Source organism: Enoplosus armatus, chromosome 13 (assembly GCF_043641665.1).
Source record: "Enoplosus armatus isolate fEnoArm2 chromosome 13, fEnoArm2.hap1, whole genome shotgun sequence".
NCBI lineage: Eukaryota > Metazoa > Chordata > Actinopteri > Centrarchiformes > Enoplosidae > Enoplosus > Enoplosus armatus.
In genome coordinates this window covers 18,346,848-18,489,941 of record NC_092192.1, presented here as the reverse complement: position 1 = coordinate 18,489,941, position 143,094 = coordinate 18,346,848, and the positions used below count along the sequence as shown (strand labels likewise).

The following is a 143,094-nucleotide window of genomic DNA, read 5'->3' as shown; positions in this document are numbered from 1 at the left end:
GCTCATGTGTTGTAGCTGCAATACTGTAGAAGGTAAAATAATGATTCTTCAGATAGTTTTATTATTGTTTTGTAATGACAGTTGCTGCTGAGTGTATTTTATAATGGGCAATCTTCTGATTGCACTCAAGACAGGGATATTATGTACTGATGTGCAGAGGAAGAGGAATGCAGGCACAAGGAATGTAGAGCTGAAAACGGCGAAGCACATACATTTCAAACGTCATAAACGAGACCACATTCATGCAGGCTCATCAGCATCAACGCCAGATCTCTTAAATGTGTCATCTGCTCCCTCAAACTTTTCAAGGATCACACAGAATTTAAAACTTATGTCAGTTCCACTGTTTCAGCTGCAGACAGATGGTCTCCTCCGGCGCTGTTACAGATTACTCTTAGAGAATAATGAGTCTTCTCAGAGCCAGCGTGATGTACAGATACCCCACACAGAACACAACGCTCACCTGTAAGAAGTGTCTGACTTTTTATAAGACCTATTCCACTAAGCCCTGCTCAGGTGGAGAAGTTGACAGAAGAGACCTAGGTACAGAGTGCATCACAACTGTGGCATGATGCAAGGAGGCTGCGACTGACTGCCAGCATAGCAAAGACAATCCCCAAACAGAGCACTACAAAAAAAACACAAACAAATCCTGAATTGCACCCCACCTTCACTGGCCATGAGGACAAAGCCATACAACTCATGGAGGCTCAAGGGCACACAGTGGAGAGGAAAGGCCTGGTGATGTGTCCTGACCATTCCTGGTTTGGCTCCAGCCCAGATGGAATTTTGGACTCAGCACAGCTCCTTGAGATTAAGTGTCCCCTAAAGAGTGCCATGTCACTTGCAGTTTCTTGGTCAGCCAAACGCCTTCCCATTTCTTCCCAGTGGACAAAGTGGATACTACATCCAGGTAGGTGAGAAATATTGTTACTTAAAATGTGTGAACTAATGTGACTAATGTGTTAAAGCAAATTGGAAGCCATTTTATTTTACATTTATTCTTCCAGATCAAGCCGACAATGATGTGCCTGGACACCTGCTGAGCACCTGGAGTTGGACATTTCATTTGACAAAGATTATACAGATGCACACATGAAACACTTCCAGAATTGTTCTTTTTCACACGTTTCCAATATTAATGGATGATTTTGTTGCAAAGAATCTTTTGAAAAACAGTAAGCATAAAGTAAAAACTTTGGAAGAAAATAGTACAACATAAATACAGGTACTGCTGTAAGTGTTGCTGTACCTCCTTACAGTTTTTGAAAATGTTAAATGAATAAAATGTCAAAGTGTGTGTGTTTAAGTGCAATATTAAATGTATTCTGACTTTTCACTTGAAATAAGCTCACCTCTTAAATTCACCAGACCAGCACTGATCTTGAGCATTTTATCAGTTTTTGGGACCAAGTTAATTGGCTCTGTTTGAGAAAGAATCTCGTACACCTTCAGACGCCTTATTGCCCGTTCAACATGAATGAGCAATGCGTCGTGTGTGAGTGACCTGCTCATTGGTCAGCACCTCATCTCCAGCACGCAAATAGTCCAGAAACCCTGAGTGCTCTGCGTGTACCTGTCACTGTGTTTGCCACCATAATCATCTGAAATGAACACAATAAGTCCTGAGGGAGAAATTGCTACTAAATATTTCACAGTGTTGTTGGCATAATAGTGACTGTATGATTCACTTCGAGAGTCCAGGTTTTTGGCTTTCTGCGAGACAGTCTCTGTCCAGTCAATTACACAGGTTGCATTTGAAACAACCACATAATAAGATCCTCGCTGTGTTCAGACATTATGTCTATCCATATTCCAACAGTGTTGCTGACCTGAACTTGTGATGTTTTAAATCATCGCGCCATGACAACGTTTTTTCTTAGTTTCATTAAGGTCATTAGGATTTGGACCACAGCAGGCATTGATGATGAAGTGAGGGCAAATGGTTGTAGGCAGCATACAAGAGTGTGAAACTCAGTGAGTGGAATTTTCTGTATACAAGAGGGAGTCTGCATCACTTTCCAAAATACCATCTGCAACAGGGTGTGAGCATTCTGAGGATGGTGTACTTATTCTACATGTGATGGTAGGCCCTTTTTAAAAGGTGTGGTCCTCCATCACTGGGTCTGACCGCTGTGTTTGGGCATCACAGGAGGGCTTTAATGTTAACGGCTCCTCATTCCGATCCATCTCCTCAAGCTCATTTGAGGGTAACAATACAATTCACAATTATTAGGGCACGAGACATTATCACAGCCATAACCTAAAATTGCTGGACTGTGCCGCTAAAACAATTTAGCACTATTCCCTTTACTATCCTTAATTTAACAGGTAAATCAAGATCATTTACAGACACAACGTACACTACGTTATTACAGTCAATGGGCAGTCCGAAAATGTGACAGAGAGAGAACGAAATCAAAGAAAAAAAGCACGCCTTGAACATTTTTATTGGAATTTATAAGAAGAGGCGGCCAGACTTTCTGCAGTCTGCGGTGTGTTCCACACATGCAGCAGAGATTATGGTTGTTTCAGGTGGAGCAGAGATCAATCTCCAGCGCTCAGACAATACAGTCACAGTTGTGCGTGACAAACACAATAGCAAGGTATGTTACCCACTGTAGCCTCTCTACTATCTCAGAGATGGCCGATACACTATGAACTGTGATATGCAGTAAGTGAGAGCTTTACTGTCTTGATAGAATTCAACTGTGCCTGTGAGTTTACATCGACCTGCAGAGATACAGGGCTTAGAGGTGTTGCTACCGTTAACCTGATTCTTACAGTGACCATTTCAAACACATGCAGGGGGAGACTTATACCCCTGACAAATACAAGCGCCTCATAAATTTATTAGTATTGTTACATGCTGGAACAATTTCTTAGAAGTCACTAGCCTGGCCAAGAAATAGTTCCAGCACGTAACTTCCATAAAACCACAACTCTAGCTTTATATTTAGCATACAGGCATGAGAGTGGTATCAATCTTCTCATCAAACTCTCAGCAAGAAACCAAATTTCCCCAAATGTTGAACTATTCTTTTAACTAGTTTATTAGCCCACTGGCTATTAGCTAGCTTCCTTGGTTAGTTTCTGGTTGTTTTGCCAGACCAGACCTCAAGACAAACAGGGAGAACAAGAGTTATGTAGAAGCCACATGGAAGTATTTTTACCACACATTTGTTTTTAATTTGAACCTACTTTATAAACATGCAAGCCGCATAATTTAACAATAATACTGGGTTGTACTATGATCATTGGTTATAAATACTTTTTCAGGTAGTTTGGTATGTCGATTGGCGATTGCCCATCAGCCTCACTGAGCTTCATTGGTTGTCGTAACAAGTTCAGCAGTTCTGATTCATAACTAATCAACAATCCAAAGTGAATTGATTATTGAGTCTACAATGTCCAACCTCTACCTTCACCCTGTTAGTAGCACGTGTTAACACAATGCTCAATGGAGTTTGTAGTTGACTCATAGCTTACTTAAATTAAGCTTACTTCAGTTTGATTATTTCATTGAACCAGAATCTTTGGTTTTTCAATGCAGTTGCTCATTGGTTTTACTTAGAATTCAGGTGAAAAAATAACTATTTTACTTGTAAAACTAATTAATAAGCCTAATCACCTCAGTCTTTTTTTTTCTTTGGAATCTGTTGTCTAAATTTGATTTGTTCACCTTTTGTGTTATTATCACCCACCTTTTGTCTGAAATGAGCGCAAATGAGCATTCGACTCTGGCAGAGGTTGAGATTTAAATTGCCTCCTAATCAGCCGAATGCAGTATGAGAAGCTATGTCCCTGCTTCTTTTTGACAGCCTTCCATTTATAGCCTGTATTTTAGTGAAAGGTCTGCAAAATGCAAATGTTTGTCTGATCCCTGGCAGTTACGTATATCTTCCTCATCTTGATACACTACAGCAGGACAAACAGTATCTGCCCAGTGTGATGTAACATCAAAATGGCTGCTGCAGGAATAGTCTTGTTTAAAAGATAAACTCTTTTGTTTCCATTGTAAGGACTCTAGGCTATACTGCGATTCCCTTTGCTCCCACTGGCATGACTTTCCCTGACATTAGACAGCCGATGACGGTATCGTTCATGTTTAAAATAAACTTCTTCTCTTCTGCAAGCAAAAGCCCTTCCTGCGTGTTTGTCGAATCCTGAGCGTATAAGTGTAGACAGAAATAGACAGCCACCCACATATCATTAGGGAGATGGAGGGAGAGGGAGAGAAAGACTCACTGTGACAGTGTAGGAGAATAAAGCGGGCTGAGGCAAATATGTCGGCCACAGTTTTGACACCACATCCTCGCGTGTTTTGTAGCATACAGTACAAGCTGTATTTCTAAGTCAGTCTCATGAGTTTGCTTTAACCTGCATGGATTCCTAGATAGGTGGTGCTTAATTTCCACTGAGAACAAGATAATAATTCAATTTCCCATGACTTATAACTTGAAGTGTGTGGGAGGGGAGTGGGCTATATCACTCTTGTCCTCTAATGGAATTAATGGTGTAGACGGAGTCCGCCCTCTTGTGGGGTACTGGTAAATATATATATATATATAATTTTGTACATGGTGTTCTGTACTGCAGGATATTTGTTCATTTGTTAAATATCTCCAGCTTCCATCTTCTTATCTAACATCTCTGTTTCATGATTCATTGTGTAGGCAGTCTACCTCTTGGCTACAGTGTTTTTGTTCGAATGTGTACAAAAGCATGGGCTTAGCATTAGAAACTGCTCTTACTGGTTGCCTGGGATCTATTTTTGATTTAACTGAGGTAACAGGTTAACTCATATTGGCAGCTGCTGCTCTTTCCTAAAGAATGCTAATTCATTCATTCATCCCTCTCTGTTTGGCTTCATCATTTCCTTGTTCCTTGACCCTTCTGCTTTTAGGAAGCTGCTGAATGTGAAGATCATCGATGACGAGGAGTACGAGAAGAACAAGACTTTCACGATTGTGTTGGAGGAGCCCATCCTGCTGGAGGTGGGACAGAGACACGGTGAGATGGGGACAGAGCTGCATGCGTCAACAGCAGAGTCATTTTTAGTGATATTTTATGGCTTAAAATACATTTTACTTTGCATCCACTCTCCTATATGTCTTTTGAATCCGTGGGCTAGAGCAGTTTATATCCATTGATACAAATTCCCCTTTACTCCGGGGCAACTCTAAGGTCTCAGGTGGGATCTCTATAGTCCCTTTGGTGCATTTCACGGCCATGCTTTGTGCTGGAGGAGTCAAGGTTTAATTGATGGACTTTAAAACAGCTTGGGCTAAAGTAGTTAGACCAGGGTTAATTTGTGTATTTGTCCACATACCTTACATGCTTGCATGTTAATCATATTTTAAAAAACAACATTGCAAAAGAAAACAGAAACAATTTATAACTGATGGGTCCTAATGTCACTTGTGACCCTTAATATGCTTAATTCTCATTTGTCATGCAAACAGTACACATGTAAGACTGGGTTTCATTATCAATAGATCCAGTATCTTATTTTCTAACAAATGTCTTTGTGTGGGGAAACACTGGCTGATAGTTTACTCACCCGTCCGTCTGCTGCAGGAGACACCAATGATAACAAGACAGCAGTGGGACCGGAGGACGTGTCAAAGATGGGCTGCCCCTGTCTGGGCGAGCACACTAAGCTGGAGGTGGTCATTGAGGAGTCCTATGAATTCAAGGTAACTCAAAATAAGACTTTTTACCTTTTTACCTCAGAGCCACACTGAACTATCACACTGATGTTTGCCTATTTTGGATCTTCTCACAAGCCGATGTGGGCTGATGAATGCTAATATTTTCTTTGTTCTCTTCCAACTGAACACCCATCACAGCAGTAACATGTCCTTCAGATCCTTAAAATATTTTATAGAGATCACATAAAGAAACAAAACAACATGACATTTAAGAATCATTCTCTATTAATTATCTGCAGTGTTGACTTAAAGACCTGCTTTTTTTAGTTCAATCCTTCATTTGTTTTAGTCTGCAGCTGGAGGAAAGTGAATGAAACATTGATATTTTTGACTCTCACTAATATCAGTTATGTCACAATATTGTGAGTAAGACTGTTGGAGATTAACATTTAATCTAACTAGGAATGGGTAATAAATTATTAGTGATGTAACTAATGGCTTTGCCAGTTGAGTCACTTCACCCAGCTTGAATAGTCAAATAAGTTAAGAAAATGGTATTGTTTAACTGTTTGTATTGCACTGCCATAAAGTTGAGGGTTTGGGGGGTCTTGCAAGAGAAAGAAATACTGAAAATCGATGCAGCAGACTTTAAAAAGCTCCTGTCAGAGCCACAGTCCTCCATTTATGTAGTAATCCTCTTGAAAAGTACACTGATCTCTATGTGTGTAATTGGCGGTGTGCCCCTTTAAGACCAAATTTAAGCTGTAACATGATATGACATTACTGACACTGAGGGCTCCAGTTTCACTTGCTAATACTTGCAGCTCTATTTTCTGCACTGGTGTAAAGCAGCTTTATGCTGGTGACGTGCCTGTTTCCTGAGGGATATTCGGGGTTTTGTGCTCCCCTGCATCTGTTTTGGTGACTCACTGTGTACCACAGTGGGAGGAGTGTCACGGTTAATTGCACCTTAATTCGCCACATCGGTGTCTCATATGACAGTGATAAGATTATCTCGATACTGTATATCTCATACCTGTAAACGTAAGAGATGGCTACCACCAACCCGTCCTTCTTTTGCTTGCTTTCTTTGTGGCCGTCTTGCAGAGCACGGTGGACAAGCTGATCAAGAAGACGAACCTGGCTCTGGTGGTGGGGAGCAGCAGCTGGAGGGAGCAGTTTGTTAGTGCTGTCACTGTCAGCGCAGGTGAGTCGCGGCGTCCTGATATGTCTCATCTGTTTATCCCTCTGAGACCGGACCTGTGGAAGATTGAGGCTGCAGGCTGGATCTGGCCCACCAGCTGCCTCTCACCAGCCTCGCTGTAGTGCTGTTTTTTATTTAGATACTTTTAATAAAATCTTAATACCTAAATGCTCCAGGATGACATTGGCAGATTTAAAAAAAATGTTTAAAAAAGCCTAATTTAACAGATTGTTAATGAAAGAGCACAAAAACAACGCCTGTTTTAATACATTTTGGCAATTCTGTGCTTGTTTGTTGCTTCCTTTTAATCCAGACAGTTTATTAAAAATGCATGATGTGGTGAATTCCTCATGTGGCCCACTATGAAAACTAAACTGGCCAGCTCTGCCCGGACAATTAATGGCTCTGAAGAATTCACGTAGATGTGCGTAGTACGGTGAACCCTTTTTATTTTGCCCTTTGAAAAGCCATTCACTTGGCTTTGTGAACCTTTTAGATCTGCGCCGGTGCACAAAGCATTTGGGCTAAAAGCTGACTTAGACACCAGGATGTGTCATTTTGTTAATACACCCTTTTCTCTTATTTTCTCTCTCTGGTTGAGGTCACTCAGATTTTCCTGCATGAGAGTGCGTGTATAAATAGAAAGAACACTTCCTGCCTATATGTCTCAATCATTGAGTCATAGCTATATTTACAGATTTAATGTAATGATTTGAAAAGGTTAGCTCCCACACATTCGTCAGATGGCTTAAATGTGGCTGGGGTTTGTATAGTCTGGGCTGGATTTTGCTGTCAGAGATGTTATCTAAGTTTGATTAAAGCCTGAAGATGGAACTATTTGCTTCTTCATTAACTTTTTAATGATTTAATATTATTCAAACAAGCATTTCTGAGATGACAGCTGGATCAAAGGATACTTAGCATCTAAATCTCCCAAACAAAGGTCTGATTTGGGTTTGTATCCTGCAGGATATGGTCTTCAGGTAATCTGTCAACAGAAAAGGCTGAAGCAGCTAGCGTTTGTACGTATTTTGCAGGTCTTCATGCAACTATTCTATCTCTGCCAGGTGACGATGATGAGGAAGAGAGCGGGGAGGAACGTTTGCCATCCTGCTTTGATTACATTATGCACTTCCTGACGGTTTTCTGGAAAGTCCTCTTCGCTTTTGTCCCGCCCACTGAGTACTGGAATGGCTGGGCCTGCTTCTTCGTGTCCATTTCCCTCATTGGCGTTCTGACAGCTGTGACCGGGGACTTGGCCTCCCATTTCGGGTGCACCGTCGGCCTCAAAGACTCGGTCACTGCTGTGGTGTTCGTGGCCCTCGGCACCTCTGTTCCAGGTGGGCGTCTGTGGTGTCTGTCAGCTCAAACAGTGGACTTGTCCCGGGTTTCCTCTGGGGTTTGCCAGTGCAGTAGAAGCAGCTGCTTGGGGAGACTTGTGTAACCTCTGCCTCCGCCTGTGCTGTCAGAGTAATTCTCTGCAGAGCTCTTGCCTTGAACATTAACAAGCTGTAAACTAAGAAAAACACAGTTTCACTTGTTATACTCTCTGTGCAGCCTAATTGTATTCCCATTTCACTATGTCCTAAACACTGCTACAGAGCGGCACAAATGAGAGTATGAAAATGAGGTTCTGACAGGTTTTAGCTCAGTAAGCCCCACACACTCTCCTTCAAGTTGGCAGACTAGTTATGCTGGATCGCCCTACATGAATTAGTTAGAAGGCAATCATCAGCATGCAAATCTGTGCTTTAGAAAGTGACTGTGTGGTGTCGGGATTGACATGACAGAATTTGTTTATAGAATACTTTTGTTCAAGTTTAATGTGTAAGAGCTGCTCAAAGATAAATGTTGGACATGCTGAGGTCCCCATGAGGAACACATTGGTACCACTTTGTTACAAGGCACCCTTGTTTAAATGGCTTTATTAATGGTTAACAAACCATTTACTAATGCTTTATAGATGAGTCAGAAGCCTTTGTAAGTACAACGTTCGATTGGCCATGTCTCAAAAAATCCTCTTGGCTGGTGTTTATCCTCCTCCACATTAGCTTCATCTTTTTAACCCGGGGTGACCTCTCCAATAGGCCATTTCTGGGAAATGTTTGTAGAGAATCTGACCAAATCCATTTATTAACAACTTAAAGGGATAGTTTGACATTTTGGCAGAGAGTTGAATTAGAAATTCAATACCACTCATGTCTGAACACTAAATATGAAGCTACAGCCAGGCTTAGTTAGCTTAGCTTAGCATAAACACTGGAAACGGGGGGAAACTGCTAGCCTGGCTCTGTTCAAAGGTAACAAAATCTGCTTACCAGGAATTATTTTACAAAGTGTAAAAATGACAATTTGTGGTTTTACAGGGGATTATGTGTCGGACTGTTTGGACACAGTAATTTACTGTAGTCTCTGCTGCTCGGCTGGCACTGCTCAAAGCCGAGCTCCATCGGTTTAAAACACACTAGCTAGCAGCAACCTGCTAACAACATGTTAAGCTAACTAGTATGACTGCCATCACTGGCAGCATGCCAGTGCCAATGATTTATTAACCGTTAATAAAGCCATAGAACAGCAACATCATTGTTGCCCATTTCTCTCTACTACAGTATTGCTATCTAATGAAGGCATAAAATGTCCCCCAAAAATAATAAAATGAAATACATTTTAAATAGTCATTTTTACTACTTATAAACATTTATCTAAAGGGTGGCTCCATATCCTTTGTCTTATTTTAAATTGTCTGACACGCGTTGTGCCCCAGAGTGACATTTTACTGTAAAGATGTTAAATTCAATTAAATACCTGTCATTTTTGTTCTAATGTCCCTGGTAGTTGTGAGGTTTAAGTGAAGGCCTTAAGACAATTCTGCCCCTGTCAGAGTCTGTGCACACCACTGATCTCTTCACCTGTTTCCTATTTCTTTCTTTGTGCTTAATTCATATCTCTCTTTCCTCTGCAGATACATTTGCGAGTAAAGTGGCTGCCATCCAGGACCAATATGCTGATGCCTCCATCGGCAATGTGACGGGCAGCAACGCGGTGAATGTGTTCCTGGGCATCGGGGTGGCGTGGACCATCGCGTCCATTTACTGGCATACCAAAGGCAAGACATTCAAGGTGGACCCGGGCTCCCTGGCCTTTTCCGTCACCCTCTTCACCGTCATGGCGCTGGTGTGTGTGATGGTGCTGCTCTACCGCCGGCGTCCCAGCATGTCAGGCGGAGAGCTCGGGGGCCCACGGACACCCAAGCTCCTCACCTTGTTTTTGTTCCTCTCCCTCTGGTTCATCTACATCCTGTTGTCCTCCCTGGAGGCGTACTGCCACGTGCCTGGCTTCTGAGACAGAGGGAAACGCACAGACACGGCTCCTCTCCTTGTTTTTACAGTCTGCTGAATGTGTTTTCTCTCTGTTTTTGTCTATTTTCACAAGGTTTATAACTATTTGTATCATTAGTTATTATTGATACTGCACAATATCTTACTGACTTTGAATCTTTGGACTTTGGAACTTTGCTACCACCCACTATGCTGTGAAGTATAGCTTTAGCCACTGAAATTAAACTTCTTCTCAACTTTTCTTCATTTTTTGAAATATTGCGTTCCACTGGACATTTATCTAATCATTGCTATCAGCATAAAATCGCATCAAACCTTATGTCACTTGACACGTTAAACTTCTGGCATCATATCCTCTCTCTGTGTGGACAATTATTTGAGTTTTTAAGTGTTAAGAAAGCACAAGATGAAAGCATTAAGAGGATTGTATTGTGAAGGGGGTTATCAAATGGAAAATCAAAGACGGTGCATGGGACGACAATAGACTTGGCATTTACATGAAAGGGAAGACACTACTGACGCTGAAGGGATTTGTTAAAACATATTTGTGTGTTGATATTTATTACTCAATCTATACATTAATTATTCATTGTATATCATGTAAAAGATGAACATTGTGCGTGGGAGTTTTGTGAAAGAGTAGGTGTGTTTATTTTTGCACGTTATGAGATTAAGAGTTTCTTGGTAATCTATTTTAAAGTACTGTATGTAACATTTTGACAAGGCTGTTGACGTGTTGATGTGTTCCTGTACCTGTGAATCACAGCTCTATCATAATCTTTTCACTGCCTGGTCCCCTTCCCCGACAAAGCTTTCTCAATCAGTATCATGGTCGACTTCGCCAGGGTTAAAAATGCCTTTTTTTACAACATCATTCACCCTGGAGCAGAGTGCCCGCTTTAAGTTGTACTATGAAGTATAGATTCTTTAAGCACATTTATGATTTTTGCGAGTGTGGTGTGTCTGTGTGTGTGTGTGTGTGTGTGTGTGTGTGTGTGTGTGCGCGTTCCTTAGCTCTTCAGCACAAATTGGCAAAAGGCATGGCCTTATCTCATCACTGACTCCACAAATGGTACGGGTGTTGTGCAGTCTGGATTATGTATGGATATGAGAAGGACCAGTTTTCTTATCTGGCACGCTGACACTGTGAACATTTTTCACTATCACTTTTAGAAAAAGCACAGCAGAGAGCAAAGAGCCACTTTTCAGATGACAGTAGGAAGAGTTATGAGGTCCAAATCACAGCACAAATCACCAAACAGGTCCATCATTTGGGATGAAAAATGAGCTAAAAGACATGTACAGCATCTCCTGAGAGTGTCTCCTTGTGTCGCACAGTGGTTGATATTGAAGTTTGTTTTTTATTTAACCTAGAATCTGTAGAGCCATATTTATTGTAACAGTATTACAGTAGAGGTATTTATATGATCAATTTTAGTTTTATTGATATGCACGTTTAATGTATAAAAAGTGGAAATAAATGTTGATTTATGATGCCATAAGTTGCCTTGTTGTCTTAATTTCACATTTCAAGATAAAAAAAAACAGTGAAAACTGTTATTTTAAGATTACGTTGATACAAGCACCAAAGCACATAGTTAAAATACCTTTTTTTTTATCAAAGTGAGCTATTACAAAACCAGCAGGAGGGTTGTCTGGAAAAGTGAACAAATACTATTAATAACAGACAAAACAGGATTTACTGACAATGTAATGCAACCCAGTGCAACAACTCTACAGGTCGGGGGCCTCCCCAAAGGGTCACAAGATAAGTCTGGGGGTCATAAGACGATTAATGAGGGTTGGAAAGAAGAAAAATACAAAGTTACTTTTCTGGAAGTATTTCTTTTTTTCTCTTTTTTTTCCCTTGACATCTGAAGGGGTCACAAGCCAAAATGGTTGGGGACCACTCTTGCACTCGGGTTGAGTCAGAGAGGGCTGATTATATATGTACAGAATATACGACAGTCAGTTACAGTCAGGAGTTAATATAATTACACAAGTGATTATTGCAAATTCCGATTCATTTCACGGGAGTTGTGACACTCAAAACAATTAATAAACTGCACACCCCGAATGACAAGAGCACAGAGAGGGCCAGTAAAGAGATGGACAGGGCCGGACGGCCCTTATGGATTTTTTGACAGTCCACCAACCCACCAGTATTTTTCCCTGTATGCCAGATGGCCAGAACACCACTAAATAAATGAAAATAAAATGCTCAATAATATCCAGTGAAAGAAGTGTTTGTACTGGCCTGTTCAAATCTAATGGCAAGTTAAAAAATGACTGTTCTGTTTACAAAAATCTCTTGTAAAATCATTCATTTCATTAAGCCTCACAAATATTGGATTATTTGTCATCCATATTTCCCAGCTCTACCATTTTGCGGTATTGAGTGGGAAATGAGCCATGGACTTAATATGCATACACATGCTGAGGCTGGATGGGTTTCGTACTTGCTGCCAGGAGCATGTTGGGATATGGTCCATCCACCTGAGAAGGAATAAGCAGGTCAAGACTAGTCCTCTGTTTTCGCTTATTGTTTTTCAGGGTAGAGCTGCGACTGTTACATGCGATTTGTGATTTCTATGGTTACACTTTGGTTAAAGCTGCACTAATATATATTTTGATATTAACAATGGGTCAAATGACTACGTGTAATGTGAAAGGTATCGCTTCTAGTTCCCCTCAGCTCTACAGAGCTTTTTCAGCATCTTTTAGCTTCTCTGTTTTGGTTCACTCTCAGCGCCCTCGTCAGTGTTTGTGCCAGCAGTAGCAGGCAGCTGTTTTCAGCGAATATCCTCTGATCAACGCACTGCACGGTAGCTGCACAGCACAGTAGCTGCACAGCACGGTAGCTGCACAGCACGGTAGCTGCACAGCACCAAATGACAAAGTTGGTAAATAGCCGGTGAACAAAAAAGCTAAAAGGAGAGTGAACATTGGACTTATATTCACAAGGTGGCCAGAAACACAACTCCAAATGAAGCTGATGATGATTAATGTTTCTCTGTGCCTGCTGGATGTGTAAGTAGGCAACAGTTTGCAAACAATTTCGCCACAGCAACTTTAAAAGGCATAATGTCAGTGTTACAGCTCGTTGCACTGCCCCCAAGTGGTCAAAAAACAGTTAATGAAGGTTTAAAACTAAATTAAAAGTACTCATGTGCTTATTTACTTTTTTGCAGAGAGTTAGATAAGAAAATCCTTACCACTCTCATATATGTACGGTAAATATAAAGCTCAGCATAAGACTGGAAACAGGGGAAACAGCTAGGCTGGCTCTATCCAACGGTAACAAAATCTGCCTACCAGCACCATTAAAAGTCACTAATTAGCACGTTAGAACTTGTTTATTAAGTCCAAACCAATTGTAGAAAACAACACATTATGATCTTAAGGGGGCTCATCTGCAACTTCATGTTATGACAAAGCTCCGGGAGGTTGCTGTGCCAGGCAAGAAATGCACAAAAGCGCAAATTCCATCTTTTCCATTTACTTTTTCCTTCATATATTTAACATAGATCATACTTAAAAACCCTAAATACAGGGTCTGTTTTGTTACTTTAACAAGCTTACAAGAGCATTTCCTGGGGCCCGGATGAATCAACAGAACTTTGGCCACAGATCGGGAGTTAACCCCCTGAACAGATACAAAGAAGTTAGAGCGGCACATTGAAATTCAACACTGTCCTTCCATGCCTGCTGCTCTCAAATGAAGGAGACGAGCACGAACCACTCACAATGAAATCTCTGTTGTACAAGACACGTCAGAAAAAGATAAAATTCTTGAGGGGATGTTAAATCATTTCAGCGATAGAGAATAGGTTATAAAGACAGATTACACGTATTAGTGATACAGGCTCTGTAATCATAAGTAATGTCTGGCTCACAGTCATTACTGCAGTGTTTAATTGTAGTACAGATGTTTTCAGTGAACACATTTAAAACATACACACACATTATCGAATTTACAGCGCAGGTGTCAAGTGTGATAATTCACATTGTCACATTTACACATCATTACATTACCAAGTGCAGCAGGTGCAACTTATCCACTGGGATGTGAACTGTTGTCTGGCCCATGCTGTTAATTTGGGAATCTGAAAGACTTTTCTTTACACATTACAGTCACAGCTGTGAATGTGTCTGACTTGAGGCTGGTGGGTGAGGTGTCTCCAGTGTTGTCAGGGGGACACAAGTAGACCAATGTATCAAGAAGACGAGCTGTGATTCTTCTCTGTGTGGAGGCTGTGAGACACACATGTCAGAGGTGACAGTAGAAAAACAGCATCTATGTCTATTATAGAGCTTTTAAATATAAAATGATTTGGTAAAACGTGATGGTACTAACGCAGAGTACAGACTGCTGCCAAACAGGCTTCATAGCAGTGGCTCAAAAAGGAGAAGAAGAAAAACAACAAAAGGTCTTTGTGAAGGCCACAAAAGCCCAAATATATGAAAAACAAACCTGTCTCTGTTCGCTGCCTTTCTCAGCAGCCATGACTGCTAACACGTCTTTAACTGCTAAAATTAGTCTGGAAGTGGTGGCTCAATGAGAGGATCATTTCCTGGTCAGCATGTCATCATCTCCTCTCCTTGTGAAGAGAGAAAAGTGGATTTTTCCGTTCAAGCTAAGGCAGCTTTTCCAGAAATAACACACTGATACAGATAACGGTGTCAGAGTGTGCGTGTGTGTGTGTGTGTGTGTGCATATTTCAGAATACTTTGAATGGATATTAAAGTCAGAGCGAGCGTGGCAGAACTGATCGACCAATGTGTGTTTTGAATATAATGTAGGTGTTACATTTTTACCATGAAAATAATGTACTCCTACAAATATTATCAAAATAAACTGTATCATTCGTGCTAATGTAATTTTGTAAATGTGTTAATTGATTAGCTGACAGAAGGTTAATATGCTAATTCTGGTAATGGCTTCATGTATTTATTTTTGTAATTATTTATGTATTTATTTAACCTTGCTTTACTTTGATCTCTCTTAAAATGCTGCTGACATGTTAGACAATTCATCTCTAATAATATTCCAATAATATAATTATTATTAGTTATATAATTAGTTATATTATATAACTAATAATATAAAAGGGGCCACTTTGCTACATAATACGTACTTATTTACTTTTGATACTTGATGTACATTGAGCAATTTTTGTACTTAACTTAAGTAAATCTTTTACTGCTAATGGAATATTATTATGTTTACTGTATTACTGCTGTTTTTACTGAGATGTTGAATTGGAATTCTTCTTCCTCCACAGATGATTTATCAATCAGTTAACTGACAACAAGCAGATCAATAGAGCATAATGGTTCATTGTAGCCCTACACTATCCATAACGAAGACTGACAACTGTTCAAGTGCATTTTGTCACATATTTACTGACATCAATTCACACAATAGTCATTACATTTTAGAATCACCATAATAAAGATCTTTATGAAAAGTACATATTTATTTTTCTGCAGTGTGTGGAATATATTAAGATAGTGCTTTAGAGTGATGAAGGAAGTACTCAGATCCTTTAATCAAGTAAAAGTAGGAATACTGCAACAAAGAAATACTCTATAACAAGTTAAATAATTATTATTATTGGCAAAATGTACTAAATGTACCAAAAGTAATCATAATGCAGAAAATTAGCCTATATTATATGTATGTTATTGGTATATGCATCACGCATTATTGAGTAAATAGCATTTTACTGTTGTAGTTATTATTTTAGCTATTACTAACACTACTACCATACTATTACAAGTACCTCAAATTTGTACTTGAGTACATGTACCTAGTTACATTCCATCACTGGGCTGATCTTTCACCCACTTCATTTGATTTAATGACATCTCATGCAAACTTAAGTGTAACTGATTTTTTTCATTTTTTTATTTTTTATTTTTTGCAGGTTGGTGGTCATCCCCCTCCTCCCCCTCCTCCTCCTCTTCCTCTTCCACCAGCCCGCACGTGCTGCGTGCTCGCCCCAGAGCCCTTCATCCCGTGTGTTCCGCCATTGGTCTGGGATGATGTCATCCACAGTAGAGACAATAGAGCCCACCTCCCCGTCAGTGTCTCCTCACACACGCATCGCAGCTCAGAGTGACACACGCTCAGACGTGACGCCAGCTGAGTTAGCCAAGCACTCCTCATCACATTTCTTTGATTATCTGTTTGTTATCAAGTGCGGCGGGGCTGTGCATCCTCCAGTCAAACCAGGTCTTCTTTCTTTTTAAAAATATATTTTTGTTGTTGTTGTTTTTTAAATACATGAACAAACGAGCAGGCAGGGAAGGTGTTACACATCTGGATCATACCAACGCGTCGGGTCGTGCTGCTCGGGCCACCACAGACATGAGGATTTCTCATCCCGCTGCATAAATGATGAATACACTACAGGACTGCCACTCTTGATGTAAGTGATGCTTCTTTTTAGTAACGTTACTTATCGCGGCGGTCGGTCCGGTCGGCCTGCCGCCTGTGAGTCGCCCATCAGCAGTGTTCAGTGCAGCGGCTGTCACAGCACTACGTGTTGGTCAGTTTGGGTTTTTTTTTTTAAACAAAAAAGAATCGCCTCCTGAATGTCTTGATGCTTCTTGTGTAATTTACCAAACTGGTATTAAAAACCATGCAATGCAGCCTCGTGTTATTCCGAGCTGTGCGAAAGAGGTCAGCAATTATGAGTGTTTGCCACAATAAGCGGCGGCGTGTATTATTTATGGAGATGAATAACTGCAGCCAGCAGTCTATGGAATAACAACTGAACCCTAATTACACTTGATCAGAGTGACGAGATGCAGGTACAGGCCTGCAGGGTCGGCCCTGTCGCCCACATCAGCTTTACTTCTCATCATGGTAAAGGTTCAAAGAATGTGCTGTGAAGATGCCATTAAAAATACTGAGAAATTAGGCAGTGCGCCATCTAGCGGCCGTATAAACAGGAACTCATGGATTTTCCATTGCTGGCCTGCAGAATAGCCCTGTAAACAACACTGCAATGTAAATATTAATATCTGTTTTATTTCTGCGTGTGGTGGTGCGACAAAGAGGGGGAGAGATGCACACAGCATGTGAGCACATTGTATTCTAAACAGCAGCAGCCAGTGATTTATTGACATACATTTCATAGTGAAGTCTCTAGTCTCTGACAACATTGTCAGCTGTGTACAAATCATAAAAACACATAGTGTAAGTAAAAGGATGTGGCTGCCATGGATGGCAGTGCTACAGAGATGAAGGAGTAGACACACACACACACACACACACACACACACACACACACGTTACTGACTGATGAGAGCGATTTGGAATGCTCCATTTGGAAATCAAACATACAGCAGACGGTTGAAGCACACTCATTTATTGCCTCAAAAAGTAGTAATACTGCAAATATTAACTGTGACTATAGCTAGAGTGAGCCATGTAGAGGCACTAACTTCACAAGACACACACACACACACACACACACACACAGAAGAATCACTGCAGTGCATTTGCAGGAAGACTTTCTTTCTTGACCAAGGGACATATACAAACCAATTCAAAACTTAAACCTGCATGCAGCAACATTTCTCATGTTAATATGTCTCTGTACCCTGACAGGGTCACTTGCAGTCATCCAACTCTGCAGCTCACAGTTTGAAGCTGCTTTTAGGTCACATGTTGGTTTTCTGGCCTTAACTATAGAGACTGCAGAGAGCTGACTCAATGCTTTCATCAACCCATCATATACTGTAAAACCATGGGCAGCCATTACCGGTGACGGTGTAATGTTTCAATGGAACAATAATTAAATTGACTTTGAATCTCTCAGTGTATCATCAGAGCTCACTTTCTACATGATGATGCAAAGGTCAGATTTGAAACTGATTAACTCTACAGTTCTTAATCACTTGTAGTTCAACACAACAATCTATTAACAACAAAGAGATTGGTCAGGAATAAGAAATGATTAACCCTGAAAATATTTACGAGATAATTTATGAATTATATTTGTGGAATATACAGCTCTGGACATTACTTTGAGATTACTATCAAGAGAGGACAAGATTAAACACAGAGCCAAAGATTTTACCAAAATAATTTAATAAGAGTGACGGCGTGGCAGCTCAATGAAAAGCATTGTCTCCTAATAATAAGAGGGTCTAAGCCATGGTCTTCACTGGGGAGTTTGCATTAGGGCTGTAACTAACAATTATTTTCGTTACTGATTCATCTACAGATTATTTTCCCGATTAATTAGTTTAATTTGGTCTATAAAACTTTAGAAAATAGTGAAAATGGCCATCATAATGCCACAAGGTCACATTTTTAAGGCCAAGGTGGCCTTTATTGTCCAACCAAAATGCTTCACATTCGATTATCAAAGTAGCTCCCGATTCATTCTGTCAGTCTATTACTAAGTCATTGTTTCAGCTCTAGTTTGCAGAGTCTACCCTCTCAGTGCTCCAGTTTACTCCCACAGTCTACAGACACACCAGTCAGGGAGACTAGAAACTGTAAACTGGGTACAGATTTGACTATGTTTGTTACGTTTCTTTTTTTTCTGCCTGCCTTTTACCCAGTGCATGCTGGGATAGTCTCTGATGACTCTGAATAGGAACGAGCAGGTGGATTAATGTGGACACTGGATGAATTATTTGTGGACTGCTCGAGAGAAGTTAAGTTCTGTGGCGCTTAGGTGCTGAAATTAAAATGATCCATGTGGCATTATTTAGGGGCAGAGGGCTATTTGTCATCCATATTTTAACCTCCTAAGACCCAAGCTCTATCTTAATTTCTCTTTGCTATTTGGGCTTATTGGGACCTGATAAGTATAAAAACTAAGCATCATCTGTTGACATGATGTAGTTCCACATACCGGGACAATTTTGAGTTTCCATATGAGCAGAATTAAGTATTATGGTATAACCCAAAATGTGATGTCCACGCATGTGGATGCCAGGTCTTAGGAGGTTAAAATTTACAATATGAGTTTAAAAAAAAGAAGCGCTGTTTCACCAAGATTTAATGCAGCGTAAATGTGTGTGTCATCTGCATAAGTGAATGAATGCAAATTAATCTAAGTGAATACAGGAGACTCTTTACAACCAATAGTTTAATATCACTTTGTCTCATACTTTTACCTGTTTTAAATGAAAAATTGTTTGTCAAATCAAATAAAAAAGTTAGAAATTTGTAACAAAACTACATGTTAAAAGACAAACAGGTTAAACACAAGAAGCTGCTTTAAGTGAGTCTTCCAAGATGAAGATCCATTGACAGGCTTTTTTTTTCAATGAAATTAGACAATAAAATGTGTGATTGGGGTTTCTTCCATAGCAGAGCTTTGGCTTTCGGTTGCTTCAGACAAGACTGAACACTCCAAGCATAACCGCAGCATCACTCCCATTTATAATAATCATTTCATTAAGCGTCCCTCCTTCTAAATGTTGACGCTGCAGGCCGGCTGTGACGCTGAGGAGGATGCTGTGGCCGCCTCAGGATGTCCTGTGCTGTTGTTTTCATGCACACTCATACTTTCTTAGAGGTTGGTACTTTTATGAAGGTGGTCTGGTATACAGTCCAGAGGGGGAACAGAAGCAGACTGTTGTTACCACACTGCAACAAACAGATGCTGCTGTTTATTTGTCTTGTTCAAGTTGAGCAACCCCCCCCCCCCCCCCCCCGTCAGATAGAATAGTGTGTTAGTGTTATTTTCCTGAGGGGAAAGGCCTGCAGGAGACAGTACGGTTTGGGGACTCTCTGGACCTGTAATACACATTAGGAAACCCAGGACCTGTGCATGCTTGACTCAACAAGTTCCTGGGTTCATGTGTATCTGAGATCTTACCAAGCAGTTTCCCTGGTTCAGATCACACTCTGAAACAAACATCAATCAAATACTGCCACAGAAAACACAGCTGTGTTCAGTGTGTAATAAACCACGTCTGTTCAGTCTCTGTTCTGGCGTTTCTAAGATGTCAGCTCATTTCATAGCCAACACCAACCATGACAGTGTGCTTTTTAAAGAGACCATTCTTCCAAGATTTTAAAATATATTCAAAGCATATTGCTGTTCTTCTTATCTTCATGTGACAGGCGGCTCAAACCCCAACCAACCACAAAACCTCTCTCCAAGCTGCTTTTGTCAGTTTCTATTCTTAGTACTCTATTTTAGGATAGCCATTTTCTGCATTTCTTATTACATTGGAGGTCAAACTCCTGTCCTTTTAACATGGCACTGTGCCACTACATTGTGCTCTTTTTATGATCATTAATAGAAATCATTGTGCTGTCTGTAACTGATTAGAATTGGTTTGCTCTTGATTAAAATAAAGATTTTTCAGCATGTGTAAATAGGGGCATAGCCAGGAATTCTGGGCCACCCTGAAAAAAATATTGCTCTGCAGCCAAAGTGCCACCAATTCCATTTTTTCAACTGCTTAGTCTCGGCTGTGTGTGGATTATGATACTGTACGTCCTAAAAGTCAAGTGTTTCAGTGTTAAATTAGTTTGACTGAATCATGGAGGGAGAGAAGAGACAGCTGAATGTTCCCCATCACGTCGCCCTCTGATTGGCCAGTTTGTGCGGTTGCTTCCATCACTTTCTGTCCGCTGACTGTGGAGATTAGGTGATTTAATTATTTTGACTTCCCCTCAGTAGCCTGTAGTGGAGTGAGCTCTGATGAGACAGTGAAACAAAGCACATAAGAGTGAAAAACAACTGTAGCAGTACGCTAACACAGATTAGCAGCACACGTAAAGATGTGTTTGTCTTTTCAAGACGTTGGATCAACGCAGTGGAATCTGAATCAGAACAACAGGAGCACTATTTTAGACAAAGTCAAATTTAAGGATGAGGCTCATCCTTGTGTGTCATTATTGTACCATTATCATTAGCATTGTTGACAAAACACACTCTCGTTTAGGCATCTGAGTCACAACCAAGTCATCACATACAGCAGGACTTCAAGTTGCAAGTCCTTTGTCCCGAGTAAATCTCACATCATTAGATGTGTGACTTAAGCGTGATCACAGTTTGAGTCATAATGACTTAAATCCACATTCTCTGTTACAATTCAGATGTATCCTTTTTTCCCCTTAAACTTCATTTGGTCCTTTGTTTTCTGTTGAACCACTCCACTTGGCAGATAATTCAACATTCATTTCACACCATATTCAAATGATTTCAGTTCCTTTAAGTTATCATAGAAACACCTGGCGTGTGAACATAAAATACATGCTTCAGATCATGATTATACAGCATCATCTGTACTGTACTTGAGGGTATAAATGGCCTTGCAAAGCTTACTTGCATAAAGCTTACTTACTTAAGCATACTTGATTCTGTCACAAACACTTACATTAACACAATGACACACATTAACATTAGTCGGGTTAGAGAGGTCTGGGGTCGGATATCTCATTCAAAGGTGATTTTCGCCCAGTTTGGCCAGCAGCCATCTGTACAGCGTGCTTTAGTATAGTAGTCATTATCATTCATATCATATTTGTCATAGGCAGCAAGCGCCTTTCCTCCTCTTCAACCCGTTCTGCTGCAGTTACAATTAACATTTCCACCCTGGTGAATGATAAAGGGGAGACTCTACATGCTGCTGTGACACCAGTGTCAACGCAGACGGCAAAGCTGTGCAGAGTATTTGTGTTTCTTAGAAGTAGACTTTAACCTCAATTTGGTGCTAAATTGAATACTACCGACAAAGCTTTGATGGTCAGGCAAATGTATGTTCAGTGTATTTTCAGCAACACATCAGAGAGCCTGTTTATTGATGTTTGGCTTGGCTTGGATGCCAAGTCATGCTCGAGTGTTTAAATCCCGATAAGCTCGATCATTTTCTGCTTCTCTGCTGATTTGTGAATTAGCTTGTTCTCTGATAGCAACAGCAGCGCAGGCCAAGGAAAGACCAACATTTGCTTTTAGCTGAAGGCTCTTTGACTCCAATTATAACATGTACAATATTTTGTCTAATTCTGCCTTGTGTCTCAGCATTAAATCTGAAAGTCGGATGGTGGACTTCATAATCCATGCACATTCCTGAAGATTAATAAAACTGCCACCATGTGAAAACAAAGGCAGCAGCTTTCATGTATTTTCCTTTTAGTTCCTCGTTGTCAATCAAGTGGTCTGGCCTGCTGGTTTGCAGGCAAGCAGCACTTTCACGCAATAAACAGAAACGGACTAACCATCTACAATTATATTTTCCCATTGGACTGTCAAATTACACTCAGGTGTGAATGAAAATGAAATGAATCAGTAATCATCAGTAAGGCTGAGATGCTGGGTGATTCCAAGCGTCCAGCATCACAATGATGGACACAGGGTGGAAGCTCACTCTCTGTCTTTACCCAACAACTCATTGGGGACTTTTTCCAACCTATTGCATAGCTGATGTAGTTAATTATTGTTTTTTACTCAAAGGGAAAAGGGGGTTTTGTTCAGCAAGCATTACATTTTAAATGTGAGACTGTTCATGTTTTCTCATCTAAATTGTAAAGCAATAGTTCAGTATTTGGGGAAATATGCTCATTAGCCGAGGGTTATGTCTGTCAGATAAATATGAAGCTACTGGAAACGGTTAGCTTAGCTTAGCATGAAAATTAAAAAAAAAATCAAAATGGCAAGTTGCAGTTTTATGGGGGTCCAGTAGAGGTCCAGTAGAGGTCCAGTAGCAGTGACTTCCTCAGCATGAGGTTGCCAGCCAACCGGTGGAGACTTCAGAGAGTCACTGCTCCCGGCTAAGAAATAGCGCAGCACGTAAGTGGAATCGATCTTCTCATGTAGCTCTCGGCAAGAAAGCGAATAAGCACTTTCCTAAAATGTCAAACTATTCCTTTAATATCACAGCTAGTCCTTGTGTAGCTTCATGAGTTAGAAAACTGCATCGCTCTGACATTTTGTAATTGCATTATTTAGCCTATCTAGTAATGTAAAAACCTGTTCATTGATTTTCAGTAACATCAGCAGCGCCACAGCAAACATCCTGAGTCTGTGTGGCTGTAGAAGCTCCTGTAGGATCTGTGGCATCAACTGTTTGACCCTCAGAGCTATTAGATATATTATTGTGAACATCCTTTAGTGCCTTTCTCCTTTGTGCCCAGTGCCCATAGCTTTTGCTGTCCATCTGTCAGTTTGGTTAGCGTGTTATGCGTGTGGACGACCATATAAAGAGAGAAGTGGACCGCCTCCTGTCATTTTGTGCCAACTCAGAGCTAAACACAAGCAAAAATGTGGAGATGCGGATTGTCCTCTGACAGAAACGGCCTGCTCATCAGCCTCTGGAAGAAAGTGACTCAGATGACTAATTTTCCTGCCGTGCACTATCTCGAAAAGCCCTTTTTTTACTGTGATGAAGGAAAAAAAATCTTTTTCATGCAGCAGAGGAAGAGATTCTCCCAACTCAAGCAATTCTGCGACCCAGTAATTGAGCAGCACGTCCTCGCATTGTTGCCTGGTTTTTGCTCTAGTGCTGTCCACTCTGCTGCGTGGGTGTTTGGCTCTCAGGTGCCTTTTGATGAAGGAGCTGCATAAAGCCAGGGAACGGGGAGATCGCCATCAATCTTGCACAGCCAGGCAGCCATCTGTTCCCAAAAACACCAGCCCCCTCAACATCTTGTCCCCAAAAACACCCACTGCATCAACTCTGCAGCTGGAGACACACTGTACACCATGCTGCCTAAATGTGCACTGTGATATTTTTTATGGTTGACTCTGCTATAAGTCATGCACTGTCGCCCTGTCCTCTGTGTGAGGCCCCATCAATTCATGGACATCAGTACACACTGGTCTGTTCCTGTTCTCTTTTCAAGACAAAATGAATGTTTTTATTGTGCTCGACACATCAAATTATTCCATAGAATTTTGTTTCATGAAACATTACACAGCTCAGAGGTGCCAAGCAAGCAAATTATAACTGTTCATTATACTGCAGGTTTTGCTCAGGTGTTAGGGAAAGAGTTAAATCATGTGGAAAAGCACTAGTGTGTGTGCCGCTCTCCCCTCTCTGGCTTATGCCTGCGACTGTAAAGCTGTTATCTTTATTCTGCTGGTGGGTTAGCAGTGAGCCGAGGGAGGGCGTCATGATCTCCCCCGTAGGCTCATGCAGCTCTCACTAACCAGAACTGAGTGGCACTCTTCTTCCTCTTCTTCTTTTTAAACATTTCTTTTTATCTGTGTGAGTTCTTATTTCAACTCGTTACACTTTCATGTGCTCGAATGCTGAAACGGCTAACGTGATTGCAAAAGCTTAGCATACGTTAGCCTTCTCCTTAAATATTAATACATACCTAATCATGTGCATACATTTGCATTTGCCTCTCCACTCCTTGATCCGTTCTGTGACATTTGTTTATTCAGCCTAATAAATGTAGCTTGCTCTGTCAAAAAAATGCACACAAGATCCTCAGTGTCTGTTATGCCTCAGTTCTTCTGGAAGGGGCTCATAACTTATTCACACTTTACTGTCAAACTCTGAAGTCATGTATGCCTGGTGGATATATTATGCAATCTCACACACTGAGTTGTGTGATATATAATATTGCTGCAGTTACGCACTGTGATTCTGACAAAGGGCTTCCTCTTAAGTATCAACATACATGGGTTTAGAAGTTTATTATTGCACCCGGTTGCAGCCTGACCATATAGTCTACAATATTACACATTTACACTGTTATATATACAGATTGTCTGATGGCCCCGGACCCCTGAGACATTTTGGCCATAAAATTATGGCCCCTCTTTTTATTAACAATTTCTAAGTCAGCGATGAGCTAATTCCTTTTGTCTCTCTGTTGTGTTAGCTGTCAGACTGGCTGCCACCTCAGCTCTGGGATCTGCCAATTGAAGCTCTTAACAATGGGACAATAATGAAACTGTCAAATCAAAAACTGAACAAGTCTGTTTCTTTGATAATGCAAGCAACAGTTTCCTCATTTGACAAGCATCAAACAAGTACTGCTTGGCTGTAACTTCCAAGTGAAGCAGATTGAGGAGGCTAAAACACACACAACACTCAGTACTCTTGTGCTGTATGCTGGCAGAGCAGGTAGCTTACAGCCTTTCATCAGATTCCATTAATGCATTAGAAAGGCAGATTAATTAGGACCAACCAACTGGAGGGATTTCACATAAACACAGTTAATTAAACACAATTTCTATTAACCTCCTAATCAACAGTGCCCGCATCATTTCACAGTTTTATTCTCACAGGTGAATCCTGTCACTAACTGCCCCTTGGCAGCACTGCGTCCTCAGGACCAGAGAACAAGTGAAAAGAGATGACAGGATATTTGAATTCTGACTTCTGTCAATATTTTAATTGTCTTAAACCAAAGGTCCTGCAGAATCAGATCCCCACAACTAACACGACCACTGGTGGAGGAAGAAACCAAACCTTAAACTACTTAAATAAATGTACCAATTACAATTACCAAAATTACATGAACAACTGAATTCAAAATCTACTTAAGTAAAAGTACAAAAGTATTGTCAGCAAATGTACTTAAGTATCAAAAGTAAAAGTACTCGTACAGAAAAATGTTCTGTGTGACTGATGTGTTAATATAGTTAATAGTTAATACTGATGCACCAATGTGTACTGTAAGTAGCATTTTACTGTTGGTTGTGACTACTGGATATACAGTTAGGTAGTTTGGTCCAGTTGTTCCCAATGTGGGGTGGGGGGAGGTTGAGACACACACATTTAAATCCTGCTGCAGGTTTGACTGTATGTAGTAATGTTGCCAACACAGAAACTTTTATTGACACTAGCCCATCAGATGGAGTAATGTTGTATCACGTCAACATGTAGCAGTGGGATTTCAAGAGGCACCACTGTTGTGCTTTCTTTTAGTATTTTCCTTCTCTCTCTGTGGCCCTTACTGTCTGCTGAAGCTATGACTATGAGTGAGTGAAAAGGCCACTAGCCAGCCTGCAGTTTACAGTGTGTGAGAGAAAAGTGATCAGAGTGATAGTGACTTCCACCATGATAAAACTGGGTCAATGTAACCCCCACCCCCTCCACCACAGGCAAGGCTGAAAAAGGAAAAAAAAAAAAGATGAGGATACCGTCACCAGACTCTGTGCGTGGATATAAGCATGGGGACACTGGAGCGTGGTTTGCTTTCTCTATGGGTCGGTATCTGTGTTGTGTTGGGACTGAAGGCATCCCCAGAGTGTTTTGACGTGTTCCTTCCTCCCCTGTAGTCTGTGGTTTACAGTGTCACGTTATAATCTGTCCCCATGTATTTTCTCTCTACCCACTTTGTTTCTGTCAGCCAGTGTTGTCCTCAGTATCCGTTCCTCCCAGTCCCCCCCTTTGAACTCTTTGGTCTTCCACTCTCTGAGAGATTCTTGATAAATATGGCTTGAAGAGCTTCAGTTTAAAATGAAAATCCACCTTAACAAACACTGTTTAAAAACAGCTATAAGTGATGTACGACGCAATTACAGGATAGCTTGTGTGGGTTGGTGCATCTCCACCTCAGCTATTGTGGCTCTATGTAAATGCCAAAAAACATATATTCTCACTTACCCTAGTGGTATCTAGCCATGCACATAGATTTTGTTTTACTTGTCAAGGTTTTGAGATATCTATCGCTGAAGTTTCTGCCTCCATCCCAATGCAATAGAGGTGGAGACAACGGAACATATCATGTCAATCGTTTCCATTGGGACTATTTCTTCGGTAGAAACTAGTTCCAATGGAAATTATTCACAGTGAGGTCTTTGGAGAACGGCTTAAAGGTCCTTTTTAAATTGCTGTGAGGACCACAAATGAAATTCCATTCAACTGGGTGACGGCAGAAATGATGGATCTCTCAAGTCCTGGGCAAATAAAATAGAAAATATTTGCATGGCTAGAAATCACTAGCATGAAAAAAAAGTACAGATGAGGTTGATGAGAATGTCAGTTTTGCAGGTATATAGTCATAAATAAAGTATTGGACAATAAAAGTTTGATCTGATGAAGGTGCTGGATGAAAAGTTAAGGGATCACCAAAGTACAACAATTCATGCTGTCAGCCAATCGCAATCACTCCCAGATCAATCAATTTCTAGACTCAGCACTTTACACCAACACCAACTGACTAGCATGCCAAACAGACTGCATACTTGTCACGTCTTTTTCTCCACTGGGAAATCTCTTGTTCTCCTTCAAACAGAACTTTGTCAGCCTCAGCTGTGCTTTGAGTTTAATGCTAACATTAGCATGCTAACATCCTCCCAACCGACCTGCATAACCACCCCTACAGCCATGCCGCTAGTGTGGCAAAAAGTAAATTAAAGCACTTCATCAACCAAACAACTCCTGGGTGCACGGAACATCTCAGACTGATTGTATTTAACAGTGTGTGTATCAGAGGGTGGATTTTTCACTTTGATAATATTTCATCTTAATGTTTGAGAGCAGCCTTATAATGAATGTACTGAATGAATATAAAAAAGTCAAAAGTCATGTAGGAACTTTACCAACCTGTTATTAATAACATTAATCATACAGGAAATGTAATGATACAAAAACTCTTCCTCGTGTATTTTATTACAAAGTGCATATTTATAAACTACAGCCAGTTAATCTCTTTTTGCTGTGTCATGGGGAGAAAGCTTTCTCTCCAGCTGAGTTGTATTGTTGTGTATGTGGTGACCTTCTGTTTATACCATGGCCTGGACAAAATGCTCATTCCTAATTGGCCCAAAGGATTCGGTTAATTTAGTTTATTCCAGAGGCAGGATGAAAAGGCTAGATGGCTGGGAGCAGGAAGTGTTTCATTACAGATAATCACATGGCTCTCCAGCATTAACCAATCTTTAAAGTGAAGAATCCCACTGAGCTAGTAGTTAATTCTGAGAATCACCGTGTTGTTTTGTTGCAACAAAGCGGTGCAAAAACAGCAAAGCAATACAATTTTTGTCAAATTTAAGTAATGCATAAAAATAAACTGTACACATCACAGGAGCATTCACATATATGGCTTTTAGTTCAGACATAAGGCATTCATTATATAGTGCACCTCGCAGTACATTGAGAGCAGTGAACATGCCCAGTCCAGCTATGTTTTACAGTATATTTAGCTATTTTTACCATCAGCCATGACTTGGCCTGGCTTATTATTTCACGTGACTGAATGTGTCTTGTTAAGAATGAGGACTCATCAGAGGGATGAAGGTTGTTGCAGCTCATTTGATGCAGCTTTTGTGACTGAGCTTTTAAGAAGCCTCAATGCCATCAGGATTAGTTGGGATTATATGCTGCTAACAGCAAACAGGTACACACTCTTTGGATTTTGAATTTTATACCCTAATGGTCATGATATTACTGGGAAACAGTTTATATTTACACTCCTATAAATTAATATCCTATAAATAGATGAGCATTAAATTCCTGGGAAAGTGGCCCTGGTATAAGCAGGTAACAGACTGTGATGTGCATGTTTCAATGGATTTGGCAAGAACTAATCACTTCAGTGTTATCCATTCAAATCAAACATGCACCTCAGGGATATTCTCTTTATGTAATTTCTCCTTTCATTTGCTGCAAATTTGAAAGGAAATATGATATGTGTGACATGTTAATGGTCAAAGTAGAGATGTTGGTTGTTGGTTTTGTATTTGTTCTTGGTATGTTTTGGTATGCAAAAGACACCTTAGAGATGACTTGCAAAAATATGCGAAACATAAAAGACTATTGTGGTTGTCAACATGTGTCGTCTTTCTTGTGGTGGATTTGGGGTTTTACTTTACATTTCACAAATAATTGACCTTCATTCGTTTTAAATGTAATTATACAATATTATAGTAACATACATAGTAACTATATCAATAGAAAAAACACAATTATGCGTATGCATTGTATGATATAAATATTTCATAGCTGCATGTACATAAGTTTGCATGAGCATGTTCTGTTTGTGTCTAAACTGATGGAACATAAAGTGTGCCCCACATCTTCAGTGTTCACTCATTTCCTGACTACTCTCTTTCTCTCTCTCTCCCTCTTCATTGGACAGCTTCGCATAAACCCAGATGCCTCCCCTCCCTCTTGATGAGCGCATAGTGGTCATTCAGCGCCCTAAAAATTTAGCCCTCTGTGAGGCTTCCCCACAAACCATCCCGCAGCACTCCTCTCAAATATCAGCCTCTTCCAATGGACAAGTCGCCCATCCTCCTCATCTCCACACGTCTCAGTCGCATTTCTATTCACCTGCCTGTAAATCTCTGACTCTGGAATGCAAGCGCAGATCCTCCCGTGCGCAGAAATTCAAGGCCGACCAACCTGTCATCCCAGCAGGTGTCAGACACATCCCTAGTCACTGCCATAGCAATGGCACAGTAACTCTCGGCCCACGGCTGCCCTCCCACACACATACTATTGATATCAGGGTGACAGTGGACAAAGGAGGACGTGGAGGATTAAGCAACTCGTTAGGGCGCAGCGGAAGTGTGAAAGGTGGTAGAGCGAAATGTGCCTCTTCACAGTTGGATCAAGGACAATGTGAGAGAAAAATTGGCACTCCAGGGAGGCCAGGTGGAGCCGAACACAAGTCACAGCGAAGTCGCCACAGTCAGCTGTCATCTTCCCCCGGAGGTGTCTTACAATTCGTCCCCGCTCAGGCACAGCAGCATAGGTTCAGGAGTGAAAAGGAAAAGGAGAATACTAGTTTTCTTAACAGAAGCGACCAGGAATTTCCCTCTCTAGGTCACAAGAAGAATTCCAAACTGGGAACTGTCCATCAAAGCCATAATAGTCACAGCCTGCCCTACCACCACAACTCCGTGCCTGTGCCCCATGCCGCCATCCTAAACTCCAACTATCCCTCATCCCCTCCCTCCCAATCCACCCATGTCCCAATCTCTTTTCAACAACTCAGCCAGCCGCACCCATCCCGCACCAGGGATCACCGCCCTCACATTCTTCATGGTCTCCCCCTCTCCCCCTGCTCTTCCAACGTCGGAGGGTTCCCCAGCCCTGACCACACCTGCACCATCGACTGCGCCCACCCATTCAGCTGCGGCTGCTGGAGGTTGGTAAGATGCAGAGGGTGTAAGGGACACTCTGCTGGCTGCCAAGGAGGTGGAGGAAGCTCTTCCACCTCATTTTCCTGTGTTCACAATGTCGGAGCAGTGAAGAGAGGAGGCAAAGAAATGGGCCTGAGAAATCTGGGTGGGTGTCTCTCCACCGCCTCCACCTCCAACACCTCCTCTTCTAACAGCACTGTGTCTGACTGCCGAGCAAACTTGTTCAAACCTCTCCGCTGTGCCTCCTGCTCTGCTGAGACTGGAAATTTTGAGAGTCCTGCTTTCCTTCGCAAAAAACTGGTAGGGGGATGCCTGCCCTGTACCCCGCTGTCCTCCTCGGCCCCTCTCCGGGCAATACAGAGCTGCGTCACAGGCTGCAACCCCAAAGCCTCTCAGACAGGCAGCTCCACCTGCAGCTACTGCAGCAGCGACCCCATAGTGGTGACATTTAACCCTCGCCGAGGCAAACCCCCAGGAAGAGGCATTGGAGCAGCTCACCCAATGGGTATGTTCCAAGCTGATGATGATGACTACAGCGTGCGAACTATCTGGCCTGAAGAACTGGCCAAGAAGATGACCCATTCCAAAGCCCAAAAGAATAACTGTGCTGGGATGGGAATAGGAGTCGGGAAGACCTGTGCAAGCCAGGCTCAAAATGGCGGTAACGGAACAGGCCTTGTCCCCTTGGACTGTCAAAACCTCCAGGAATATGCACAGCCTCAGCTAACAGACCATGCAGGCCGACGGCGGCTTCAGCAGGGAAAAATGGCTGCCCTTGATTTTATGGGCTACAGGTCAGGATCTGGGTATGACGATGGCCGGAACTCGCTGAAGAGGCTCTTGAATAAAGCCGAAGATACAGGAATGGGCGATGGTTCCGAGCAAGACGGAGATGCAGCATATCCACGTTCCCCCTCTCCCCGCTCTGCCTCCCCGCCGTCACCTGTGTCCTTTTCACCTCCACCGTCCGCCCCTAGCACACTCATCAAACCCAAACCCTGGCAGAGAGACAGGGAGGGAGGACATTCTCTGCCTTCGGCTCAGTCACTTCACCTGGCCCTCAACTCCCTGAACAGAGAGCAAGATGAGGAGAACAGCAGAAGTAAGAATATCTTACAATTTACCTGAGCCCGTTTCCCTTGATGTGTTAAATGCTTTTGCTGTGTTTTTAGCAGATGCACCCATGTTTGGGAACATCTAGCTCCTCAGCAAGGTGTTTCATTTAAGTTATAAAATAATCCAAGTGCTAATGGTCAGACCTCTTTTACAGCTTTTTGTCACCCTGTACATGTACAAGTACAAGTATCAATCTTGTCATTTGTTGCTCTGTGGCAGCAGTTTAAACTCTAATATAACTGCCTTCACACACAGAAAGCGATGTCTCTACACATTTTCTCTCTGTCTCCTTTTCTTCCAGTGCACCTTTCCCTGCCGCTTTCTTCTTCATTGCCGGCTTCTCTGTCCGATGAGTCTGTGATGACTCCTGATGCAGAGAATGCCGTCGTCAGCCCCATCCTGCCCTTCTTATTTTTGGGTAACGAGAGAGATGCCGAGGACCTGGACCTGCTGCTGCGCCTCAACATCGGCTACGTGGTCAACGTGACCACACACCTGCCCCTCTACCACGTCAACTCTGGGCTGCGCTACAAAAGACTGCCAGCCACTGATAACAGCAAGCAAAATCTTCGACAGTACTTTGAGGAGGTTTTTGAGTTCATTGGTGAGAGTCCCACCTCTGATATATTGTTGTATTTGTGAGTGTGTGTATGGGATGTTGTAGAGTGAGTAGCAAGAGTAATGTAACAAGTAATGTTTTATTACTACTATTATGATTTTGCTGTTTAATTAGTACAGTAATTTATTTTTCAGTGAGTAATATGTAATGAGTGATTAAGGACATTTTAAGGACAAGTAAATTGCAGATACGGAGATAATAAATAATTATGGGACTATGCTGGCCAATAGGACATCTACATACTGTCAGTGGTCTGTGTTCAACTGTAACTGTTACCTGGTAACCAGATTTTTTTCTATGATGATTTTTACTCAAAAAAGAGAAAGAATTGCATTGACAGTTTTTTTCAAATCTGTGGCACTGTCTATTGTGTTACTGTCTCTGAAGATAATTCCTGAACCAGCTACCACACTGTGGTAGAAGAGACTCACCTTCAGACAAGTCTCTTTAGTGACTGGCAGAACTTTTGTTTTGTTTTTATCAAAAAAGGTGGTATATGGAATGAAATGCCGAGGACTCTTGGTGGATGCCAAATTATAGTTTAAAATACAGTAATCAATGTTTGTTTTATGGAGCCCTGAATGAAAATGGGCTTAATTCTTTATTTATGAAGTAATAATCATCATAAGTCGTACTAGTTAGTTGTACGTTTTAATGACAGTGATGATACCATATATATACATACAGATGCTCACAGCTGGCCAGCATGCGGCGTTACGTCAATTTTTACTTCTTTAATTCAGCAAATTGAGCTAATCTGTTTTGTTGTTCTCATCCACAGAGGAGGCATATCAGAGTGGACAGGGGGTGTTGGTACACTGCCAGGCAGGCGTGTCCCGTTCTGCAACCATTGTCATCGCCTACCTTATGAAGCACACCCTCATGACAATGACAGATGCCTACAAATACGTGCGGAGTCGTCGTCCAGTGGTGTCCCCGAATCTAAACTTCATGGGCCAGCTTTTGGAGTTCGAGAGGGACCTCAACTCTGGGGTGACTCCTCGTATCCTAATGCCTAAACTTAACGGCGTGGAGACACAGGTGTGAGAAAGGTCAGGGGTCAGGAGTGTGTAAGACAAGAGAGAAACTAGAGAAATTAAAGTGGCATTAGTGAGTGTCAAGAAAGAGTGCAGCACATCTTGGAAGAGAGACATGATGAGAAATATTACAATTGGAAATTGGTGGCGTGTTTGGCAATTAGTGCACTTTTAATACTGTGAAACATGAGGCAAAAGACTGGATGCTTCATCTGTTTAAGTAGTAACTCTTAGACAACATGATCATCATCCAGTATGCTGTTTATAAAATAATGTGCCAATATTTTGTATAGACCTAACATCACTCTCAGATATCTCATGTCTTTTTTTCTGAAGTCTCTTCCTTTTTGTTCCCATCGTTTACATTGACAGCCACACACAGAAACACAAGTGACTCTGTTGCCGTTGATCATAACTGCATGCAGAACGGGAAAGGGTTCACTGGTAATGTCCTACTTCATCTACAACGCCACGATAATGTTTCCACCACATGTAGCAACACACAGGTTATTACGATGCACTTTACTTCCCATGCATTTGTTTCATTATCACCAACTAAATTATCACAAGGATGAGAAGAATCTGTCACACAGACCTCAGTTTTTGGTCAATATTATCATGTCTATGGGGTTTTTTTCCTATTTGAGAACTGTGCAATAGAGCGGCATGGACCTTGTAGGTAGCATTGAGTAGCATTAACCTGAGAAACGTGTCACAAAAGGGACAAACAGCTCATGGAAATTTGTAAGAATGGTTTTATTTCAGTGGAGCCGCCTGTATATTAGCAAACAAAAAGTATTCTCTCCTGAGTGAGGTGCTCACAGGGTTGGAGTAATAATATAATACAAGTACAGCTGTCAGTAACACAGTGTTAATGTGTGTGAATAGAAAATACATCTTGATATGCAGGTTAATACACTGAAATAAGCCCATCAGAAACACATTTACAGCAGAGCTGAAACCACAATTCAACAGTACTTTCAGAGATTTTACTATGATTTACAGCCTATTTGACCAGAGTTGTGGGTTGGCAGGTATCTTCCTGCTGTAATAATGTGCTTTAAAACAGACCTTCTCCAACTGTGGACCATTTATTTTGTGGTTAATTCATAAGAGAAATGCATAATTCATTTTTTAATTCATTTTTTATGATGTAAAAAAAAAAAAACTTGTTTGATGTTTAGCATGAAACAGTCCTGTCATTGTGCACAGGCAGATTATCCTTAAAATGTAAAGAGCACATGGTAGTTTGATTTATTGGAGACGACACAGTAACAGTAAAGAGGCAACATTCAACATCCTGCTTAACCCGTCTGGTTTGGAACATAGAGCCAAATGATTCATTATGTGTTATGCCGAAAAAAAATGCTTTTATTTTGTAACTCTTGATTGCTTTGATCTTGACTTGCTTTTCTTGCTTTAACGTCCTGTGGCAGATTACAGGTTAGTTATTTCCCACAGTACCAGAAAGGTACAGACAACCAAGTACCAATTTGAAAAATGTATCATTTCTTACATAAAAAGTCATGAACACTCTGAAAGCCAAATCTACTTCATAGTTAGTTATTTTAATACTTTTGTGAAGGAGTCAAAAGACATCCGTGTTTTTTTTAGAGATGGTGATGTCTTAGCTGATTAGTCGATGTCTGTTGTTACTCCCTAACTGTTCTTTTGCCTTATTCTCCTTACTGAACTTCTCAAGTGTGACCCTCATGACTATGCATTATGTTTATTATGAAGGCTTCGGTTTGATTAGAGAAGGTTACCTGATTCACTGTGAACTCTTCCACTGTATTGGGCTTAGCAGATAAACACCACTGGACATGGAAAGATATGAAAAATTGGTATCTTCTTTTTACGAACAGGTACAAAATTTCTTTCCCCACAAGTTTCTCATGAATCAATTGTAGCTTCCTGTTAAAACTCCATATAATATCAGTTAATTCACTTCATGGGAAGAAGCAGTGATCAGTGGAGAACTGATGTTTTCTAATTTGTTGGCCAACAATGACCATTATTTTGCACATTTTCTAAACTGATGCCATGCACATTTTTTGATTTTTTGATAACACGCTGTTAATATATACAGTCATTTATGACCTACACATTAGCAAAAAAGAATTCTTGCTGTTAAACTGAGTCATATATGACTCTTACTTGTAAAGAAAGTTCCCTTTTGCAAGGGTGTAGGAAGAGGGGGCTCTTATTATTCTCTTATAAATAAACAGTTGTGCAGTCTGACAGGGACGCCCGGGGACTCTGATAGTCCAGGGATTCAGCACACTCTATTATTGATTAAAGATCATTTGCAGCACATTAGGTTAAAGAGGGAAAGTAGAGTACTAGCTTGTGTGTCCACAAAAACCCAAACAAATCAAAATACGAGTATATGTGACTGAATATAAACATTAACACCAGAGTTCACAAGTTTTGTTCGTTTTTTTTTAATTTGTGTAATATTTTAAACAAATTCCACTCGCCCCTTTTCCAGATTTTAACTCGTAATGAACAAAATGCCCAGTTTCAACTTTCTACAACCAAAATGCCTTCAGTATAGCCTTGTGTAATTTGGTCCTCTGGTATTGTCATTTGTAAAATGATCCTGAATTTTGCTTGTTGGATTTATTTTCTGGCTAAGTGACTTTGATATAGGCTATATATTTTTCTACAGTCATCATGTTCAGTATGCACACATACTGTAACTGTGTATTTACAGTTTTTTACATGGACCTTTGTTTTTGTATGAAAGGCCCTTCGGGCAGAATGACATCTTCCAACTCCGCAGTGACAATAAGGATCTTCAGCCGTGCTTTGCGTTTCAGCATTACAGTTTCACTGTTATCAGACCTCAGTAAACGTGGGTCAACATACCGTATTCCTGTTTTTACCTCTCGCCTTTATTTCAGCTGGAGAGACTTCAACCAAACATGCTGTTCGCTCCTCCAGTCTCTCCAGCTCAGCTCACAGTAGGTGTGGTATTAACCTTTGAAGAAGGGCCTGTTGCTACTGCTCCTTGATTTTTATACAGACTTTATATGCAAGATGGCTGTCGAAGCGGTTTCTTTAATTCCAATAATATGGACCTGCTGTGCAGTTGAGTCAATACTGACCTCAGTTGTTTGTACTCGAGAGACACGGGGAAGGAAACTGAACATTTTCTCTTTAATTCATACAAACTGAAACTGGGCCAGTGTCTCTGTGAGTGTCAGTGTGTGTACAAATCTTCTGTGTTTTGCACTTGAAAAGAGGAAAGTTGTTACTGTGTGTATGATACCCTTTTGAGAACGCTGTGTATCCGTGCATTGCTTATTTGTGGGAACGTAATTATTCCTGTTTGTACTTTATTGTTCATTTCTTTCCTGTGTTATTTCCTGCACCAAATATTGAATTTAAGGATATTGATTGATAGGATGATGAGATGATTCAAGAAAAAAGCAGATCACCTCCTTCCATCCTAACGGGGGTAAGAACTCTTCAGGTATGACTATCAAAGTAATGCTGTGCTGTTTCACCCCGCCGCCCTGCCTCCTCCAGAGACCCAAAAACTCCTGTTATCTAACCTGTGATGCTCTTCTGTCGCCCTCTTCCTTTTCATAATGGATTGTTTCTCTTAAGCAAATGTAATATTTTCATATTGTAGTAACTGGTCCTTGTATCTAGACAATGTTTTTACCTTCATGCACTGTGACTAATACGATGCTGCTATATCACAAAGACTTTTATTTGTACGTCACATTTAGCCAATGCAAAGCGGTGAATATCGCTAAAGGTGGCTGATACATAGTGGGCTTGAATACGGAGGCCCTGCTTGCATTGTTCCAATTCAATCCAGGCTTCATTGTGCTGCCTCGGTGCAGTGTATTAATCTCAGAGCGACCGTGTGCACAACCGTAGGATCTGTAGCTGTTCCTGTTGGTCTTCCTTAACGACCATGATAGAGAGAGAAGAGACAGTAAAATGTAGCAGTAAGCCCATCTCTTTGCTCACTGTGGTTCAATAAAACTGTGATGATGCTTTTTCTGCAACAGTGTTTATTTTGGCAGAAATCTCGTCCGGGTTATAGTTTTATGATTATGACTTTAGTTACTGCATGTGATAAAAATGTCCAACATATTAGATACCAATCTAGACTCACTGTCCTCAAAAGACTGTTGAGCTGAAACATAAATCCTGGAACTGAAGTTTTTGACAAGAGGCTTATTTGTATCACATGTTGCTGTATAATCAAAGCTGCAGTGTTGAAATGTGCAGCATATTAAATTCTGCTTTATGTTTTAATTCATAATATGATCAAAATATTTCTGATTATTATTTAGCCATGCTATCCACGGGGCTCTAGGGAAGGCAATGTTGGTCAGTAGGTCAGTCCACACTTTCTGAAATATCTCAACAACTATTAGATGGATTGTCATGAAAATTTGCATTCAGGGTACCCAGAAGAGGATTTGTAAAACTTGAATCCCATGACTTTTCATCTAGTGGTCATCTGCAGGTCAGTTTGGTTTATGGCCAAATACCTGTACAACTAAAGTCATTCCTACGAGCCTCAGTCGTACGTTGTGTTTAAAATGTTAGCATGCTAACACGGTAAACAAAGATGTTAAACATATACCAGCTAAACATCAACATGCTAGCATTGTCACTGTGAGCATGTTCGGATGTTGACATTAGCATTTAGCTAAAACCACTGCTGTTCTTAAGCCGCTAGCATGGCTTTTTTTTTAGACATACACACATCTCATTAATGCACAAAACCTGCATTGCAGAGACATGTTCCTGTCAAGTGGATTTTTCTGTGCATATTAACATTATTGTGATACAAATCTGCACATTTTAACAGACATTCACAACCTGCATATGTTTCAGTTCTTCTTGTCATTATTGTTTTTTGACCGACCTGCCAGCAGTAATTCCTTAGTGTAAATGGCAAAAATATTCAGTAGCATCTATATACAGTGTATGTAGTTGATGTCACGTTATGATGTGATGTCAAGTACTTTTAAAATAGAACTGGTAGACAAAATTAACACTGAACAACAATAATGCACATTACAATGTCAGTAATACAGACAAAGTTATACACACATCCATGAATTAGGGGTAAACTGCATTTAGAATACATGTGGACCTGGTTTAATTGTCTTTATACAACACAATATATCTTACTGTACACGGGCTTTGGGGTTTATAATCTTTGAGAATCTTGAGTAGATCTCAGACATATGAGTCCAAAAAAACATGCATCTATTCTGTGGCACAAAATAATATGCAAAAAGTCAAGTGGAGTTACACTGATGTACGCTTCAGAGAATCAGTAGCTAACAAGTCAGCCAGTGTCGAGATTATTATCTCAAATATACACAGGCCCTCCGTACAAGTTATCAGAGAGGGATGAAGGTTAGACGTTTTGGGGTTTAGAAAGTAACCAGTACAAAAGGTTTTGACAGCAGCAGCGTCTACCCCCATGGCACAACAAGGACGTAGATGACAGGAAAAGTGATGTGTGTGGAAACTGATCATTGGTTTAGATGTGACTATACTTTGTTGGCATGACTCCTATCCAGGTAGAGCAGTTGTGCAATACATAGCCACACAAGTTGTATACAAAGGTCTGAAAGGTCTTTTGTGGAGGTTTCCTCTGGACAGTGAGTGACAACCTCGGTTCACACATGTACTTTGTCTTCCATTTCTTACATGTTTGATTAGCAGCAGCTCTGGTTAATCTGGTTCCTGTGTTGGTGATATGACTGAAGATTCCCCATCAAGTGATTTAATTGCTGTCTTGTCTTCTCTTTTGTTGGTTATAGCTGAATATGATAATGTTACCTTAATAGCATCCCAAAGTGTGCAGTACAAAAACCTGATGGCTGGATTGTGAAGTTGTTCTCCATGTCAATTTCTAGAAAACACACTGGAACTGGCTCTTTTCATTAAAAAAAACATGAGAAATACATTTTTGGGAGTATGTGTTGTTTTCATTTGTTGCCATATTTTCTGTGAGTGCGCCAAAAGCTTCCGTGAACTCAAACATCCAATGAAACCATGCACTCTTAACCAGCACTCTCTGAATGAAGTCAGGAGTGCCTATTTGGAAAGTATTGAGCAGTTACATTACTGTCAATACAAGCGGCCAATTGCGATTGATGATTCAGATGATCACCCCACCCAGATCTGCTTTGCTCATCATTACATAAGAGCTGGTTTGGGATTCAGAGCTGCACCCGGGGGCGGATCGATTGGTGAGAGAGGTTAAAACAAACTCACTGTCTGCATGGCAATAACTACTGCAAATAAAAAGCATTCAGTGTGGGGCAGTGAAGTACTGACTGTATGTAACTGGTATTTCATAATGAATCCTCAATCTCTGACTTGAAAAACTGAGTGCAAGTGGTAATCCCAAGTTTTCCATGCTAGGGGCGATCTGTCCACCACTTTGGTCCAGACTGAAATATCTTAACGACTATTGGATGGAACAGACAGTCGTGGTCCCCAAAGGATCTGGCTTTTCCCCTCGGGCCACTGTAAGGTTCACACTTGTGGTTAAGATTGAAGTGTCCCAACAACTGTTGGATAGATTGCTGTGATACTTTGTCCACACGTTCATGTTCCCCTCAGGATGAATCCTAATAAGTTTGGTGATAATTTCACTTTTCTTCTAGCACCATCATCAGGTCAAAATTTAAATTTGTCCAATACAAAAATCCTAAAATCATAACAATACTTTAGTTTATGACCAAATATTTAACTAATGACATTCCCATCAGCCTCAGCTATACTATGTTTAGTGCTAATTAGCAAGCATTAGCATGCTAAGACGTTAACCAAGATGGCGAAGATGGTAAATATGACCTGCGGAACATCAGTGTTGGCATTGTCGTTGACATTAGCATTTAGCTCAGAGCACCACTGTGCTGATATGCAATGTTAGCTTAACAAGCAGGTCATAGGTAGCTATAGTGTACATTGAATAAGTGAGTCAATGACTGTTCATATGGCACTAATTTGCAACAGCAAGTATAATGAAAGATGACATTTTTTTTGACACGATAAGGAAAATCTTCACACTATCTGCAGCGATGACATACATTAAATATAATATCACATTTACTGACATATTACTCAGTGAAGATCGTCCTGAATGTTTAAATAGTAATGTTTTGTTGGCACACACCTGCATTCCAATCTGTTGTCACCCCATTACAGTATATAGAGATCTGGTGTAAATTACTCATTCACTACTTTGCATTTGTAAAAAAGAAATCAGTCATCATCAGTCCACTGGACAATCAAAGTGCATTTTACACAATAGCTCATCAGCTGCTGCTGCATGATTGCCTGTAGCACATCGCCCAGTGGTTATTACTGTGGGCGTTTTACTGTGGTTATGGCTGCATAGGCCATGTTCGATTCTGGAGAACATTTAGATGCAGCAGCCGTGTTAAAAAGCCCCTAGTCATCGGACATTAACGCTCAGAGTCAGACAGATAATGCATCGTGCATTTTGTTCTTCAATATCAACACCACGGTTACCGTTGAGCTTGAAACATCGTCCAATCATAGAGTCAATGGCCCAAATGGGTTGAAATGAAAATCATTTACCAGCATCGTTTCAATATTTATCGACATCAACCTCGAGGCAGAGAGCTGCTCTATCTGCTGCACGGATTCAAATCCAAATGTCAACAATGCATCGGCCGGGTCATGCACGTTTTATATGAAATAGCAGTTTGTGTGTGTGTGAGAGGGCAATGATGATCTGATATCAAGACAGCTTTATGGTCTCATTCTTACTTCCATTCATTTTATGACATCTATATTTACAAGTTTATATTCTCGTCACAGACTAAAACTTACTTTTTTAAACAAGTGAGTGAGAAATCAACTGAGACTGTTTCTCAGCTTTGAGGTCTCCAGACTTGAAGGCTCCTGTGTGCCACGACAGTAATTAAGTTCAACTTAATTAAGGATGATTCATTAAGTAAAAATAAATTAGTTAATTGTCATATTTATAGCATAATATATAATTAAACATACAAGTGATGTAATAGTTGAAATTCAAACTATGTTCTTTGCTGAAAGCATTGCTGTATTGAAGCATTTTGTATTTTGGAATTACTTTCCTTGTATCTGTATAATAAATAAGTTTCCATAGCTCACTTGTGCACCGCTTCACCATATACACTTTTAACTGTGACATTATCATCATTCAGGCAGCGTATTATTAAATGACTTATTTGCTGGATGGCATGCACCCACACTAATTACAACAGAGTGCAACCTGCAGAGATGAAACAGGAGCTCTCGTGGACCATCTGGTGAGCGCTTTAGACACAGCCCTTGCAGTCAAGTACTGGTTTGTACCTGCTGTCACTGTTTTTCAGAGTTTGTGCCAGGACCAAAAAAAAAAATAGTTCATAAGGATTAAAACTGGTCCTCAAATTACAGGCAATGTTGCCAAGTCCCAGCTTAATTAAAATGCAGGTTTAAACAGCAGACGTGTTGCCTGAAACCAGTTTAGAATTTGCTGCAGTAGATCAACCTGCTCTGCAGAAAAATACATGACAAAAAAAACAATCCTGAAGTTATTTTTCTGGGAGAAATCATTATTATTTTATATGCTCTCATCTCATTTAGAAACTGAGATACTGGGGTATATATATAGTATATTGTACATAAACAGAATGGAAAGCATTTACCTTTCTGCAAGTCATGGAAATATAATACACTGTAACTTAGTTGTAAGCAGAAATAAAGACTTTTTGAATTAGCTGTTAATGTCTTTGTTCAGAACTATAACTCCTTCTATGAAGCATCCACAACTGACGTATTAACAGGAAATGATGAATAAAACGTAAATATAACATATTCATAATCATCTGTAATGGTATGTCTTAGGTAGTTTCCTTCATGTATTAAAAAACAATTATTAGAGACTTACATTTTTATATTCTATATATTCTATATAATTTGTCACCTATCGTATTTGTATATTATTCTTATAGGCGCTTTGGTGTGTCTGAGTTACAAAATACAGAGAGTTTAGACACAGACACACACACACAGACAGACAGACAGACAGACAGACAGACAGACAGACAGACAGACAGACACACACACACACACACACACACACACACACACACACTACCTCCTCCATACTCACAAACACCTATCATGCACACACGCAGTGTTTGTAGTTTTTCAGGTGCGTAATAAAACATTTATTAATAGTTTATACACACGTGCAAATCATTCATAGGTGGGTTTAAATCTGTTTATAAATGTTAACATGAAAATTCATTCTTGACATTGGAAAAAAAAGTCATTGAAGGTCCACTTACTTTTTTTTCCAGACTTTACACTGTGACAAGAGAGCGAATTCTGCCATGGGGACTAGATTTTTTTTCTCTATGTTTATGTTTTTAGTAAATATAAACACAATATGACCATTTAATATTGTGTGATAGCATTAATATTAAGGCATTGAAATATGGGGTTAGCTCATCTTAACAATACAGTCTTAGTAATGCTATGTACTTGATTTGGCACTTGTTCATTTTCCCTGAAAAGCTTGTTTACTGCTCGAACCCAATACTGATATTTCACCATAATTCAAGAAAATGTGACATTTCATCTCAAAGAGATTTGCTCCAGAAAGAAGATGAGATGTTCATTTGATTCACATGGGTTTTATACTTGATTGCCTTCTTTAAATTGTATTGTCGTTTTGTTTTTACTGTCTATTGTTACTGTAAATCAATTTATAATTCTTATTATTAAATAGATTTTATTATTTACCTCAGAAGAAGCTGGGGGTTTACATATCTCTCGGCTGGTTCATTGGGAGCAGGCTTGTTGTGGCTGTGGTATTTGCAGATCAGTTATGCAGACAAAGCTGCCAGCATCATCCAGCAGATGGAGTCCTTAAACTGCAGCCGCAGTTTATAAATCCAAGCCAATTGCTGCTCACTCTGCCCTCATGAAGTTCATCAGCAATCCCTGACAGGGTAAACAAGAGTCAAACCTGTCATTTCAACACAATAAAAAGCAAAACGCTGAGATCAATAAAGAGTCTGGACAAATCTTTGCTCTCTGCTGTTTACACCAAGCTGGAAAAGTTCATTCTCATCACCATCTTACATGGACATGAATTCATTACAATTTCCCTTTCATCTGCACTTCTAACATGCACAAATACATTGCATGTTTCTGTTTTCTTTTCTTTCTTTTTTTCATCTTTTATTAAAAGCCACAGGAGTTGCAGTGGTGAGCTACACCCAGCATTACAGAACTATACAAAAGAGAAGAGAGAGAAATGAGAAAAGAGAAATAAACGGACTATATCTATAGTTTACATTTGTTACGTCACCTTGTTGTGATTCTGGCATACTCTTCTTGTTACTCTAAGATGATGTTACATTTCAGAATAATGATGATGTTGAACAAGAGATGTACAAACATTTCTCATAAAATCTTTCATAAAACTCACCACCAAACACAAAGCCACAACTGTGCGTTCAAACACGTTCTTTCATTCTATGAACATTTAGGCCTCTCTCTGGCATTTACGACGGCAAGCACGAAGGACAAATTTGCAAGAACGCGAAACTGCCTCCTCGGTACCAGAGATAATAAAACTACAAGATAGGTCGCCGCCGTAAAAGACAAGTGAGGGACATAACCACCGCGCCATTAAAGCCGAGGAAGCGCTAGCTTAGCAAAGATGGCGTCGGGTAGTTTTAGAGACTTCAGCTGCGTGATGCCGGTTTCCAGCTTGTCTGCTTGAGTATCCTATGAATCTCCACGACGTAGAAGATGTGTCAGCTTTACTGCAGTGTACTTTTGTAAAACAAGCTGCATTTTTATTTGTGTAAAAACAAAGGAATGCTATTTATTCAAATAGCGTTAAGAGCTGCTGTGGGCGTAGTGCTAATGGAGCTCTTTCCTCCACAGGGTCTTTGGTCTGAGAGCGTCATAAGAGCCAGGCTAAACACAAAAATGTGTCTAATCTAGTGTGCTTTTTCTTCCCGGACATTTCAATTTTTCTCTCTATTTTTCAAATATGCGATACATCAGATATTCCTTTCTTCTGTAGCACATACAGTCACATTTAAATACCAGCAGAAATGTCACAATCGAAACTGTGATGTAAACCACTAGACCAGACTGCAGCAGTCCCCATAGCAACAGAGGAGAGGGTGGGCATCACAAGAGGCACAGAGACACATAATGATTCAGGGCTCTGGAGTTCACATCCCAAGCGCTTTATAATATTTTAGTACTAAAAAACCTAAACCACACACTACATAGACCATCCTGTTTCATGTCAGAGATTGAAACCTGAGAGATTCCAGTTGGCCCCAATTTCCTATAAGCACAGATATGGTACGATCCACCCTCATAAGAAAACCCTCACCAATGGCTTCCCCCTCCCTCCGTCTGGCAAGTACCATTCACTGCAGAGGGGCTGAGCCTATCCATCCACCACAAATCTAGTGCTCATTGTGGCAGGATTGCAGTGCACTGGACTGTACAGAGCAGGGTACCATCCAGGCTGTTGTCTGTGAGGGGTGGGGTCCGGCTACACTGATACCACCAAACACAAGCTTACAGAGGGAAACAGAGAGGCAGAAAAAGAGAGGAAAAAGGAGAGAGAAGAGGGGGGAAGATTGCACCTGAAGAGGAATATAATACGGGTAAGGAGGAAAGGGGGGAGGATGGAGGGAGAAGGAAAAAGACAATGGGGAAAGGTCCAGAATGGTTCAAATACATTCGCTCCTCTGCTGCTCTGCTTTCCCCCCCATTGACAGTCCATCCTGCTTGATTCCTTTTCCATCTGTGACACATTTGTTTCGCACATATGGATATTTATTCATCGTTTCATAAATATCTGTATGGCTGCAGTGCTTATTTCATTCTACATTTGATATTTCTGTGGTTTTTCTTGCTCGTAGTGGGAGAGTCTGTGGGCCATGGTGAATAAATCTGAGCATTTGGCCCAGTTTATATGTCTTGTTTGCATTGATAAAATATACATGCGTGCTTTTGTTGTCACAGTTATATTGCCATATAAGATGACATAATGTAGCAGCTGTGCCAATTCTATGACACAATATTGACTGATATTTACACTTCATCACCGGAGACTGACTGGATTCATGCTTGCTTTTCAGCCAAAGCTGCCAAAATCTATAAATAAGCAATAAAATACTATAATTTGAGCATAACTTTCATCATATATAACATAATGGTGCTATATAGCATATATGTCTTAAACTCTTAGTTCACACACATAGTTCATTTGGTTAACCGCCTTGAATGGTATCAAAAAGCAAATTTTGTTATCAATGAACCTAGCTGTGTAAATAAGAAATGTCAATCCTAACTATAAACATTATTTATACATTTTAAATTTTTTAGGAATACATTGAGTCAAAGTGAAGTATTGTGTTTTTAGGATATAAAGGCATGTATTTCCATCCGATTCAAATCCATGAAGTTTAATTGTTGCTGTGTTTGTGGCCAGGATGAAAGGAGACACCCCAGTGAACAGCACCATGAGTGTCGGCCAAGCCAGGAAGCTGGTGGAGCAACTGAAGATAGAGGCTAGTTTCTGCAGGATAAAGGTAAGACGAGCTGGACGCCTCACATTCAGATATGAATCATGATAGTGTAATGCGCTAAAACACAAAGGGGCAAATAGAAGCAATTAATGAAAACAACACAATACAGTGGATCAAATAGCACTTTCAATCTTAAATAATATTTTCAATCTTAATTTGAGTTTCTGAAAAGCTAAATAAAATCAATTTTTTTAGATACAAGTCCAGATATTACACTGTAACCTTATGTGTCGCAGTAGGTCAAGTACATGTCCATACAAATCATGAGTCATAATAACACCCCCACATTGGTGTTAAATTATTAATACTGCTGCACACACTAAACCTGCCCTCAGATTAAAAAAGACAAAGTTTGATATTTCAGTCGACCCTCTTTTGTACACTTAAAGCTTCAAATCAAAGCTGAAAGGATTTTGACAAACTTTCATTATGCACATTGGTTTGCAGGTGAAGAGAAGCACTGGTGACCTTCTCAAATGCACTTAAAGTCAATGCTTCCGTTTGGAGAGTTTCCAAATGGTATTGGCTTCTGTCATGTTGCTAATGGCATCACAAACACCTCACAGAGGCACCTTGTCTCTTTAAAAAGAACGATCCACCAGTGTAAAAATGAAGTAGGGGACAAACTTATATATAATGCTGATAATATCATGTTTTAGAGGCGATTTTCAGCTGCTGTCAAAGTTTGAACCTGTAGTCGTGTTCAGAAAAATGGAGTCTCTTTTTTGCAGAGGATGCATCCTTATCTTTACTCCAAGACTTAGCAAGACTGATTATAGTACCGGCCTTTAAATCGTTTTCGATAGAAATCCATAAATTAAACAAGACTAAATGAGGATTCAGTTTAGATAAAATTTATTTTCTCCAGCGTTAAAACAAGGTATGGAGATAGGTCTGGCTATGCAAGACTAAGAAAGATTAGATTTTTTTTATTTTTATATATTCACACATTTCATACTCAAACCCACCTTTAATTAAGCAATTATAACTGTAAAAGTATTAGTGAATCCAAATATATATGTACTGATGCCCATACTTTCCACTCAGATTCAGTTTTCTGCTGTTATTGATTCTGTATTTTGAGCTCAGACTCTAGTGTTCCCTGCTGTATCATGATACATAAATCAATCAATCAATCAATAAAATGTTCAGACTAAGGCTCGAACCCCTGTGTAAAGGGGTTGTGAATGGAGACTGTCATTATGAAATATTATTACAACTACACACTCCATACAATGCATGGACCTCAGACAGAAACAATGGACTGAACACATTTGCCATTTGATGCAGACACATGCTGAGAGAAAGATGTTCTAACAAGCAGAGTTCAAAAGAAAACTGAGGGAACCAAATGGCAAATGATACCCATCATTACCACAGCTGTAAGACAATACACTAATGGTTTTCATGAGGGTCATAGAGACAGAGTGTATCTGTGTGACCCTGTACACACTGTTAGTGTTCACAGTCTGCAGTTAAATAAACACCTTTACATATAGTACATCCAACACCTGAGAAAGTAGAACTGAAAACGTGACAGAAGGACAAAGAAATAAAAAACATTGTACGTACATACAGTACTGTATGAACATACAAAGATATCATAGATATACTTCAGAATACAAAGACAACCAATATGAGGGTTTCCAATATGTAAAAACCTCTATGATTGTCCTCATTTAGGGGGGAAACTGTTGGCTTTTCAATATCACAAAAGTTTCCTAGTGGAGAACTTCAGAAAATTCTTGCGGTCTCTAAATACACCACGACCTCTGACCAGACACTGATAGATTAATGAAATCAAAGAATTAACTTTACTTAATTTGTGTACTGGACTATGGGTTGAAAACAGTATACTGTAATCATGTTCATGATCCTCCTCCCCTCCAGGTATCAAAGGCAGCGGCGGACCTGATGGCATACTGCGACGCACACTCCTGTGACGACCCCCTGATCAGCCCCGTGCCCACCTCAGAGAACCCCTTCAGGGAGAAGAAATTCTTCTGCGCTCTGCTTTGAGACCAATCTGGGATTGTTGTGATTAAAAAGTACAGCTGTACAGTATGTACATGTATGTACAGTGTGTACATGTACTTCCAATCTAAATAAGACATCAATGTACTATAGTAACCTTGCATAAAAGCTGCCGATGTACAGTACACAATCAGCTACAAAATGTCTTGAACTAAATTCTTTAACTGCTAACGTCTGTCTCAATGTTAGAGCGGAAAAACAAAAGTAACATGGGAATCTGAAACAAAACCTAAACATTCAGTCAATAAAGAGTCAGAGTTATCACCGTCAAGAACACTAGAAGTCTAATGAAAAGTAACTTAAAAAAACAAAAAAACAGCTATCATCTGGTTGAAAACACGGACATTTCATGCTCATATATGTTGCAGGTAGCTGCCAAAAAGGAAACACTCTGAGCATCAAGTGTCTTAATAGCTCCACAAGTCACAGGAACAGATTCACACGGACTCTGCAGCCTTTGAAACGTTGAACTGGGACGCTAAATTCCCACATGAAGTCTTTGGATTACGGTGGTGCTACATGTCTCAGATGCTGCTCTGATAGGTCAGTTCCTCCCATATAAATTGTCCATACATTTGAGATCTAGCAACCGAGAAAAAGACAAGCCTATGTTAGGTAAATAGGTGTGACATCACCCATAATTGACATTGTTTCTATTTGGTGACTACTTGTAGATGGAGGCAATAACTTCTTAAGATTAGAAATGCTAAAACAAAAAGTTTTTTTCTCCATCCACATTTAGATTGTCCTTTAGAGCTGCATCACTTCTATTGTCAATACATTTTGTATTCCTCATCCACTTGGGTGTTTCCTCTGTTTTGGCAGTTACTTGCGTCTACCAAGGACAACAGCTGTTTATGAGTGGATAATAATCAATTTATTTCAAAGTTTTATTGAGATTTTAGCATTTAGCTCATTTCTATACTGTGTCTGTAGTGTGGATGTGACAGTGCGTGTGTGTGTGCATAGGTGCTACTGTGAAACTTAAGCAACAATTCTGAGCATCTGATCACTGTCAAATCAAGATTTTATATTTCAATAACACACAGACCCCCCCCCCCCCCCCCCCCAAAAAAAAAAAACATTCCAGGGGTTATGGACATTCAATATTTCAATATATGATCCAAGCCATTGAAGCTAAATCAGCTATTCGGTTATTGTGAGTCTGTCACGTGAACAATTTTCTATTTCTTTCAGGCAAAAAGAATAAATACAGCAGTTATAATGTACTTTTAAAGACAAGTGTATGTCGTCATTTTAACCAATCAGGTCTGAGAGGTTCTCCAGAGCAGAGGGGTCCTTCGACAAAAATCAAGGAACAGCATCTACTCATTCATGTGCAGTGAGGACTGATGTGAATGACCTGGGAATTCATATTTCGGTTAAAAGGTGTCACTTCCTCCGTGGCTATCTCTCCAGCTACAGTACAGGCATTGGTTTAGTTCTGTTGAAGCATATCCACAAAAAAGAAAGCTTCTCTCATTCGGAGTTCCCTCAGACGTGATCCCCTCCCCCTGAGCTCCACGGCATCTTCCACGTGATAAAACTTTTGGGAACCCCTGCTCTGGACCATTTAAAAAATGAATCAATGTGTTTTCAATGTCTTGCAAATGTCAAATTTAGAGCTTTGGCGAAAACGTAATCATGGAATATCAAGCATTGAAATAAAACCTCCTGTTATCAAAGGGTTTCTCTCATTTGTGATATTTATTTGATAAAAATGTAATCTTTTATCAATGTGAAAAAAACACGTATGTCCAAGTTGCCTTTTATTTTTCTATAACAGCAATATAAAAACTGAAGAGTTTTGCACAGTCAGATGCAAAAACTTCAGCCGAGTGTTTTAACAAAAAGCTGCTACACAGCGATTACATCTTCAAACAGCTGGTGATGTGTGGAAGATTACGATAATATCAAACTCAGTCATGAAGACCTGACCTAAATCAGGCGGTGGTTTTCCATCTTCATCTAAAGCCAGTGGAAACTTATGATCAGTGATTTACCTTTTTCCGTTTAGAGGTAAGTAAAAGAAGTCAGGTAATAGACTGGATGGGTTTTGCTTCACTCTTGTTGGGTTTCTGATTTGCAGAAATCAAATACATTCTATCATACGAGGAGAGCATATGAACGTTAGCGTCTGAAGTGTAATGAACAAGCAGGGTGCTCATTGATTTACTGCATCATGTTTATTGGTTTTGATTTAGATGGCAGCCATATAATTCTGACATGGTTAAATCAAAACAGAACTCTTTTCTTTATGTCATGGTAGCCATTTAAGCACACCAACAAGTTGCATCAATCTGAACGCGTTGTACTTATTGCAACTCAGTTGCCTTATCTTACTTCAATGCTTTGTTTATTAGTATTGTCTGGCTAAAGTAGCCACATACTTGTGAATTAATTCTTTAATGTAAAGGCTGCAGCTAGCTCATCAGCAATAGACTGAAACGTTTTTGACAGTGTTTGAGTTTGTTGCATCCACATCTTTATTTACATACATTTCCATCTTCAGGTTCCAACAAGCTTTGAACAGACCAGATGTGAGGGTGTGGCCATGTTGCATCTTCATTTGCAGATCAAAAGTTAGACGTTTTTGTAATAAAAAAAGCTGCTAAGACCAGTGTCACATTAGTATTGAGGTTTAGTTTTTGTGTGTCACGTAAAATCAGTCACTTCAAACAGACAATCCACCTCTTCAAGAAATATTTTAAACATTGTTGGTGGATGACATGATACTAAACTGTGATAGGATATGCCATTTAAAAAATACAGCTTACATTAACTTTCCCATGGCTATAAAAACAGACAATCGGGGCAAGAAGCCCAAGAGTTGAAGGTGAGTACAAATATTAGCCTGGATTGTACTAGTATATCTTCACATTACCCAGAAAGACAAATGTGTGTTGAACTGAAACACATTAACGTTGAGGTTTAAACATAGAACAAACTAGTCATGTTTAGCTTAAAAAAAAAGGTAAAATCTCAGTACATGACCAACAATCTATGAACCATACAATTCAACCTGTTTAATGACTATACTCTGAGCAGACATTTTGACTTGTCAAACACAGGTGTACCAACGTTAATAAAAACTGCATTACATTTAGGTGTCCCTGTGTCACAGCCTTGCTACTGTGTTTGCAGGCTCAATGACATAACTTATCGATAAACCTAAATGGAAATGAGCCATCATTAATGTTATTAGTTATGTCTGTTATAGTATTTCTGATTCTAGTATTCTAGTAAAAAGTGTAGTACTAGTATGACAAGTCAAAATGTCCACAGTAAAAAGGGCTACTTATAGTGAGTGGACATTACAGGACCATAGAATTAACAATTTTTGTGATTATCCAGCCAACCTACTAATTTAATGGCAATTTAAAGAAAGAAAGTGTGTGTGGATTCGATTTGAGGGTCAAAGGGTTTCAGAAATACAGCTACAGCTTAAGTATAATTTAAAAACAATTTGATTTCAATAAACCTCAGTGTGTACAGTGTCAGTTTATAAGTATGGTGTAGTTGAATCGAATCAAGATCACTGAAGAGGTAAAGTACAGTTTGGGCTTCAGAAGTAGAAAACAATGTCTGAATTCTTTATAGGAAGGCATCACACCATTCTTTAAGACAGCCATAGCAGTCACCTTGTTGTTTGGTATTTGCGTTGCAAGTGTCCTTCAGCCAGTCTCGGAAAAGCTCCTCGTCTTTCTTCAGCACTAGAAACTGCCCGAGGACAACATACGCCTGTGGAGGTAGAGATGAACACACAACAGAAAATTAAGACAGGAGTGCAAGTGTGAAAGGATTTCCCACATCAAGTACCATGTTGTCAAGTAGCCCATGTTTACTCAACTTGGAAAACAGCACAGATGAGTATTCATTTACAGCTCTGTAATGAATAGATGATTGGTATGTGGAGATTGCTTGACACACCTTACTGAACAATGAGAATAGATCTTAAGCAAGACATTCACACACAAAAAAGTAATACCCAGACAGAGTTGTGATAGCCTACTGGTTAAACAGGAAAAACAATAGAATAAAAACAAAGGGAACTTGTCCCACCCCCCCATTATAGAATTGAATGCAAGCTTTATCATTTGCTGCGTTAGTTGTAAGATGAAGCCATTTTACTGTGAATGCCGTTTCTCTGAGTAATTAAAAAGAATGACGAATAATCTGCTAATCAAGTTAAGTTAAGTTAAGTTAAGTTAAGCGATGACCTCATACTGGTTGGTACTAAAAACACATCAACAGCTGTTAAGTTACTTTGATAGAGTAGGGCGATTAGGATGCATGTGGCAAACTGAAAGCAAAATAATTCCTTGACTAAACTGACTGCTGTATTCAGATTTTTCATTCATTATTTTGTTTTATTGACTTAGAGACCCTAATAAAATTACAGTGAGAATGTCACGATCACAGCAAGGACAAGCACTTTATGGACAATGCAGTGTATATGTGTGGTGTATACCAAATGTGTTTATATTGCATAAAAAGTTGAAGAAATCAAATCTCCATTACCTTGTCAAAACCGTTCTCCTCTAGTCTTTTCCCGAGGACATCTCCGATGCCTGCGAGAGCCATCACAGACTTCTCACCCATGGGCTCAGCCACAAAATCTTTATGTTTTTGGGATGTCGACGACATGGCTGCTTTGTGAGCGGTCACTGATCACCAACTACTGAACTGTAACACAAAGACCAGAATGGAAATAAATAAATAAATAAAATATAGTAAAATCCATGCTATCACATGATTTGAATTTTAAATCATTTTCTTTTCCACTTCATCCTTTTTGTACATTTGTTTCTGAATGAACTATTAAGACTACAGAGTTCAACTTTTGACTCAACTTGCAGTTGAAAGTATTTACATCCACATCACATTAACAGTGTAGCAACTGTAGCCGTTTTGTACGCATATGGAAAAGTTAACTTAAACTAACTCAACCTTGTTTAATATTTGGCTTCAAATAAATCTACAACCCACAGACATCGACAGACACTTGATATCTTCCCTGGTCATGGTCTTCCAGGTCTGCTCTGAAGCCAGCTTTGCTTCACTACAGATGTCTGATCTGTTAGTTTAGATACATTTTATCGTAATAAAACTACAAAGGGACTACAGGGAGCAATCACGCGATTGTAAAACATATTTGAGCACAACACAACTAACTGCTTTAACGTTAACCTAACACCATTAACTATCGTGACCACTGGTGGTGTATTTTTAGTGGAAAGTTATCAAAGGCCCGATGCTTAGACATGGAACCTGACAACAGCAAACGAGCGGGCACTGCAAAAGACTTCACCAATAGGTAGTACTAATAATAAAGTTAATGTTTGGCTCGTACTCAAACAGTCCCACGCCTGAATACACCACACTGGATAACCATACATGTGTTTACACTCTTTGATATACTGACTAGCAACAATACAGTACACTTCCAGTATTGAATTGCGCGCGCAATACAGTTGAGTGCTAACAGCTTTAGCACAACGAGCTAACGTTCACTAGCTTCAGACTGCGTTACCGTGTAACGTTCTTTCCCTACGAGTCGCCACTGCTTGTTAGCAGAGGTGTTCGCTTTGTTAAAACATTACGTGATGCTTAAACAATTCCCGCCGCACTGCGAGGCTAGAGAGTAACGTCAACGCTAGTAGCTCAGAATTTAGGCGCCTTCAAATTAACTTAAAGCTAATGTAGCTTCAACGGTAGCGGCTACTCTTAACTTTACCGCTTGCTATTGTCTCTCGCTACTTTTTTGCTTGCGGCATATCTTAACTAATTGCAGCCACACAACAATTATGGCAATTAACTTGCCTTTTAATATCCTGTCCAGGCTGAATATCACCGTAGTTCGCTGGAAAGCAGTGTGTGGTTTCTGTTTCTGTCTCTGTCTCTGTCCTGACACCGGCGACCACAATGCAATGCGTCCATAGCAACGTGGGGCGATGTTTTCCCTGACTGAGGTCTCGCAGGACAAACAGACCAGCCATTTGGACTTGCATTATAGCTTAACCACTTTTCAACATGGTAGTAGCTTATCATTCAGATAATACAAGAACTTTGACAGAAGGTTTTATGGCTCAGGGTTCAACATTTAGCTTTATTGTCATTACACAATACAGGATTGCACCATAGACTGCAATATCAGTTTAATATGCAGGTTATAATGCAGTGACAATGGGGGGAAGGGGGGGGGGGTGTAATGGTATGGTAATGTGCAAAAGAAGACTAGTTCCATGTAAAATGTCATGTATAACATGTAGAGCTGAGGTTTGTGAGAAGAATCAATTATTTTACAGTGGAGTGCAAAAGATGAGGTGTAGTGGACAAGTCTCACAGCCTGAAGGAAGAAGCTGCTCCACAGTGAGGGTCCAGGCTGGCTGGGATGTTGAGTATGTTACAGTAGCTACCACATAACGCTGAGTAACAGCTTTCAACTCACATTTTAGAAAGCTTAGCATCTTTATCATGGTCTTATAACATACTCCAACTTTGCTTTGATATGTGTGAAAATTATCATTAACATCATAAGGGGCATACTCTCCATATACCTCTCCTAGCCACATGCATATCAAATGTCCTTGGAGATCAGTGTCAGTCACATAAGAATAATGATCTAAATTCTTTAAAGATTACAAGAAACGTATCAAAGATTGGCGCAGAGCCTTCTAAAGTCAATGTTAAACAAGTCAACATACTTTTCAGTGCATGTATTGTGCCAAACCTCACAACCCCGTTATGTGGTGACAGATACATAGCTTGTATCAATTAATAATTATTAGCAATGTGCTTCAGAAAATTAGATTTTGTATGGGTGTGTAGGATGGATTAAACTTATTTATACATTGTTCTTATGTATAATCATACAATGTGCTTGTCTGCCCCATTTTCAGATGGCCAGTGTTGACCACTTTGTTGTTTTACTTAGATAAGATTTTTACATCCTATGCATGCTTACTTCAGTCAAAATGTCTTATTCGTACTGTAATTCATAACATGAAAACATTATGGTGCTGGGCATATTGTCCTCTTGCATCGTTCTTTAGAAGATTACAGCTGTGAGATATTAACATACACTAAATAACTTACACTATGAGAAATACAGGAAAACAGCGATTATTGCTTTCAGGGTGAATTTTATTTACTCACAATTAACTGTATACAGAGGATGATGAAGTTCCGTTGGATTGCCATTCATGTCATAGTTGTGCGCATTAATTACTTTCTAGCTCTGTTTTTGACATCAGCATCAGTCTTTGGGAAAAGGGGGAAGCTTGAACAGGTTGGTACTGGGTTTTGTTAGTGCAACTTTTATAGTAACTCAGTGTTTACAGTTAGGTGTAATAAGCTCTAAATAAGCCTACAAATCAGACAGAACATTGGAAGCCAGACTGCAGGTCAGCCCAGTGCCATCAGGCTCTACACTGATCTTCTTCACAACTCCATCTTCCACCAACATGGCATACCTGAAACACAGGATGAGGTCACTGATTTATAGCTATGAACTTCAAATACAGCAGTAAAAGCCAGACGCTGACTTTGACGCACTTACTTTTTTTTTTATTTAAAAATTTTTTTTAATTAAAATTAAATTTAATTAAAGGTTTACTTTAGGAGCATGATCCAGAACATAACTTAGTAAGCACCTTGAAGAAAAATTCAAACCAGAATCTAAAACATTTAAATCGAATCAAGTGAAAGGAGTGAAAATATGCCATGGACATGAAATTCATTCTAGAAACACTGATGTTAACTTTGACCTTTGCATCAAGAAGAGACTCCAATGGCACACGTTCAAGAACTCTCACATGCTAACATGTATCTGTGTATCTGTGCCTCTTAAAATCGAGGTTCCATGTCTGCGGCTGTGTTCAATATCACCTCTTCATTCACAACTCCCTTTATAACTGACACTCAATAGTTTATTCTATAGTGAGCAGTAAATTGAGATTTCTCAATCACACTTGTGAATAAAACAACTAAATAACTGTAACTTTTGCATCTATAAAATGCAAAGCATTGCAGTATTGTTAGCACAAAAGACGTGTACATATCATGGACATTACTTTGTTTGCTCCATGGTGGGGAATTCTGATGGCTCTATAGAAGGATGCATTTCCAAATTCAGATACTCAAAAAAATGGCGGACAGATGCACTATTATAGTAAATATGGGGTGATTTCCAACACAGTCTACGTTGTACGTTGAGTTTACATTGGCTTTAATTGATGAATCTGCAAATCTGAAATAGGCATCATTACCTCTTGGATCGCTTGTTCCCAAGTACCTGCACAATCTGATCACTGTCGAGTAACAGGTCAACAGCCTAGGGGGCAGAAAGAAAAAGACAGACGAGAACACAGTCACGTTAAATACTTAAACTTAATTATAATATAAACTACTTAAATATACCAGGCATTAAGGTTTACCTTTGTAAAAGCTCCAGTAGGATCGGCCAGCATTCGAACCTGCAGAGGAAAATAGCAGTAAGCTCAACATTCTGTTGTCACAGAAATTGCTCATCACATAAAAATTGTAGTCCATACCTTGCCATCTGTTCCATGCTCCTTTCCCCAGGCAGCCATGACAAATGCGTCATTGACAGAAATGCAAGCAACCTCCTGTATACCTTTACTCTTCAAGTCCTCAGCCTGCTGCACAAAACCTGGGAGGTGAGTCTGAAAGCAACAAGAGAAATACATCATCAGCTGATGCAAAGATGACTGTGCACACGACACAGCAAACAGAGATGGACTAACCTTGGAACAACCGGGGGTAAATGCTCCAGGTACAGCGAAGAGGACTCCCTTCTTCCCCTTGAAGAGCTGATCCATAGCCACCTTATTTCCTGGTTCCCCCTCCTGAACCTCCACTGCGGGGAGATGTTCACCAACCTGTTGGGGATTGAGAAGACAAATTCTCAAATTATCAGAGCAAATTATACCAATATTTTTAGTTTGCCCCTGCAGGAAAATTGCATTGCTATTGCATTGCTTCACTTGTAGGTAGAATCTATAGATTCCTTAGGTCAGAAAGTGTCAGCATACTTGCACATACTTTGATGAATGAATAGGAAAGATATGCACAAAACATATATGAAACATCAAATAAACATTTTTAAATCCACATTTACTCAATTTAATCACTACAGCGATTACTAAAATAAACCAGTCTCCAATTAGGCCTCTCAGTAATACTTAGATTAGAACCTGGTGGTTTCGCAAATGATTAAGAGTAGATAATCTTTACAGATTATAATCTTTAAATTTTAATTGTAATAGACGCGTATTTGGGCTGGTGGCCACTGGAGGGCGACAAATCACCACATACAGATGCAGGCGTCTCGTTAAAATGGCCGAATGCCTTAACTAAATTTAAGACCGACATTAACGCACTTATAAATCTACTGTAAACCGCCTAAAATACACTTTATCACACTTAAATTCTGTCCAACAAGTGCTAATATATACACTTTACACGTTAATAATGTTATGGCCTTATGAATATAATTTAATAAACTAATATTTGATAGCGTTAGTTGTAACTTGTAACTTAATTTGTAGAATATGGTGTATCATGCTTACACATACATTTACTGACGCTACATTAAACCAAAAAAGTAAGACAGGGCAACGCACGTTTAATCTCAGCTAAACTACACAGGCCTTGAAAAGGGTATTAAAATCTTCCGAGTGGCTAATTTATGTATGAAACGCACTGGACCAGAAGACAGCTCGTGTAACCATTGACAGTTTTCATTATGCTGCGTTCAGGTGTTGAGGGAGCTGCTGGTAAAGTAACGAGTGGACGATAACTTAACAGTGGTGGTAAATAAATTCTATCATTCTTGGCTAACTGCCGTCATGGCGACGGGGTTCAAGGGGACAGTTAGCATGGCGAGCTACAGAGGGAAAGGGGAAGGATGTACCGCTAGCTGAGAAGTTAATTCATAGTAAAAATACAACGACACCCTCACGTCCTTGCATATGCTATGTAACGTTAGCGCATACAGCTAACGTTAGCAAAACGCATGCAAGTCTTACCTGGATTGGCATTTTGGCGAAAGGAGAAGTGTGTAGCAGCCTTAACGTTACGCACTGGACGACACGGGTGCGCCTGATGAGAGTGGTTGTGACGGAAAGCATTGTAGCTTGCTATTTAACTAGCTATCGTTGAGTAATATGTTGCGGCTGGTTTGTAGGATGTGTCGTCTGTTGCGTTTTCTGCTCTCTGGCGCACCTCAACCTGACTTATCGTTACTGTCACTCTAACTTAGTACAGTTACCTACAGTAGTGTCCCACATTGAGTTTGGCTGTTGGGACTTAACCGAGCTTCCAGATTTGGGCCTGCTAAATCTTTATTTACTGCGCCATCTGCTAGCAAGAAGCTAATCTAATGTAGTATTTGTTAAGACTGAGTGATGCAATTGTGGGCTGAAGCTAAACCGGTTTGTCAGTATTTGAAAGCAGCACGACAGTTCTGATAAAGAAAATGAACTTGAACTTGTCCTCTGTCTATTAAATATATTGCAAGGGAAACCAACATTAAGGTGGAGGAAATGTTAAAAAGCTCACACATAGCTGCAGTTAAGTCAATGGTAGTTGCAAACCTTTGTTGGCTAATTCTTAGCCTATGTAGTAACTTAGCTCAAGCGCACTCTTTGGCAAGCCTACAGGATAAAGTAGCCACTGAGTGTAAAGCTTCCTGTGTTGTTTCTCAAGACTGACACCTGCAGTCAGAGGTGATGCAGAGCTGCAAAAATGAACACATAAACACATGGGAGGCAACATGTTTATAATCAGCTACTACATCCATGATTGTTTTAAGTGTTAATTTCTCATGCTCAGTAACTGCATGTTAAGTCGGTCCAGTATTTATGTTTTACACAATCTTTGAGGGACCATCATCATCAGTTAAGACTGTCAAAAATATTAAACAGTAGTCTTCCTCACACTAACCCCATCTAATACACACACACACACACACACACACACACACAAATACACGTACAGTCCATAAATATACACAGGGAGAGATGAGACCAATGATATGTGGTGGTGGTGGTGTGTCCATTTATTACACAACACAAAGCACCTACAATAATCCACTCCCTGTTGCGTCAGACAGTGGAAGATCTCACTTTTTTCACAGTGATTTTTATGTGGACATGTTTAGACAAGGACATCAAACTGTATTACCTAAGTGAAACAAAAAAAATAGCCTACACACAGAAAATACACAGCCAATATCACACACAGAAATAAAGCAGTGTCAACAAACAACAGTAAATTGAGTAAAAAATAGAATTTAATCATTTAAATAGTCTTTCAAAATACAAACATTGATTTGAACTTCTAAATAATATAACGTTTAGTAGCTATTCTTCATTATAACTGGCAATGTTAAATGTACACTGTGGCTATACAAGGAAATGTGTGAGGTTTGGTAATTTATTGTATTGCTCATTTATATTAATGCGCACATATTTAATAAAACTACAAATGACTGTATAATTTTAACTGTGACACTGCAAATGACCCTGCCTTCACCCTAACCCCACAGTACCTAAAACGTATTTGTATGCTTGTGAAAAATCTACTTTAGCAGCTCTAATTCGATCCAGGCGTCTATATTTATATGTTTGCTTCCAGAATTCTGATTACTATTTGAGAAATTGAGTTAGTAAACAAATCAGAGGCAAAAAAAACATTTTAGATGACAGGACTATGTCACCTGTAACCTATGAAAACAAAACCAAACAGGTGAATCAGAGAGTCAGATTTTGAACTGTTGTCAGTTGAAATTGTTGTAAATGACCTCTGGTGTTTTCGAGCTGCACCATTATTCCTGTGAAACCATACCAGCTAGGCAGTGTGAGACACTCTGTACCATGGGGCATTTTATAAAGCATGATTAATGAGCCATATACACCTTAAAGTTATGAAAACAAAGGGAAAAAATGATCTCAGGTGTTAGCGCAACTGCAAGACATTCAACCCAATATTCAAATTTAAGAAGACAAATCAAAAGATCAAGAATTACATTTTGTCTCCACAGTTATTTGGCCATCTGGCTGACTCTGCCTCCTGAGGTAGCCCTCTGTAGCCTAACCATGCCGCTAAATCTATAGAGCCATGTAAATTGATCCCTAAAATGACAATCAGCTTCAGAAAACACACAACTGCTTACATAAAAAAAAAAAAAATTAGTATTTATAATATCCTGAATGGAAAGCTTCATTTCAATACCAAACCCACAACAGTGTCACAATGTAAATAAAATACCCTTAAATCCTAGAAAGGAAAATTTATGAAAAAGCAAATTTCAAGTCTTTACAAATTTCAGAACACTGTAAGCTGCACAAATATAATTGTAATGGGGAAATTGTATCACATTTGCTGGCTTTATTATCTTCCACTATAAATTGCATGTTTCGGTTTATTTAAATGGAACTGTACATGGCTAGAAGATGAATGGCTCTTTGGCCACTACATATTATTTTTAGGGATCTGATTTTGACATCAGATACTGTAGCTTTGCATTTCATGTGAAGCTTACTATAATGATCTACTGTAAGTATACAAACCTGCTGAACAATGACAAGGAACGTTCAGGATGTTGCCAAATAAGGTTTCAACATCCAAAAAGAAGATGTTGCATATGTTGCATTTCTTGCTGTCCTGAGCCCATTACGGGCACTCACAAGTTCAACATCTGTACGTACATAAAGGAGGGAACTCGCATTGAAATAATTGAGATCTTTTATGCCCCGTTCTTCCCTACTGCAGAAAATGCAGCAAAATCTCATCAAATGCCTATAAATCATATGGGTTAGTGTACAGCCCACGAATCAAACAGGTCAAATAGGTCAGACCATTAACTTTGAACAGCCCAGATGCTGAAGTCAAAAGTTGTGGTTAGATCTAGTGGAGGAGGATAGTATAAAAAAGCAGATGAGGCATATGCATTTCTTTTCTAACCACTGCCGTTGCCACACTGGCTTTAATGTCAAAGAGTTGTGTTCGTCCCTGATCTCAGTGTAGCTCATTGGTTTAGACTGACACAGACGCACACGCTTGCTTGTATGGAGGCCAGTTTTTTGTGTGCCAATAGGACTTACATACAACGCTGAATATATTACCTTCCAAGTAGAGCATTTTTATGAGCACACAATCTTCATATGCACTTCTCCTGGACAAATTCATTGCACAACTTTTATAAAGAATCCTGCACCTACAATGTACACCAGTGGCTCCCAACTCCAGTATTTAACCCCAAAAGTGCTGCTGGTTTTCTCTCTTTCCAGGTTTTTAAATCAACTCACCTAGCAGCCCTGACCCAAACCAGTCTCTAATAGAAGCTTTTTGCTTTTCTTTTTTTAAAAATCAACACTTGGGGTCCTGAGAGTTGAGAACTACTGCTATACACACACAACTAGTTGCCTCACCGTTTTATCCACATTTTAAATGTGACAGACAATAATCGAGTCATTATATTGCTTTTAACATATTGCAAGTAATTCCTATGAATTTGCCTACAACGGCACACTAAACTATAGTAAATACAAGCACTCCATGTGCATGTCAATCTGACCCTATACTGGACCCTCAAGTCTTTCAGCGAATATGTTGTTATGGCTTTCATGAGTAGATGTTGCATTATTTTAAAAAGTTCAAAAGCCACATGATAGCAGTCTGTTCTTGGGTACCTAAATGTTGTTCTTCAGCCGTTATGCAACTGCAGATCGATGCTGTGATGGAACACGCCACGAAAATAGTTGAAACTGAGTCGTTTTCTGGCATTCATGTTAAATGTCGTGGATCATGGAGCCTTTTACTGAAGTTTGGCAGTTACATCTTACAATCTCCAAATCCCACTTAAGGTCATGAATAGGTTTTTCCTTTTCTCATATTGTTTTCCTTTCTCCATGTAGCCTAAGGGAAAAGGACCATTTTCCTCATTATTAATTCTCTAATAAAATCTTTCATTCCTCACAAACCACTCGTCCACTCTTGAAGACTAGATTTCTGTTGGGTCTTTCTCTGCATCGTCTTTCCTTCTGCTGCTGCTTTCCGCTCTAGGGAGAGTCCATCATGGCTTCCAGCATCTCCAGGAATAGTTTGTGCATGGGTACACCACCCCGGGTCTTGATGCTGTAGAAGGTGGTAAGGGCACGACCAGCAGTCTGTCGGAGGAGAGGCAATGTTAAAAGGAGGCGTCCTGCCCGCTGGGGATCGTCTGGGCGCCGCTGACATTCCAGCTCCAGCAGGGCCTGGTGGAGGAGGTCCCGCAGCTTCTGCACAGCCTCCATGTCCTCGATGTAAACAGAGTCTGACAACAGAGAGCACATGGTAAGGTACTGTGTAAGGTGTCTACATTTTCTCAGCTTTTACCACAGATAGAGAGCCTGTGTAGCTTACTACAAATACAAACTAATGGCAGCCTTTGTTTACAAAACAAACAGTGGATCTGTAGTGAAAGCAGGACGTGCCAGTTGATCTGCTGTTGACAGTAATTTTGAGTGAATCTCTGAGAGATGTCTACATAAAGGTTATGACTGGTAAACTCTACACTGTATGTTTCTGCCTGCCAAAGATTAGAAGACCATTAGAAATATTATTTTTATTTTGCAGTAGTCATCGCCTAACAACTAAAACAAAAGAAAAAAGCATTCACTGCACCTAGTACTGGCAATTCAGGATCTTTCTCCTGTTGTCATGGGCCTTTGGCTGCTGACGTGCTCATAATCCCATCAAGCTAAAAGGCTGGACAACCGACATCATCTGCTCCTCTTCCAGCTAATCCGCTGATTTGTTGCTACCAATGCCACACTTAGCAGTTAGATGAGGACTGATAACACTGATTAACCAGCTTCTTACATATGGAAGAACATACAATCCCACAATTGTAGACCATACTAATACAAGAAATTGTGTAGCACCAATCAAATAGTGGGTTTAAAGCCCAAAATAGTTCTCAGTGTGTGCCGCTAGCTAAAACTAATGCAATCTAACGCAACAACACTGCAATAAATCCTACCTTTATGAAGGTTATAATGTTCAGTTTTTGTAAAAACTGTAGAGAGGTGCTGATTCAACTTTTTGGTCAATTTGGTGGCTGTGGTTTGTGGTGCTGTTTTATCAGTGAGGGTATACTAAATAAGAGAAACATCTATCAGTATAAGACAGTACGATTCAGTAGCACCACTAGCTGCCACCTCCAAAATGATCATAAAGTTGAATCAACGCTTCTCTACAGAAACCGAACATCATAACCTTCATGAAGGTAGAATTTATTTCAGGTCTGTTATAATAGGCTGCATAAACTAACGAACCTAATAAACTGGAGCCTGAGTGTAGCTTTTGTTACACAGCATAAATATTCTGCTTAGTTATGTGTAGGGTTTCCCGAGACATTTCTTAGCGGGTGAGACCTGCCCTTAATAAGCCTAATATTAAATCTCATAAAAATGTAACAATTTCCTCTGATGTTAGCGGAGGCACTCTTAATTTTAGGCCAGGGGGGCTGACACCACTATAAAAGGCTGCAAGAAACCCTGATGTGTTCAATAATACCACTAGAGAACAGGCAGATTCAGTTTGGTCTAATCGTGGCAAGTAATATGAAAACCTACAGCATAAAGTAAAGCACAGTTAATACTTCTATACTATTAGTTTGATACTAGGCCTATGAGATGCAAGTAAATGTTGGTCTGCCAAAAGTACAGTCTATATGTCTGCATAACTGTTCAACTACACAAGTATAAGTACCTGAGTTAGTGAGCGCGATGGCTTTTAGCATGACAAATTCCTCCCGGTCCAGGTTTAGTGCACGGAAACGGCGAGCCAGTTGACTAATTGCTGCATTAAGTTCTGTCAGTCCAGCAACACGTGACATCTCCTCATCAAGGACGAAATCCTCTGCGAACACCACCTCGTCCTCACAGCCAAGCGAGCGGTACGCTACCCCCAGCACCAGCACCTCCAGCCACACTGACTGCAGCACGGACATCTGGTCTGCCAGGGACAGCGACAGGAAGCCTGCAGGGGAATAGACGGAGAGAGAGGGGAATTGAAATGCAGAGGAGGCAAACTGGCATTTGTGGTGTCGTCTCACACAGCAAGGACTGCTCCCATGTCTTTATCGTAGCCAAATAATGGGCTACATACTGTAGGCAGCTGATGAAACAAGTCTAGCTTGTAATACAGTGAAGCACAGTCATGGCCTGAGTGAAACATGACACAGCAAGTTTCTTCCTGCTCAGTGAGATTGGATCATTACAGTTCTTCCACTGCTGCCATGCTATCGCTGCCTCTCCTCCCCTGCTTTATCCTCTCTGCATCTCTTACCAGGAATGTGTTTGGCCCAGCCAATGATGACGACCAGCTCCCGGTCAGCAAGGTCACAAAGGGTGGTGAGCGTGCGCTGGGCTGTGTCAGGCTGCAGAGGGTCAGGCATGGCAAATAACTTTTCTGGCTCTGCCACTAGAAGGTGGGACACAATGATGTTGGAGGAACCTATGTCACAAAATAAACACAGACCAATGGATTAATATGATGCACAAATAAAACTTGCAGTGTATATCCATAGACAAAATATAGTCACAGCAACAGCCATTATTGAAACTAATATATTAAATGTTGCTTTAAACGACATGCTGCTCTGTACTGGTATTAACTGTACTATATACTGCACTATATTCATGCTTTAGACCTGCCAACTGACTTCTTATTAACAGACATATATTCTTATTCATATGAGTACAAATTAACAAAGTTTTTGGTGTAAACTTGCTCAACTCCTCAGCCATATTTATGTGAATGAAGAGCACCACGTTAGGTCATAAATGTGTGCAAACGAGCACAGTCACAGTATTTCACTCTATTGTATTGCTGACTGAAAAAGTAACTGAATCATTTTTGGGCAGTAGAGGGCGCCATTTTCTAATCAATTCCAATGGGTTTGAAGCGTTTTGTGAGTTGTTTGTAAGCTCTGGGCACTTTGTGATTTAACCACCCAGCGTATCTTGCATTTTTTGGAAGAGCACTCTGAGCGTCTCAAGTTTAAAAGAAAAAATAAGGTTCAACTCTGAGCAGATGAACTCTCTATCTCTACCTCAGTCAGACGAGCCTTCCAGCTGAACTGTTGCCGAGCTTATATTAGTTTGTCTGTGATGACTGTGTTTTTAATTTTATGAACGTAGCTGCTGTTGGAAGTTACGTGTACTTTGCCAGCAAACAATCGATCCGACGGCTGATAATGTGTTGCGACGCCTTTCACTGCAAAAAAAGCAAAAGCCACTCTCAGACATTAATGAGAGCCCGGTATCATATATAGTTAACGTGTGGGCTGATCGCACCTTTACAGTTTGCTACGCTAACATGGCCCCCGCAGTCTTTAAGCTCTGGATCTGCCATTTGATTGTTAAACAAAAGGAATATGCTGTGTTACTGAGCCACTTTTCATCTAATTTGCACAAATTGATTATCGTAATAGTATGTGCACTACGTTTCTGTTGTAGAACAAAAAACTAATGACAAGACAAGGATATAAATCCCACCTTTTTCACTCTCCTTTGTCAGTGGTAGAGGAGCACTCTGGTATGTTGCGTTCTCCACTTCTGGGCGCCTTTTGTACTTCTGCCTTCCTCCTCTAACCCTGTCGAGACGAACTCCTGCATTGTGAAAAATTACACAATTAAGATTTATTTAATAAACATATCACATTCAAAAGATTAGCATAAAGACCCTTCAAATATAACATCAAGTACTGGCTACAGAGCTCCTGCGCATGAACACTCACCCTCTTTCAGCATGCCTACTTTGAGGCACTTGGTGAAGCGGCATGCCTGACAAGCCTTTCTGCGCCTTTTGGTGATCTCGCACTCGTTCGATGCTGGACAGCTGTACTCAATGTTACCTTCATGGAAGAACAGAAAACATCCATCTACAGTTTAGAAGATGATTAAGAAATAGAAATATGAATTTCTTGAATTTCTTAAATCTTTCTGATCTTTCAAACATACAATCTACTCAGAGTGGAAAGAAGCTAACCGTCCCACCAAGTTTCCCAACATACATACAGTACAATAACTGCAGAGTGTTCATGGTTTTTGATTAACAGACCAGTATAAACCAGATGGCGTGGTAATAGCGGCAATAGCGGCGGTGTACTGAGGCATGTTAAAGAATAACACCGTTTGTATGTGATGTGGGTCCTCAGTCACTCATGTATTCCTCAGTCTTTTTCACCGCAATGAAGACCCAATATATTGTTACTGGAGCTGATGAGGGGATGTTTTCATTGGTACCAGCTATATTAAACCTAATCAATTTATGTTTATTTTAATGTCCTCCACTCCAGCCCTCACACAGAAGTAATAAACATCCCATTTCTCTCCATTAAAATACAGAGAATGTATGTAATGAGTTCACAGAGGTCACAGAGAAAGATAATTTCAAAATATGAGACATTTAAAAATATTTCACATCTGTACTACTTACTATCTCTTAACAGTTTTAAATAGTTTAACTAACTGTGCTCTTATTTTTGGAAGTTAAATGAAAGCCTGTAATGGAATATCAGAATACTGTCAGTGTGCAGCTGTATGTCGAAAAATATAAATATTGTGAAAAGACAAAAATATTATTTGCCAATTTGTTTCTCAGAAGGTAGTGGCCAATAGCAGTCAGTGCCATTCAAAAGACTCCACATTTAACATGATTAGTACTACTCAAATGCAAACTCATCAACTTGTTACATTACAGGGGGTGTCAGAGGAAAACATGAACTGTTCACTGCTTGTTCTGCTATACAAACACACACCTTGGATGGTTCTCTTGAAAAATGCTTTGCAGGCCTCACATGACGCCACGCCGTAGTGGTAACCTGAGGCCACATCCCCACATACCAAACACAGCCTCTTGGGGAGCGTGCTCAGGGCGTACTTGCATCGCCCTGCTCCATTTCCAGTGGAGCCCTCCTCGGCCCCATCACCGCCCTCGTCCTTGAAGTGGCAGCGCAGAGCTGGGGTGTAGAGGGGCGGGGAGTAACGTTTAGTGCCATCTCCTCTGGTTCCTCCACCTCCACTCTGAGATGAGTCTGAGGAGGCCCCGCCAGGGCTGGTCCGACCTCCGCCGCCTCCCTCTGGACTGCTCGGTTCTGCCTTTATGTAGACATCTGGCCGACGCTCCCTGGAAGACATGATGTCTAGAGGGGAAAAAATAAATAACAAAGCAAGGTCAAGGTAAATAAAGGCATACAACTTTTTACCTCACATCTTTGTCGTCCTTTAAACTACCTTAATGCCTGGTGAAAAAAAGACCAAAATCTGAGTTTTGCTGACCTTGTTAATATGTGGCACAGGTTATGAACAGATTATGAACATGTAAACAGGCGAAAAGCCTGTATGTACATGCAATCTGAAATTGTTGTTGAATCTCTTTTCTTAGCTGAAATAAATTTTATGGGAATCAGATATCTTCAATAGAACTTTGATCTAAGCACCAACTGGCATTTTCATAATCACAGCCACTGCAATTCTCTTGTAAGTGTCTGATTAGTTAAGTCAATTGTATTTATATAGTCAAATATCACAAATCACGAATTTGCCCCAAAGAGCTTTACAATCTGTATAGTATACAACACCCTATATCCTTACACCTTTATGGCATCTTCCAACTAAAAGAGAGGGTGGAAAAGTGTCAGTTGTGCCCCATCATGAGCTACAGGACTCTACCGTGGTCTTCAAGCCTTCACACCAAACATCGCTGATCATTATTGTTTGCACCTACGCCTTTAGTTCACATCACCATGTGGGATGGTTTGAGTGTAAACACAGGAATCAGAAGGAAACAGGCAGCCAAAAAGCTAAATGGATACAGGCAAACATTCTGAACTGGGACTGAAGATCTGTAGTGTAAATGTAGCCTTAATCCAAATGTACCTGTGCATTTAGACTAACTTCTAAGCTCAGTTAAAGCCCAACTAACCTACACTAAACTACCCCCAGTGACTACATTACACATGTAAAGCACCCAGATTTTGCATTATCAGCATGCTAACATCACAAAAAGGCCTCCTTGTTCCCTTGTTCTTTAGCAGCAATTAGTCCCTGTGTTGTTGGTGCTATTTTTTCCTCAGCAGTTAGGCTTTTTAAGCGATCAAAAACACCTCAAGATTCACCAAACCAGAACCTCACACGCCTAAAATAAGACTATACAGTCCTCAAATCATCCCTGCAGTGTGAAGTCTTTGTCTGTGACATTTCTAGGCATTAAAATAGCCAAGGTGACTGGATGAAGGTCGCTATGCTCATGAGCAGTGACCGCTCTTCCCTATTCAGACACATAACTTATGTTCAAGTAAGGCAGTAAGAATACTGCAGCAATCAGCTTGCCTGCCCAGGGTTGTCTGTAGTTAGTTCTCAATTTAATTACAGGAACAAGCATGGCAGATTCTTCATGCTTGCCATGAAATGAAATATACGTTTATGAATCCAAATACAAGCACACAGAAGGCCAATATTATAGTTAGCCAGCCACGGTTATCATTACATCTATTAGTAAACCATTACAATGTCCTCCTTCGTCTCCAAAAAGAGCGACAACAACAAACAATTATTTCTTAAAATCATGACAATACTTAAAAATACACACCCTCACTCTCATACGCTACAGATTCCTTGGCTCCAGCTGAGTTTCTATGGTCAAGATTGCCAGAAATGTGAAAATAAACCGCATCATTATGGCAATTAAAAGAGGAGATTTTATTTCTTAAGTGAGTCTTCAGTTATGACCAAACCCAATCGACCAATATGAATCACCCCAGATCACCGCAAGTAATTTTGATTCATGCTTTTAAGCTGTGATTCAACTTCCAGTAACTTCGTTCTAATGCCGTCTGTCGGGGTTCTTAATATCAATCATACATTGCATCCATTATAAATAAGATCATTAACCTAAAAGCACTCTGATCTCTTTGACACATAATGTAGTAACATTAGCACAGTAGCATCTGTGTCAGAGGGTTTCTTGCATTCAAGTAACGTAACAAACATGTGAGTGAATACAAGCACTACTCTGCCCTGCCCAAATTATGGTAATAATTCATTCAAAGCGTAGGCGTACCACTCCTGTAATTACACTCCTATATGCTGGAGACCCAGTCAGTATACTGTATAGCTAAGCAAAGACAAAGGATGATAAAAATTTAGATTCCACAGTTGTTAAATGGACTTATCATCAGCACTTCAAGGATCAGAAAAATGTGTCAATAGGCAGGGGCATGAATTGTAGTGTGTGCCATGTCTGTCTCTGGGCTTCCAACTCATCAGTGGATACATTAATGCAGAGCCTTACTTGAACGACTACGCTCTTGTTTCAACTTAATAGATCGCTGTGTGAGGACGATGAGATGGGATCTCTGCAGCCTCAATCAAGACCCGAAAGTGACTTGTGATTATCTCTTGTATACGTACTATCTGGCACTGGCATCCACTGCTATTATCAACCATGTTTTCCTCTTGTTTATCAGTTGGGCTGATCATCCAGCGGCAGCCTGTATATTTACAAAGTGTTGCAACATTTCAAATGCATTGCTTATGGTTGGTTCAATGCTCCAATCCCTTGCCCTTCCCACAATGACAACATTACATGAGCAGTATGTTCCGTACACACTGGTCTGGATTACTGGCCTAATCAAATAAACTTATGGGTGTTTGGCATAATTAATTAAAGGCTCTTGGTATTTACTTTATGGTACATACTGTATAGACTAGAGATAAGAATCCATTGCAGGGGGTTTTTGATAATTATAATTAATAGTCATTAATTTTCATTTTTATTTACATTTCTGGAGTGACATGCACTCTCAATAACTATCACTCTGACTACAAAAATATCAGCCATGTGTTTATGGCATATAATCAATGTCCTGTGGGGTATTCTGTTTGTCTATGTCGATCTGCAGAACTATGAATATATGTTATATATTACTCATTGATAGACATCTATAATGAACTGGCCTCTACCGACTACTTTACATGCTGATACACTTCACATTTATTGGATACAATTTCTGCGCTTCATTACATAAATGTACTACTTATAAGACATCAAATACTTGTGCTTCTATCCTCCAGTCAGCGCATGAACATGAAAATGTGATTTGAAGGTGATCACAGCTGTTCAATATCAGGCATGTAAACTGGGATCAAGACCCACGGAGAAAGGAAGAACAGGAGGCTCTCATTGCACTGATGCTATGATGAAGACTGAGTCAGTTCCGGGATGTCAACTTGCAAACAAAATCTCAGTGTATGTGCTGTACATATATATACACAACACAATGTGTAATACACAGACACATGGTTGTAGATGAAGGCTTTTTACCTGCCATCCTGGGTTCAGGACACTGAGCGAGCAACTAAATACTTCCTCCACATATCACTCATTGCATTCCAGCTATGCCTTTATCATATGTATCGCTACAGCAGATAATCCAATCCTATAGTAGCTGGCAGTCCACACTTCCTTTGGAGTTTGCCCCCTCTGGACTTGATTGTAGGACTGTTTGGCAAGCAGCAGGAGGGTCACAGCAAACCCAGCCTGTTTAAAGTTTAGCTTGCTTGGACTGAGTTTACAAGCTCAGTGAGTGGATCGGCCAATGGCATCGGGACTAGTACGTGAACCCAGATAATCAACAATGAGATTCAGTTTTGCTCAGACTTTAAGCAGACCAACAAGTACCCCTCCACCATGTGCACCGCTGGCCAGTTCCACACCTGCCTTGCAAATGAGGAACGTCGGTCGGTTTCAGTAAAGAAAATGTTCAAAGGCTCGTGGTAATAGCTGTATAGTTACCAGTATAGTTTGTTTGATTAAAGCCGATTAAACTGTAAAACCTGCTGGTGCTGGCTAAATTGCTCTGTTATCTATTTAACTCACCAAAGAGTGTCGTGTGTACTGTAAACTAATGCACCAGCATGTTTGGGGTAGCGTTAGCATTAGCTTCAACAACAGCGAACACATTATGATAACTGTAGGTTAGCTGCCCTTAGCTTAACCAAGCTAGCAGCGGCTAGCGTTAATCCTGACTGACCAGCTCTCTGCTCCTGGCGCTGAGGTTTATTTTTGTCACCCTAACCCGGACTAGGCTGCATCTTACCTGATAACGGTGACTAGTACGGCACTTAAGTCTCTCCACGGTGTGATATCATGGCACAGGTTTGACAGAAAATCGGTTTAGAGGCTGCCAGCGTCTGATAGCTCGTGTTGGCTGTGTGTTGAGATGGGCCGGGCTACAATCGGCTTTCTCTAACAGCTGGTATATGGTAGTGGATGGATGCACTGTGGCTAGTTTGGCACTGTATCCCACAGGAGCAGTCTCCCTCATTATTTAACTATTAACTAAATTAACTAAATGTTAGTAGATTTATTGTTACTTAAGCTTGAATGTCATATACTCTTTACACTATACACACTCAGACATTTAGAGTTTAGAAGAGGAAAAGAAAACTAATATGCTCTCATATGATGGAGGAACATCTCAAAAGGTGGTTGTTAAGAGGTGACATTGGAGAAATATGTTCAGTCTTCATTGTAAACTTGATATAGGTCTATAACAAGCTGACTGGTCAGAAATGAACTTTCATGCAAAAAGCTTTATTTTTTTGGACATTCTCACATTTATTTAGCCTTTACTACTTAATCCTCTCTCCCCTCCATACACTACTTGTTTATCCTTTTTGGGTTTGCAAGGCAATCACAGCCCACCCTTTCAACATGCCCTGTTAGTTGATTGCTTACACACACTATGCTATCACTAGCCACTCGTAATATTTTGGATGTGAAACGAGAAGCCAGCACCTTCACAGTCGTTCTCCATTTGTCTTTGCCGCATTTCTCCTTCCTCATCCCTCTTTTTCCTGAGTATTTTCTAAAGTAGATGTTAAAAGTCCATCTCAGCCCTACAAGAATAAACTGTGAGGCATTTGGCCACAGAACACAAATAACAGACACAATCCCAGTTGAAGCATAGCATGATATTTCATGTGCATAAAAGGTGATGTGAGAACTGATTACCTGTTTGCTGAGCTGGAGTTTGAAGCCTATATATCTGTGACTTCCGGTGGTAGCTCGATGGCGTGCTATTGCTTTGAGTTGAAGTCTGCAGTTCTCAGGACACCTGCAAAGTAAGCAAAGGTCTTTGAGTGCCATCCTAGAACTTACAGCCAATCGCTTTTCATGTTCCCACCTGCCATTTGTCATTTTAATGGTCACAACCCTACACATTGTTCCAGCCTCATAATAACCATGATGTCTGAGAACTAGTTGTTCTTATTAGATTATTAAAAGGCTCTTAACAATAATAGCAGCGCCAGTCTTCACATGTACCACAGAAAACGTCTATATTGACAATAGTTTTGGTTCCTTTGTGGTAAGTCATTGTATAATTGTAACACTGACTTTTCCTTCCTGAAATACATATTCCACTGTATCTATCCAGATTTCTGCAGGCTGCTCGAGTACCCTCCCCCTTACACTGCGTGACACACTCCAAAGGTCACAGTCACAGGAATGCTTGAAGGACAGACAGAGTAAAGCCAACACCTTGTCCCTCACTTACACAAAGTCATTAGCCGAAGTTTGGTGATAACTCTCTGTAAATAATTAAAGAGGCCAGTTTTAATAAACATTAATAAATGTAGTATTGCACGACACATCATTTCTGTTACGCTTTACAGTGTAAATATGACTCTGGCTTTGGACATTTGAAAAAGTGGACAACATTAAATGCCATATTGCAGCAAAGAGGGACCTTAGTTTCATTTTTTTTGTTCAAGCAACTTAAAACTTGAGGAAGACGACTGACAAACTGTGATGCTTTACTTATATTCTTTGGAAGAATTACACTTTATTTTTGTAAAGTGACATTTAAAAAAAAATAGATTCAGATTTAGATTTTAATCATAGCAGACAGTTAAACTAGTAACTGACATAAACTCAAATAATTCCTCGTACTAAATATTATTTGTATAAATATTATACTGAATACACCTCCCCCTAATGAATGAAAAGTCAAATGTCATAGCACATTAACAAGTTTTAAAGCTTTCTTGTCTTACTTTTGTTATGGGGTATCGGCGGTCTTCGGCACTGATAATGCATCACACCGACTGTACATAAAACTCAATTTGAGGGTTTTTAAATGCGGCACACTGTGGAGACGGTGAGAACAGCACCCAGGGGTGACCTTGCCTACTGATCTCGGACCGGTGAAAGGTTAATTGCCATAGTGGATTATGCCTTAAGATCAGTGACCTCAATCCTGGTCCAGCAAGCTCGGTTTCTTGCAGAGTTCAGTGTGTTAAGACAGAAAGAAGACTAACTCAGGGGGGGGTTACAACACACATCTAAAGAAAGAAAAAGTGTGTACAGTTGAAGAAGTGTTATTTGCCAATGCAGGACTCGCCTTTTAAGTGAGGACGACATGCGGTGAGCCATACGAGGACATTTATCTGCTGCATCCTATTCAAGTATGGGCCTGCATTCTTCATTTACTCAATAAGTGACGGTGCATCCCATTTATTGAGACATTTATTGGGGGGGGGGGGGGGGGGGGTTACCGGCGATAGGAGCATTACATAGAGTGTTATAGCATTTATTAACGCGTGAATTAGTCAGACTGTAGTTTATTAGTTGGACAGGAAGTGTGTACTGCAAATTATTACACAATGTACTAAATATTTATTCAGCGGCTCGTGCCCCCTACCCCCAATAACGTGGCCACGCGAACTTAGCTCTGCCAGGCGAATCGTGCATGCACATCAGGCTGCCGTCAAGACAGCTGACATCTCCGCAGAAAGATTAAATATAGCCGAAACCCGCCGTGTGCTCCGTCTCTGCAGCGAAGGGTGAGTAAAGCTACTTACTGGGAAATGTACAAACATCGCAGGGTTGTCTTTTATCTGAAGTCAGTCAAGTCTTCGCGGCTGACAAGTCCACAGACGGTGTAACCGGTTTAACGGCGCTGTCCAAGCCTCGCAGGGCTTCTCACATCGCATCACTACGTTACCGTGTAAGAAGGTGATAACAACAACCGGCGACACGCACTGCCTTATCCGTCTGCTCGGTTCCGTACGCTGGTGTTATAAATTCTCGTCTTCGGCTACAACAACCGAGGCTGTACTTGGACATCAGCATCAAGACTTCAAGAAGGGACACCGAATGTCCGGTAGGAAAAAAAAGTGTCACAATAAAACGTATGTCGACTCACATAACATTTGAACTTTTCTGGAGCCAGACAACGTCCCAAAGAGAAACTGGGTCTAATATGAGAGAGTCATTCTCTACTACCTGAATATAAAAACCACAATCCATACCCACACAACTGCCAATATTACTAAAATGTACACAAATCACGGTTTTATTTTAACACGCTCAAACCGGGTGACTTCCGGTTCCCTCCTAGCTTTTGCTTGCTAGCTTGACGCAGCTCAGTGACGTCGGCCTTTATCTCGTGCCTTTTCTCCTCCCTCTGCCCAATTTGCGTCCGCTGTGTCTCCGTTACGTCCCTACGCACCTTCCACTCGCGTCATCAGCTTTATAATAAGGGCCTGCTACTCGTGAAAAAAATATGACCTAGTCTCCATTAATCCTAGTGTAGTCCAGGTAGTATATTTTTATTTTGATCCACCGCCTGAAGAGTGCTGATTTCAGATCAGCTGTATACAAATTAGTTGGATAAAATCTACTGAAAATAAAATAAAAAATCATGACATTCCCAGAGGGACTTAAATGCTATAATACGTTTAAATATAAGTTTCTATAAGCCTTATTGTGGCATACTTTTTGTCCACATGTAGTAGTTTTGTTGTGTTGTTTGTAACCTAAAATACCATCTTATTCAATATTAGAGTGGTAGTTAAGACGGTATTTTATTTAGATTATGCCACAGGCTTTAGGGGGCTGCTGCAGAGAGAATCAAAAGAACAGGCTGCATGTCTCTTGCTGTACACCTCTATGGAAAATGTAGTCATGCTGTCGGTCTTGTGACACTGACCCGGCTCACTCCACCACTACACTATTTGGACAGGTGCCAAGGAAGAGGGGGATCAAGAGATCACTGCAATGGGATGAGAAAGGGAAATAGGCGGTTTGAAAAAAATAGTAACCCGAAATACTGTTTGCCAGATGTCAGACGTCGTGGACTATTAAAGCTTATCAAACATGTCTCCGAGGTCTCTGGTGTGTGCTGTATGTTTCATGCAGCCGATGACAACAATTAAATGATTTTTCTGTCTAACTTTGTAGCCTGCTGCTTCTCGAAATAGGCTGCTGCCCCTGCGCTCTCCAACATGCCTGGTAGCAGCTGGCACAGAGAGGGGAGAGAAGTTGTCACAGTTGACAACCGTGTCCACTAATTTAAGAATTAAAAAAAAAAAAAAGAAAGAATTATAAACACACGGTAGCCCACGGTGTGCTTTGGATAAGTGAGTATTTCCCCAAAGACCTCAGCATTGTCTGTCCGTAATTAGAGACCGATAAACGTTAGTCTAGTCTGTTTAAACCAATAAGCGCTACAGCCACACTTGCATTCCCCTCGCTGTGTTAGAAGTGCCGGACAGCAGTGTGTGTGTGTGTGTGTGTGTGTGTGTGTGTGTGTGTGTGTGTGCGCGTCTTGATGTGGTCACATGTGTGCAGCGGGCTCGGGGCTCGGGACAGGCTTTTCGTGGTGCGCGCATGAGAGGAAAAACTGACGGCAGTGTGTCATTGCGACCTTGAAGCAAGGTCATTCAGTCTCTGCTGCAGACACTGCAATTCTGCGGGGCTGCATCATACTGGTGCAGAGTCTGCATTATCATCCTGTTAGAGGCGAAGCCCGGCATGCTATATTCATTAGAGCCACTCAGAAACCGGAAAACTGGATTTGTTGGAAACAGTTTATGTTTTGAAATGTACGGCATTATAATATTATAAGCGTTACTGTCTTACACATGACAGCGTGTGGCCGCTGAGAATATGTGTTCAAACTATGAAGAGCAGAGAGACACAATGTGAATGCCAGCTGGGGTCCCAAGGGTGCTCCTTACAGCAGGTCATGACCTCAGACAGGTGTCAGCTGGCAAGCTACATAAATACCAAGAAATCATTGTGCCTGCCTGTAGTACACAAATAGCATTTGGCACTGCATCAGTGAGTCACAGATAACACAACTGATAGAGAGCAGTCTCCACCTATACCAGAACACCTTGATCAGTGTACAGTCATTATTAGCAGCCTATAGCAGACTGAATACAGAGAGGGTTCAAGTATTTGATTAGAAACAGCATGTCAGTCTGTTAGAGTCAGTCAGAAGACCTGACAAATGGATGAACAGGTGACGTGAGTAAACTGTGACAGGTAATAAAGGGGATTCAAGGGATAATGTTATTTCTAACAAAAGCTTAATGTCTGTGCTGCTACATTTTTACATGCTCTTATTGCTTACTGCATTTATATTAAGTTTAAAGGGGAAATTAAATTCACCCTAAAACAGGATTTACATTGCGTTATAATGATTATCAGTAGTGAGGTCAGTATATACAAATATGGACAGTTGTTTCGCTAGGAGATCAGAGCATCATGACTTGATAATGTCACCAAGTTACACGTAATGGACTGGCAGGCCGCTGAAATGACTAACTCCATGAGTGTGCGGAGGTTTAGTTTAAGATGTCAGAATCAGAATCAGAATCAGAATCAGAAACTGTTTATTGCCAAGTAACATACATTACAAGGAATTTGCTGTGGTCTGAAGGTGCTATTGTTTTGATAACAAATAAGTAGAATATAAAAGCTAAAATAACAATAAGAATAAAAATAAAAATAAGATAAGATAAATATGTGTGTCTCACCCGTCTGAGTGTATAGCGGCCATTTGTCCTTATTGTGGAGCAGCTCCAGGATTTGTCTCTAAATGATATGATCACTGCAGTCTGTGTCTCGTGTCGTTCAGCTGAAGGAAATACAAACCTGGAATGTAGAAATAACACATTTGGATTGTAATTTAGGGTGGATTTTCCCTTTAACTCCAGGTCAGGAGTGTAGCCTACATCAGCACTACAAACACTACCCATTATTTGCCCTCTTGTGGCAGCACAGGGGAACTGCAGCAGCGGGACTGATGACGTTAGAGCAGCTGAGTGTGTGTCCTCCAGTAAAAGGTCACCCACTGCCACAGCACATCATCACTGCCTGCTGACTTCCTGACGGCAACGCCAGAGCGCTGCCTTTTTTCTGTTATACATATCCTGCAGGAAAGTGTCACATTTCCAAAGTGTAGACGAACATTCACCTGGTTTCTGCTCCTTTAAAACATTTTGCTTGCTCACCACAAAAACATGACGGCATGGGGGGGGGGCAAAAGGCAGTAATTTGTCTCATTTCAAATCGTTCAGACAGTCACTAACAAACACATGCAAGTCAATTTTAGTCAAAGACCTTGGATGTGTGGTAGTATACTGTATAAGTTAGTCTTAATATCGAGGGAAATGTGTCAGTGTATGCCATCTGCTGGTTGTGTTCAAAGAGAAAAAAATCTGCAGTAATTTACTTCGAGGGTGAAGGGTAATTGTAAATCAGTATTAGTAAGTATCAGATAATATGTGGCATTGAGGCACATCAGCTTTTCCTTTCAAATACAGACAACAAAAGAGCTGCAGCCACAATTTTTGCTGCCACACCATGTTTGTCCTTGGTGCCATTTTCAGATTGAAACACCAAGGTTGAGTTTCCAGCGGAGTATCACTTACATGGATCAACGGAGGAGCGACAGCACATGCTAAAAGAGCCATATTGACAACTTGAAGGGCATTTATACCTCTGCAATGAAGTACTGCATGTATGCTCTTCAAATCCTGCACATGTCTGACCTGACTTCACCAACCTAAACTGGTTTGTAGTGAGCATTAAAGCCACATGTTGTTTTCATCCTCGCCATAAAATTATGAGACACTTTCCTCCCCCTTTGAGCACAAAATAAGGCCTGTATTTTAGTTTACTGACAAAACTAAGACACAACTAATATTGCCTGGAATCAATTTTAAGCCATGGATTACATATTTCATTTCGTTTTTAGCCATTTTGTGAGCAGCACATTTTATACAGGACAGACCCGAAGACCTCCAGCAAAAACAAAGATATTTGAGATGAGTAATTGAATCTGGTGTGGAACCTGATACCATATTTCAGTCCACAGATGATCCTTATGAAGTGGCACTGCATGCTGACTAACAAACGTTGGGACACATATTGTAGCCAGATCCTGGTTTTCAGTGGCTGAGTGATTTGTTTTCGGTCTCTGGAGAAACATTTAAAGCCCCCATTGTGCTTCAGCTCTCCCTAAGGTGCTTTATTATGCTTTGATCCCAGCTTTGTTATAAAAGCAGATCTACTTTTTCATGTAAGAAAATTGAGGATTCTTAGCGCACCTTAACGTGTGATGACAGAAAACGATGTTATTATCATGTTTCCCAGAGAGGCTTATGGGCTGTAATCAAGTACTTGCTGCTTTCATTTAAAAAAAGAACCTTTATTACATATATGCAGTACAGCAGGGTTAATGCATCTGGCCATCAAAATGCAAATATTATGGTTATACACAGTATTTAAAAAATGTTTTGTTTACATACCAAAAATGTACAAGAGCCTGTTTGGTACCCGTTTAATAGTTGGCAGGATTCAAGACCAGAGCAACGTCTCTTCAACGGGAGTGTCAGAGCACATGGTTTTTGGCAGCTCTCTCTTGTCTCTTGCTGTATTTGGATTAGTAAAAGCCGGGAACCCTCGTGTTGGGAGAGTGGTAGTGCATTTCTGCCATGGCCCAGTAGAGAGCAGTAACTCCTCAGAAAGTAATGGGAACATTGGCATAAAAATCACTTCATCGTCTTTGATTGAGGCATACACACCAGCATGCTAAGAGCATTAAATGCAAACCACAAGTGGCTAAGGCTTCTGCAACATGTTTTCATCGTAAGTGTCTGTAAGTAAGCAGTACGTATACACAAATCAATTGCTACATTGAGAACTCTTCTGTCAGATTATGAACACGTCTCATAACTCTCACGTCGATACTTGTGCGAGCAGCTTCAATCTTAAGGCTTCACTGGTAGATCTGGAAGTGGTTTGGGGTTTCCATTAGGCTCCTTCTTGCCAGGGCTGGAGCGGTTGATTCTGGGGCTTCTCTGTGGAACAGGTCTTCTGTGGCGTCTCCTCTTGGGCTGGCGAGAGCGTGCAGAGTGGGGTTTTGTTCGATCCAGCAGAGGATCCAAGTGTAGTTTACCACTCAGAGCATCTGAAGACTCATCAATAAACGCAAGGTTCTCCCCAAAGTAGTCCAGAGGCTGGGACAGGTGGGGATCTGGAGGAGTCTCCTCCTTTTCAAGCTCCGCAGTTTTTTCTTCAGGCACTCGTTCCGTCTGAGTGGCCTGAGAGTCTGTTTCTGATCCAGACCCTGATTCGTTAGAGGAGGAAGAGGAAGAAGAGTAAGATCCAGACTCTGTCTGACTCTGCTTTTCTTTCCCCTCAGGGTCAGGGGTCCCGGTAGCTGACACACTGTGACTTTGGTTGCGAGGGCCGTGGTGGCGCTTTCGCCGACGCCGTTTGAAGGGGTCATCAATTTTTCCTGCAATGCGAAAATCCACCGACATATTCTGGATGTTTTGAGTCCAGTCAGTGGCGTGGGCTCGGAGTTCCTCCATCTAAGAGAAGGGGAAGAAGCCAGAGACGATGGAAAGGAAGTGGTAGAGACAAGGCGCGATAAAACAGGCATGAGAGAAGAAGTACCTCTGCTCTGGTCTTCTTAGATAGAACCCGAAGCCAGTTACCGATCATTGTCAGGATAGATGCAAAGTAAGCAAGACCCAGCAAGATCCAGAACCACACCAAAGGTTTATACCAGTGGTCACTCCCCTCATTCCCAGAATCCCCTTTGAGAAGACACAAAGACACAGTGTACAGTAGCAGCAGATAAAGGCAACACATTCACACACCCATTTATCCTTTTCTACAGAGTCAATAAGGATTTATGATAGGAGATACTCTATAGCAGATCAATAACTCATCTCTTAGAAGAAAAAAATCCTCAATAATTAATGAGTTAAATGAAAATTGTCTGCGCTAATGCATTACAACTGACAGTTATATTTATGGATGACTAATTAAGTCATAACAGCAACTCATCTACAGATCAATACATTCAACGAAGAAGCAAAAATAAGCAAAAGCAAGTCAGATACAAACAAACGCAACGGAAACTATATTTTCACTCCAGCTGCCTCGCACAAACAGCGAAATGTCCTGAGTAAACTTTTATTGATCTATGTATTAAAGTATGTCCAGTGATGACGAGCTAGTGTTGAAATGCCCTCTGCAGGTTATTTAATGGGATGTATCAGTGCACAGTTAGACGTTTTATGCACCTTGGCCACTGGTTAGCTCAAGTTCAGCTCTGATGTGACCTCAGGGCAAAAATAAACCCTAGTCTCATCTCTGCATGCAGACAGGGCAAGGACGGATTTGGGGGCTCCGGGCAAACCCAGTATGAGGCCTCCCTCGTGCCTTATTGAGACTACTATTGGTATTAAGGAGGTTACTGATTTTCATGAATAAATTCGTTTATCTTGGTTTTCCTCTGCGTCCCTGACATAAACCTCTCACTGGACCAGCCATTGAAAAAGTACCTTTACTCAAGTACTATATCTAAATATAATTTTGAGGTACTCAAATATTTCTTTCTTTTTTTTTCTACATTTGACAGCTTTGGTTACGTACGGATTGTGATTTTACTTCCAAAACATTTGACCAGTTTACATGATGCAATGTTCTTGACTAAACAAGACAACAGTATATAAAGTAATTAAAATAAGATTCACCTCTCAACCAGCTGCAACATTAAAATGTTGCTTACATGTCAATTTATGAATAATAATAATAATCCAGTAGCATAATAATAAGTGAGCTACTTTAGATGCTTTGTGTGATAATACTCCTGTAATTTACCTGAGTAAAACTTTAAACTCAGGACTTTTACTTTTAATATAAGTATTTCTTTTACAGTATCTTGTAATATTGTTAGCTTACTTTTACTCTGGGACCTTTTCTCTCCCTCACTCTCTTTCTCTTTCCTTGAATTCAGATTTCATTTCTTGCGTTTTCATAATTATCTTTGTGGCTGTGGAGTGTTAGGAGAAAAAGCGGGGGGGGGTGGCTTTATCATGTACACCCTCTCTCTGAGAAAGTCTGTGCACACCACTGTCAGGGGATGTTAAGAAGCATGTGGTTGGTTGACTAACTGTTGTATACCTGCAACATAGTCTCCAAACCCCACTGTTGTCAGGGCTATAACTACAAAGTAGGCCGACTCCAAAAGAGTCCACTGCTCCACCTCTTGGAAAACCAGGATAGGCACTGCAACAAAGAGCAGGCAACCCAGCAGGATGGACAGGACGGCTGAGATCACTCGCACAATGGTTGGACTAACTTTCCATTTCTGTTGGCAGGGTGAAACAACATAATGGGATGAGACAGATAAAGGGAAGTACATGTACAGTGCAAGCGGAGAAGACACTGAAAGCTCTGTTTAGGGTCTGACCCGGAAGAGAGTCTCTATTTTGGCAACAGTTTTCCTCAGTCCAGTACCCAGATGGTCTCCAACTCCAGCCAGCAGGATACCAAACATCGGGATTCCCACCAGGGCGTAGAAAATGCAGAACAGCTGCCCTCCTTCTGTCTTGGGGGAGATATTTCCAAAACCTGGACATGAGGGGGTCAGAGGTAGAAGTTGATTTGAAGACACAAAATGTAAAGGTTGGAAAAGAAGCAGATTCCAGTCACAAATATTTCACCAGATTTAATGGTTAATGGTTCTACCCACCGATGGTTGTGATAATCGTCCCTGAGAAAAAAAAGGCACTGGCCAGATCCCATTGGCTGATAAAGGTGACGTTGCTGGTGGGATCCACACCTGCACCAACAGCGTCCACCACTTCCTGGGATGGGGAGGAGAGAAGTTTAGTGGTTAGTTTATGAAACAGTTCAGTTATTGATATTTAAGTGAACAATAAAAAAGAGGGGTCAGCAAAACCTTACAAATGAGTAAATTCACCCATCAATGAATTCATATTGCATACGTGATCCATTTCTGACAAAGTTTCAAAAGGCACACACGTGCTTGAATTTCTTCAATTAAATATCAAACCATTTATTACTTTACAAGCAGCTGCAGGGCTTTACGTCCTCCAGTAATGTAGATGCTGTAGAAAATGCATTGTCACTGCATCAGCAGCAGCAGTCAGTGACGAAGAAGTGACTTAAAGTGATTTACAACTGTGACGGATCCATTCTGTCCCAAGAGTATCGAACCACTGCCAGTACACATAATCGAATTCCCTCATCTAATTATCTCTTTTGTGTCTGTTGGTACTTGAAGATATTTGTTTGGTCTGAATTTAAAGCTGAATATGATGAAGCTGTGATTGAACATGGTCTCTGCGGACATTATTACTTGTAATAGATTAGAAGTATATGATCACAGGGACAGGGCTGGTTGATCCTGTCTGTCGGACTGATGCCACTGCATAAATCTGTCCCAACTCATTTGGGAAAATTGATTGATTTCTAATGTTTTCCAATTCCAGTTCTGCATTAATTTGAATCGCTGAAGCTTCTAATTAGTGTCAGAACGGCCAATAGTTTTCCAAGCTTCAGTTTTCTGTGTTAATGCTTTAATGCTCTTCATTTGACTTTTTGTTATTTTCATGGGACCATTAGCTTATTCTAAATCAATTAATTTTATTTATTCACCTTTGAAACACATTGCTCTTGTTCTTAAAAAGTGTAATCAAAGTAGAAAAATGTATACAGATGGTTAAAAGTGCACTTTTATTGGTATCCAAAGACACTGAGGAACGCAAAAGAAAAATAATAATGATTAATTATTACGAATAAGATTGTAGAGGGAAATACTAGCCACAAGATGATGTCTTGCTTGTTTTGTCCAACTAGTCAAACACTGAAATATAGACAGTTTACAGTTACATAAAACAGAGCAAAGCAGCGAAACCTCACAATGGAGAAGCTGGAACCATCTTTTTTGCTTGATTTATGACTTAGACAATTCATTGATTATCATTTCAGCTGTAATAGATTCTTCACTTTCAGATTCACTTCCAATTTTCCAAGTTAGTCAGTTTTTAAAGTATCTCCTGTGCATTATTCTCTGACATACAGCAGGAGGACCAGCACTGAGGACTGGCGGGACCACATAGTCACACCTGCACGCCGGCTGTGCCACAGCCATCACAACATGTACTATCACCAGACACATAATCAGCCACATTAATAGCCAGTGGTAGAAAATGTACGACTGTACAAGAGTGGCATCGTGTGGTGAGTGACGTCTCATGTTGCTCAAGTTGAACTTTGAATCTATTGCAGACCTCTTGAGACTTCAGCTTACATTGGTTCAGTGTAATCTGACCCACAATGCTGCTTGTTGAACAGAACAACATCTGAAGAACGACTGCATGCTTCACTCAGGGGTAACATGACTAAAATATTATAAGGTCTTATGTGAGCTGCCATCAAGCGCACATGTGTAACAAGTGTGTAACAATGCCAGCTCATCTAAACTACAACACCCAACAATAGATACAATCAAACCATTGGGTGCTTTTTATGTGAGTGTATTTTTATTATTCCAATATTGTGGAAAGCTAACAGATGCTTTGTGTTCATCTTTTTTTCTTAAAGATAAATGAGTTGGTAGACAATGTCCTCATAAAACTGCACCACTGTCATGAAAAGTGAGATTATCAAATAAAATGTGCAATTATGAAAAGTGATATTATGAAACAATGAAAAGAATTAAATAAAACTAAACTCATGTATATATTTTAAACAATTTATTCATAAGATTATTGCATAATGTCCTTTTTATTTATTTAATATTGAACACTTTGGGCTTCCATACTAGTGATCCATTCACTGCTAATATTCAGGATGCACTAAAGGAACGTGACTGAAGGACCACGCCGTTTACTTCTGTCATGTCGCTCAGTCTCTTGACCCTTTTTGCAAATGTCAGCCACTGCATTTATAAATCATTTTGCAGGCTAAAACTGTCATTTACAACTTCCATTCTGGAGCGAGGACAAACATCTCAGGATCACAGCACGGTTGCCAACCCAGCTCGTAACACTCAACCTATGCATGGATCAGCTTTCATGCTCTTACACACACACACACACACAAACACTAGAGCTGACCCATCCTTACATAGCTGCTCTGACTACACCTGTTCTCTGGCCCACAGTTGTGCTCTGAGAGCTTCACTGACCAGCACCAAACACTATACGAACTTGAAGGGTCACCCTCAACTGATTTGATACGTTGTATTGTCAGAGTCAACCGAGTGCCCAGTGAATCTAAAATGTGAAGCAGAGATAGTTATCTGTCAGACACCGGACCTAAATGTATTTTTAGCTACAAGAGGTGGTCAGTCGCTAAGCTTCAGATCCCCTGTGGAGTTTGTTTATATATAAATGACAACGACCGGTGACTTTGTTCACTGGCAGAGTCACTTTTGTATGCACCCTGCTGTGTGTGAAGTAGAAAACCGACAGAAAGTCAATACAACATTTCACCTCACTATAATATTATTATTATTATTATTATATAAGAATATATTCCATAAAATGATCTGCTTCAATTCAATTTTCACATATCAATTTCATGGCATTTCAGCTTTTTTGAGTACACAAAAGGTAAGGTAACTAAAAAGTGTTTTTGTGAAATACTGACTACGTGTACCTCGTCCAGCCTGTAAAAGTCATTCAAATGACATGATCTGGAAATGAAAATCACTGTTATAACTGCTCACAACTCTGTGATGAAGCATTGCAAACAGATATTGCTAAGTTTGAAGAGGTCACATGCCAAAAAAGGTGGGAACCACTGATTTAGGTAACAAAATTGACACAAAGGTGGTTGTGGTGTGCCACTTATATGCTCAAGCACATTTATAGACTGAGAACACAAGAGGAGAGGCTCATCTAACCATCATGATGCCCCGCCCACTAGAAATGATAAGAACAGAGAGGAGCTTAGCCATCCTAGAGAGACTACACTGTTGATCGGTGTTTGTTTATCCGTTACACACTTGAAAATATTTCAAACGAAAAGCTAGTTAATGAGTGGCTCTCATGAGAAGATCTGCTGTACCTTTATAAGGGTCTGTAGGTTGTCTTCACTGATGCAAGTGAAGTTCAACAAGAAGTCCCGGCGCGTGTCCTGCAGCTGCATGTGCTTGCCCTCCTCTCGCGGAGTCTCCAGGGCGCGGAACACCACAGCTCCCAGCACCAAGTAGAGAAGCACCCCCGTGAGGATGCCGAGCAAGGTGGAGCAGCGCATGGCTACGCCTCCGCCCAGTCCAAACGCAGACTGCTGTTGCTCTCTGTCAGCCTCGGCGCTGGTGTGGCCCGGATCCCAGCTGCTGCAGCTGAAACATCAGCAACCAGACGAACGAAAGGGTTTCATACTGACCACACATCCTGACAGCAGCCACAGCTGTGTGCATGCCTGCAGCAGCCAGCCTATTAGCTGCACATGAGGCATTAAATGGACTCGGGCCTCGCCACACTGCTGACGCAAATGCACTGTGGGAGAGGTTTGCTCAAACAAGTAGTCTTGGTTTTCCAATGTTACGACCACAGTTCAACGACTTTTGGTTCACACTGACAGTCCTGTGTTTGATCCACCCTGACCTGCTCCCTACGTGGACAAACACCCGCCATGTAAATCTGCCTGTGACACTTTGAACAGATGTGAATGTATGAGTGGCTTTAAAATGTAAGTGATGCATGTCATCCACACGCAGTGGTTGAGTTGTACCTGCTAATGCGTCTTAGTTGCCCACGCCTTCGTCTTTTCCAGTCCCTCTTCGCACTAGGCCTGAGAATGGAGTCCCTAGATCCGTAACCACTGGGGAGCCCGTCCACCTCACTCTCTGGGGGAGGGGACACTGGAAAGAACCAGAGACACGTATTATCATACGCTAGTCAGCATTCACAGCATTTACGTGAATGGTTTTAAAGAGGAGAAGTACGACAATAAGTTCTCAAAAACACAAAAGCTGACATTAGTGAGGATAGCTCTCGATGACAGGCAGCAATCAACAGCAAGGTGAAGCTGTCTCGCACAGAGCTGCTCATGTTGCGGAACCAAAGCCACCTGTTGTCTTGATTGTTACACATTATCTGTACCCATCTTCTAACCATATGCACCATGTAAGCCTTTAGTTTGTGATGACAGGTTTAGCTTTGTTTGTTTCCACACCTCTGGATGAAAAAAAGGGGGACTTCCTGCTCTGGGTGGAAACGATGCCTCATTGTAGATGAAGATGTATTTCCTTTAGGTGATGCTGGTCAGCAGTTGGAGGAGAAATGTGGTAAAATGCAGGTACCTCCAAATACAGCAGACACAATCTTTGTAAAGGTTAGAGAAGCAGAAGCCGTGGGTGAGTGATGTCCAGCTGTGAAACCTGGTTCGGTGTGATGATGTTGGTCATTGTCGGCTGAAACCAAGAAAGCACTCCCATTTATAAATGAAACTGGAGCCAAGGCTCTGCACTCCTGATGCATCTTTACCTTGTTAAAGAAATGGAGTTGAGAAACTGATAGATGTGTCAGACACTCCCTTTGTCCCGGAAATTTTGGAAATGATTTAAGAGGGAAGGATTTTATCATTTGGACCAGTAGGCCTGCCACTTGCAATTCACTCTGCATCACTGGACTGCCAGAATAAAAGAAAAAAAAGTTCGGTGACTGCAGCTCTTTAGTCAGCAGATCCATTGGTCTTCATCCAAAATTAGAGCAATAAACTGTCACACTGTGACAGCAAAATATACTCCTGCTCCCCAAACAGTTTTACAGCTGCTGGGAATACACAAAGATATTGTCCACTTACTAAATTGAACACATTTCAGCCAGAGGTTAGCAGTGTTAGCACGAGATTATTAACCATGAAAAAATTAGACAAGCACAGCAATGTGTGACGGTCCGTGTGAGTCACACTGTATTTGTAGTTCAGTAATTACTTAAAGAACACAATGATCCATTTTTTGTTGTTTTACACCAAACACATTGTTGTAGCATCGTCTTACCCAACTACACAGTTAAAAAACAACAACATCTGAATGTGCAAACTGCTCATCCAACATCCATCAACATGTACCAAACAAGATGCATCACACTGAAGCATCTAATATGCAGTTTATCTACCTCAGACTGCAACACAGACAGATTATACACCACTAGACAAAAAGACATTGTAAAATGGGTTGCATTAAGTTCCACCTGTCCTGCTGCTGCTGCAACAGAGCCACAGCTACGGTGATCCCCTTTTATGACCACTTAGAGTCCCTCGGGGTCCGTAAGACGTATGGTACTGAACAATGCGCCAGACAGTCCAGCCTTACCTCAAAATGAAGAGTCATAAGAATCCAGAGTACCAGTCGCCTCATGCAGTGTTTCATGCGTTCAAGCAGCCGCACACAGGGAGCGCGTGTGTGAGTGTGAGTGTGTGTGTGTGTGTGTGTGTGTGAGTGTGTGTGTGAGCATGGGTGAGGAGGGAGGCTGCTGCTGACCACACAAGAGAGAAAAAGATACTCAATCAAGCTGACTTTATATAGAGAGTGAGAGAGTGAATTAAAGAGAGAGACGGAGAGAGCAGCACGGATGAAGGTGGAGATGATGAAGACAGAGCCATGTTTAGAATGTATTCAGTTTCTTCAGCTAGATCAGTTTGTTTTTCACAGAGTAGGTTAAGATTTCAGGTGGAGCTACTCAGGAAAGCGACAATTTTTTTTTTTTGGCAAACATATAATGCAGCTTCAGTCTGTAATTCGATTTTTTTTTATATTTCACGCAGTAGTGGCTGCAGTCACATTGCAGTCATATCTTTGCAGAGCTGTCAATATCTGTGATCAATGTTTGAGATTAAACGAGGTCTGATGGATGTTACACTGCCAACTCTGCAGGGGGAAGCCAGCTCAGCCACCCTACACCCTGCTCGCAATATCCCATCTTCCTCACAAACTGCCTGACAGAACTGCTGCTGCTCTCTATCTGTGTGTGTGTGTGTGTGTGTGTGTGTGTGTGTGTGTGTGTGTGTGTGTGTTTACAGGGGTGGGGATAGGTTCCTCAGGCAGATCCGGGAGACTGAAGTGAACTCTGAGACGTTACCAGCTGGGTCGGGACATTTCTGCTGCAGATTTCTACATCCTCCCTCAGTCTGATCCACAGCCTGCTTAGCCCACTTTTTTAATGCTCAGATTTCAGCACAATTTAAAAGCCTAAGAGTCTGCAGCCATGCTAACTCTTCTTTGAGGCTGTACTTCAGCACAGCGGTGCTTTGAGCTAAATGCTACTCTTAGCTTGCTAACATTGCTCACAATAACAATGCGAACATGCTGATGCAAAGCAGGCATACCGTGAATGTACACAGTGTCATGGCAATCCATCCAATGGTAGTTGAGAGATGATCAGTCAGGACTAAAGTGGTGGAGTGACAGACGGTGTCATTCCTAGGCCATGCTGCTACCATAGCCAATAATAAAAATGTTTGTTGTTTATTTTCTTCATGTCTTTGGCATTGTACTAAACAGCTGACTGCAAAAATGGGAATATATGATCTCCAATGACAAGGAAAGACTCTCCACATATAAACTAAACCATTTTGCAGTAACTGTGTGAATAAATATAGCCGTGTTAATGTTGTATTATTATCACTGAGAATATTTTGAAATATTTACTGTTATTGTGTAAACAATATAAGTAATAGCTTCACTGAAGACACTGAGACAAACAGGCAGCACAGACAGAAAACTACGATTATAAAGCCAAGTGGACAAATACCCGAGATGCTTCCACCATCACTGCCTGTGGAGATCAAATATATTAGACAGATAGTTACACAGCCAAGCAAGCATTTTAAAGGGAAACACAAACAGGAACTTGAGCAGCTCGCCACGTCTTGTGAATTCATATAATCACCTAATGAACTGGTCGGTGTGATCCACCGTAAAAAGAAGTTAATTTAAATGGATGCTTTTGTGGATAAGACTTTTGTATGTAGGAGAGCTCATGTTGCTGCCTGACAGAATCAATGTTGTTGCTTCTGTCTTTTCTTATAGCCGCTAGGTGGGGAGTTGGGAAGAAAGGTAATCAATCAATAATCAGCAATCCTAGATATTCCATTCAATAAAGTTCACCCTAATCAGGAGTGGAAAGTAACTCATTATTACTCACAGACTCGGGGAGTGGCTGGTTGCTGGGCATATATAGAAATGGTTACAGTGACCTTGTATTGTTACTTGTACCATCTCCAATTCCAAGTCCAAGTTTCTCTCTCTACAATAACTCGGCTCATCCCGCTTAGCCTGATATATTGCCCTGGCACACTACCCTGGAAATACAGAAATATATTCTGTAGCTGTGAGGAGAGAGAAACCTGGATTTGTACGTGACATTTTAGCAAGCAGGCAGATTTTAGGACAGCTGAGAGAAGCTGGAGATCAGAAAAGTCCCAACAAACATAAGATGCCACCAAGACGCCTGTGCTACATCAACGTGTGCTGGTGAGGAGAATTCAGAGAGAGGGGTTAGCGTGAGCTGTGTGTACATTTTATACCCCGTGAAGTGAGAGGTGGTGTTTGTGGGAGAAATGGCTCCCACAAGGCCGTGACAGAGGAGCAGGTTGCTGGGATGGAGCAGAATGAGTGATCCCATTAGCTTACTGGTGTGGTGCTCGGTTGAGTCTTTTGACGCTGTCAACAAAACATCTGGAGCAGCTACTTGAAAATAGGAAAGGGCTCATTCAGACTTTGATACTTATGAGCAAATACGTCTGCAAATGTCACATTCAACAGTTTAAAGTCCAATTGGGTAAATATCAGAAATACTCCTTTTCCTCTTAACCTCTGGAGGGGCGTGTCTGTGTTTGATTGACAGCAGCTGGCAGGCGAAGAGAAACAAAGGAAGTCACCAGCAGACAGTGTGTTGTGAAGGGCCACACCAACATCTAAACCGGACTGAAGTGACATTCGCAGGTAAGTTTACATGAGCTAGTTAGCTAATTAGCATGTGAGCTGTACTCTTTGTTTGGTGGCTTGTTCAACAAGCTAATGTGCAGGACAAGACCTGCGTCCATGTTTGTAAGTTAGATGAGGAGTCTTCAGCAGGAAAGCTAATGTGTCATAATTTATTAAAGAGCCTTGTTGTGTAGCAGGCTGCTGTCTGGCTGTTAGTCAGTGTAACCGTCTGCATAGGCTACGACTGATACCGCCTTATGCAAATATGGTTTGAAATGAAGCGATTTGATTGGCCGATTGGAAACAAGTTTTCTGTCTATGTAGGCAAATACTTTTCAGCAGCATCTTTGTATTCAGATATGGTTATTTATTTCAAGCGTGATTCACTGAGCAAATTCAACACACATGTACTACTCACAACCGCAGTCCTTTGGGAAGTGAGAAAAACATTTTTTGCACACTGACGGCCAGATACACGTCATCGCACTATGTTGCTCTATTGATCAGATTGATCTATCTGTCACATCTGATTGGATGAAATGTTTGACGTGCCCTTTTTTTTTTTTTACTCATTACGGGAACCAAAAGGGTGGGATTTCAACATGAAAATATGGATCAATGCAGTTTTTACATATATGTGGCATGTAACAATATAATGAAACTGTATGGCAGGTACCTTTTAAGCAGAAAAAAATACTAATATACTATAATAACTACACTACATTAAAGATGTACAATATTTGACATACATTTAGTGCACACTGATATGTTGTTCACTAGTACGTAAGTAAGATAGCACATATATATCATAGTATTGTAACATTATATTATGTTGTAATGTATTTAGATGCATTTGTCAATAATTGTAATAAGATAGAACTTGACATATCTTTCGCTATCTTTTCCTGCGAATACAGAATTGGATTTATTTGATGCACTCACCAAATAAACTGTAAAATACATTTAGCTCCTTCAATTGAATCTGTGTGAGAGCTGCTGTCTCCCTGTTGTTACGAAAACTGAACACAGTCCAGCTGCAGTGAAACAAGTGCCGTTCTGCTCTGGCTACATAAATCCTGACACGGTGCAGTATGAGGAAGGTTTACAGAAATGGACAAAGGAATGATTATTTATTCTGAGGAAGAGGAGAAAAGATAAATGCAGGGATCAGTGTTAATCAGAGTAGCTCCAGACGCTCCAGTTGCTTAGTAGTTTTTGCGTTGCTCTCACAAAACGTTTCCCTCCTACTGCATAAGTCATCAGAAAAACTCCCTGACTCTTCATCATCGTGAACCCCCCCCCCCCCCCCCCCACTCAGAAATACAAACATTATTACAAAGGAAAGGTCATGTTGATATAAAAAATGTTATAATTACATCTCTACAATACTTCTACAGAAAAAATGGACATTTTCGTTTTCCAGGGTCATATATCCATAGGCAGATTGTTTTTGCTTGCACTGTATATTAATAATTCTGCATCACTGGTTTACGATCACATCGCATCATATAAAACAAAAATCAGCCTTGAAACCCATCAACCTCTTGGTTACACATGCAAGAGAAATGAAAGATCTAAAATTCCTTACTTCTTGTAGGTTGATGGCTTCAATTCCAGGTGTCCTCTTAACTGTATGTGTGGTTTCTGTTAGCAATAAGAAGATACGTTAATAAAGGACCATCCAGTGGAGGAAAAAAGATCTGATCAGGGATGAACAGCTGAGAAGAAGCTGCTCAAATTGATTGACCTGATGATAAATGGGCTTACAATTACAAGTAAAGGAAAGTTGTAGTAAATAAAGGAGAGGGAGGGAGGGGGGCAGACAGAAACGTGAGGCGGAGGAGGAGGACTACACTGCTATTATGAGCACTTTATTTTCAATTAAGCCCTCATGCATCTACTGTCAGCTCACTTTCTGCCATTTTTGATGATGCAGGGACTTCTTGGACTGGAAATTGACTGGTTAGCAAACGTCTGCAACTTTGCTCATTTAACGGAAGATGCGCTTTCGACATAACAGAAGAAACATCTGAAAAAACATTTTTTAAAGGCACAGGCAGAAACAAGACAAGTCTTGTCGTGAATGACATCAGATGAAAAAACTGCTAAATGTTCAAAGGGAAGAAATGTATTCTGATTTACACAATGTGAAGCTTTGGATATTCACATTTTTATCTTCTGTAACTCTATTAGTATTTGTAGTAATTGCTTGTTAACTTGTAGATTAACCTGTGTATTAATTATTAAGGATGCAGTGTATGTATGGAGCCCCAAAGTGGCTTTTAATTAGATAAATAAATAATGAAATGACTTTATAAAATAGATAATGAATAGAGTAAATGAAAGAACCAATAAATTTAGAAATAATTTAATACATTACATTACATTAATACATTAAAACTCAACTCATTATTATGACAACTAATGAAAACCCATAATGATGAAATGTTATTTAATAATTCTTTAACAGTCTCCCAAACTAACAAACTAGCTGCTGCCGTTAACACGTTAATCCCATAGATTTATCTTTATACACAGTCTATGGTTAATCCTACCTCCCAAGCCTTTAAGCCATTAGTTAGTTAGTTAGTACCAAAATAAGAGGTTAGTTTCTGTGTTAAATGATTGCTTTAACTCAGAATGACTTTGGCCTTGTTGTCGCTCTAACTAACAGGAGCTCACTGACTACATTTTAGTTGGGGGCAAATGTTTTCTCTCACTCTTTTGTACTTTACACCCTCCTTAGTTATGTTGACATTCATCACAAAAACACAAGCACGGAAAATATTTTGATTGAATAGTTTTTCTTATGACAAATAACACAAAAGGCTTGAAGGCCCAACAAACATTTGGTATGTTTTCAGTTAGTATTGTTGTTTTATGTGTGGAGGTGTACAGACTGTGGTTGACTGACATTTCCCTGACCCGTTAAGACAACTTTTTCAAACTTTCTTATTGTTAATTGTCTGCAGACTTTAATGACACTACCTCATTTCCGAGCACATCTCTGCCCAGCATCAACCTGAGCGGAGGCCAACCAGCCGGAATAGCTGAAAACACCTGTGTGGGTGTGCAGGGCCTTTAACGCATTAGAAGGACTGAATATCTGAGAAGCTCCAGTACACTGTTACACCTCTAATCGATCTGCCAAGGAATCCACTTTACACTTTAATCTAATCCCTCCCGGTCCTGAAAAGCTTTTAAATCGTGAGAGGAAGTCAACATAACTAAGGAGGGTGTAAAGTAAGAAAGAGGGAGAGAAAAACATAACAGGCTGAAATGTGTGTGAAGGTGCTGGGGAGAGGATGCAGGTATCTGTCCACTACATGCCTCCCTTTCAAAACCAACCACTGATGTTTCCGCATATGGATGTATGGCAGTTCAGTCACTGTTTGGGAGCTCTTTAAAATGTCTTTCAAAATGTATCACCTTGGTGCCCCCGCACACAGCCAGAACTGTGGTCATCACTTTGGTTACCTTATGTTACATATAAACCCCTACAGGGGCTGTAGAATATGAATACCAAGACAATGAGGTGTTGCTGTGCATCAGGAGCAGAAACAATGTTAGGATGGTTTGATAACATAAAACATAATGTATACCTTTACCTTTACAACACCTGAGAACAATTTAATTACCTTCTCAAAAACATGTTTTCCAGACTAAAGGCTAAACCATTTACTAAAAGCTGAATACAAATGACAAAACAAAAGAAACACTGTTATAGTTTCCTTTTATTGATGACAGCAAGCTGAGCAAGAGTCCTTTACAGTTTTGACAAAATGAATAAAATGGCATAGGACACATATTGAGATGTACTCTGGTACACTACTGCCCACAGGCCATTTTCTTTACATTTACACAAACTCATCAAATACCAGGAAATGTCTTTGTGTGGACGTGGAATTTCTACTAACTTTTCCTCAATTATTATGAAGAAAACATCTCTCAAGTTGCTTAGTGTTGCTTAATCGGTCTTGAGGATGACTTAAAAAGCACTGTTTATTCCAACAATCATCGTGAAAATGTTGTTACAAACTTAACAACTGAGATGCAGTCATGTTTTTAAAGTGTTTTAAAATTGTTCAATAGAAAAGTTCACAATCATACAGATCACATGACGGCTTTCAATCATTTTTTCATGTCATTACAAAGCCTGACAATAATCTCTTGCTTTATTGTGACGCCCTTCCATGTGAAAGCGTCTACATCTGTTCATCAATGGCTCTTCAAATATATGTTTAAAAAAAAAAAAAAAGAAAGAAAACTAACTTGGTGGTAACAGGTATCAATTAAGGTTAATCAGCGTCAAAGGTTAAAAAAATAAACCAAGCTTTACTGTGGAATGGAATAAAGAATGATCGATCCATTTGCACCAGGTTTTAAAAGTTAACACCCTAATAAATATAGAAAACATTATGTGGAATGCATAAATTATATCTAAGAAGAATTATTGTAAATGTGATGCACAAGTAGCAACTAAAAGTTTCACAATAGCCTTGCTGGTGAAGTATTTCCTTTAGGATAGAGTTTGCATTTAAATTCCTCTGGTAATCCTATCAAAACCTGAAATTCGTATCTGAGCTGTTGTTGAGGAGGACTACAGGTCCGCAGACGGATCAAAACAGTTTGATCATGCTCTCTCTGGACTTGCCGACTCCAACCCACTTCACTGAAATGAGAAAAAAAAAAAGAGAGGCAAGATGTGACTGGCAGGTTTGGCAAAGCGAAGAAGAGTCTGGCTGCGGTCTTTCCATTAATGTTAAGTGCCTCTTTACGAACCTGGCACTTGCAGGAACTCCTCGATGAAGCGAATGTAATTTTGTGCCTGTGACGGCAGCTCCTCGAAGCTCCGAGCTGCTTCGGTGCTGCAGCACCAGCCGGGCAACGTCTCGTACTCCACTGACACCCGCGTCAAAACGTCCATGTTTGCTGCAACAGAAGCACAACAACACTGAGTGGAAGATGAAATGTTTGTGTTCTGGTTTACAGTTATGATTCATCAGGTGACTGTGGTCAAAACAAAATGCTGGACATCTGTCCTCTACTGGGAGGTGTGGTGCCTATGCAAGAACGACATGTTTTATTATCCGATACAGTGTTTATCTTATTGTTGAAAGATTGTGGCACAACCAGAAAGTGCTTGGAGAAACTTCATCAAACATTCAGCACACTGACCACAATGCTAAGAGTATAAGGGACATCAGTGTAAACATGCTGGCAGAGAGCAGCTGCAGCGTCGTGAGGCAGAAAGAGAGAAGTTGTTTTATCATCCTCTGGTTCATTAGCCTAACAATTCAATTTGCTCCATTTGGCGGCACAAGCAGAGAGACACAGAAGATAAATGCACCTCCTTCAAATCTGCTGCAAAATAGATTTTCAAAAACACAAGATGTGGCATTTCCTGCTAGCGAAAGCTGACTTTGTAAAAAAAGGGAGCATAAAAGCTGCGTTCATTCACCGGTAACCAAATTCTAAAGTAGTAGCTCAGAGAATAATAATCCAGTAATGTTTCTGGCATTATTATGATTATAGATAGACATTCTTTATGTATTCATTGGCTCATTGACTAATCTTCCACCTAAAGTCATAAACATGAATATTTTCATCAAAGATTAGGACATCTAGTTCAAATGTGACCAAACATTTACACCTTGTATTGCAGTCAATTTTGATAATATATAATTACATAATCATCTAGGTCTTAAATCCAAGTAAAAATGTCAAACATTCACTGGTTCCAGCTTCTCGAATGAGTGAGAATTTGCTGCTTTACCATCACTGTAGGTGCAGCTCAGACACAAAAAGAAATTTGAAGATGTAACATTGAGTTCCTGGAACGCTTGTTGTCGAAGGTTAAATCCATTATGCTTCCATAATGGGCTGACAAATCTTACATCTAAGTGGGAATGACCTACCAGGGAAACTTGGTAGAGGTTTTCCATCAACCTTATAGGCCACGCCCACTTTGATCTCCGGCAGCGTGTCCAAAATGTCCAGCTTTGTCAGGGCAATTCTGCAAGAAAAGAAGTCACTCTGGTCAACTCTGATGACACTGGACAGAGTGCATGATGAAGTCCAAACTGTCACTCCAGTAATTACATCAGCAGAATGATAATATAATCTGAAATGGTGTGATGGTTCCTTACGCAGAGAAGCCGTTGACCATGTGGGCGTATCTGACCAGAATCAGGTCCAGCCAACCACAACGCCTCCTTCTGCCCGTCGTCACACCAAACTCTCTCCCTCTGGACTGTAACAGTTCCCCAGTCTCCTAAAATACAACAAACAGGAAGCAACGTTTTGCTTTCAAAATCACCCAGATGATTCAGGAATTTTAAGGGATATCGTGTTGACGCCTTTATTTATGTAGGGATCGTCAGCTGAGCGCATGCCCTTCCATTCCAGTAACATCCTGCTTCAGTTTCACACACTCTCGTAGAAGCTGCCCAGTTCAACCACACTCCTCTACTGTCAACCGCTGAGCAGCTGGCTCATCAAAGTGCACATCGCTGGCAGACTCTTTTCCCAGCAATTTCATAGATTTGAACTAACCTACGTCTGACCACAAGTCTGCTACTGTTACCTCAAGGCTGAAGCTGACCACCGTCCCTGAAAAACTGACGTGCTTGCATTCAAATTGTTATATTTATTGAGTTAGGAGAAACCTCTATCTGTATTAAACCCATAAACCACCATCAACAAATCTAACTCACCCGCAGTTTATCAAACATGAAAACAGTCATTTAGATTCGATGAGTACTTTTCCCTTGAATGTTGGTTAGGTACCTAACATGTTCCCATCACCACCATCTTGTACAATTTCCCCCTGGGGATCAATAAAGTATTTCTGATTCTGATCTTAAAAGTAGACTGTGGTAATCTGACATTACCAACACACATCTCCTTCAACCCAGTAGAGTATGTTGGCTGTTTTACAAAAAGCTGCTGCTGAGCGCCAGAGAAGCCAGCGAGATGAATTTGATCCTTTAATCACAATATCGACGACTTTTCAGTTTGATAACATTTATCTCTAATTAGCCTGATCTTCTTCACTAACCCACTGAAAAACAGACTATGTGTCTTTCTTTACTCACATTATCCTGCTCTGTTGGGAAAGCGCCAACGCCCACCCGGGTGGTGTACGCCTTGACAACACCGTATACTCGGCCAACGTATGACGGAGGCACGCCGAGACCAGTGCACACTCCTCCCACGGTGCAGTTGGAAGACGTCACAAAAGGATACGTCCCTGAACAGAGAAATATCTGTCAACCAGAGGAGGCAAAACATTCATCCATCTTCATAATTAATTCCACAAAAGCTGTGTTGCTCACCAAAGTCGATATCCAGGAGAGCAGCATTGGCTCCCTCCACCAGGATTTTCTTACTGGGGCCAGTAAGAGCTTTGTGCATGAAGTACACCCCATCAGTCACCAGAGGATGCAGTCTCTCTGTGTAGCCCTGAAAAACAGTGACACCAGCTAATTTAGACCATCTCTAGATGTGCTGTTTGAATTTTCACTTTATTATGTGTGAAAAAGAAAACACTGAATACTGTTCAGCAATAAATTACAAGAGTCATCCATTCAAACACACTCTTGCAATTACGTATGTATATATAATATATATGATACACCAATACAGGTCTTTCTCACAGCAGCACAGGTGTTACTAATAACACTGACAATATCTCTGTTCTGTTCAAATGTCCCAGTGAGCCAGCATGCACAATACCAGGACCCTGAAACTGAAGCAGCTAAATGGAATTCAGCCATCATTCATTTTATTATTTACAGCTGTGCATTTCCTACTGTGACATGTCAAAATGTCTTCCATGACAAAGGTCTGCTGTCACAACATCAAGGCCAAGCAGCTGAGTCTAAAATATTGAGATTTGCGATTCTGTCAGTATTTCCTGTCCTCACCTTCAGCTGCTCCAGTTCACTGTCAATGTCGACGTTAAGGTTTGGATACATCGTGAGGAAATGTTCTGCCAGCATACGAAACCTGCAAGGAGGACAGAGTGTGAGAGTCTGCTTACACGTGTTTAATATCACAACATGATCTACAGGACAGACAGGCTATTGTAATGCTTCCATGAAAGCAGGGTGCCAGCAGTTTTCATGTTTACCACAACTAGGTACTGCCACCTGGTGGAAAGAGAAGATACAGACTCTACAATTGTTGAATCAGTTCTTTATGACACTTAAATAAATAAATCTGGTCACTGTGATAAACTACAGATGTTTATGAAGTCTTCACACAAATGCGGAAATTGTTTTGTCAAAACATGATTCAAATGCTTTCAAAATGTGTTCCTGACTTGAATCTTGAGAAGTTAATGTATCACATTTAGAGAGGGAAACAACTGCCCTTTAAAGAGCTGCTCATCACAGTATTGCAAACCAAAAATTAATCTAATATATTAAATGCTCTGCACAATATGAAAAGATTCACCGATCGTCGTTTGCTTCAAAATCTCTTCAAAGTTTGAAATATCAAACTTGGCATTGTGACTTCAAACGCTGATCTGAGGTTCCCATCAGCAGTCTTTAACACTTTATCTCATTTCAAATTACTGCTGAAATGGTAACATATAAAGAAAATAAGAAAATTAAATAAATACTACAGAAAAAACCCAACTCACTTGTCCTCAAAAACCTTGAAATCTGAAACAAGGTCACAGACTCGCAGACCGTTCCGAGCAGCTTTGGAGGAGTAAGCAGGACCGATACCCTTTTTAGTGGTTCCCAAACTGGAGGATGCATAAAAACACGGCATTAATAACAATAATAAACATTTATTTAGTAGAAAAGAATCACTAACTTAAGATCAGCGCACATTATTATACACACTACACTAAAGTAAAGATTTATATGGTATTTAAACTAATTAAGAGTAGATTTACTTTTTCCCTTCTTGTTGCTGCCGCTGCTGCTCCTGGATCCCATCAACAGCTTGATGGAAGTTGAACACTAAAAGGCGGATAGAAGGGACTGTTAATAAGAGGACATTTCAAGTTCAAAAACTTGAACGAGAAAATGCTTACTCACCAATGTGGGCACGATCAGAAATCTTTAATCGCTCCTCCCATCCCTGTAATCCTGCAAGCAATACAACAAAACCCACATTACATGTTTGCACTGCAGCAAACATCTATACACCTCATCTATTCAGCAGGCATTAATACATCCCAGAAATCTTTACTCTTTGTCAGACAGTATAATATACCTTTTTCACAGCCGACATTTTAACCTGTCACAGTAGGGAAAGCACAGGTGTCACTAATGACATCAACTATGGCTCTGTTCTATTAAAGTGTCTCAGTAAGCCACAACAGTGTTACAGTGAGCCAACACGCCCACTACCAGCACCCTGACATTTAAGCAGCTAAATGGAATTCAGTCATCATCCATTTCATTATTTACACCTGTGCTTTTCCTGCTGTAACATGTCAAAATGTCTTCCGTGAAAAAGGTCCATTCACTACTACTGACAGTGCTTTCTAAGGAAGATAACATGCAGATATCACTGCATCCTTCCTATTTAGAAAACCTTACCTTTGCCTTTCTGCAGGTTCTTTTCCGCCTCCTCGAACAGACCTGGTAGGTGTATCACCACCCCATTGCCTGTAATGTAATATGAAACTTTAGCAATCCTCATGAGAAATAACTTCATGCACTAAGATATTTCTTGTGAGTAATGTTTTCCCTGAAGTTTTATTTATATAACACAAGCTATCTTGTTAGCAATCACTTTAACAAGTTTTCCTTTAATGTTTCCTCTTTTCATGGTTTCATAGTACTGGGGGGTTGCAGCAACACTGGGTATATTAACATTGACAGTATTTTCTTTTTTAACTTTGGTTAAGTTTAACCTTTAGTTACCCTTTGTGTAACTATGTACTGTCCCTGTAAGTCTTCTGTAAGACCACTCCAGATCAGTTTCAATGCAAACAAATACTACTATAAGAAGCTCCAAGAAGGTAGACTTTACTGCAGGCTGGCATTAGTTTTAGCTAGCTGTAATAAACTGGATACAGAGTGTTTATTGACCCTATGTGTAAACTTATATGACTAACAATTACTACAACTGATAAGACTGTCTGATGTGAGTTTGATTGTGTTCTGGGATCTGCATCTTCCCGCCAACTTAACATCTTTCAAAACAAGGATTGTCTGTGTACCAATGAAGGAGAGAGCCTTCTTGTTGAGCACCCCACTGGGCAGCAGGTGGAAGTCGTACTCCACCGAGTCCACAACCACCGTGTGACCTGCATTGTTGCCTCCCTGCAAACAGCACAAACAGTCAACTTGCAAGAAGGCAGATTTCTGAGACACTGAAGGAAAGTAAACAACACAAACCATCAACACCGAGGACAGTTACAATGTCTTGTATAACACCTCAGTGATAACAGGGTCATGTTTCAGCTCCTGCAGTAACAGTTTTTTTTCCAGTTGGCTTTGATTAACTACAAGATAAGGAGAGACATTTCTGCTAAATGTCACTGGGTTGACTGCGGAGAGAGAGAGGGGGGAACAGCTGGCTAACAACGGGCGGTCAGTGCCTTACATAACGTCACATTCACTGGACACGGTTATCAGTATGTGGAGGTCATTTGCTGGATTCAGTAGCTACACATTTTGCAACCACTGTTGCAGATAAAGAAAAAAAACCCCAAGAGAAACAGCTTAGCAGCGCTAGCTAGCATCAACTCAGCACTTCCACATCCGGGAGGTCAGACAAGGTTGTTGACGTCGGTACCAGGTCATGAATATTTAACGGCAGCAAAACGGTAACGACTTTCACCAAACTCCCGCGTTACAAGTAGCGAACGTTTTCATAACAACGCCACTGTATGAAACAGTGAGTTTGAATCTTAATTGTGAAGTTAAATTGACAGAGTATTTGGGTACCTGGCACCTGCATACAATATCCGCATCCATTGCGAGCAAGTCCACAACTTTTCCTTTGCCCTCGTCGCCCCACTGCGCTCCGAGCACAACGGTCACTTTGTTCTGAGGCTCCTTCGGGACACGGAGAGGACACTCCTGCGAGACACTCTCCCGTGGTCGCTTAACGACCGGCTCCCCGTTCAGGGCGACGGTCTCTCGTCCGTTAACGTTAGCCATGGTGCTGTCGGATGCCATGCTTCTACCCTCCGTCTACAAACCGGAATATCGTTTTACCGCGTTTCTCTGCGTCACAGGAAGTGCCCGTCTGTCTCTTCACCACTAGAGAGCAGTGTTTCGTCTTACATCCCATAAAAATACATCTATTTCGGCGCAGTTATCAGGCCATTCTCCCTATACATCTGCCAGACGGACTATGATCGATTAACGGACACACAAACGTTGTGTTTAACTCGGTTTGTTTTGTTTTGTTTACGTGGTTATCAAATTAAATATCACTTTCGTTGAAGAGGCCACAGGATTAACGAAGAGTGCACGGATATGGTGTGATTCACTCCTCTCCGCTTCCGTCTTCGCTTTAATTCTCTTGACACACTACACAGCTTGTTTTGTGCCTCTAAGTTGCCTGACTAACCATATTGTAATGTAATGGGTCTACTTTGCATTACTGGATGTGTTAATTTGAAATAGGAAGCAAAACCATCTTCCCTGAAAAGCAAAAAAAAGGGTTTTCTTTGATTAATGAGGTCTGGTTAATTGATGAGCAAAAAATAAGTTATATGCATACAAGCATTTACTGTAGTGGAGGCACAGACAACATTTGACTTAATATAGTTTCATTTGTTTTTTAATACAAAGGAGGTTCACCGTGCGTAAAGTGGTTTGTTGTTACTTGTTGAATTTGATTGGTAACGTGCACAAGTTAAGCACATCGTCCTTTAAAATGTGTCATAATGTAGTCTTTCAGAGAAACAGCGCCCCCACTGACCACAATGTGTTGAAGGTTTCAGGTTCAGGGCCTCTCTGGCTGCACTGATTCAGTGCTGCAATGTGTGCGTCAACGTGTGCGTTATTAACAGCTAGGTGGCAGCAAAGGCATCATTTTCATCTTGTGTGTACACTTGCGAGGCCTCCGCCATTCCAGGTCATACTGGAGGGGTTTTCCTGGTGCATATTCCAATACAAATTTGCATTTGATCAAAACACAGCAAACACAGACACAGAGTGTACAAGCGGCCAAGTAATGCTCCAGCGCATGGCTGCCGGTTGGACCACAACTCCTCACATCTGTCTCATCATACAGTTGTTGTCTTTTTGTAGTAATATGTTCACCTAACTGTTCATGGTGTCAGTGTCCATGGTCTGTATGGATACACCTCCACCCCATGATACACTGAAGCAGACATGCAGAGTGGAGGACGGCACACTTCACTCAGGTCAGGTTACTGGATTACTCTGCCCTTCTAACAGCTACCTGCCACATGGTGACGCTTCAATTACAGAGGTAAAAATATCATCACCTAGTCTAAATCAATATTCTCTGTTTATTTTTAATTTTCTTTGATGCATTGATCAGATTAGCAGAGTAACACTGTATTATAAGGAACACCCCACCAATATTAATGGCTGAGTCTTGTGCGGGATGGATTAAACCACAGCCATAGATGTTGAAGCATATGAACACACAAGCTAGCTGCTGAGGATGAAAAATATTTAGTGTTCATTATTAATCCTCTGTAACATTTAAGAGCCCAATGAACACGTGCCATTTTTAAAATGGTTAATCATAGAACAGAATGCAAAAGTGAAAGTTTGGTTTAATGATGATTTTGTAAACGCACTAGTGTTTTTTGCAGGCTGGATTTCAGTTTAAGCAGCACTACGTTGCCACATCATGAAAACATCAATTATTAAGTCAATATCCATGTTGACTAATTGTAATTTGTCTGTTTTGTTTATTTTTCAGATATATGTGATCATGTGAAAATAAACCTAATTATTATGAGTTTGGGCCCTCTAAAATATCAAGTGGACTGTGTCTACTTGTTTCCATGAGGCTGAAACAGCAGTCGAGATTGGCGTCAGCACTTCCTCATCCCCGGCAGTTTCATTTAAACACACTGCGGACATTTCAAAGTCTGTAGGGGGTCAGCATAACATGAGGCCAATTGTACTGAGGTAACTTCATCTTTGCTATACCTTTAATGATCCTGTATTTATTAGTATATTGTAATTATGTTAGCTTAACGTTCTGGCACCTGTGTCATTGTTTTTATTATTCCAAGGTAAAGGAATTATTAAATGCGTTGTTTCCCCAATCCCTTTAAAGCTAATTTGTGATTCTGGGTTCTTTGGCAAGACATATTAATCTTACATAGAATAAATGACTCACCCACGCACAAAGCAACATATTCAGACTTTATTTATTGTAAAAGATGTTTCAAAAACAGTTCATGTAAAAGCCAAACATGTCACAGTTGGCTCGTTGATTCTCCGGCTGTAGACGCATCCATGAAACCTTCTTCTTCTTTCTATCTGTACACGTTCAGAGGGACAAACACAGCAGTGGCCTACAGAACTGACAGGCAGATGTTACAATCACTGGCTGTCAATTCATAGGTCATCACCTTGTGTCCCATTGCTCTTCAGCTACTGCAAAGTAAAACCGTTTTATCAAACAGCGAGCTTTGTGGTCTCTCAGCAACAGGTACAAGAGACTCAGGAGAAGTCAAATATCCCAGGAACAAAAACAGTTAACAGAAGAAAAATAAACAGGCCTCATGTTGTGTTCGGTGGCTCTCTGCACGTAACAGCACCTCCACTGGAACAGACACCGCTTCCACATGGAGTTGCTGTTACATCCAGCGAGCACCTGAAGGCTCAATGCTGACCAAATCTTCTCCAGTGGTTCTCCAAGCCAGGCTGGTGTGGAAAAACCTGAGATGAAATTTAGAGAGAAAGAAGAGAAAAGGAGTAAGAGAAAGCACAGAGGTGAACTCAGGGGTTGGACTTGGAGGCAGTTGCTTTTAATGCGCGAGGAGTCTCCACTTGCGAGCGACTTTGACCCGGCAATTTCCTCCACCCAGTTTTATTGCCTGAAGTAGACGGCATCATTGCTCACGCTCTTCCAACAGCACGGCCAAAGGGCCAAGGCCTGTATAGATAACACTGACTTTATGGTGGCTGTCAACATGAGGGCGCCTTTCAATATGTGAATATATGGGTGTGTCTGACCTATGTAGGCTCCCCTGCGCATTTCCTGCTTACACTGACATTTGTCCTCGTTATTACTAAAAGATTGGCTTCATAGTTGGTCAATATTCTATAAGTTTGAACTTTTTTAAACTCTGTAATATATATATATATATTTTTTTATCATGTCTTATACAACTTGCAGAGTCATATCTATGTAGACCTTGCCTTGTAGTAAAACTCTAAATAAAACAATAAAACAATTAAATGATTAGCAACTATGTGCTTGTACTTATTCTGTTGAATAGATCAATCAGACTGCATCCATCGCATTCTGCCTCTTCAAAGACAGGAACATTAACATTAATAAGAAAATTACTAGAATTACACCCAGTTTGCCAAAAAAACTAATAATAATACTACGGGCCGGCTTAGTTAAGGTCTTCAGCATGTATCCCTCAACATTTCAATGCAGTAAAACAAATTATGGCAGAAATGTATTTTTGTCAGGTATTCTTTTGAAAAAAAGTAATTGGAGATGTCCTTGATCGTTGTTTTAATCCTGTAAACTTCACATAGAACACAGTCCTCAGTGTTCAGCTCAGGAGCTGTACTCACCTTTAGATGCAACATGGCCCGGTGGCTCTCACAGGACGAGGCCAAAGGTTTGAAGAGCAGCAGGGTGTCGTGACACAGGGAGCCGGGCCTGAGCAGCAGAGAGGGGGAAACAGAAAAAGTAGAACCAGAGCAGACAAGGCCGAGACAGATGAAGACGCAGAGGGCGATGCTGACAGTGGACAGCAGCTAGAAGAGGCGCATTTTGATGTAAATGTCAGCAATGACGGCGAAGCAATGGCAGCGAGGCAGAGCAGCCAGTTTAAGAGATCAGGGGTTGGTGGAAGGTTAATTATTACACTTGCAGTCAATATTTAACAGGCCCGGTGCCCTGCCCCTCAGTCCAACATCCTGATTCCACACTGACTGACACAGAGGGTAGGGCCAGCGTCAAGCACATCTCTTTTGTCCCCTGCACAAAATATGTATTCAACACCTCACATGGCTCGGTGAAACTTTGTGCACCTGCTGCAAAATGGGCTTTTTATGAGCCTTTGAAGAACTTGAACTCAGTGTGATCTACCATGTAATAATTCACAAGACTTTTGCATATTACTTGTATTACCCCCCCACCCCCCTCCCCCATCTATCAACCATAATGGTCAAAACAAACTGAGTGGAAAAGATACTCCCTCTGCTTTTTGTGTTTTAGTTGTAAATGCAGCATGACAAGATGTGCTGAAGTATCAGCACGTGAGCTCGATCTACATTTACTGCTGCATTCATCTTTTTCACATGCATCATATACACACACACACACACACACACACACACACCTACGCACAACTGCTGGCATGAGCAGATATGAAACTCAGGACTATGAAGCAATAGCACAGGAGGAAGCAAAAGACTGTGGCCTGCAGTCACGGAGCGAGAGAGAGAGAGAGAGAGAGAGCACAATAAAAGGCTGATTGACCGGTGTGTTAAAGATTGGTAGAGGAGGAGGAGGGTGCAGAATGCACTTTGATGCTTACAGCTAATTAATAGTGTAACAAATGATAATCATAGTAAGCACACGGAGAGCAAACAAGCCCTTTTATTATTGAAAACAGAACATATGAAGTTAAGGTAAATGACCCTGAAAGATAAACTCTTTAACTTTAGGGCTACTGTAAAATGACTCATGACATGTGACACAAACGACTGGTAGTAAACTGCTGTACGATAACATTAAAACATTCAACTTAAAGTTTACTGGACCTCCCATCTCTTCCCAGCAGTCTGTTATATTTTGCTCTTATGTACCCTGTTTCTGGATCCTCTCTGCCGTGGATATTATTCCAACACCTTCCCTCTGATCTGTCAGAGGAGTGCCCGGAAAATAAAAGAGATTGTTATCTGGGGATCTAACGGGCAAAAGTCGTTTCAGTTGTATTAGCAGATTCATAATGAAACTAAATGTGTATCAGCAGGAAAGGCTGTCGTTCCACTGTTTTTCTGTCCTCGTGTAGACATTTCCTCACTGTTTTAAGGTCCTCACTCTGCGGCTGCATCATGTAAATGTGTAAAATGTATAATACGTAGTGAAATATAGACAATTTTCTTCTAAGTAATGGTTCTGCCTCCTCTTTTCTTCATATGCTCGGGCTATCTTATCTCAGAAGTTCAAGGATTGGTATGCCTGAGTGCAGAGTCCAGTGTCTCTGGGAGAGAATATGTGCACAGCATTAAACTGCCACACAGATAAAGTTGTTTCCCTCTCCTTTGAATCGACGGTGCCTAAGGTCACGATAATTTCTGCTGCAATTCAGATCAGATAACAACATCAATCTGCTGAGCATGAAATTATCTCGCGCACAAGGTCACATGCAGCCCTCAAATCTTAGGTCGATCTCATTTCATGACTGACTCCATTAGGGTCGTTGATGTTGTTTTAATGGACAAATTGTTTCCTTTTATGAGCTCAATTTATGTTAAAACAATCTCTTTGTGTCTTTAAATGTGTGCTGAGTTTTGACGAGAGGGTCACTCACATGCTGCAAGGCCCTATTTGCCTCCTTTACACATTACTCACTTTACTTTTTGCTCTTTTTATATTTTCCTCATAGTTTTACTGGAATTTGGTCAAAGTCACGCTCAACTTCACCGAGAAGCTGAGATCAAAAGAAGACGCAGTGACGTGTGAGAGTTTTCAAAGATATTGTATGACCGAGTCCAACATGTGACAACACAAAGATGTCCACTTTTCCAGCACGCGACTTCAAAGCTTCGGACACATTTCCACCTCACACAGCCAGGCTTCAGGTATCTGATGACTAATGTTTCTCACATGAAGAGCAAACAGTTTTTCTTTTTCCTTATTGGTTGACTGGTTTAAATCTTTTAACATTAAGTCAAGAGAAGTCCAGTAGTGTGACAGATCAGACAGATTGTACATTTCTTAAACTGCCATAATTAATGAGGACACTGTTACTGTGATATTTAAGAATTTTACACATACTCTAAACTTTTCCTTTTGGAGTTATTTTAATTTGATTTAATCAGTCTGCAAATAGCTACAAGTACCCACAACAAATATCAGCACTATTAAAGCCACAATACTGAAGATGTTGATTAGAAGTTGAAGCCGTAGTGAAGTATAATGAATGAAGCCCGTGGCCGAAACTTGAGCCAAAACAGCTACAAATAGGTGAACTAAAAGAAGCGGGAAGAGAGACTTCACGTTCATATGAGAATCAGTGAGGATCGAGCCTTCATCTCTTCTCCTCTCAAAGACATCCTCTTTGCTGAAGTTGGACATGATCTCATGATCATATTATTTTGCCCGACTTTGGATTTCTGGATCCTGACATGTAGAAGCAATCATAAAATGTGGGAAAGTTTGAGTCTGTGGGTTCTGTGTGTGAGGACACACCTGTCAAGCTGAGGTGGACGTCGTTTGATACAGACAGGCTCAGTAATGATAAGATATGACGAGCTCATGTGCAGAGGAAGCTTTGGTACTGAAACATTCACTGAGAAGGAACATGGATTTTTATCGGGCCTTGAACGGAAAAGTATTCTGACCTCTATCGCCCTCTATTGGTGAGCTCCTCTGCACATGAGACGGACCCTGCCTTTAAAACTTTCTCGAACTATTTCGAACTATTTCTACAATCCTAAACAAGCCTTCGCCTCCTCCGCTCTCCCTGCTGAATGACTGATTCTCATCAAATGGAAGCGACCTCTCATTTCCTGTTCATCCCACCGTCACCAATCTGATGCTGGTATGTGGACAAAATGAATATTTTCTGTATTCATGGAGGGAGCCCTCACAACCTATTTCCCTGAGGCCTGATGAAATCTCTCCCCTCTTAAACTAGATGTGCCTGTTTTCTCTGCTGGTTCACTTTCATGCAGGCTCATACTCATCCTTTCTATTTTCTAGCTTGAGTCTGTAATGTGTTACTCATGTATTCCTTTGCCCCCATGTCCCTTTTTGGTCAAATATTTTACTGTTTTTGTTCACAAAGTCTGAAAGCACTTTGCTTTTTATCTTAAAAATCAATAAACAAATTGTTCAGTCAAACAATACTGCTTTGTCCTGCTTTTTGTTTGGCCTGGGAAGCAGCCATAATAGTCAAACATGTCCCTTGCTCAGAGCACCGTCTGCTGCTGATCAGGTGAAAATGTTTGGGGAGTTGTGGTGAAGAAATGCCACCAGGTGGAGAGAATAAAGTACAGGCTGAAAGCCAGAAATGTCAACACCTTCTGAGCCCCCCCCCCCCACACACACACACACAGGTACAGTATGACCTACTTGTGCTATTAGGCAGTAAAAATAATACTAACTAATTGTTCCATCAATTACTCATCAGCCAATAATTCAGTTTTCTACAGAAAACTGGCAAGATGGCCACAGTGACATTATAGCACAATAACAATGATGTAACTAGTAACTATTAGTCTGGCAAATAAAAGGTCAATAGTGAAAAACAGTGCTGGGCCGACATATTGCAGTGCAGAAATGCCTTCAATATGCAATCTAGAAACAGTGTACCCTACAACATGGCACCAATAAGGACTGAAAAGTTTATTAGTCAACTGTAATTTGTCCCAGTCAGTACACATCTTCGTTGTCGTAATTCTTTAATAATCACGTTCAAGGGATCCTTGTTAAAAATGTGAAAAAATTAATATCATTCAAAATTCAACCACAGATGTCCAAAATCCCTAATATATTCAATTATAACAAGTATAGCAGCAAATCATTGAACATGTGAGAAGCTGGAACTGTCAAATGTTTTCACACAGTTTCACTGTGTAAAAAGAATTCATTGGTTTTTAAAATGTTGAATTATGTAGACACAGCGTTGTTGTATGTAAATTGCACTATATTATTCAGCTGATACGAAAAACAATGTGGAACATTAAAGGGTGCTCACCAAAATGTTATGACCTGCTGAGTTGACAGTAAGATCCAGTTCACTGCAGTGGAAACTCAGACTTTGCATTATATAAAAATACCAAAGACATGATGTGATTTGGCCATTTTATTTTGAGCATTTGTGGGATTTGAGAGAAAGAAATGTGTGTCAGTGTCATTTCATGTTAAAAAGCCTTTCCACTAAAGATGAACTGCTGCTAAGAAACAGCAGTGGCAGCGAGTCCAAAGTAAAACATTAATCCTAACAGACTAATAAATGAAATAAATTATTTTCCATCCATTCATGACACTAAGATATTAAACACTGCAACACATTCAGACAAAAAAGAAAAACAGTTTGTTGTTGTCTAAAAACAAGATTTGACTGTAAGACTTTATTCAGCTCTGGTACTAAAAGCAGTGAAAAAGCTACAGGTTGCTCCCCAAGACGGTGTGTTGAATAGTGCGCGACTGTAGATTTGGTGGACTACTGATTTTACATATTAGTGACGTAAATTTAGTCTTACTTTATTAGAAATATCATGTAACACGTTAAACTAAAACACTATGTACAGGCTTCTTGATCAACTCATTGTAAATTCCAGTAAACGATTCAATGCTATTCACAGTCCTTTTGTTACCCTCTACAGAAAACAACTCATTTTAGAATCAACAGCTACTTTCACGTTACAGTACAGTAACAGTTCAGTCACATAAAAAAAGACTGAAGACACGTTGACAAAACACATACGGACACCTAAAAAGATCTACCACGCTCTGTCCTGATTAGGATTCCTCTCTGATTGGAGTGCATCCAGAGAAAAAACTGTTCTGAAAACTTGTCAGGAGTCTTTTCTTCTTCTTGAGGAAGCTGACTGTTGTTCTGTCCTCCTCCTCGTCATCCTCCTCCTCTTCCTCCGGCATGACAGGTTTCCTGACCAAGTTTAGGTCTGCAGTGGCATGCCCCATGTCTCCGATTTCTTTTAGCACCTAAAATAGTACATATTAGTACACCAGTGTTAGTTCTGCATTACGTCCTTTAAAGTTCCAGTAGCCACACGCATCGCAGGAAAGATACTATGTATGTTTACAATCATCACATCTACATCACCATACTTACTCCTTGTATTGCTAAGTCCTCACAAGGAGCCAGCTTACCTTCTTGGTGGGTGTGCAAGATGGCGGCTTGAAGAATGTGCTGTTGTCGGGGCTGACGGTTGCGGGATCTTGAAGAGACGCAGAGTCTCTGGAAACACTTTCTGTCAGACTCACATCCTGAAATGAGTACAAAGTCCAAACACTGAGAACAATGCTTACTGTTTATTTTCAGCATAGAAAATCAAGGTATTCTTGTCAATGAAAGTCAAATCTGCATCCGTGGCTGTTAATAAATGCCTTAATTACTTAATAATCTGTTAAACCAATACCAGGTTATTAGTTTATTCATTATTATTTTATGAGTAACATATTTAATATTTCTATTCTACAATCAGTGATGTAATAAATATTAGTTGAATAGTCTATAAATAACTTCATTAGACTATATTAGTCTTATTCTCAGTTATTACATTATTAGTCAGCATTTCATTAGTTAACAATATAAATGTTCCAACTTCAAAGATATTATACTGGTTGGTGTGTGAAAAGTCTGACATACAAATACGAAAACAGAAAACTGATTCAAATTGTAGTTGCATGAAACATGAGTGTAATTTGCTTTTTTTCAGCAGATGTCTGACAAGATCTGAAGGAACAGACGGTTTCCTTTTGTCTCCAAATGTACATAACTGTGTCGCACTAATACTCATCATTAGATAACTGACCTCAGCAGGCACCTGGTTGTCCATATTTCGACATTTCTCATGATCACACTGGCAGTTCTCCCCACATGTCATCTTTCCTTTGCGGCACCTGCACTGCTTGTTGCCGCAGCGACCTTTACACGCACACTGAAGAAAGAGAAACAACTGAGCATCACGACAGTCCTTTGAGGAAATGTGTACTTTAACAATGTAACACGTCGAGAGTTAGCAGGTTCATTTCTAGCCTTCCTTTAGCGAGAGATGTAACGAGCTGAGATTTACAACTTTTAAAACAACTTAACAAAAGGCCCCTCTGCTTATCTACTGCATTTTGACATTTTTCAGTGAAATTAGATGAAACTCTTTTTCATTAGTAGGCTGATATAACATTCTTTCAGTGAGCACTGTGGAAAGTAAGGGTCTATGATCTTACTGGTTTAATACACAAATTACCAGTTTGAGGATGGCCCCAGTCCTACTCCCAGTCTTACCCCAGTTGCTTTTGGCTTTTTTGAGGTTCTGCGTCCCTTCTCAGGTTTCTTGGGCCGCCACTCATCCTCCTCCTCCTCATTCTCGTCCTCACTGGGAGAGATCAGCTCTTCAACGTTGATGGTCATATTCAGCGGTGCTTTGGCTGTGGTGAAGCGCTTCCCTTTAGGCTTGTGTTGGCAGAGAACACAAGCAAAGGAAAAATCAACTAGAGAACTATAGTCAGTTTAAGCATCAATTAATGCCAATACTAACAATCTAACTCCTTACACTCCTACATGATATCTATGAAGCCTTAGTTCTGTAAGTCACTTGAAATAATAAACCTATGTTCATTTTAAACAGAAAATAAACACAAGGAAACAAAACCACATCTTAATTCATAATCCAAGGAGTCCAGCTGCTAAGGCTGTCTCGCATTAGAGGGAAAGGATACTGTTACAGAACCATTCATTCTTGGTCATTCTTCAACATTTTCAATAACTATGGGGGAACACCCTAAAGTAGCCAACTTTGACATTAAAAACTGAAGTAACTTTGTATAAAACACACAATGAACAGGAAGGTAGAACATCTGCAATAACTTACCTTTGGAGGAACATACTCAAACGTGTCATCTGGGCTCTCATTGCTCGGTGTAGGCGTGAGGATTTTCTTTCCACTTGCCAGGTGGACCAGCGAGAGTTTCTATGGAGTAAAAAAAAACAGGTTGGGGTTGGAGCTGAAGATACATGCAGAACTTCACATTTTTACACGTTTGTGCTGTTCCATGGTAGATCTTTCGAGCCTTAAGTCCCTGCTGTCATCAGTGTGGTATACACTAGTGTATGGTCTTCATCCTTTATAATTCAACTTAACATTAAAATAATACAAAATAAAAACAGATGGCAGCCAATAATTTTGGACTAAATTCTAAAGTTACCTGTCTGTATTGCTCATTCTGCTCCACCAGTTTCTGGTTCTGCTCACTCAATTCTCGAAGCTTTTCAAGCTCTTCCTCCTAAAATGATGATACAGTACAAGTACATTTTTGAGATTCTGAAAACAAGAGAGGAATGCGGAGTCAAAGGTTGATTAAACACTCCTCAGCTGGTGGAGACAAACCTGAACTTTGAGGCGCTGGAGAAGCTTGTTCTCCTTTGAACTCTCCTCATCTTTCTGCTTTGTTTCGTCCGACTCTCCACAGATGGGTTTGTTCTGTAGCTGGTTAAGGAGGTAAAGGACCTGTACAAAGAAAGAAAATGGATGAGATGAGTGAATGGATATATATACAGTATATGCATGTCTCTAACAAGAGCTGCAAATTGCTATTGAATAAAAGCTATGAGCACCTTCTCCTGATGCCTCTGCTCTAGTTCCACCAGCTGCTGCTGGTGCTCCATGTCCATGGTTGACATCACATTTCTCTCCTCAGCCAGCATCTTCCTCAAGTCTTGTGCGTTCCCTTTCTCCTGTTTGACTTCGCTCTCCAGCTTGGCACTGGCTGTTTTAGCAGACACCAGCTAAATAAAAAGGGAACATTTTAACAACTCATAATGTACTACTACTAATTTAACACATTGTGTATCAGTGTGAAAATGAAATAATTGTACTAGCATTTGCTCACCTCAGACATCAGAACCTTGAGGGCACACTTGGCATCGACAATGCTTGTGATGCCATCTATGCGCTGTTTTAAACGCCCCTCGCCGTCTGCGACAACAACTTTCTGCTGAAGGTCAGCTATCTGGGCGTTCCTGTTAAGATACAAATCACTTTGCAAATCTGAACAATTCCTGCAATAAACTACAAATTCAGTTTAGTGTGCTTTTATGTGCATCTAATAATGGCTCAGCTATTGGCTGGAAGGTCATTTCACCTATGAGGGGGCAGAGTACGATGAATGCTGGTCAAATGTTAAGATCTAATTTTAAAAAGCTGTTCAATCAGTGACTGAGCTGCTTCGTCAGACTCACCTGAGGCCCATCTCTGTCTCCAGGTTCTCCACCTGTTTGGTCAAAGGTGTTTCCAGCGCCCCATGGCTCTCCAGCTCAGAGATGATCAGTGTCCGGCGCTGCATGGAAGGACGCCACAAAGCAAAGGATTGATCTTCTGTCACATTTCTACTTTACTGGTGCACTGTTGTGCCTATTCTCATAAATATACATGCTTAACAGAAACACATCTCATCTCATCTCACCCTGATTTTGGCAGCGGGTCGATCCCCTGCCTCTATCTGCTGTTTGAGGTGGTTGATCTCCTGAGCCAAGACCTTTCTGTCCTCCAGCAGATCCTTGAGGTGGCGCCGGGCCTCCTCTGTGCTAACCATCACCTCCACTTCATTGAGAAGCCACGTCTGACCAAATGAATACAGTCACAGAGTTATAATAATAAATAATGCACTTGCACTTAGTTAAGGCTAGTAGACCAAAGTTTTACTACCTTAACTCTTGCAGCAGTCCCTTCCATTCCTCTGTTATGGACATCTTTACGTTTCTCTGCTACCTCACTTCTCTTCTGAAGGGCATCTTTCAACCTCTTGTTTGCAGCTGCAGCCTGTCGGGGGGGAAAGAAACTTGAATAAACAACTGCTTTAAAATCATTTCCAGTTATACTTAATCCTAACAGTTTGATATTGGCCTAATAATACTTGCCATTTCATATATGTTGAAAATATTAAATCCAGAATATTTACTGGTAGACCACGTAAATGAAACAGACCAAGAGGCCTCACCTCCTCAGTTTTACGACGCAGAACATTGGCCTGTTTCTGGAAATCCCTCTCAAGTTTAAGCAACTCATACTGACGCTTACGATCCTGTAAAACAGACAGAAAAACTGTGGGGTTCAGGAAGCCAGAGAACCTTCGTTAATAAGGAAAACAGTAAAGTACGCATAAGGGGAAAAAAAGGATTTAGCAGCAAAATTTGATTGAGTGGATTTATGAATAAAATGTTGGTTAAAGAAAACGTCCTGCAGTGTCTGTTAAGAACTTGATCTTCACATACCTTCTCCTTTAGCTGCAGCACCTCCCTGTCCTTCTTGCTCTTCCAGTGTCTGAATTTCTCAGAGTCCTCCCTCATCTGCCTCATCAGCTGTGTACGCTGGGTCTTCATAGCCTGTGAGAACACAGTGTTACTGATGCATCAGTGGCTTACACGAGTAAAGTAGCATTTTAGTATATTAGCAATACTCTGTGGCAATTCAGTACAACCTCAGCATACTATCGCAAGACACTTAGCAATAAATGTTAGACCTAAATACTACATTCTTATGTGCATCTTTATGTAATTTATAACACATTAAACTACATTTCCCAATTAAACATTGATGTTTTGTAATGGTGTTTTATAATTTTGTAATGTGCTTTATAGTCCCATGAGGGATGGGCCAGGAGTTGGCTTGAAATTCATATAAAATTATTTTCTCTGTTGGTTTAAGACAAAAAAAACCCCTCTATCATTAACTTTGGTATGAAAACACTCAAAGACATACAATACATACATAATGCACCCCTCACCATCAAAGGAGCTCAATGAAAGTAAAGAAAATCACTGGTTACCTGGATCTCCTGATTGAGCTTGCTAACTTTCTGAACAGAGGACTCTTTGAGTTTCAGCAGTTTGGACTGCTCAAGAAGCTTCTTCTTCATGTCTATCAGCTGGCCCTCAAGCTCCTGCAGTCTCTTCCTCCGCTGCTCACTAAGCCTAGAAGAACGTAGTTTGTATCAGAAGTGAAGAGTGAAGGCTTATGAGATGACTTTACTTTTATATCAAAACAAATCAACTTTCAAACTTGGCAAAAATATTACTACAGGCTCAATCAAACCACAGCCAAAAGATCTAAGTGTTCATACTTAGCGTGGTTTGTGTCTTTCTTTGCAGACTGAAGTGCCAAAACAAGGTCCTCTTTCTCTTTCTGCAGCGAATCCACTGCGGTCTGTAGAGTATGTACATTTTTCTGTAGGACGGGAAAAGAGAAAAGATTAAAACTTGTCCATCATTTCTCAACAATTAAAACATGTATTAATATAGTCACACAAAAAGACTATGCCTTAAACTTAACCCACTTCCTCTCTCACAGAAACCTAGTACCATAGGGGTTACCATGGGAGTCACATCAAACCAAACATGTATTCAACAATATAAATACAACAATTTAGAATTAATAGATCGCTCAAATAAAATGTATCTAATTAAATAACTGAAAGTTAAAAAGGATTTTAAAATTATCATCTGAGCCAAAAATGGAAACAAATCCTCTTACCAGGTGCTCTGATTGCATCGGCTCCAATTGGGTGTCATTCTGGCACATCTTCTTCACAAAAGCTTCCTTCAAGCTCAACACTTTGTTCAGCTCAATCAGTTCCTTGGAGAGCTGAGCCTGCCGCAGTGCATGATGGGTTGTAAAGGCCTCCGGGCAGTCCTTACCAACAGTGGTGGTGACATCCTGTTTAATGTGTTAGGAGGTGGGAAACATCTTAATTTACATTTAGCTCAGAAAGAAAATAAGAGCTGAGCAGAAAGATAGTCTTTATTCTTTGATCAATCAGTGTGTGCAAGAGAGGAAATATGTTAGTACAGTACGTTTGATTTACTGTATGCTAAATGTCATCATCTCAAAAAGAACTGTGCAAAATATACAAGTTCAGTGTTATGGAAAGCACAACACTGCAGAATTCTCAGTTTTGCCAAGTATCTTTGATGTTAACCATCATCTAATGTAAACACAAAGAGAACATAATTGTCAACGTACTGATGGGGACTCATCTGCAGAATTTTTACTGCCATTCCCAGACAGCTCAGGCCCATCCTCCCCTGCAGCCATAGCGTCGATGGAAGCGGCAATGCCTGCGCTCTCATGCTTAGAAAAACCAACAGTAAACAATGACATCACTTCTATTTGTGACTTAAGTTCTGATTAAAAAACAAATCAAAAAGACAAAAAAACATTTGCCACATTAATTATATTTAAATGAATCCATTTTGTCTATAAAAAGTCAAACAAATTTCAGCTTTGCTACAAACTGCTGTCTCTTGGTGGATTATAATGTAAGGCGGCTTGTGTACCTTGAGCTCCAAGATGATGTCTTGTAGGCTCTTCATCACCTCAACGTTCTCCTTCAACTCCTGGTCCTCCAGTGTCTCCAACACTTTCTCAAGATCCACAGTACATCTGAAATAAAGAGGTAAATAAAGAGTGTGGCTCAATATCATCATTGTGGGAGTGGTCAACAAGAAACCGCTAAAAGCATGAACACAACTGCCATAGGCCATTAAAAACCAAACACAGCTTTTAACCTTTGTAAACTTACGCTGCATGGTGCCGCAGTTGTTCCAGTTTGCTTTGTAGTTTCTCATTTGCTTGTTCTGTCTATAAAATAAAGCAAACACAACGTGATTAACATGACTGATGCAAAACAATGAAATGTCAGAGAAAGGACAAACTGACGATGTCGACAAAGTATTTTATTTTTTACCAGTTTGTGGTTTATATAAATGCAAATTTCTACCGTCTTGTCTTTTTTCTACCCATGACGACACATTATCACTCCTAGTAACAGGTTTCCCATCAGCTTTCAACAATGACTCTGGAGGAAGGATTAGCAAATGTTGTTAAGGTCTAGCTCACCATGATGATTTTCTCAAACATGAAGGCAGTCTGTCCAGCCGCCTCACTCAGCTCCCTGCTCAGCTTACTGTTCTCGTCCTGCAGAGCACGGTTCTTTTCCAACAGCTTAGTCACCTTCTCCGCTGACTCTGGCCTGTAACAGAAGGACTGAGTAACCGTTATGGCCTTTTGTTATGGGTAATATGTAGCCTGGGATGCACTTTATCGGACATCCCAGTGGGACATCAGTTTATTGGGGAACTTTATGTCTTACCCAGAGAGCACCGGAGCTACTCCTCCACGGGCATGAAGTAGCATCACCTGCAGCTCCTGAACCTAAACAAGTGTATGGATCAAGACATTTATTACATTTTAAATAAAGGAAGTAAGGTGTGTCATCATACACTTTCTGTTCTAACAATATTTGATCTCTTTCCTAAACAAAGATTTCCAACTGCATTTAACTTGCAGCATTGTTAAGCCAATGGCAGTTTGAGATCTGATTGTGAGGTCAACCCCACAAAAGAGAATTTTTTTTTTGCCCCCCAATTTCTGTACCTGTTGTTTCAAACGGTTCATTTCTGCAGCTCTGGGGTCAACGTTGACTATAGGTTTGTTTTTAATCTTGCGAGCTCTGTCAGCATATCGCAGTGTGTTGATGGTCTCCTCCATGTTTGAGTCTGCAGGACTGACGCATGCTATCATCAAAGTGTGGCTATTGCCCCCCAAAGAATCTGATGAAAGAAACAGAAAACTGTTCACAAAAGCGCATAGTAAAATTATTCTGCTGTAATTTACTATGTTGCATCTGAGACTGCCCTAATGCCACCATGTAACTTTTGGACATCTAAATCAAAGCTTACCCTGTAGCAGTCGGGTGAGCTTGGAGTCTCTGTAAGGAACAAAGGGGTTTTTCTTGCTTTCATCCCCCAAGGCACTGATCACATTACCCAAAGACAAAAGGCCGCGATTGATGCTGATGCCTGAGGATGAAAATGAACAGCATCAAAACAGACAAACAATGTTGTTATTATGGATATCTTTACAATACAAAGAAATGCACAGAAATGTCATACAACACTATATATATATCATTGGGAAACTGCTGAGTAACCTTTAACCGAGTAAAAAAGAAAAACATATTTAGTTTACCTTCCTTTAAACGATCTCCCTCTGCTTTGGTTTTCTTTTGCCTTTCTGAACCAGCCAGATCCACAAGGTGCAATTTTGAAACAACTGAGTCGACTCTGCAACAAAAGATTACACAAATATTCAACTTGAAGCATACTATGTTTTTAAACTTCACTGCTGTGTTTTGTATTCTTATATTCTTTGTGTGTATTGGTGTTTTGCATGTGTCGTTTAAGCTACTGGATGCCTAAATTTGCCTTGGGATCAAAAAAGCATCCATCAATCATGATGTGGACCAGTTTTAATAAAGATGTCTTTATGATTGTTTACCCAAACACATTACAGGAAGCAGTCAACATGTATTTGGTGTGAATGTCACTGCATGTCATTGTTAAAGAGTCACTATGCGTAAACTCAAAATGCTGTATGTTAAGGTTTAAGTGGACTAATATTAGACAAAATGATAGTGAGAGAAAACACCACCAAACTGACTTGTCTGTCCCTCTGCGCTGCTCCAGTGTGATGGTGAAGATAGCATGTGAGCGCGAAGAAGCGGCGTTCATCGCTGTGGAACCCACAGTGCGAGCAGAATTTCCAACCTCCAGACAACCCACCATCTCATGGGCAGAGAACACCTGCCTCTCAGTCAAACCCACAATCTGGAAAACAGCATATTTTCAACAAAAAAATACTAAATAAAAAGCTGACACACTAACATGTACCAATTTAAAAAGGTGTCACCAAGGTATTGAATTAAGACACGGATGCAGTTTAGTGAAGTTTATTGTTCTATCTACTATAAGCTTCAAAGACAATCGAAATGTGCGTTCATTCTGATAAACATGTCAGTCACTCACCTTAATGCCGTCTTTAGGGTCTTCCCGAATGCTGATGGCAGGTTTATCTTTAGATGCACACAGCAAGTCCAATATATCTTCATTATAGATCTACAATCAAAAAGGAAAAAGTTCTTGACAAGGCTACTGAGCAAAGATTAACATTGGTGGATGCCAAGGAAAGCAATACATTTCTAAATGACATTAAATAACAAAATCTAGGCAGTGTACACAACAATTACACCAACCTCCAGGTAAGATACTGTGAGACAGAATTCACAGTCCGTCCTTTTTTCCCTTTCCTCAAAGATCCTCCCTATAACTCGTGGAATAACTCCGACTGAAGGATCATTTTCTTGAGCTGATGTGTATGTTCCTCCCATGGAGAAGGTCTTCCCTGATCCCGTCTGTCCATACGCAAGAACTGTAGCATGGTAGCCTACAAAAAGGACAATTTAGCAAAATTATTCAAAAGATAAGAGAACAAATACTTTCATTTAACATCTTAGCTAATTCAATTAGATTTTTCAAATGGATCTAATGTGATTTCTATTTGTATGCAGCTGATGGAAAGTACAGTCCCCACTGAAGTGTTTTCTAGCAAAACCATGAATCCCAAACAGTTCTCATGTTGCAGAACCTGCAGTGTCACCTCCCAGGAAGGGGGAAAGAACAAACAGACAAATTTCTTACTGAAGCAAATAAATCATAATGTGAAACGATACAGCTACCTTTAAAAAGCCCAGACAATAAGGAGGACACAGCCGTATTGAAGACTTCTTCTTGTTCAGCAGTGGGATCGAATACATAATCATAGGTGAATGCTTTCTCTGTGCCAACAATCACCTGAAAACAACAATTTAGCCATTACTCATACTGTGTGGTGTAGTTACATAATATTCAGAAAACACATTGTATCCACGTATACACAGATATAATGGACTTGGTACAAAACATTACTCTGAAACAGACAGAAAAAAATTATTTTTAACAGTTGTTGAGCACAGACCTGTGGTACCCCAGGCACAAAAGTGAGACAGCACTGACATCCCTCGTTGATTTCTTTAGGTACCAACGGGCGACATCGCAAGGCAACCCGCACTGGGATCACCTTGTCATCCTCATTTGTCATGTTGCAAGACTTAAATATATACCTTGTAATAAAAAAAACCGAGAAGAGGTTATCATAATGAAGCCAAGAAATATCAGTCCAATAATGTGGCCAAGATAACATGTCATCAAAGATTCTAAATGGACAGAAGACTTTGATAAACCTTCATTTTCAATAAGAGACAACACGAAAATTAAAAAGTGCAAATGACAGATGTTGATATACAGTGACTCCCATCATCAAGATACGGGGATTTTCTGCAGTGCTGACGTATGAATAATGAAACATCATGTGAACAGACATGTATTGCATGAATACTGAAGGATTTATAGATGAATTGCTGAAAAGCTCTAAATAACAATACTTAATGTCGACTTTTCATTGTAGGATACCTACAAATGACATCAAAACCTGATAAAAGTTACCATGTTTTGCTGTGTCACTATATTAAAATCATACTGTGAACTCGGCACATCATGGTTGAGTGTTATACGCGTCAGTGTGGTATATGTGCTAGGACATCAATTAAGTGTAATATCTCATCTAAAACAAAAATTACAACGTGCTTTTCCAATTATTTGGAAGCATAATGTCATCATCTACAAATGTGGATAACTGTCTCCACATTTAATAACGTCAAAGACACTTCGTAGTGTGTTCACCATCACTGAACACTGCCATGATTGTTCTTTGAGACGTTACGTCCAAATTAGTTTTATTTGAGTGTATGGCCTCCAGTGTTGAATCAGAAAATGTCCCCATGTCTCAGTAAATTCATCATGGGTGTTGTCATGGCGTCCAAGGAGTTGGCACATTATTCACCATCTATGTGAATCTATGGAGCAGCTCCATGCTGTGTCTGAGGATGACATCATAACCTGCAGTCCATCCTCCGGTCAGACTTATCAAACCCGACCTGTGCAATAAGCTATCGTTTTTAATAGAAATGTACATGTAGGCTGGATTATCTCTTTAACTGTATTGCTGCACAGTCGATCTCCACGATACACAAGACAGTTAGCTATAACGTTACCTAACGTAAGACGCAAGCTATCAACGTTATGGTTAGCGGTTTTTATTGAGTTGAAAACAATACCAGCGGGCAAACGAACAGTCTTCAACCCAGCTTACGGGTGATAAGTAGCTAATTTAAAGTTGGCGTCAGTTTGCCGTTAACTAGCTAGCTGCAGTTATTAGCAAGACGTTGACATTAACGTTAACGTTACCTTTTCTTTTCACGTTTCCTCCAGTAACGTTACCAACGTTTAAATATCACGAAGACTGCATTCGGCGCTTGTGGTTGATAATGGATAGCACTAATATCGGACACTCTTAATAAAACGTTACTTGTTACGGCTAACTCGAGTAACTTTTGTCCTTTGCCTGTGTACTTAAGCCAATATCCATGAGAGCGATGTTGTTACTGCCCGCCACTTTCAAACAGCCAGCTCCGCCTCCTCCTTCTTCTTCTACTTGTAGTTTATGGCAGAGTCAACGCAACTCGGCAGCGTCAGTGACCTCTACAGGATAAAAGAAAAAACACAGTATTTGTACAGCCTAAGATTAAAAAAACAACAAAAACCAAAGAAATACTTATTCCGTTCTTTCACATTGACCATTTGTACTCTACACACATGAAACACACATGCAGCTCCCAATTTAGTTATTTGTTCCTTATTCCCCCTCCGTCTTCTCTTTAATTAAACCTATGTCTTCTCCACAGTGATAACAATTTCAATTCCTATAGTAAGTATTTTGGTGCATTCAGAATACTGGATATATTTGAAGGAGCTGGCGGTAAACAAATTCATCATGACTTTATGGTACAAAAACTGAAAGTGAAACTGACTGTCGAAACGAATCATCCAGTCTGTAAATGAGTCAGCATTCAAATGCTTGTCCCAATGAGCTGAGCACATACCCCATAATATATTAATCAGTCTTTCATGAACCGAACGGCAATCACTTGTATGGCTGTGAGAGTGATCACATTTCAGTGAACCAAATGAATAACAAAATGGATTTGTGTGTTGATTTTTTTTGCTTGCACAAGACCCAAGATGGCAGGGTTAACTTCTCACTAAATTCTCTGTGGTGACCTCAAAGCTGAATTCACCTACTTACTAAAAATTGCAACAATTTTATGCAAGATTGAACAGGAGGTGAATCACTGTTGTTACCTGACAGAGTTCATCACCTTAGTCCATGGCCTCCGAGGTGACCAGCATTACAAAACAAGGGTGTGAGTCAGAGTGAAGAGAGTGAGCATCAAGACCATGCTGCCCAGGCAACAGCATGTGACTCCATAATTGTGTAGGATCAACATGCCAAGTTGAGAAGTAAAAATCTAGGAGATATATATTATTTTAACTTCAGGATAAGTGCACATAGAGGAGGAAGAAATGGCAGGAGTGAAGCTGAGTGGGTGACATGACATCCCTCTTGATGAGATGAGTTTTGAGCCTACAATGGAAAAAGGGGAGTGACTCTTCTTTTCTGGCTGGAAGAGAAAGGTCATTACACTGGTAGCCAGAGGGGAAAACAGCTTAGTCCAGATAAAATTATGACAAGGTTTCTGCAGGGAAGAGAGAGCTAAGCAATATAGTGCCAGAAGTCAGAACATGGACTCGAATATTCCCCCAAAATATTTTCACAATACTGTACTCATCAACCTTGTGACCACAGGGGACTGCAACAACATTGATAAAGCTTATCCTCTTCAACACAGATGTCAGCCTCCACCCCGCCTGTGACAGACGCTGTTGACCCCACAAATAAACAATGAAGTCACGTTTCCACAGTATGAAGGAGTTAGCCATGGGAGCATATCCACTAGTGGTATTCAATGGATGTGTTCTACAACAAATTGCAAACTGCTGTCTTTTGATGCTGATTTCTGGCACACATAACCATCATATTGATTATTTATCATCCATTACTGAGCAGTCGAAGCCATAAAAGTAATTATACACAAGGTATTATACAAGGACAATTCGGAGTGACTTGAAACTCCAATGGGTGGAGTGATTTTATGCCAAAACATGAGCTAGGCCAACATTTAGTGATTGTTTTGATATCCAGAAATCTCAGCAGGAAACTGGAGAAGTAGTCATTGATATTGATCAAACCCCTGCTGATAACTATAGTCATTATATGCCATAAAATATCCGTCACATCCCTTTTACTCCCATTCAAATGCATTTTTATTCAACCATGGGTGTAGTCCATAGGCTACACGTTATTTTGTATTTTATGACTTTTTGAAGCACTTGTGAAGTCTCGCAGGACTTTCTGTTTATTTGAATTATCATTAGTATGGCTCACGCTCTGTCCACAGTCAGCTACTGTGCACATAGTCTCAGAGGCGAGTGAATCCTGCCGCTGCGGGAAATTCCGCCACAGGGCCTAATAACAACATGCCAGATTGTCTCTGCTCCCAAGAATAGAACAGACAGTGAATGAATGGGAACAAACCGGTCTATTCTCTCCATATATATCCACTAAATTATGATTTCCTTCAATATGAAGCTCAGGCTGTTGGGGTACCTTAAAGCCACCTTGACCTCGAACAGCACTGCCCACTCTTATGCTGTAGCGGAAATGAGAGGAAATTCAGCCTGCTTCCCCCTTTCCTGTTGTAGTTTCAAAAGATAATCTACATTGGGTGGATTGCATTGCAGTGACATCACCCATGCCTAAAGTTCACTGGTTGCATGAATGGGGTTTTGAAGAAGATACACTCTGCTCAGCTGCACTAGTGTACATACCAGCCTCATGCTCTGCTAAGCTAAACGTTCTATAATGAGGTTTCCCTTTAACTGTGAACATTTAACATATGATCAAAAGAATTGCAATCTAAGTAAAGTAGCTGAAATAATAATTAAGTGTGCTGAGTATCAGTTAATTAGAGTGAATTTGAGCATCTTGGTGCAGAACTTTATTAGTGAAATTTTAGCAAGATTACATCATAGATTGCTCTTACATCATAGATTGCTCTAATTCCATCAGAGCTGATTAATCTATAGACTTCAAGACTTTACAGTGCTGAATGTGACAATAAAGCTGTCCATTTTCCACATCATTCTGTAAAATGAATGAAATGCCTACCTTGGCAGTTTCTGTTATCATAAAATGAATAAATGGGATATTTTACTGTCACTATTTTAGTCTACACAGTAAAACAACATTCTTTTTATACAGTTTGAATAATCTCAAAACAACCTTCAGAGAGAAGGAAAGTAATTTGAGTGATGCAACAGCCTTTACATGGATATTGTTGCGCAGTAAAATGGGAAAGACATGGTATGCAATGATTTTCAAGGGCTTTGCTGTCATTTGCTGCTGCCGTTTCTTAGTAATGTTATGAGGAGCACTTGCCTCATTTACAATACAAATTTAACAAAAAACAAAAATAGTCTAAAACACTTAAATCCACATCAGGCATTCAGTTACCACATCCGTTTCTGTAAGACCTAAATGTTTTCTAGATTCATTTCCCAATAAAATTAAACATAAAATATGGTAGAGGGAAGTTGTTCATGAAAGAGAATGATGGTTACACCTGAGTAAAGCATTATTTAGCTAAATATGTACTTCAGTCTGCCCAAGGAGGCCTGTTACCAGGCAAAAGCTCAGTCAATATCCACAGGAGCCAAAAATAATAAATTTTAGTACATTTTAAAACAGGCTTGAAGCCTTATGCTGAGTCAGTCATGGGGCACTTTATGGGAGGGGTGTCTGTGGGGTACTGCTTACTGCTCTGGCCCAGATAATGAACTCAAATATGTCTGCACTTGACACCAAATGGGGGTGAAGACAAAGCCAATGGACGCTGAATGCCCGTTAACCTTAAGATAAGTTTAATATGCGCACAAGCACTTTTTTTGGCACTGCATTATTGCTGACGTTTACATCAGTGTCATTAGCACTGGTCCTGTTATGAGAATCGACACCACACATAAAGCAAATAGCACAGAGGATATTACAGGCTACTCTAAACCTTAACATATTCTCCCCGTTTTCTACTTGTAGCCAGGCTTTAAGTGCTAGGCAACAGGGAGCACCTTCCTCTGAGATTATCTACTTTGAGAGGTTTGAATTCTGATGATTGTGTTTGGACACTTTAAACTATCTTGGCCTAATCCATTTTTAAGTATGCAGTGTTGACGAAGATAAAAAAGGTATTTTGGACCATAAACCTCAAAGAAGGATGACTTATAATTAAATATATCTCTCCTGACAGATTTCCCATAAATTCAATTGAAAAATAAGTATGGAAAAACAACTGTCAAAGTCATTTGTGCTTTGAATCTGTATTACAGTCTTCAGTTTCCAGACTGACTTCAGTAGTCAGCCTTACACATATTGCTTTAAATGTAGTTCAACCTGTGTAGGTACAGGTGTGTGGCTGACTTTAAATTAGCATTCTGAATGCATGGGAGAGGAGGAACACAGCCTCAAATACATATCATAATTTCAATGTCTAGATTTATCGAGTTTTATTTAGCATCCAGAAATCAAGATCTCCTGCCCCCATGTCACCCACCCAGGCGATATTTCACTTTGTCGGGCAGTGTTTCCATTCTCCAGCACACTCAGCCCAGCATCATGAGTCAAGGCACGGTCATCTTCAGCTGATCCCACGATGTGTATTAATCACTGACATTTAGACATTGGTCACTGCTGTCTTTACTCATACATTTATTTCTGACTAAAGAGGGAAGGGGTGGTGAATGGAAGGGGGGTGGGGGGGGGGGGGGGGGGGGGATGATTCAGGGGGCCGGATCTAGACAGGAGACATTTGTGACAGGATTCTAGTATTTATATGTATTTAGTGTTTCATGACTGGCCCTGGCCCTGAACATATGAACACATGAACATATGTGCAAGATTTCATGTTAGCCATTCAGAATAAAACCAGAATGACAACTTACTTTTACAGGAACTATTTAAAAAGACAGTACCATAGTCTGTGTAAACTTTACTAAAATAAATCACCTCAGAGAAATACAAAGACACTGGCAAATCAATTCTCTTTACAGCATTCATCATACTGAAGTAGAAAATCTAAATAGGCACAGAGCAGAATGACCACATTAGTCCTATGCCTTTTATAGTTTAGGGATACCGATACTTTTTCATGCACGCACCCATACACGCGTATGAACGTCGTGAGCGCGCAAGCTTCCACAGCACCGCACATTTCTTTTGAATAGCAAATTCGATAACCCGAGAAGCTACGCATTATGTGTAGCGACTGGGCGCAACACATTTTCTGAATCCGGTTCCGGAGTGCCGACGACACCGATGCCTGTGCCCACAGACTGATCACAGGGCTTTTACCCGAACAGCCCTGAATGGTAGCAGCTGAGAGGCGGGTGCGGAGCGAGGGTTGCCAAACCCGGAGGATTTCTCACGGCTCGCGGACTGGAATGCTCTTCTATATGTATCCCCATAAACGGATGACAACCTCCGAACAAACCTACACTGAAAACTTTCAGCTCTACATTTGACGCGGGGGTGTTATTGAGATTTTTTAAACCAGGTCCAAGAGCAGACATCATGCAGGTGCAAACTGTGGGCTAACGTTACTGAAATGACTTGCTCGGCGCTGATGCGTTGCATTGTGCCATGCCAACCCTGCATTGTCAGATGCCATTTTACTCTGCGTTATCCCAGCGTCTGGAATTCCAACATACTGGGCCTGTTGTGTAATTAGAAGTTCGTGAGGCAGTAGCAAACAAGCTGGTGCAATGAGAAGCTACGCTGTCCAAGACATTGTGCGCAATTTGTGCTGAAGCTTATGGGTCCTGCGTACTCGAGCTCCCGGCTTCCACTTGGAGAGGTGTGCTGCGGGGCTGCAGCGCACTGGCTGTCGGCTTCACATCTGGACCGCCTGGCTACTGTCATCTGCGGCCTGTTCGGACTGTGCACTCCCTGAACTTGTATGTTTACGGGGAACTGACTGAGATCGCATCGGATGGTGTCGTGTTAGGGAGAAGGGGTGAATATTTGTCTGGGACTTGACGTTATCGGTGATCCACTGGAACACCGTGGTCCAAAGCTGGACTGGCTAACTACTCATGGAAAAAACGCTTATCCAGCTATGGATTTTGCGTAGCGAAGTCACGCATTTTTAAAGGCAACGCAAGGGTGACATTGCAGTCTTCTCACCACATCGGTTATTTCGTCGTCCGACAAAAAAATAAAAGAGTGAAAGTGGAGTATTGTCCGTCATACGTATCAACGCAGTGGGATTTCTACGTCTGGTCGGCGTTCCCCCCCACCCTTCCCGCGGTGACGGTTATGGGTCGGAAGCGGTGTGTCGGTGCAGATTGTTCCAAGATGGCGGCCGGGTGCTGCGGGGTGAAGAAGCAGAAACTGTCGGGATCGCCCGGGTCGGGGGGTCCCGGCGGGGTGGGGGCGGGAAGCGGGGTGGCAGGAACCGGACATTGTGGCTCGGAGTTGGGGATTGGCTCCTCCGCGACCGTTGCAGCAGCGGCGAACGTGAGCAGAGCCAACGGCCTGGGGGGACCCGGGGGTAACGTTAGCGGCAGCAGTAGTAGTAGTGGTAGCAGCGGCACAAACGCTCTGTCCCCAGCCCCGGCCGGTTACACTTCATCCGGCCTCTCCCCGAATCTCAGCTCGGGACCTGGTTCGGGAAGTGGAGGCAGAAAAATGGTCGTCTCAGCGGAGATGTGCTGCTTCTGTTTTGACGTGCTGTATTGCCATCTGTACGGATACCAACCTCCGAGAACACCCAGGTTTACAAATGATCCCTAGTGAGTATTTTTGTCTTTTGTTGTTTTGCTGCATGTCAAACCTCATTGGTGTATTCACTCAACAAATGTCTGTTGCGGCACACTTGATCGGTTCACCTCTGGATCCTGCTTCAGTGTTAAGGGCACAAACTGTCACATCGAAACAATATTTTACTTATAATGAATTTAACGTGAAAAGCTCGCGATCATAGCTTAATTTGGCCAAGTTGGAATGTGGGCCTTGACGAAGAGACTGTCTGCAGTGGCCTGTAGCTACACTAATCTAACATAAACGTTATACTGAATGATTTGATGTGATGCTGTCAAGCTATGTTACCTATCACTGAGTGATGTACTTTTAGTGTTTTTAGATGTCCCGTCGCTACTCGGCTAAAGAAACGTTTTGCGATACTGTTTGTCCAACTCGAATAACACTGGCTAACGTTAGCTATAAGCCTGTTTGCTACCAGCTAATGTGTGCTAGCCACTAACACTTAAGCTAAAAGAAAGAGCGTGGAACGAGTGAGATAACATCGCTTATTTTTTCGGTTTAAAAGTAGCAGTTTTGCTAGTAAGGACATACAGTTTAAGCTGCCTAAATACAAAACATCAAAAGTTAACGTTTGTATTCTTAATCTTTTAAGTTGCCCTCAATTAACTCTCGGTTGCCACATACTAGGCTTAGCTTTATTAGCTATGAGCTACATTAGCGTATCAGCGAAGCATTAATGAGCTTGTAGTTATTAATATCATGGTAAATGTATTTAAAAGTCTTCACTGTATCACGGTCAGATAACGGGTCATAAAACTCGTTTGTTTTACAGCAGGTTTAAGTGTACTTTCTAATTAAGTGAAACTAACGGTAACAGCCGAGTTTAGCGTCAACCAACAAAGAAAAGGTGGTTCTTGCTAAGTACTAAGCATTCCTAATGGCTAAATTTAACTACAAATAGCATTGGCTGTGCTAAGTGAATATGACCAACAAACACAACGTTTAACCTTTTGAAGCATTCACTGAACATCTTTCACATTTTGCGTTATGACCACATCAACGATAAGATTGATAAATGTACATTTTCTGCCTGTAACCGCACTGCTGCGCCCTCCACTGAAACATTTCGACCCCACCTCATACAAGCGTTGTAATGTGATAGCGTTTGTGGGCATTTTACTTACATTTTGTAGCTGTAGAGGATTTGTTAATAATTTCAAACTATTCCAGTGTATTGATCATGAAATGGGCAAGGTAACTTATTGACGAAGAACACGTATTGTTTGAAAATAGTTAAAGGAATTCATGTATTGTGTTTTTAAATGTGTCTTTCTACTGTCGTGACAAATTTAAAGTGTCAAAACTGAAAAGCTGTCTAGCACTTCCACATGCAGACACTAAAATACAATGTTGCTTACATTTTGAAGCATATGATGAGTTGTGAATGGTGCATATTTATGTAAACACTTCAAACACTCTCAAGGTGTTTGCTGGTAATTATTATGGGAGACAATCCCTCCATACTGGACACAGTAAACACATTCCCTTACTCTGCACATTCACATCAAAAGGCTTTTTTTTTTTTACATTTGTAGTTGACACTATATTGACTGAATATTTTGGCATGTTGACCTTTTGAAAGAAAATCCAACATAGTGGAGCCTTTAATTGTACAAGTGTACTAAATCTATCACGCTAACATCTCCATCTAGAGTCTATCTCAAAATTGCCCCAGCAAACTCCAGGCAAAAGGCTTTACACATTCAAATATGTGAACCAATCAAAACACACAGAGGTGCTGCAAACACTGAACAATGAATTGACACGTCCCAGACCGAGTGGATACAGCTCACTGTACCATGCCTTTGGTGTTAACTAGACAAACTAACTACATGTGTCAAATAAATGCAAATTAACACTCTACTTGTTTTTTTTTTTGTTTTGTTTATTTGTGAATTAATGTCAGACATTACTGATTCCATACACGGTTGCCTCTATAAATTTGTCCACACGCCGACACTGACAAAGACAAATGTGTGAGCCACCACAGAATATTTTCTCAGTCCTTCCTAAGAGTATTCTCCCAGTGTTGCCTCAGACTAGCCTGGCAAGCCAGATTAGTGTTCCCATTGATAACACCAAAAAAAAAAAATCCTCTGGTGTCAGTGTGTTAATTTAAAGATGCCCTTCAATGTCCACGCTGTGCATTAAACCTTCATGAACATTAAATGACGTTACCAGTGTAATCAAGATAAGTGCCTCATGACAAGAGGGTGTGAGGACTTGGGACAGGTTTTGTCAAATCCCATGTTGCTAGTTTTTCTTACCAGTAAAGTGTGAGGCTCATATTTCATTTGGAGTTCAATAAAGTTGAGTGTTTGCTGCTGACTTATAATAATATAATAATAGCTGGCAAAATCACTGATCTGAGCAATATTTAAACTTCCCAACCTCCCTTCGAGAAGCTGAGCTTGAGCTTAAGTCTGAGCTTGAGCTCAGCCCTAACCACGTGAAACTAAGGTCTAAACCCAACCAGCCACTTATGACCAGGAATGTAGTAGACTAATGGCCGCCAATGTGAAAACTCCCACGGGTTTGAGAAACTCATACTTACGGTCTGTGGTGTCCTCAACATGTCCTTCACTCGGGGGCATTGTCAGATTGAATTATTGAAACGCTCAAAACAACTACAACATTTGACATAGACGCAGTGTTCTGCAGAGTAAACAATGCAGGGCCTCAGATCATGAACATTTTGTCACATTTTGTGATCATTTTTTTAGAGACAGTGGTACTAAAATTGTGCCCTGGGCGAATGTGCCCTTTGTTTTTGTTTTTTTCATAAGTCGTAATGTCATAACCTTGAGACTGTGTGTCTTTTTGCTGTCTAGACTGGTGACCGACTGTCTAGCTTACATTTTGTTGGCACTTAGTAAAAACAGCAAGTCTTCTCTAAAAAGAGGGTCTCATGCTGAGAGCGGTGCACAAAGGTAGCTGCTTCAAGGACTGCCAGCACAGCATACATTTTTAAAAACATTTTGCTTCATTTTGACTACAAGAAGACGTGTGGACCCCACAAGCCAGCGAGTATTGCTGCAGGTACGTTAGCATAACCGGTCAGCTAATGTAGCTAGCTAACTTTAATGGTTGTATAGCTTGATGTGATCACTGTCACTGTAGTTAACTGGTGGGGTAATTTTAACTGTGTAATGTTTGATAGCTAACATACATATATATCGTAAGTTACATAACTTTCTTAGCTATTGGACGCTTAAGCAAACACTGAAATGTAAGGTTACAATTTGAAAGTCATAACTAGTTAGCATGTTATCTTGTTAATACACAATATCTTATCCATTGTGCTACAAAATGGTGAACACTAGCAATCTTTTCCTTTCTTCATCAACCTTTGTCGCTGTCAATTTCTCGTTTGAGGACAACACCAGAAGACACCAGCCTTTCCTCACTGGCAGAGAAGGGGGGGAAATGATCCAGGAAAGGTAAAATGAAGCCAAGGAGAGTTAGCATGCAATGGTTGTCTGAGGAACTGCTGCGAGAAACGTCTTTAATACATCAAAGTCTACAGTAGTAAGCATTAGACACCACTTTTCATTAGACTATTTGCACCTATGAGCTGTAGCTGTACTGTTTTGTTCCTTTGTAATTTTTTTTGTTTTTAACTACTGGTACAATATTGAATCTGAACTTTTGGTTTGATTTTGTAAAACTGCTGTTTAATATGTCAAGAAGCTAAAAATAAAATTTAAGATTTGTTCAGAGTAACTGTCTCATGGTTTTTTTTGTTGTTTTTTTTCAATTTGACTTTTAAAGCCTTTTTTTAAACTTTGAAAGCGTATAGGACTTCCTAGCTCAAGACTTTCTGCATTAAAGAAATAAATATTGCGTATGAACCAGTGTCAAAGTTGAAGTGCCAGTATTTGCTCTGGTATTGATTTCTTCACAGGAGGAAGCACTCTCCGCTCATTTTTTTAAAAACCTTTTTTCCCTTTCTCTTTACAGTTTAATTTACCCACATTCAGTTTTCATTCAGAGTAAAGTGAGAGAGGGAAAAAAATCACCAAGCTTTGCTGTGTCTCAACTAGAAAAAACAAAGGATCCATACTGATCCATAAAAAAAGAAAGAGAACAATGTGGGAGATAAGAGGAAGACAAGAAAACATTTGTTTTTGCACAATAATCATTGTCTATTGGCAAATAATTAATCATTGACAAGTAAAATTGCAAAAGTCAATTGGTGCTTAAAATTGGACTGGTGCTCATATTTAGGGAAAAAATAGTCTGGAGCCCTGCAATGGTATTTGGCTTGGCATGTGAGACCTTCGATGGGAAAGTGACAAGAACTTTCCACAGTGAAGGTTTAAGTGAGATCGTTTACTTTTGGACCTGTTCAGCCACAGTAAGAAGAAAACACAGAAACATAAAAAAAGACACTTTTGGCTGCAGTAAAGCTTGATTGAAAAGCAGTTGATTTCGAACTGAAGTGTATTTGTTCCGACAGAGTTGCATTTGACGGGTGACTGGAAAACACAACTGAAAGGTGTCTGGTGTAGTAAGGGTGTTGATCCTTATTTACATAATACTGCATGGCAATCTTGCCCTGTTTTTCAGAATTTTGGTTCTGATCCACTGCGATGCCTACCAACAATGTCACAACATTGAGTATCATTCTCCAAAACGCTTTATTCAATTACCATTACTTATGCAAACTCAAGTGAGATACCTTTAAACTGTTATCATAATATACTCTGCTGAAGCACTTATGGGTCTTGTTATGCAGTATTTAATTGGGTTATTCATTGTCACCATACTGTGTTTATTTATTGGACATGTGACGCATTTTTATATCTGATTTTGCAAGAAATTCAAGTGATCAGTTTGTGTTTCCCTAGGCTAATTTACATGCTAATGCTCTTTACCAGAGGCAGTTCCACCATTTAAAAAAAAAAAAAAAAAAAAAAAAAAAAAAAGAAAAACCTTGGAAAATCCCTATAACATCATAGAAGAGCAGAAAGTTATTACTATGTTATCCAGTGGACAGATGTCCCAGTTCTACGAACGAAAGCCTGCTGTCTTGGATGAAAACGGATCCGTCATGGTGTAAAAGACAATAGTGACAATTTTACTTAATGTGAATAACAGCTGTGGCAACCTAAAGCGGAATGAACTGATGATGTGTGCCGGTACCCAGCGTTTATATAGTACAGAGATGTACATCTGGTATGCACGTTATTAAAGTGCAGCTCCTTTAACGTGGTCTCTTGTCCTTTCTTGTTTTTCAGCCCGCTGTTTGTCACATGGAAAATAGGCAGAGACAAGCGGTTGAGGGGTTGTATAGGTACATTTTCTGCCATGAATCTGCACTCAGGACTCAGGGAGTACACCCTTACCAGGTAAGCAACAGTACATGTTATTTTCTATGTTTCGAAGCTGTAGACCAAATGTGATTGTGGAGAAATAGTGAAATAGTAAAATAGAAAATTTTAAAGTGAACAACAACAACAGTAGCAGTAAATTACCCCCAGAACTGATAGTTGGCCTTTACACAACTGCAAAAACATCCTTTCTGTTTATTGTAGTATTTAGTTTTGTTCTGTTTCCTTTATGTGGCTTGCTGTGACAGTGTTTAGGGCGTGTGTCTCTGAACCCATATTCAGGATTTTTTTGAGGGTTCAAAAAAGTTAGAAATGTCCAGTTTTCCATGAAGGTTTTTCATTAATGTTTATGAAAAGAATAAGAAAAGACGGGGTATTGAGATCAAGAGGACAGGCAGTGACACAAATGAAATGTATTGATAACTTTACTATAACTGTAATGTATGGACTGTTGAAGACATTAAAAGATGTTTTTAATTCAAAAATGTAAAGTTGTGATAATAAAGAGTCCTTGTGTAGTTGTATGGGGCAGCCTTCCACCCTTTCTAGACGAACACAGTGACGCGGGTTAAACCTACATTGGTGGTTGATCTGAATGCATCAATGGATCGTCTGGCTGCTGGGTTAAATGCTGGTTGGGCACTACTTAGCTTTGGACAAGTGTTACAATTAGAAATCTGAATTCAGTATTTATGTTACTGATTGTCATGTAACACATTACATGACGTGACAAATAAATGAGAGAGTCCCCAAGGGCAGGTGTGTGTAGAGAAGTGAAACTTTATTTTGCCACTTTAAAGTGACATTTGTTAGAATACTATACGTAAGAAAAGAGTGAGTCTTTCAGTATTAACAGTTCCTCAGTAAATGTGTGGTATCTAGAATTTCTTCACTGGCATTTCTTGACCTGAGGGCAGACACAGCTGAGCTGTCAAGTACATGTAAACACACACAGCTTCTTAGTGGTATTGTGTACAGACACACACACTACAAACAGCACTGAGCTGCTGTGAGCAGCTATGATCAGAGTCCATGCTGCGACCACACTGGCCTCTGTATACACATAGTAATCCAACTATTGGGCCTCTTGACTGATAATTATTTTCTGAATCACCTCTTGTAATGGTGTTTTCTTTGTGCTTATATGTCTGCAGTGCCCTTAAAGACAGCCGCTTCCCCCCTATGACAAGGGATGAGCTGCCTCGCCTCTTCTGCTCAGTGTCTCTTCTCACCAACTTTGAAGACGTCGGTGATTACCTTGACTGGGAGGTAAGAGACACAGCTTCCTAACACATTTGCTTTGAGAATTGTGCACCACAGCTTAAATGCTCATTCATGGGTGTCTCACTCTATTCTGCTGTTAATACACAGCAGCTCCTCCACTGTTTTTAAGGTGGCTCATTTGTTTCTAACAAGACTGAAGCGAAGGGAATGGAGGAAGTAAATTGAAATTCTACCCAAGCTGTAACCTGTTTGAACAAATCCAAAAATGTTACATTTGGTTGTCAGATGCATCCATTCTCCATATTGGCTTAACGAACAATTACAACGGAACAGCTTGTTCTTTTTACATCTTTGACTTTGTTGGATAGAGCAGTTTATGGGGTGAGAATTACATTGTTTCTTTGTCATGCCTCTCTTGAATTTTAGGTGGGTGTTCACGGTATTAGGATAGAGTTTTTCAATGAAAAAGGATCAAAGCGCACCGCCACCTACCTACCGGAGGTTGCAAAGGAGCAAGGTTAGATCTTTTTGTGCTTTTTACAAGGACGATGTATGTTGTGCTAGATGTGGATTTTCAGGAATGTGTAAAGAGATTGAACTCTCATTTCATCAAGGTTGGGACCACATTCAAACCATAGATTCCTTACTACGAAAGGGAGGTTACAAAGCTCCCATCACAAATGACTTCAGGAAGACCATTAAGTTAACCAGGTAAGGTTACACTTAACTGTTACCCACAGACATGCTGATCTATGAATATGTCACTGATGCACTCTTTGTTTTCCACATACTTAAACATAGATCCATGTTCCCAAACATCAGAAAAATACTGACATTTTAGCTGATGGGACCAAAGTCTCTGATTAATGCACATTAATTACATTGTTTTCCCAGCCAAGCAGAATTGGTAGAACTGAACCATCATAAAGCTTATACAAGTTTTAAAAGGACAAGTGTATGATCAGATACAGACTCTTAAATCAGTGTTGTCCTCCTTTTGAGATACAGTATATCCTCTGCCACTCAAGTTGTTTAAAGGGGAATGAGACGTGTTTTACACATCTTCAAGTCTGTTTACAGGTCTTGAGGAGTTTAAAGCCTTTTGTGGCTCCAGAGGGAGGTGTGCGAAATAAATGTCCTCAGCGTCAGTTGGGGCTGAAGATTACAAGTTTGAAAATGAAACCAATCTGGGGATGTGGAGTTAGAAAAAAATGACTTTACCAGATCTCTGTAGCCCCCTCCTCATCTCTGCTTGAGGCAAGTGGCTCGAGGCTACATGAGCTGCTGCTAGCATAACACACCCAAATCTCCTAATGAACTGTTGGCGGTTGAGTTGCATTGCGGGTAATGTTGGTGCTAGGTTTTGACAAGGAAGAAGAATGCGTGGAACACAAAAGACAATATCTCTGGTTCTGCTGCATCGATTCTGATCCCTAGTCTAGTATTGACTCGTGTGTTAAACAGATTGTACAGGGTCACAGTAGGTGCACAGACTGTGGCTGACCATAGCTTTTCTGACGTGACACGAGTTTCCAGTTTCAGTTTATTTCATTTATAAAGCACCAAAGTGCTTCACAAAGACAGACATGTATATGCATACAAGCATAAAGGCATATATGTGAATAACAGATGTTGTGGAACGCAAGATTAAAATAGAAACAAGGTAAACACAATATAAAACCCAAGGAAGAAAAAGAGTGTATAGAGACATGAGGGTCAGCTAGCCTTTACCAACACATCTTTTCTCATTCCCAGGTACCGTAGCGAGAAGATGACAATGGGTTATGCAGAGTACATCGCTCACCGCCAGCACCATCACTACCAGAATGGCATTGGGCACCCTCTACCACCCTACAACCATTATTCCTGACAGCGAGCCGCATGACCAATCATTGGACCTCTCCGCTGACCTTTTCCCAGGAGAGCCTGCCCCCTCCTGGTCTAGCTATTTCTACTACTGTACCATTTTATGATGATAGTTTCCGTTGCCATGCTGGCCGTCTCCCTAGACGTTGACATGGCAACGGGTGGCAACGAAGCATCATTTGATTATGGCAAGAAATCCACGTTTCTTTTTTCTTTGCCTGTGGTTAAGTTTTTGCAGCATATGTATACCTATATCTATAACCCCCTTCATTCATATTTTTGAAAATTAAACAAATACTAGATTTTATTAATCGTACGTATTTTCAGCAAACCTAATCAGGTGTTTGATTCTGTGGATGGAAGGAAGTCTCTTAAGGTGGATTAGTCTCGCGCTTATATTGTTTAGGCTTCGCTACAATTTTACATTTACTAAGAATTTCTTTCTTTCTTCCTTCTTTTCTTTATCTTACTATCCAGACATGTATACCATGTAGCAAGGCAACTGCAGTTCTCAAAGGCTGTGTCGTCTCTATTCCAATTCCTCTCAAAAAACAAAAAAAAAGATTGATTGTTGAGGGTGTTTTAGCTTTGTAAACTCTTGTAGTGTTGTAGTTGGAACTATATATTGGGATTTGTATACTCCAAAGTATAGATAGTAGGATTGTGATGCCTTTTGACCAGCCTGTGCTGGTAGTGTTTATTGTTTGAGCTCACAATCGTGTGTGTATTTCTGTGTGTGGATAATAGATATCGGTCAGCCACCAGATCAAAACCAGTAGAGTAAATTAGAAATTGGATTTTACCTAAAGATTCCCCACAGCGATCATTTTGGAAGCCTCCTCCTGAGTATTTGTAGTGTTTTGTGGTGGAACTTGTAAACCTTGAACTGCGTTTGTTTGGCTGAGAGCTTACAGCTATGTTCCCTTTTTATTTTTGTTTAACTCTTTCAAATTTAAGGTAATTGTGGAGGAAGCCATTTTGTCTGAGGATAGTCACGTCCGCGCAGGTGATTTGTTAATTATCGATGTAAAATGGGCAACAAGTGGGTCTGACTTCCCCGCATTGGAGAGGGGGAGCAGGCTACAGGTCCCTAGAAAAAAAAAAAGTGTGTGCATGAACGAGATTTCCTTTTAAATCTACTGTGTCTGTTGGTTTCTGAGTTTACTGGCAGGGAGTCACTTGACAGGGACATGCTATAACTACTTAAAGCCATATTCTCTTTGTATTCCACACTTGTAAGAGTAGTCTGTCGTTTGGCTTGAAGCGTTTGCATTCGGTGCCACTGAACTGGTAACCTCTAATGTATTGGGTCTTTAACCTCTGAATGCAAACTCACAGCAGCCAGCCTCGGGCAAGGCTGCATCACTGAATACACAGATTCACTCATTAGTCGGACGTCTTGTATATTGCCCGTGTTGTCGTGGAAACATTGTCTTGCCTTTTCAGATCATAGCTAACCATTGTCACTCGTCCACAAAGTATGATGTATTGAAATTGTCATTTTGAATGAAGACGCACCACTTGACGCACAAAGGAAGTGATGTAATTAACATGTTTGTGTCATTTAGAAGTGCATGTCATTATGCTCCTTTTTAGGTTCTGAAGCAGTTGCAGTAATGCAGCGAGTTGATTTAGTTGTTGGAACCGCACTACCACTGTTCTCCTCTGATACTCTGCTGTTCAGTGAGGTCCCGTTGATCTGCGTGTCCATGGCACAGGAAATGTTTAGATTTGTGGTCTGTTTTGTCAGCTGTTTGGCAGCAGGTTAGAGCAAACACAGTTGAATTAGTTAGAATCTCTGCATGGGGCCGGGGCGGCTCGCAGTTAAGGTCTACAAATAAAAAGCCAGGGCTTTGTAAGGACTAAAGAAGCCATTTCCCATCCAAATATTACTCGTTGTGAGTCACATCCACACACACTTAGGCTAGTTGGATTTACTTTCCAGAGTGTTTGAACTGTTGAGGATCATGATGTGATCCGCTCGCTTTGGGTTCGGCTTTAGTTTTGTTAACTGGAATTTTTTGAGAGGTTCTTGTTACTTGACCAACACCTTTCTTTGTAACAGCCTTTACTAACTGACAGGTTATTTTTCTTTATGCAAAATGTCAAGGGCTTTTGGCACTCCATCCACAGTAACCCGAAATGACCCAGATTTAAGTTGTGTTGCCTTAAATGAATGATTTAATAAATGATGGAGCAGTAGATGATGCTCTGAGTGTTCCTCTGTCCCATGGTTTGCTCTTTCCCAGCTCCCATCTTCTCACCACAGTGTAGGGAAGGGCCTCAGATGAAGTTTTCCTCACTTGAATGGTGTTGCTAACACTTTCTTAGACATATGGGGGTTCCTGTATGCCTGCAGTCTCCTGTTTGCTCACGTCTTACCATAGCTGCTGGCCCTCAATTCTTTCATTTTTGAAAGCCCCACATAGACACGTTCTCTTAAAATAACGTTGGGCACTGTGGTGGTGTTACCCTACATTTTTAAACCATGGGAAGAATGTGTCATGCGTCTAGTACAATGAATGCGTTTATGATAAATACACTACATCAAAAGTGGAGGAACAGTCAGGCACTCATTTCCTGGTCCATTTAAAACAGCACAACCTGAATTTTTCTGCTGCAAAACCAAATTGACCATGCTCTTTTACATATATGTCTTTGTATACACATGCAATGTATTTTGTTGCATGTATGTATGAGTATGAGACCTATGGTTTTATCCATGATATGCTTGATCTATGGCTTAGACACTCTTATTAACCATTAAGAGATTTAAAAGACAAATATGGTGCTATCGGACCTCATATTGGGGTGGTCACAGCTCGTGACTGGTCATGCGGACTCATTGATCATATCATACTTAAAGATGCTACACGTACGATTTTCTCTTTAGTGTATTGCTGTGAAATGACTCGTGACGGCACATGTTGATACTGAAGGATGTGACTGTCACTGTTACAAACAGTAGCCCCAAGCATCTGTGCTTTCATTAATTAAGTCCAATGTGGGTGATTTTGGGATCAATTCCCTATGGGAAAAACAGACCGATATGCTTACACATAATGAAGAAGGAAAAGTCCCTGCAGCAAACCCGTCATAGGGGCTATGGAATGTACTGTTAATGGTCGTTATTACAGTTTAACAGCAATATATTGAGAGAAAATCCGACATGTGTTACCTTTACTATCCTTGATATATGCAGATCTGTTCAACAGGTGTTTTTTTTTTTTCCTACCAGTGCAAGTCAACACCCCTGCAGGTTTGAAAGGACAAGAAGTCACACGTAGCCTCCTTCCCCCCCTCGATTACTCCCCACACTGTGGCCCGACCTCATGGCCTAGTCTGTCAAGGTGTGATGTGTGTGTCGTTCGGTAGATGGTGGTGGCAGTAGTAGTGGTCGTTGAATCTCCTGGAAGATCGGATGCTGTTTTCTCAGAGCACATCCTCCGTTTTCCTTTTAGCTGCTGAATCGTTTGACCTCCGCTGAAAAGCCAAGGTTTATTGACTAGTGAGAAGGTCCTGTTGTCGAGGCTCTCACAGCCTCTCAAACTGTGTCGAAGGTAAGCATCTCCTATAATGGGACGCAGAGTTAATGTTTTACGTAGAACACGCAGAGAATAGTCCTGCTTCTGTACTGATTTAACTGTTTAAAGCATTGATACCTCATGGGATATTATGGAACAACATGTGTAGTTTGTTGTAGCAGATTGTGTTTTGGTTCCATACCAGGGTTAGAGTTCAGCCTCAGCATTCCTTGTGTGGTCATTCTCATATTTCGTGGAATGCTCAAGCTCATGTTACCTTCGTATGTTTGACTGAACCAAAGATGCCAGCGGCCATGCCCAAATGCTGCTCTTCAGGCCTGGCTTCCTGTCCTTCCAAAAGACACCCCTGCAATTGACAAAATGTTCTTTGTCTTTTTTTTTTTTTGTGTGCGATTTCTCAACTGTCTTGACTTATTAAGCAACCCAATTTTTCAATGAATTTTCATTGAGTCTATCTCTGAAGCTGTATATGGCTTCAAGGATGGTTAAAAATGGTTGCAAATTGTTGTTACTTGTTTTGTTTATTATTATTATTATTATTATTATTATTATTATTTACAAAAATGAAAATCCCATGGTGTGCCTCCTAGCTTTATGGGTTTATAAATGTTTTTTTCCCTAAAGACCAGCAGTTATACTTTGTATAAAAGATGGATTTTTCCTTATTTTTTATGCCATTAAAGATGAAAAAGCCTGTTTTCTTTACTCTGGACCCAGTAGCTGCACTGGTATACAATCGCACTGATAGATGAATAAAAAAAAAAGAAGAATAAATGAATCAATAATAATAATGATAATGACAAATGAAATAAGAACTACAATAAACTTGTGTTTGAAACTTTTATTAAAAAAAATTAAAAAGCAAATAAAAAAAGAAAATGACTGTTTTTGTACATCAAAATAAATTCTTTTCAAAATAATATTTTGGATCTAGTTTCAAAATTATTTTAGTGGTTTTCTATGTTCTGAATTTTTGAGACACTGACTTCTAAGACGTGTCGCTGTACAAAATGACTTTTCTGTTGCAGTGGCCTGATGGGCTGGGAGGGTTGCCTGGTGTAACTCCTCATACCAACTTTTATTTCTTTTCCTTTCGATTTTTGGATCTTTTTTTTCTGCTTTAGTAAATTGAAAAATGTTGATGGAATAATATGAACTGGGAAATTCAAATCTATCCCCTGTAGAGCTAGACCCTTCCTCCTTTCCTATTGAATTGCTGTTAGTGTGACGCGACTTGAAATGGGCATTTATTATGATAGTATGACCCCAAAAAGAAAAAAATACAAAAAGAAAAAAAAAGAAAAAGAAATTAGCAAAAAAAAATTGCAAAAGTGTGGGGAGGGTTGAGAGAATATATATAGATGGGTTATCTGAGTATGTAAGCAATGGCTGTGAAGATAATGTAGTTTTAAACATTGTTATTACCTTTTAAAATCATTTATTCAATAAAAAATACAAAATCAACTGAAAAGAGAATGTGTCATTCTATTTTCTTTCAGCACACACATCCACACATACTGTTTTTTTTTTTCATTGAATATATAATTTGTACTAATGAAAAATTAATTAGTCATTTCAACATTTGAAACAATAATGTGAGTGGGTCACAATTAGATCCAGAGAGCTTCAACACCAAATCAATATGTCCAGTTGATTAGTGATAGATCCAACTTGACAGAAGGTGCACGGATTATGTTATTTGCTCAGTTACAGTTCACACTTCCTTGATTAATGCTCATATTCTCTGTCAACATTTTGTTGCCTTGTTCTGCTTGATGCACGCTGGTCTGTTTTCTCTGGTGGTCAGGTGCAGCTGGATGCTGGATGTAAATGATTTCAGTTTGTATGGCCTCAAATGGTAGAACAGGATAACTTTTGATTTGATTGGAGGAAAGGTTTGACACCGGCGAGAGTTCTGGCCAAATACTCAACAAACCATCTTAATGTCTAGATACCATCAGGGATAATTGAGAACATTTCTGAACTGACAAACTGACTTTGAATTTAATGAAGTCCTGCTGGCACCGTCTGACAGCATGCACTGATGTACCAGTGCCTTTTCTACAATTATGTGAAATGGCTTTAGCCCTCACACATTTTAATGATGTTTGGACTAGCAGAGCATGCCGAGCACATGCTGTGGGCTGAATGAGAATTTTCTGCCTCCGGTACCTGATAAGGATGGCATTGAGTGCTCAACCTTTATTCAAGCGATAACAAACACCCGTTCACAAACCTAAGGCATCAACTAAACAAGGGAGCTCTTAGTTCCTGCAAAAAAACGAGTTCTTCATGTGACAGCATGCAGCAGTGTATTACTAATTTGTCTTTTCATAACAACTGGGCAAACTCCATCTGCTGATGAAGATCATGTGATATGACTGAAAGCTCTAGAACAACTACTAAATGGAGCTTGAGGTGAGATTGTTTGGTCTAATATGAAAATTGTATCATAGTTGATTGTGACCACTGTGGTTCAGTGGAAACTAAAAGTGTAAAGTAAAAGTGATGTCACACTGTACCATAGTGCAATGCTACATCACTGCTGGGGTCAACAGATCACACCTCTGACCCAACAATGATGGGTGTGGTCAAAACCCAAACCCTGCCATCCATCCAGGTCAGGGATATAAAACTGTTTTATGTTTTATTGTCTTATGATTGTAGAAAAAGGCCTGTAACAACTTCATCAAATTTAAAGGGTCGAGACATTTTCTCTCTTGTCCCTCGCAGATGGTTTACATTGGATGTAAATACCTTCATTTTGTTTGTGCTGCTCAAAGCATTGAAAACATACACAGCAATGTGTCTCATGCTCCATTGCAATAGCCTTGCAACAAATGCTACATTTATGAAACATTTGTGAAGTTCAACATTTCACTATTCAACATTGTAAACTTAACAAAGGTAGCGTTTACTGCAAGGCTATAGTATTGGACTGTATTATATCAACCAATGTTGCTGTTATTCTCTGTATGTTTTAGCCACTCTAGCAATGACAATATCGGTCTGTCCACCACTTTGACCCAAACTGAAATATCTTGCCAACCATTGGATGGATTGCCATGAAATTTGGTACAGACATCCGTGTTCCCCTCAGGATGAATTGCAATATATTTTCATCTAGTGCCATCAAGTCAAATTCTAAATTCGTCCTGTACTTGGGTTTATGACCAGTACCTGCAAGACATTCCCATCAGCCTCAGCTGTACTTTGTGTTTAGAGCTAATTAGCAAATTCCGAACAAGGTAAACTAAGAAGAGGTAAACGTTTTACCTCCTAAACATAAGCATGTTGACATAGTCATCGCGGACATGTTAGCATGCTGAAGTTAGCATATAGCTCAAAGCACAGCTCTGTAAACAGCCTCACAGAGCTGCTTGTGTGGCTGTAGACTCTTAGTCTGGTTTTGAATGCAATGTTGTTTTAAAATGTATGTGGAAATGACACTGCCGTCATAACAAATGTTAATTATTGTTTTCAACCCT

The 143,094-nt window shown here is 40.4% G+C and overlaps 9 protein-coding genes across 25 annotated transcripts in view; 3 read left to right on the top strand and 6 right to left on the bottom strand.

Moving 5' to 3' along the window:
* Nucleotides 1-10,200, top strand: part of slc8a4a (solute carrier family 8 member 4a) — a 17,302-nt gene extending 7,102 nt beyond the window's left edge. The window contains exons 3-8 of one of the 13 annotated variants that reach the window (XM_070916820.1): nucleotides 4,907-4,997; nucleotides 5,282-5,295; nucleotides 5,555-5,699; nucleotides 6,762-6,873; nucleotides 7,926-8,198; nucleotides 9,821-10,200. In XM_070916820.1, coding sequence (XP_070772921.1) covers nucleotides 4,907-4,997; nucleotides 5,282-5,295; nucleotides 5,555-5,699; nucleotides 6,762-6,873; nucleotides 7,926-8,198; nucleotides 9,821-10,200 — 1,015 coding nt within the window. The other 12 variants (XM_070916825.1, XM_070916815.1, XM_070916816.1 and 9 more) reach the window with 12 other exon arrangements.
* Nucleotides 10,201-29,239: 19,039 nt separating this feature from the next.
* On the top strand, nucleotides 29,240-47,646 carry LOC139295506 (uncharacterized). Its single transcript, XM_070917700.1, has 5 exons — nucleotides 29,240-31,334; nucleotides 31,650-31,952; nucleotides 32,749-33,010; nucleotides 45,531-45,630; nucleotides 47,518-47,646. The coding sequence occupies exons 1-5, from the start codon at nucleotides 29,240-29,242 to the stop codon at nucleotides 47,644-47,646; spliced, it is 2,889 nt and encodes a 962-aa protein (XP_070773801.1).
* A 2,477-nt stretch (nucleotides 47,647-50,123) lies between these two features.
* Nucleotides 50,124-53,566, bottom strand: banf1 (barrier to autointegration nuclear assembly factor 1). The gene is made up of 3 exons (XM_070917224.1): nucleotides 53,485-53,566; nucleotides 52,183-52,347; nucleotides 50,124-51,402 (listed from the first exon to the last, which is right to left on the bottom strand). The coding sequence occupies exons 2-3, from the start codon at nucleotides 52,306-52,308 to the stop codon at nucleotides 51,256-51,258; spliced, it is 273 nt and encodes a 90-aa protein (XP_070773325.1). The 5' UTR covers nucleotides 52,309-52,347; nucleotides 53,485-53,566; the 3' UTR covers nucleotides 50,124-51,255.
* A 1,220-nt stretch (nucleotides 53,567-54,786) lies between these two features.
* On the bottom strand, nucleotides 54,787-58,048 carry prdx5 (peroxiredoxin 5). The gene is made up of 6 exons (XM_070917198.1): nucleotides 57,714-58,048; nucleotides 56,430-56,564; nucleotides 56,217-56,348; nucleotides 56,100-56,138; nucleotides 55,932-55,996; nucleotides 54,787-55,136 (listed from the first exon to the last, which is right to left on the bottom strand). The coding sequence occupies exons 1-6, from the start codon at nucleotides 57,813-57,815 to the stop codon at nucleotides 55,031-55,033; spliced, it is 579 nt and encodes a 192-aa protein (XP_070773299.1). The 5' UTR covers nucleotides 57,816-58,048; the 3' UTR covers nucleotides 54,787-55,030.
* Nucleotides 58,049-58,721: 673 nt separating this feature from the next.
* Nucleotides 58,722-73,802, bottom strand: esrra (estrogen-related receptor alpha). Of its 3 annotated transcripts, XM_070916905.1 has the most exons (8): nucleotides 73,605-73,802; nucleotides 71,755-71,857; nucleotides 66,497-66,880; nucleotides 65,474-65,590; nucleotides 65,232-65,345; nucleotides 64,021-64,188; nucleotides 63,442-63,711; nucleotides 58,722-62,002 (listed from the first exon to the last, which is right to left on the bottom strand). In XM_070916905.1, the coding sequence occupies exons 3-8, from the start codon at nucleotides 66,873-66,875 to the stop codon at nucleotides 61,749-61,751; spliced, it is 1,302 nt and encodes a 433-aa protein (XP_070773006.1). In that variant the 5' UTR covers nucleotides 66,876-66,880; nucleotides 71,755-71,857; nucleotides 73,605-73,802; the 3' UTR covers nucleotides 58,722-61,748. The 3 variants fall into 3 exon arrangements, with proteins under 3 accessions (XP_070773006.1, XP_070773008.1, XP_070773009.1); XM_070916907.1 differs by lacking the exons at nucleotides 71,755-71,857; nucleotides 73,605-73,802 and adding an exon at nucleotides 70,838-70,908; XM_070916908.1 differs by lacking the exons at nucleotides 65,232-65,345; nucleotides 65,474-65,590.
* Nucleotides 73,803-78,806: 5,004 nt separating this feature from the next.
* LOC139295567 (potassium channel subfamily K member 4) lies at nucleotides 78,807-85,122 on the bottom strand. The gene is made up of 6 exons (XM_070917772.1): nucleotides 84,934-85,122; nucleotides 81,587-81,701; nucleotides 81,305-81,465; nucleotides 81,016-81,202; nucleotides 79,498-79,640; nucleotides 78,807-79,412 (listed from the first exon to the last, which is right to left on the bottom strand). Exons 1-6 carry the CDS (start codon nucleotides 85,120-85,122, stop codon nucleotides 78,807-78,809), a joined length of 1,401 nt encoding a protein of 466 aa, XP_070773873.1.
* An 8,394-nt stretch (nucleotides 85,123-93,516) lies between these two features.
* Nucleotides 93,517-100,953, bottom strand: adssl (adenylosuccinate synthase, like). 2 transcript variants are annotated; one of them, XM_070916934.1, is made up of 13 exons: nucleotides 100,720-100,953; nucleotides 99,990-100,092; nucleotides 99,364-99,432; nucleotides 98,857-98,907; nucleotides 98,712-98,778; nucleotides 98,451-98,558; nucleotides 97,729-97,810; nucleotides 97,138-97,264; nucleotides 96,898-97,052; nucleotides 95,950-96,074; nucleotides 95,719-95,816; nucleotides 94,583-94,732; nucleotides 93,517-94,472 (listed from the first exon to the last, which is right to left on the bottom strand). In XM_070916934.1, the coding sequence occupies exons 1-13, from the start codon at nucleotides 100,951-100,953 to the stop codon at nucleotides 94,420-94,422; spliced, it is 1,422 nt and encodes a 473-aa protein (XP_070773035.1). In that variant the 3' UTR covers nucleotides 93,517-94,419. The 2 variants fall into 2 exon arrangements, with proteins under 2 accessions (XP_070773035.1, XP_070773036.1); XM_070916935.1 differs by having other exon boundaries at nucleotides 99,370-99,432; nucleotides 100,720-100,946.
* Nucleotides 100,954-108,980: 8,027 nt separating this feature from the next.
* On the bottom strand, nucleotides 108,981-119,847 carry kif4 (kinesin family member 4). 2 transcript variants are annotated; one of them, XM_070917467.1, is made up of 30 exons: nucleotides 119,725-119,847; nucleotides 119,447-119,561; nucleotides 118,964-119,154; nucleotides 118,737-118,826; nucleotides 118,372-118,538; nucleotides 117,901-117,995; nucleotides 117,612-117,731; nucleotides 117,307-117,482; nucleotides 117,023-117,084; nucleotides 116,770-116,902; nucleotides 116,453-116,511; nucleotides 116,208-116,313; nucleotides 115,894-116,001; nucleotides 115,405-115,587; nucleotides 114,995-115,098; nucleotides 114,701-114,845; nucleotides 114,147-114,257; nucleotides 113,873-113,956; nucleotides 113,581-113,694; nucleotides 113,339-113,494; nucleotides 113,115-113,212; nucleotides 112,766-112,895; nucleotides 112,491-112,661; nucleotides 112,264-112,383; nucleotides 112,082-112,159; nucleotides 111,748-111,846; nucleotides 111,162-111,329; nucleotides 110,692-110,817; nucleotides 110,027-110,143; nucleotides 108,981-109,858 (listed from the first exon to the last, which is right to left on the bottom strand). In XM_070917467.1, exons 1-30 carry the CDS (start codon nucleotides 119,845-119,847, stop codon nucleotides 109,655-109,657), a joined length of 3,753 nt encoding a protein of 1,250 aa, XP_070773568.1. In that variant the 3' UTR covers nucleotides 108,981-109,654. The 2 variants fall into 2 exon arrangements, with proteins under 2 accessions (XP_070773568.1, XP_070773569.1); XM_070917468.1 differs by having other exon boundaries at nucleotides 115,405-115,563.
* Nucleotides 119,848-127,131: 7,284 nt separating this feature from the next.
* ammecr1 (AMMECR nuclear protein 1) lies at nucleotides 127,132-136,173 on the top strand. Its single transcript, XM_070917840.1, has 6 exons — nucleotides 127,132-127,607; nucleotides 132,879-132,989; nucleotides 134,126-134,240; nucleotides 134,622-134,712; nucleotides 134,810-134,906; nucleotides 135,951-136,173. The coding sequence occupies exons 1-6, from the start codon at nucleotides 127,132-127,134 to the stop codon at nucleotides 136,063-136,065; spliced, it is 1,005 nt and encodes a 334-aa protein (XP_070773941.1). The 3' UTR covers nucleotides 136,066-136,173.
* The last annotated feature ends 6,921 nt before the right edge of the window (nucleotides 136,174-143,094 follow it).

What these genes read in the sequence shown, in the direction of transcription:
- LOC139295506 (XM_070917700.1), top strand. Translation starts at nt 29,240, where the DNA reads ATGCCTCCCCTCCCTCTTGATGAGCGCATAGTGGTCATTCAGCGCCCT. An exon ending in GGAGGTTTTTGAGTTCATTG is followed by an intron (nt 31,953 to 32,748) that starts GTGAGAGTCCCA and finishes TCTCATCCACAG; the next exon opens with AGGAGGCATATCAGAGTGGA. An exon ending in AACGGCGTGGAGACACAGGT is followed by an intron (nt 33,011 to 45,530) that starts GTGAGAAAGGTC and finishes GTTTGTGGCCAG; the next exon opens with GATGAAAGGAGACACCCCAG.
- banf1 (XM_070917224.1), bottom strand. Translation starts at nt 52,308, where the DNA reads ATGTCGTCGACATCCCAAAAACATAAAGATTTTGTGGCTGAGCCCATG. An exon ending in AGGAGAACGGTTTTGACAAG is followed by an intron (nt 51,403 to 52,182) that starts GTAATGGAGATT and finishes CTACCTCCACAG; the next exon opens with GCGTATGTTGTCCTCGGGCA.
- prdx5 (XM_070917198.1), bottom strand. Translation starts at nt 57,815, where the DNA reads ATGCTTTCCGTCACAACCACTCTCATCAGGCGCACCCGTGTCGTCCAG. An exon ending in TCGCCAAAATGCCAATCCAG is followed by an intron (nt 56,565 to 57,713) that starts GTAAGACTTGCA and finishes AATCCCCAACAG; the next exon opens with GTTGGTGAACATCTCCCCGC. An exon ending in AGCATGGAACAGATGGCAAG is followed by an intron (nt 56,139 to 56,216) that starts GTATGGACTACA and finishes TTTCCTCTGCAG; the next exon opens with GTTCGAATGCTGGCCGATCC.
- esrra (XM_070916905.1), bottom strand. Translation starts at nt 66,875, where the DNA reads ATGTCTTCCAGGGAGCGTCGGCCAGATGTCTACATAAAGGCAGAACCG. An exon ending in CTGGGCCAAACACATTCCTG is followed by an intron (nt 63,712 to 64,020) that starts GTAAGAGATGCA and finishes ATTCCCCTGCAG; the next exon opens with GCTTCCTGTCGCTGTCCCTG. An exon ending in CATCGCGCTCACTAACTCAG is followed by an intron (nt 62,003 to 63,441) that starts GTACTTATACTT and finishes CTCTGTTGTCAG; the next exon opens with ACTCTGTTTACATCGAGGAC.
- LOC139295567 (XM_070917772.1), bottom strand. Translation starts at nt 85,122, where the DNA reads ATGCGCTGCTCCACCTTGCTCGGCATCCTCACGGGGGTGCTTCTCTAC. An exon ending in GACGATTATCACAACCATCG is followed by an intron (nt 81,466 to 81,586) that starts GTGGGTAGAACC and finishes CCTCATGTCCAG; the next exon opens with GTTTTGGAAATATCTCCCCC. An exon ending in GTTTGGAGACTATGTTGCAG is followed by an intron (nt 79,641 to 81,015) that starts GTATACAACAGT and finishes GTCTTCTCAAAG; the next exon opens with GGGATTCTGGGAATGAGGGG.
- adssl (XM_070916934.1), bottom strand. Translation starts at nt 100,953, where the DNA reads ATGGCATCCGACAGCACCATGGCTAACGTTAACGGACGAGAGACCGTC. An exon ending in GAAGGCTCTCTCCTTCATTG is followed by an intron (nt 99,433 to 99,989) that starts GTACACAGACAA and finishes ATTACATTACAG; the next exon opens with GCAATGGGGTGGTGATACAC. An exon ending in CAGCAACAAGAAGGGAAAAA is followed by an intron (nt 98,559 to 98,711) that starts GTAAATCTACTC and finishes TGCATCCTCCAG; the next exon opens with TTTGGGAACCACTAAAAAGG.
- kif4 (XM_070917467.1), bottom strand. Translation starts at nt 119,847, where the DNA reads ATGACAAATGAGGATGACAAGGTGATCCCAGTGCGGGTTGCCTTGCGA. An exon ending in AGCTCAATCAGGAGATCCAG is followed by an intron (nt 114,258 to 114,700) that starts GTAACCAGTGAT and finishes GTGTTCTCACAG; the next exon opens with GCTATGAAGACCCAGCGTAC. An exon ending in ACAACCAGGTGCCTGCTGAG is followed by an intron (nt 110,144 to 110,691) that starts GTCAGTTATCTA and finishes TACTCATTTCAG; the next exon opens with GATGTGAGTCTGACAGAAAG.
- ammecr1 (XM_070917840.1), top strand. Translation starts at nt 127,132, where the DNA reads ATGGGTCGGAAGCGGTGTGTCGGTGCAGATTGTTCCAAGATGGCGGCC. An exon ending in AGGTTTACAAATGATCCCTA is followed by an intron (nt 127,608 to 132,878) that starts GTGAGTATTTTT and finishes CTTGTTTTTCAG; the next exon opens with CCCGCTGTTTGTCACATGGA. An exon ending in GGAGGTTGCAAAGGAGCAAG is followed by an intron (nt 134,713 to 134,809) that starts GTTAGATCTTTT and finishes CATTTCATCAAG; the next exon opens with GTTGGGACCACATTCAAACC.